Source organism: Diadema setosum, chromosome 19 (genome assembly GCF_964275005.1).
Source record: "Diadema setosum chromosome 19, eeDiaSeto1, whole genome shotgun sequence".
Classification (NCBI taxonomy): Eukaryota; Metazoa; Echinodermata; class Echinoidea; order Diadematoida; family Diadematidae; genus Diadema; species Diadema setosum.
This window is the reverse complement of record NC_092703.1, coordinates 27,593,939-27,705,580: the sequence shown is the minus strand read 5'-3', so window position 1 is coordinate 27,705,580 and position 111,642 is coordinate 27,593,939. Positions and strand designations below refer to the sequence as shown.

Genomic DNA, 111,642 nt, shown 5'->3' with positions numbered 1-111,642 from the left:
ATGGGCTCGGGAAACTCCCAGAACGGGAATTATGCTTGTGTATAGGCCTACTCTGTACAGATCTTAGTGCTAATAACTAAGAGCCTCTTTTAGACGCCTAATAGAGGAAGGGGAATGCAATCGCGGGCATGGTGACGTTTCACACCACTTTCGGGTGTTTAATAACACTTTCGTGTGTTTAATAACCGATTTACAACACTGATGATCGAAAGCGAAATTCACCCCCTTGCATACTAAGCCTGGTAATTCGTAACAAGCAGAGCAATAGAATTCAATCCTTTCATGCCTTTCAAGAGAATTTGCCTCTTTAAAACATGCTGAACATGACCGGTGACGAATCATCATAATTTTTTGAAAGAAAAAAGAAAGAAAAAGAAAAAAAAAACTTCTTTTGGACAGTCTGTTTTTAGCTTTCATATTAGTTGCTCCTCTCGTCACTTCCGTGCACAGAAAAAAAAGGGTCATTGCATATATAACACTGTATAAACTTCTACACGTACAAATAGCACGGAATTAATGTTCACAACGCATGCAATCTCTCGATCATTCGACCTCAGACAGTACTTGCGTCTGAAAATGTGTATATTCCAGAAAATGAAATTCCATATACACAAACGCAGAGTTTATATAGCATGCGCATGATGCTTCACACATCGCACTGCTATTTGATAGTATACTCAACACATTATACGCTGTTTTCTTACAGAGGCCGTTCTTACATGCCGTCATAATCAAATTGTGTTGCCCTCTGTATGTGTACATACACCATAGCTAATTTTCAATTTCATAGGATTTCAAAAGATTTTTTTGTCGATTCCTGAGCTGTAATTTTCTTCATAAAACACTTCATGAGTGCCATGGTAAGCAAATATGGAACATTTTCATCCGAAGGGAATAAAGTGGATTTTAAAATGCATACAACCATCACTGTTTTTGTCACGTCCCAACTGGATTCTTTTTCTTTGTTTCTCAGTATAGTAAAAAAATTCACGCACATTCCTATTTTGCTATATTCAAGTCTTCGCTGTATGGTAATCAGAGCATTCCAACCTATCAGTTTTGGCGTATAGTAATATATAAGCTCATTTACAAGCTACATTTATGATCTTGTCGGTGTTTTCTCTTTCTCGGTTCCGATTTGTTGTTGTTGTTGTTATTGTTGTGGTGTGTGTGTGTGTGTGTGTGTGTGTGTGTGTGTGTGTGTGTGTGTGTGTGTGTGTGTGTGCGTTGTGTGTGTCGGCGCGCATGCTATCCTTTACTAGTAATTTGTCTATTTTGTACCATCAGGCTTGCATGTCATGCTGTTATTTCATTTGTATATTTTGTACTATTAAGAAGAAGCTTTTTTTAATAGTTTGATTTCGTTGATTACGTTGAATGTTAGTATTCGTTTCATTGTGAAAACGATGGTGACATCAAACGGAATTCTAATAAAAAATATCATTAAAAAAAATGCTTGTCCATGCAGGTGCACTTGCGTGCGTGCGATGTGTGTCTGTGAGTGATTGCGTTTGGCAAATATATTCCTGCATGGGGACCTATAATACCCCACGAAGCATCTGTTTGTTTGTTTGTTTGTTTTAGGTTCCCCTTCACATCATCTTATTGTCCAGTATGAATGTGACATACTCTACTTGATTTAAATCCATTCCCGTATGATGAAATATTCTTGAAGTTGTATATGAGCTGAAATTTCAAATATTTGTTACTCGATGAATCATTGATCTCTATGATATAGATGTATTAACAATCATGTTGCAAAGTGTAACCTGTGTGAAAACATAATAAATGATATGAAATGAAATCGTTTGTAATCTTCCTTTGTTCACGTCATCATTGACCGTTCAGCGAGTGATCAAACTTGCAGATCAGATTTTGCATCATTGGCTAAGAAAATTAGTTATGACTGCGTGCATTATTCATCTACTATTTATATGCAATAATGACTTTTACGACAGTTTGTCTGTTCTATAATAGTGTGTGGTTAATACTTCCTTGAGAATCCGCAACACAAATATAATATTGTGCCTAAAACCGGTCTCCGCGAACTGTAAATGTCCGTCTCGTTGAAGCGTCCTCATAGATAAAAACGAAAAGAAAATCAAAGGGGACCTGATTATGAAAGCCACCATGCAGGACATGGAAATACATGTACATGATCGTGTAACCAATCGTTTAGCTTCCTTGATATACACGTGTAGCTTTGATAGGGGACATTATGTTATTCACTCACTCTCATAATTATATCATATCAGATGCACCAAAACCTAATTAATTGTGGCACATCGCATATAATTATCATTTTACGTGATATGCCTATTTCCGGGAACTGTATTCCTTCAGACAGGATCGATCTCCTAAAAGATGACATCTTTTTCTTTCTTTAAAGAAAACTTTCCCGAAGTCAGTTGTCAGCAATTAAGATGCACTTCACGAAAAAAAAAAAGTGATGTGATTAACATGCATGCTGAAAAAACCCCGATGATGATGCGGATGTTGATGTTGATGACGTTGACGATATTATGGTGTATGAGGATGACAATCTCATTGAAAAAGTGTCAATTAGGAGAAGTTCAAAGTACATGTATAGATATAATAGATCTGATATGTATTGATTTAGATGAATCCCATAACTGAATAATTTTATTGAATAGAAGTATATTGGAATTATGTGTATTTAAAAAAAAATCACACCAGATAGAAGGCTATCTTGCTTGCCGATTCATTACATCATTACATCAGTGTTTATGTTTTTGTACTTTATTGAAGCAAAAATTGATTGATTTGATTAAATCTGCATGAAAAATGATACATTTTATTTCATTCATGTCCATAAGAATGGCTACAGACTCCGATTGTCATGGTACTAAGCAGGAGTCGGGACTACAATACTTTCTCTTTTTTTGGGGGGGTGGGGTGGGGGGGGGGGGGCTGGGGATTGTGGGTTCTGATAACTCGGACCGCTATAGTGTCCCAAAATCATCACATGTTTGTATTTCTGTGGCCCGACAATGAAATTTGATGGCCAGAAAAATTAAAGAAAAGGAAATAAGAGTTATATAAGAAAATAAAAGGGAGGGGGGGGGGGAGGGAGAGGGAGCAAGAGATGTAAAACAATGTACACATTCTCATTTTTTGTTTGTTTGCTTTTTTTGTGTAAACCAAAACATATCATTTCATGTATAAAAAGCGGTGGCCCAGGCCGCTTTTTTTTTTTTCCCCCTGGAGGTCCTGCACAGGCTACCGGGCCATCGTTAATTGATGTCGTAGCATAACTAAAGTAGACAAATGCATAAAAAATGAAAGTGTTCGAGTCATTAACGAGGTGTGTCTATAAAAATGATCGCATGCAACTTCATGACATCATAATATTTCGCCCGACAGCATGATGACTCGCATACCGCAGGAATAGGCCTGATGTAATCAAACGTCTCTTTTTCGATAAAATGATATTTCTTACATCGAAAACACATTATATAGCTCACTTAAAAATGCAAAGTATCAAAAGGTATTCAAAGATTACAAATATGCAGGAAAAACGTGTTTTATGAGAATCTCGTGCAGAAGGGACTTATTGAAAAGAAGCTTATATTGGGAAATGTTAGAAGTTTGATAAAGAACATTGTTTATTCATGCGGTGGCGTGTGTATAAATCACAGACCCTATTATAGCACACTTGACCACAGAGAAAATCTTGTTCCTGATCTGCAATTGAAAAGGTTTCATCGTGACTGATATACCTAAATTGCCTAGAATGTGAATCTAAGATTTCGTCAGTGGTGGTTTTAATGCCATCGCCGTCGGCCCTAGACGAAACATATACGTGGAGTCATTATTCTCACGTTCTCGGAGGGGGCCGAACTGTTACTAGCGAAGCTGAACTTTGATAGGCCGAGATGCTGGTATGCACCCAATCACGCACCCAGCAGCATCACGCACACAACACTCGTATCACGCTGAGACGGTAGTACCGAAACGTGTGAAAATTTGTATGTGTTTACATACTGTATTTAAGTACAACAGTACACTGTACATGGGTCATGGCGAACCGCTCCGCGGCGGCGCTGGATCAAAAAATCGCAACTGCAATTCCCGCAAACAGTTGAAGCCACCACAAATTCACCGATCACGGAGCTCGGAGGTGAAAGTTAACGAAGTCTGCATAACGTGAACTTGGTAAGCACTCTAGACTCATTCAGTCTGTCGGTTCTGGCAAGTATTTCTGTTCGCTGTATGAAATCGAAGAAACCATCCTCGCAAAGTAACCAGTGTCTTAATTGAATGGTAGCACATGAACTTGAACTTACACTACAGCGTGTGACTGTGAGCGCAGCGAGTGAATGTCGATGGAAGCAGCTGCATCACCACTGCCATCATAATCATCACTCCACTCCTGTCTCGTCAGGTAGCCAACGTTAGAGCTATCTAGATTAACATAGAGACTTCGTATTGTCAACATTATTATACCAGGCCTCAGGCTCAGCTCAGCTCAGCCCAGGTCTAGTATTTGAACAACAGTAAACCTCTCATAAGCAAAATACATGTAGGTTAAGCTAGGTATCAACTGCTTCAAAAATCTGTCGCCGCCTTTTGATGGGAGAGCAGACTGGGCCGGCCGGGAACCCCAGATCCCTTACCATGCTTACCAATGCTTACTTTTTTGTCAACCTACATTGTATTAAACGTCCAGAGTAACAACTGATGACATATAACATGATAAAGCGACAGCTAGCGTCTCGATACTGTACCGATGTATGTGTAATATGTCACTAACGTTAGATTCTAACAAGTCCACTAATCTAATAGTAATAAGTCCTAAGAGGGATGTACTTTGGATGGAAGAAGAACGGCAAGATTTCGTATTAGAGCTAGTAGAGGCTCTCTAGCCCGACCAGACGCCGTGCTTGTGTACAGTGACAGGGCTGTGTAAAGTTAGAGGCTCTCCTATTAAGTCTACTCTCGGGTTAATCCCCCATGCAAAAATGGCAAGATGTTTGCTGTGTGTGAATCAACGTGAATGGCACTGATGGAGAATTGTGAATGGGTTTGTACAACATGTTGAAACATATGTTCCAGCTACACCATGTAGGGGGGCCTTGGCCTATGTGTAAATAAGTTAAGTGGTATGCAGTGACAGGTGAAAGTGAAAACAAGATGGTATGCTTCTAAAATGAATATGATCTTCTGTGCAAATGAATCCATCTCATCTGTTGAGTGTGACATCCCAGTGTAACTTTCAAGGACTGCATTTGGGTGGGTATTACATATAAAAGTGACTGCATGTACATACAAGTGAATGGATAAATACTTCTACTTCTATGAAGATACTCGGCAGGATTCATAAGTCAGGATGTAGTGCTAAGGAATTGAACTTAAGTGCTCATTTGCAGTACATGCTTGTTGGTGCATTAAAATATATGGTGCGAGTAAGAATCCAGTTCCTCAGTCTAGATGCCAAGTGGAAGAGCTCCCTTGAAGGCCTCCAATGAAGTGGCTTCAAGGGCGTTTTTAGGTGTAGGAAGCCCATTCCAAGCAGTTACTGTGCGTGGAAAAAATGAGTTCTGATTGAGTTCAGTCCGGGTAGGAATCGCCAGCAACTTGTTTGGATGGTACTGTCGTGTGTTGCTAACAATCATGGGTGATGTGTACATAGTGCCGTGCATTGATGGCTGCCATGTTGTGCTGAATTTTGTACATGAGGAAGAGGCTAGCAGCATTTCTTCTCCTCTCCAGACTTTCCCATTTAAGCAAGTTGTTCAATCATGGCAGAGACACTGTCTGGACGGTGATACCTCTGGAGGGTGAATCTTGCTGCTCGCCTTTGGATGGCTTCTATTTGAGAAATGTGTGTGTTTGTATACACTGTACAGTCTAAGAAGGCTTTCAGGTTTAGCTTTGGTAGAGCTGAATTTCGATGTGTGACATCCCGGTAATGCAGTACCGGGTAATAGGTACATTGTAATTATCAAAATTTAGAGCATTCTGCTCCTACAATTGTACGTACGTGAAAGCATTAGCCAGCAAGATTCATAATTTTCTGAGGAAAGTATTGTGCTTTCTGTGGATTTCTTCTTCAAAATCTACCATCATACTTTCCTTCCAGGTCACTCAGCTGACATGCCACTTTATTTCAAAAAGTTCATTAATTTGAAAATGAAATAAAGTTCGTTATCTGAGCCTCCCCCCCCCCCAAAAAAAAAAAAAATAAATGTGCGTACTACAAACCTTATTTCACTTTCGCATTGACAACGAACATCGTTTTATGTCTCTGCCATGGATTGTCACCAGAAGCATTATGTTTTCGGGTTGTCCATCCGTCTTTCCGTCCGTCCTCCTGTCCATCTGTCTGCACTTCTGTCCTTCAGTCCATAATCGATTTAAACCATTTGAGGTATCCAAATGAAACTTGTCATACTTGTACATGTACAGTTGAACCTCTCTTATCCGGCCTCCCTTTATCCGGATCTCTCTATTATACGGACACAATCTCGCCGTGATTTTTTAAAAATAATTACGGGAGGAAAGGGGGATTCCCAACTCCTTGAGAACTCCGACCCAAACACACATGAATTACATATTACTTCCAACATGATTAACATACATTACATCAAATTTCCTTCCAAATTGCGTACCTCCAGACATTTCAACATCCCCAAACATCCCCAAATGTAACAATGAAAAGGTTGCAGTATATACATTACTACATGTGGTACTACAGTGGGCTACATCAGTACATGTGTATGTATATGTACATGTATAAAGCATTGAGTCTCCCGTATCCGGCCAAATCCCTTATCCGGATGAGCCCTGGTCCCGACTTGTCCGGATACGAGAGGTTCAACTGTATGTGTACAAGTGGACATACTTCTGCCTATCAACTTTTGCATGCACACACCCAAGGTCAAAGGTCAAGGTCAATTTATTAAAATTTCACTTTTTTTCCCAATATCTCTGCATGGCCTGTAACGCATTTTCATTAAAGGTGCATGGTCCCGGTGTTTTGGTCAAATGCGTACGCGGGCGCACGGCGCAAGTTTCCTATAGAGACCTACGCTATCGACTCCTCTTTGACGCTTACGCTTTGGCCCACTTCCCCGAGTCCAAAGAAGTCCGATTCACTGTAGTCAGTGGTCGGATCACAGTTCAGCTTATGATTCGGCTGAGGGGGATGACAGCTTTAGCAAACTTCTTTTGTGATGCAAACTTCTTTTGTGATGACAGCTTTAGCAAACTTCTTTTGTGATGACAGCTTTAGCAAACTTCTTTTGTGATGTCAAACTTCTTTTGTGATGTCATAATAACAAGCACATAAACACGCACCCTGGCATCACTACAGACTGCGCGATGCGCAGAGAAGACAACAAAGGCAACGTTACTTAGCAACACCTACGCACTTTACTCTTGATGACAGCTCAACTTCGGTAATCTTCGTATCAATGCTAACGGTGATCGGCAGTATCATCAACAGCGCCCTCTACACTACCGGGACTATGCCCCTTTAAAATTTGATAGTGCTTACAAGTGTATACACATACATTCCAGACTGTGAAGATTCTGTATGGAAAGTTTTGAGCCATTGGGTCGAAATTGTTCTGGAATTCTGAAACTTTTAAAAATTGAATACAATGTGACCCGCTACAACAATTAAGGATCCAAAAGTCAAGGGAGGTCGATTTTCTGAAAATGACATGACATTATTCCCTTACTCTTCCACTTTATAACACGACTCATAAAAGTACATGGTTGTGGAGATATGATTTTATGAGATCGTGTCGAGTGGTCTACATGTAGGAAATTAGCATTTCGAGAAAACCGCCTTTAAAGTTTTCTTTCTGACGCAGTTGTGGTCAAGGAGAGGTAAGACAGTTTTCACCTCTTGACAACAGAAGGTCTGCTCATAGCAACCTCTGCAATGTTCATTCAAGCTTAGTGCCAGCGGTCTACGCAAGACCAATCAGTAACCAGGATGCCACGCACTGACCAATAAGATCACTCCCTCGTTGCTTGGCTAAATCCAAATCTTCGGACATGTGTCAGTTCCATTGAAAGTTGGAAAATCATGGCCCAGAAAAATGCTAATTTCTTGCCTTTCCTTTGATCATTTAGCTTTGAAATTTTGTCAGATGATAGACGAAACATTAGACTATGTACTGTATGCCAACAAGAGAAATTTGATGGTTTTGACCGATTTTGATGATTTCGACTTTCAGATCCTTTTGTTGCATGTCGGGTCACAAAGATGTATTACCGGATAAAGATTCTATAGCAGGTTTTGGGCCATTGCATCAAAGGTCAAGTAGAAATGCTAACATGTCAATTGAATTGTCTCCATATCTCAGAAATGGCTTAAGATAAAAGACATATCTTCATGAAATGAAGCACCTTGTATGAATTTACTGCCTGACAAGGGGTCAAGGGTTAAAGGTCAAGGGTCAAAGGTCAGGTTCAAATGCTAACGTTTTCTCTATTTGATGCTGAAATTACACTATTTTCTCCATAGCCTTGGAGATACTTGTAACTAATACATAATAATGATAAATAAAGTCTGTATACTGCATTACTTCACACTGATTCTGTAGGGTAAGATACATGGGCCTTTGGGATCAATGATCAAGTGAAGATATGAAAATGTCACTACTTTTTTCCCCCATTCTTTGAAATTAAATCAAAGTATTGTGACAATTGGATATCACCAACTATCATTTGAAGAGAGTTGTTGGCCATTGGGTCAAGGGTCAAAGGTCAAGTAAAAATGCTCTTAATTCTCTAATACTTATTTGCTCTCTGAAGCAATTTAGCCATCCAAATGAAACCTAGTTCGAGGAATGTAAACACTTGTCCCACTTGTGGCTGTGCCAAACTTTCAAACGTCACTTCATTTTTTTTTTTTTTTTTTGCCAATCATGTGAAACTGTCATCTCACATGTCAAGATATGTACATGAACTGTAGACGTATTGGGAGAACAATGCGATGTGGTGGAGGCATGATTTCTAGTATTTTTACTTTTCAGCCACAAAGTGTCACTGGAGGCATTACAAAGTAATATTTTTGGGTTGCCCTCCATCCGTCTGTCTTTCCGTCCATTTATAATCGTATGTCTTGCCATTCGTCCTCCTGTCCATAATAGATTTTGTGGACAACATAACTTAACAATTTAAGGAATCCAAATGAAACTGTACATTATTTGATACCCTGGGCTACCAAATGAAAATTCAACATTTTGTTAAATTATTATTATTATTCTTTTTTTTTTTCAGCCCTGGCTGTACCCTGGGTTACTAAAAAATATGTAAAAGTAATTATAGTGTATCATGCGCAAATACAGTGCACAGAGTACAGGAACTATAATGAATGATGACAACTATTGGGGCATGTTCTGGGATTATCTAACGTTAATGATTGTGTTGTATAGACATACATTGTAAACTATAAAATCATAATAATAATGATGTAAATTTTGAATAGTTACTCAGTGAAATTTGTATCATCACTATGGTTAAATTACACAAGTTGATTCCATCAAATGGAAGTAAATTGGCATTGGGATAATTATCGCTGTGCCGATTTATGCCAGTGCTGTTGATGAGAAAATAGTCGCCATGACAACATTGCACAACTCAGAACTGTTTGATAATGGACACTAGATGGCGCTACACAACGCCGTACCCCGAGTTATGACGGTACCCCGGAGTATGGCGTGCTGAATCTTATGTACAATATTATGTTAACAGTGTGAGTGGACGAAGCTGTACCCATATGGGTGCACCCTCTCAACTTCAAAGGTCATACATCAAGGCCAAATGCTAAAATGTCATTTTTTCCCCACGGCTGTATCTCCACAATGCCTGAAGGTACAGTGTATTTTACATTGTATGTTCATGAAACTTTATAGTGTATTATGTACACTTGTACAATTTTGTATTACCAGATAAGATTCTCTCTGGAAAGTTTTAGGTCATTGGGTCAAAAGGTCAAGTGAAAATGCTAAAATGTTACTTTACCCATGTAAGTAAAATCTCCAAAATTGCTCTAGGTATTGTCATGAAACTAATTAGTACTTTTATACATATGGCCTGACAGTAATTCTCTTCTCTAAGTTTGTGGTTATTGGGTCAAAGGTCAAAAGTTTAAGGTCAGGTTAAAATGCTAGAGTTACTCTGTAGTGCTGAAGTTACACTTTTGTTGCTGACATGACCTTGGAAATGACTTTGCAATGTCGTTGTGGCATATTCATGCATCACTACAAAAGTATTCTGTAGAGGAAGAATTGGGCTGTGTGGTCAAAGGTTAAGAGAAACTGCTAAATTTGTACTATTTTTTCCATACTTTAAAATCACTTGCAAAATATTGTCATAAATTAAAATTGATATGATGAGATACAAGTGATTACATAGCTAGAGAGTTGTGGGCCATGGGGTCAAAGGTCAAATGAAAGTTGGTTCGTGGAATGTACAACCAATTAAACACATGTTTGGTTTGTGCTGTCAAATTTTCAAAAGGGGTGTACAGGTAATTTCAGTTTCTAGCCAGTCTTGTGAAACTGTTTGATTGTCACATAGTAGTCGAGATGTACTGGGCAAGTCCAAGATAAGGTCCCCTCAGAAGCAAAATTTCATACAGTGCACTCCTGTGGTTATAACGAACACGGTTATAATGAAATTCTGGTTACAATGAAGTAAAAATTCAGGCTGCAACATTATCCACTCCATGTATTTTAAATTGTAAAATTTGTTTTGTTATAATGAAATTTCGATATACATTGTATATAAAAAATCACAAAAGAAAACTGCCGGTCCCGAGAATTTCATCATAACGGGAGTCCAAGCATCTGCTCAGTATTGATATGTTTGGTATCATTTAAAGCTTATGAGTTGAACTTTCAAATTCCACAAAGAGAAAATTGTATTATGCAAATTTATGCAGATTTCAAGGGCTTCATTTGCATAATACGTGAAATATATACACAGTTGTACATGTACATATGTACATGTAATCCTCCGCGAAGTTATGGAATTAGTATTGTACAATGTATGTAGAAAATCCTCTGTGCAGAGTGGGTTGAAATGTTTACCTTCAAGGTCAGGGTTCAAAGTTCAGTGAACTTAACAAGTAGTTTAAATTACAAGTATGCCTGGCTATATGTGTCTATGACAGATTATAGAGTGACATACATTGGTATGTAAGAAAGTGGAGGTATCATGGTCATCTTTATTCTGCAGTCACATTTCTAGAGTATGACCGTTAGCCATGTGTCTTATCATCATGCATTTTTTAACTTAAACTATGTCTGTCTCTGTTGTTGGCACACATCTGAGCTGATTGTTCATCATGTACAAATGTACTCATGTTTCTCTGCCATACCCTAATCTGTCTGTTGTATGTACCGGTATGTCTCTTCTCATATACATTTTCCTCGTCCTTCTTTCATCTCCCTCTTTCCTCATTTTCCCAAGCGCTGTCTCCTGATCTTGTGTTATCTCTCACTCTCACTTTCTGCCTATTGCCAAATCCACAATCATCTTGATGTGATGTAAGTTGAGGAATTCCGCATCACAGATGATCCCGTGCTCTTGCTTGTTGTCGAGTCAGGTGTTCCGAAAGCAAACTGGTATGCTTTGATTTCAGCGCTGGAAACGGGCGATGCACGTCTCGAAGCTTGAGAGGATGAGTCACTTCAAAAGGGAATGGGGTGTTGGATGGGTGTCAGGTGGAGGGAGGGGGTTCAGGGGATGCGCTCTACCCTTTGTGCACATAGTGAATAAGGGCTATAAGATTCATTCGCTCACTTTTTGAATAAAGTATGTCTGGCTGGTTTTCTTTCTCTCTGCACATTTCTTTCTATCTTGTGAGTCTATCTCTCTTCTTTCCCTCTCTCTTCTCTCTCTCTTTTTTTTTCTTCTCTCTATCTCTCTGTTTTTGTTTATGTGTCATATTGTCTCCCTGCCTCCTGCTTTTTGTCCCCGCCGAACGAGTTCGAGCAGGGGACTATGAAACGGGCTCCGTACGTGTGTGTGTCTGTGTGTCCGTGTGTCCGTGTGTCCGTCCGTGCGTCCGTGTGTGATCAAAATGTTCAAAATGCTACTCCTTCGCCATTTCTAACCCTATTTTGATTCTGTTTGCTTTATATGATAGCACTACATGAGAGCTTTGAAACTTCTATACAGAATTTCAGTTGTGACCTTTGACCTTGACCTTTGACCTATATTGTACATTTTGCTTCAAAATGCTACTCCTTCGCCATTTCTAACCCGATTTTGATTCCGTTTGCTTTATATGATGGCACTAGGTGAGGGCTTCAAAACTTCTCACACAGAAATTTGACCTTTGACTTCTTTGACCTTTGACCTTGATTTTTGACCTATATTGTACATTTTGCTACAAAATGCTACTCCTTCGCCATTTGTGACCCGATTTCGATTCCGTTTGCTTTAAGTGATGGCACTAGGTGAGGGCTTCAAAACTTCTACACAGAATTTTGACCTTTGACTTCTTTGACCTTTGACCTTGATTTTTTACCTATATTGTACATTTTGCTACAAAATGCTACTCCTTCGCCATTTCTAACCCAATTTCGATTCCGTTTGCTTTATGTGATGGCACTAGGTGAGGGCTTCAAAACTTCTACACAGAATTTTGACCTTTGACTTCTTTGACCTTTGACCTTGATTTTTTACCTATATTGTACATTGGCTACAAAATGCTACTCCTTCGCCATTTCTAACCCAATTTCGATTCCGTTTGCTTTATGTGATGGCACTAGGTGAGGGCTTCAAAACTTCTACACAGAATTTTGACCTTTGACTTCTTTGACCTTTGACCTTGATTTTTTACCTATATTGTACATTGGCTACAAAATGCTACTCCTTCGCCATTTCTAACCCGATTTCGATTCTGTTTGCTTTATGTGATGGCACTAGATGAGGGCTTCAAAATTTCCACATAGAATTTTGACCTTTGACTTCTTTGACCTTTGACCTTGATCTTTTTACCTATATTGTACATTTTGCTACTAAATGCTACTTCCGGCGGGGACATATATTACGCACCGCGTAATTTCTACTTTTCCTTGTTTGTTTGATAAACAGTGCTTGTTTCAAGCTAGTGGTCACAGTATGGCTGTTTTCATAAGGTCCAGAAATGTTCGTATGTAATCGCAATGCTGATTTACAATTATGATTACAAAACTTGAGAGTAAAATTATCGTCCGTACATAAGACCGAGGAAGACTTTGTGGATTATGCAGTTTGATCATTTCAAAGACAGTAAGGGGAGGTGTGGCTTCTTTCTGAGTTCCAATCAATCACTCTCGAACGGCAAGGAGCATGTGCTTTCACTGCAGTGTGAGCATCTGATTCTGAGCATGTTTTTTTCTACAGAAGTAGTCATAAAATCACCTTAAGCTCAGCCCCCCCCCCCAAAAAAAAAACAACAACCCAAAAACAAATTTGAGGTAAATCCATACACACGGATGTTCTGTTCCATGCTTGTGTCTTCTGGAAAATTGTGATTGGAAAACACCTCCGGACCGTTGTTTGAATCATGACTAGAATTGCAATTCAAATCGCCCTCTGCATTTCCAGTTTGCATCACACACATCCAAAATGCATCATTTGAAACATGGTTCTGGTATTAATGCATCATTGCAATCGTAACTCAAATTCTGAACTCAGTACGTGTGAAAACAGCCTTTGTCGTCCCTACTGGGTATAACTGTACATAGTCAAGAATGAAGCTGCCGGCAATATCTTGTAAATGAATCATGGCTTTTGATGATACACATGGCATCCCAAACGGTGCAATATATACAATGTATCTGATTTGAAGCTATCAGTCTTGAGTGAAGCATGCGGATGAGTAAAGAATGAGTAATGACATTTTTAGAACAGAGAATGCTGGTTACTCAAAAGGAATTACCATCCCCCCCCCCCTTCACACTTACACTGTACAAAGAGTCAGGCTAGTACATTGTATGATGTCTACAATGTATTGAGCGAGTACTGGGCACAGTTTATTGATCCATATGAACTGTTATTTCTTCATCTCTTATTGTATAGGGGGGGGGGGTGGGGTTCCAATATCTTGCCCCCTTTTGTAGCTACGCATTTTTCTTTGATTCAATGGCTTGTATTACTCATATATCTATTCTAACATCTACAACTTAAACACATTTTGCTTAGACATTTACTATAAATTTTACACTGCTTTTTATGCCTCCGCCACGAAGTGGTGCCGGAGGCATTATGTTTTCGGGTTGTCCGTCCGTCCGTCCGTCCGTCCGTCCGTCCGTCCGTCCGTCCGTCCTTCCGTCCGTCCGTCCGTCCGTCCTTCCGTCCGTCTGTAATGAATTTTGTGGACAAGGTAACTATCAAAACTCGTTGAGGTATCCTAATGAAACTTGGCATGTATGTGTATTAGGGGGTGAAGTTGTGCCTATCAACTTTTGGGTGCACATGCTCAAGGTCAAAGGTCAAAATGTCAAGGTCAAATACATAAAATTTCGCTATTTCCACCATATCTATTGAATGCCTGAAGATATTTTCTTGAAACTTAGTGTATACATGTATTACCCAATTAAGATTCTCTGGTAAAAGTTTGGGTCATGAGGTCAAAGGTCAAAGGTCAAAAGGTCAGGGTCAAATACATAAAATTTCACTATTTCCACCATATCTATTGAATGCCTGAAGATATTTTCTTGAAACTTAGTGTATACATGTATTACCCAATTAAGATTCTCTGGTGAAAATTTGGGTCATGAGGTCAAAGGTCAAAAGGTCAAGTAAAAATATTAAAACTTTTTTTTTTCTCCATACCTTGGAAAATTGTTCAAGGTATCTTCATGGAACATAGCATATACATATACTGACTGGAAGTGATTATCTAGAGAATGTAGGGTTCATGGGGTCAAAGGTCAGGGGTCAAAGGTCAAGTGCAACACTTCAAAATTTTACTATTTCCCTCCTATCATGCAATGCCAGCAGGGTTATTTTTTTTTACACTTGGTGTATGCATACATGTGTAACCTAATAGAAATTCTCTGGAAAGTTTTTTTTTTCTTCTTTTTTTGCCTCAAAGGTCAAAAGGTCAAAGATCAAGTGAAAGTGCTGAACTAACTTTTTCCTCCATATCTCGGAAGTGGCTCAAGTTATCTTGAAACTTAGTACATATTATGCATGTTCTACCTGAAAGTGATTATCTTATGAATTTTAGGGTCAAGGGCCAGATGAAAATGATAACAATTTACTATTCAATTCAGAAATTGCACTTTTTCTCCACACCTGTACCTTGAAAATTACTCAATGCCTAAATGTATGAATGGGTCAAAGTCGAGTTAAAGTCCTTAAATCCCTAGATACATGCTCTCCTGTTCATCCAATTAAACCTAGGTCAAGGAAGGTGAACATTCAACACATTTGTGACAAACTTGTCATTTCAATATTTTGCCAATTTTGTGAAAATGTAATCACACATTGTCCACATGTACTATCTAGACCTATTGGGAAAATCATGCATTATGGCGGAGGCATACCAGTCGCCAAAGCGACATTTCTAGTTTTTTCATAATTTGTGACCAAATGATTCAGGTAAAATTTTGTAAACATGCACTGTCTGTATGAGTGCCAGAGCAGGTCCAAGTACACTCTATTAGAATTTCAGTGTGTTCACCAGATGGCAGTAGGGCTCGTGGTATGCAATTAACACTTCTTTTATGCTCCTTTCTTTCAAAGATTATGATGTAGGAGAGACACATGGGAAATTAGTATTAGAATGAATGGATCTAGGTAGGAGAACAATAGACTACATTAATTCTAAGAGATAAATGATAACGTGAATATATTAGGGAATTGACACCTCAATGAGTAATGGATGAAAAGAGAAAAGAGAGAGACTGAGATGTTGACAAAAGTCAGTAATTGTAGTACAAGGATCAAAGGCTCATCGAGAGGCTGAAATGGAGCAAAGCGAGAGTGGAGTGAAATGGAAGAAAAGGGGGGAGAATGAATGAGATGGAGGTGGTGGTGGTGGAGGTGGTAGTGAGGAGAGGAGGGGGGGGGGAGAATCTGTAATTCAGATTCACAGATCTGGAGTGGGGGAGGGTATCAATGACGGTTGTGTCATTCCCTGAATGACTCATCAGAGTGGGGGGGGGGGGGGTGGTGGGGGAGGAGAGTGACGAGTGATCTTTAATTCACAAGATTCATCTTGCGGAACACGCACGTTCCCCCTTTGTCCCCGAGATGGGGGAAAAGGTGGAAGCAGGGTATAAACTAGCTGGGCTCATGTAAGGATACATTTGTCTGACGATCTCTTCAGCTAATAGTAATGTGTTTCACCAAGAGTCGAACCAACACACCATCAGCAAATCAATACTCCGCCTCAAGTCACTCCTGCTGCGAAAAGCAACTTCTTGGCTCTATTGTTATTTTCTTTTTAATGTGTGTGTGCATGTTTTTTTAATCTTCAGTAGCGTGACAGGGGTTTAAACTTCACTAAACCTTGGCCAGGGACTGCCTAGCGTGAAATCGGGTGGCTGAAGGAGAAATGAGGACACCCTACGGAGAAGACGAAAGGAGTGCTCAGTGATCACATTTTAATCCAGGCAATCGTTGGATACTCCAGCAGCTACGGACCATGGCAAAAGGTAGCAAAATCCCAGGTAAGGGCGGTACAAACATGGGAAGGAGACTTGTGATTATTGATTTCCACTTTGATTTTTTTTTTTTTAATGTGCGTGTTTATAAGCATTTATGACTCATAGAGGTCTCAAGCATCTCCTGCTTTCATGTACTGACTGTTGTACATTGTGGAGAACTCTGTGTCAACAGTGGCACAGTGATGTCTTGCAAGAAAGCAAACCTACATAAACTTCATGTTTTTCCCGTTTTTCCACACCAGTTCTATTCAGTTGTTTGCAGAAAGCATTTTCGCCCTAATTTATGGTATGCTAGTATTACATAAAGTGTACATAATGTACAATGAATTCTCCCCTCTTTTTACCTTTATGATCAGAACTTTCCTATTTCATTATATAACTTACAGGTATGATAGATGAATAGGCAATGATGATGGTGATAATGATAAATTAATGATAATGAAAATAATGATTGATAGCATTTCACTACGCTATTGTAATTATTATTATTATTATTATTATTATTATTATTATTATTATTATTATTATTGTCACCATTGCAATCATTATTTAACTAAGGATGATAGTATTAATTATGGTAAGTATTAAAAATAGCAAATACTTACTATAGTATTTGCTATTTTTAATTAATTTATCATCATTTTTTGTTGATGTTTACATAGATACTGATTATCATTACGTACAATAATGGCAAGTACCATTACTGATCTCTTACTGTACAATTGTTTATGTACACATTTAGTTGAGTCCTCAAGAGCTTTTTTTATGCCTCCACTACGAAGTTGTGCTGGAGGCATTATGTTTTCGGGTTGTCCGTCCGTCCGTCCATACATTGTACGTACGTCTGTCTGCATTCGTTTACGCGATAACTTGAGTAGTATTGACTGGAATTTTACCAAACTTGGTCCAAGTATAAAGTATGATGGGGCAATCACTTGATTAGATTTTGGGTGAAATCGGCCAAAGGCCAAAGGTCAAAGGTCAAGGTCAAATCATGAAATTGTATCTATTTAAGCGATAACTCAAGAGTGGATCAAGCAAATTTCACCAAACTTTGTCCAAGGATGATGTATGGTGGGACAATTACTTGATTAATTTTTGAGTGAAATCGGACAGAGGTCAGAGGTGAAAGGTCAAAGATCAAGGTCAAATCCTAAAATTTATCTGTTTACGTGATAACTCAAAACTGGATGAAGCAGCTTTCACCAAACCTGGTACAAGGATGATGTATGATGGGGCAATTAGTTAAGTAGATTTTAGTGACATTGGCAAGAGGTCAAAGGTCAAAAGGTCAAGGTCAAATGCTAAAAATGTTGCTATTTCCGCCATATCCATGCAATGCCCGAAGGTATTTTCTTGAAACTTAGTGTAGACATGTACTACTGCATAAAGATTCTCCAGAGAGAGTTTCATGTCATAAGGTCAAAGGTCAAAAGGTCAAAGATTAGGTGAAAATGTTACAATTTCACTTTTCTCACAAATGGTTCAATGTATCTTCATGGAACTTGGTACATACGCATGCACTGACTGGCACGGATTATCTAGGGAATTTAGGGGTCATGGGTCAATAGTAGTCAAAGGTCAAGGTCAACTCGTCAAAATTTTACTATTTCCCTCTTATACTAGTATATGTAATGCTTGCATTATTATTTTTAAAACTTAATATACATGTATTACCTAATGGAGATTCTCTTGGAAATTTCCTGCCAGAAGGTCGAAGGTTAAGGGTCAGGGCCAGGTTTAAATGCAAAAAAAAAAAAAAATTGTTTTATACTGTAATTACGCTCTTTTCAAGATATATTCAAGATATTTCTGACAAACCTGTCATTTTGATTTTGCCAGTTATGTAAAACTGTCATCACACATTGTGAAGACATTGTACTATACACCTTTTGGGAGAATCATGCATTATAGCGGAGGCATCAGTCGCCATAGCGACATTTCTAGTTTTCCCTTTTTGCATACTCCAAGTCATGAGGTAAATTATAGAAATGCTTCAAATTCAATCATTGATTAAAAAATATATGAATATGACTCTTTGTCGTGTATACATGTACATTGTATACAGCATCAAATTGTTTAAAAAAATAATTGCTGGTTATCGCCATTACTTTTAAACTTTTAGTTTACCCAAGATTAGTGTGACTTTTCCATATGAAAATAGAATTTTGCTTTAAACATCACTCACTTTCTTCGTCCCTGGGCTATTGTGATATTCCTTTTATGTACACAACAATTGTATGCTGCACATTGTAAGATAGGTTGTAGCCCAATGATGTTTGTTACTGGATAAAAGACTAGACAACAATTTGTGATGCGACAGTAGGACAGTGATATCGAGAACATTTTGACAATTATATTATTATTATCATTATTATAATAATTATTATTATTATCATTATTACTATAATTATTATTTTATTATTATTATTATTATTATTATTATTATTATTATTATTATTATTATTATTATTATCATTATTATCATTATTATTATGATTATTATTATCATTTTACTATTAATGTTATTACAATTATTACCTCTGCCAAGGAGGTTATGCTTTTGGCAGCGTTGGCTTGTTTGTTTATTTGTTTGTTTGTCTGTTTGCAAAAGAACTCAAAAAGTAGAGAATGGATTTGGATGAAACGTACAGGAAAAGTTTATAATGGCACAAAGAAGAGATGATTGAATTTTGGTAGTGATGTGGGATTTTTCATGAATTTTTGAAGGATTTTTTTATCTTTTGCCAAATAGAGCCAATGAACTTTGAAGTTCAAGCTGCGCATATTTGGAGTTTGCACATGTGCACTAAGGCGCGTGCTCTGCTCATGGTGCCGCGCAGCAGGAAACTGATGAGGTAATCACAAGGACAGCTTTTAGGGGGGCGATTTTCAGAATACGTGTGTGGATGGAACTGAGCTGCTTGGCAGAGGTCTGCGCTCTTGGAGTGCTTTTCCAGTTGTTTTTCAAAATAATGACATCAAATGTGGAAAAACAATAGTGAAGTACACTTGTAGTATTGAATAATTACAGTAGCTGTAGGGAGCAGCATTCTCATTTGTCTGTGACATGATTAACTCGTTGAGGACGAGTCCCGAGTATACTCGGGCAGGTGTCTATGGAAAATGCCTGTTGTACGTAGCAATATCAGTCCGTCCTCAATGGGTCAAGATACAAATGTGTTCGTTTTCAAATGTACAAGTTTCTCGTTTGAAATGGTAAATACATTATATTTTCATTGTGTGTGCAAAGCTCTTTTCTGAAATGATGCAATGTCTTGACCAACTTTCTGCGATGTCATCTGTCCCTGAAACAGAGACCTACGACTGGGACATCTATCTCAAGGAGACAAGTGCTACCTGCGCCCCACAAAGCTTCTTCAAACAGGTACCTAATGTCCACCTACAAAATGCAAATCAGTTAACATTATACATGTACTCACTCAGTGTTAATGCCTCTACCCAAGATTCTGATGTTGTCATGTTTCTCATTTATCCTTAGGGACCCCCTCAGCACCGGTTTAAAGTCAAAGGTAGAAAACAAAATTTACAGATTGAGTTGAATTCTTGTTTGAATTCTGTGTTGGAGTTCAAATGTCACTTCCCACTTTTGCAGCAAGAGCATATGTTAGGACCACCTGCAGAAATGCAATTGAATCTGAAATCATTTTCAGTATAGGGATATATGACAATCAGGATTTTAGATAATGATGTGTGCAGCAAATTCAGAGGCTGTCCCTTTTTGCGCTGTTATCATTCAACTTATTTATTTGATATTTACATTCATTTATTTACTTGTTTATTTTCTATCTATACTTTTAATTTGTATGCCCTAATTTCTGTGTTTTTCCCCCTTTTGAAAGAATAAATGCATCAAAACTCAAAGCATGCCAGTATGTCTAACGGCTGGTACATGAATGGAAACAATCATTTATCAGTATTCGATTAAATGTTGTAATTAAACTTGAAAAGCCTTGGTCAAAATTAAAGTGCTAACTCAGACATTGCAACATATTTAGGGTAAATTCAAGAAGGATTTATCATCTAGTATCTCACCTTTCAATGTGAGACTATCAGCTTTTTAAGTGCAGCTAGAGAGGTCTTATCATAAAATAATTCAAGCTGAACGATGCTCATTATAACTTTTTTTTTTCTCAGTCCGTTAGGGACACTTTACTCGTTTTCAGAGCTAACAACTTATGGATTCATCAATCCTGATCAAACAAAGAATGAACTTGCATGGACCAGATGACCAGAATGATCTGTCTATGGTCTTGTAACAGCATCCATTTCATTATTTTGCATTGAATGTAATAACTACAATTATCCCTTTCTAGTGATATTGTCAAATTCTCCTTTTGCTGTCAGGTGGATGTGCTGGCAAGCAGCATTTGTAAGGATTACACGAATAATCATTACATATATAATATTGTATATCACAGATGCTTATTCCAGTGAACTTGAAAAACCAACATGCCTGTTGGTACAAATGACCTTTTTTTCTGCTCATGCGCAAAGTGGAATCCCGAACTGGCTTATATTCTTTGTTCATGCTACAGTATGAACCATCTCTCATCAGAAGGCAACTTTGTTATTTTAAGACATCGACACAAACCACATATTTTTCAGAGCTCAACACCGCCCGAAAATGAGTTCAAGCTGTACATGAAGCTGGAGGCCCTTGACCCGCGAAATGTGACCTCCACATGCATTGGGACGATTGTCGGGATGATCGGGCCACGGCTGCGGTTGCGGCTGGACGGCAGCGACAACAAAAACGACTTCTGGAGGCTGGTGGACTCGGCCGACATCAAGCCCATCGGCTGGTGTGAGAAGCATGGAGGAATGTTACAGCCCCCACTAGGTTGGTGTAAACTTTAAATAGAAGTAAAGCAAGCGTCAGGCTTTAAACCAAAATACATATTTTTTTCTTACTGTGCATTTGTATGTTTTTTGAAAAATGTTTTTTGGTTGTCCATCCTTTTTTTTTCTGTCTGTAATTGATTTTGTGGATAACATACAATAAGTACTGTTTGAGATATCTAAATGAAGCTCTGCCTATTAACTTTTGGACCCACATGCACAAGGTCAATTATGCTAAATGCTAAAATGTTAGAATTTCATTATTTCTCCCTATATCTTTGCAATGCTTAAATGTATTTTCTTTAAACTTTGTGGTTACATGCTGATGTCAACCAGATTACTATTGTCTTGGAAAGTGTTAGGTCAGGTGGTCAGAGGTCAAAGGTCAAGTGAAAATGCTATTAAAAATTTCACATTTTTCCTGTCTCGGAAATGGCTCTTCATGAAAGGTAGCACATATAAATACAAAAATTGCCTATCATTGGTTCTCTTTAGCAGTTTTGGGCCATGAGTTTTGTTGTTGTTGTTGTTGTTGTTGTTGTTGTTGTTGTTGTTGTTGAAGAAGAGGTTGGCAGCTCGATTCATTCCTTGACTCCTTCGAGAGAACCTTGCACGGACCAATATATTAATGTACTGATGTAGATGTAAAGACAGCTGAATTAGTTTCTTCCTAATTAGTAATCGACAACCGAAATAATTGTGTCACGCGCATCAATAAAATGAAGTGATCCTAGTTGAGTGAGAATTAACTCCCTTTATGTGACATCAGCTTGCCAAATCTTGGTATGCTCCGATCGTTCCATTCACAGGTTTCAGAATGAATGCATCGTCCTGGCCAATGTTTCTCCTGCGCACCTTGAACAACGCCAGCATTGCACCAGCCAAAGCCTTTAAAAAGGTGAGTAATCAGTATCTGCAAGGGCATGAAGGATGTCGTTAGAATGTCTGTGTAGTTTAAACTGGCCAACTCAAGCCAATGCAGGAAACATTAATGGTCTTGATGCCATGAGCAGTGCTCTGAGCAGTCCTAATATTTTGGCTCCAGGTTGCCATTCCTAGCTTTATTTGCTGACCCCAGGAACTGCACAGGCATCATTACCTTTTGAAGAGGGGTCAGGTTTTGCAGGAAATGATTTCACTTTTACATAGAATGAAAAAAAAAATGATATTACGATTGTGGGCAAATGAGAAATTCACCTGATGTTTGGACAAATGAGAAATTCAGCTGATGTTTGGACTACCATACTACCATGTAGTTTCACATACATTGTACGTGTACAGATATTTTGCGAATGAGAGAATCTGCCACAAATTTTGGAGTTGTTCATTTTGCAGTTGACATGCAGTAGACTGCCCAACCCTTCCTCACTACATGCAGAAAGTTTTCTTTCCTTTCTTCAAGTCCAAGTTTGTCCTCAACTCTTTCTGATACAATGAGAAAAGAAAGGAAACCATATATTGCCAGCTGTCTTTTATTTGATGAAGTGGTTGAAATAACCACTGCACAGTATGTATGTCAACAATTTTATTAATTTGTGCTATAAATCTCACAGAACAGTGTAAATTTATGCAACATCTTCACATGATATGCCGCTGCATCTATTCATGACTCAAGCTGTCAAGATTGAATAGTGCAAAGACAGCATGAATATGTTTCACAATCATTGATTCCCTTATCTTAAACCTTGTGGCGTTCAGCCGTAAACAGTATCTGAACCCCCCCCCCCCCATAAAGTGATTCTGGTCAAAACACAAAAACACCGGAACTACTGCACTTGACTGTCTTTCTTTACATCAACACACTTTCATATACCATAAACGATAACTGTTTTTGATGTTTATCATATTCACATATACAGTAGTTTAATCTTGACCTACGGTAGTTCAATATAAATGAAAAGTAAAGTTGAGGCATATACAGAAGCTTTATAACCTCTCATGCTCTTTTTATACCTTTATTCTCCTTCACACGCTGCTCCCAGGAACCGCCAGACCCCAAGGGCAACGAGTTCAAGCCAGGCATGAAGCTTGAGGCAGTGGACCGCAAGAACCCGCACCTCATCTGCCCGGCGACAGTGGGCCAGGTCAAGGACAACATGATATTCGTCCAGTTCGATGGCTGGCGTGGTGCCTTCGACTACTGGTGTGAGTTCAACTCCCGCGACATCTTCCCAGTTGGCTGGTGCAAGGCCACGGGCCACTATCTTCAACCGCCTGGCAAGACAGGTAATTTTTGTTTTCATTTCGCTTAGATTTAATTCCAGAGGGAGTAGAGAGTGAGCAGTGTCAATGCTGGCTGAAAATAATGTGTCCAGTGACTGGGGTAATGACAGTCTATAAAGTGCATTAAAATTCTTAGCAAGTCTGAAATGTGCCATATAGAACTCATTTGTTATATAATCAGATGTCTTTATATTCAAGCATTTTATACTCTGTTTAATATTATTTCCAAGTCTTCACTTTTTAGCTCACCTGAGCCAAAGGCTCAAGTGAGCTATTGCGATCGCCCTTCGTCCGGCGTGCGTCGTGCGTCGTGCGTCGTGTGTAAACTTTTTACATTTTCATCTTCTTCTTGAAAACCCCAAGACCGATTTTCATCAAACTTGGCAGGTAGCATTCCTAGGGGGTTAGGAACTCAATTTGTTAAAATGGGCACCATGCCCCACCCAGGGGGCCCCCAGGGGGGCCCAAACCCCCCAAAATTAAGGAATCTTAAAAAATCTTCTTCTCTAGAACCAGAAGTGATAGAGCTAAGTTAATACTATGAGTTAGTATGTTGATGACTGTTGTTTCAAGTTTGTTCATGGCAGAATCAGGGGTGCCCCCCTTGGGACCCAGGGGAGGGGGATGGGGAGGGGTCCTGATGGGGCCTAAATTGTACATTTTCATCTTCTTCTTAAGAATCCAATGACCCATTTTCACCAAACTTGGCAGGTAGCATTCCTATGGGGTTAGGATCTCAATTTGTGAAAATGGGCACCATGCCCCACCCAGGGGGCCCCCAGGGGGCCCAAACCCCCCAAAATGAAGGAATCTTTAAAAATCTTCTCTAGTATCAGAAGTTATAGAGCTAAGATAATACTATGAGTGAGTACATTAATGACTGTAGTTTCAAGTTTGTTCATAGCAGATCCAGGGGTGCCCCTCTTGGGGGCAGGGGGGGGGGGGGGGTTGGGAAGGTCCAAATAGGGGCCTGAATTGTACATTTTCATCTTCTTCCTGAAAACCTCGTGATGGATTTTCGTCAAACTTGGCAGGTAGCATCCCTAGGGGGTCAGGATCTCAATTTATCAAAATGGGCACCATGCCCCACCCAGAGGGCCCCAGGGGGCCCCAATCCCCACAAATTATGGAATCTTAAAAAATTTGGGCCCTTATTGTACATTTTCATCTTCTACTTGGGAATGCCTGGTCAAATTTTAGTAGAGCTGTGAATAATTTAGATTAGTGACTGCGTGAAAGGTGAACTTGCGATACTCAGGTGAGCACTAGACCCGTGGGTCTCTTGTCTATTCTTGTCTATTATGTTACTCTGTTTTGTCTGAAGTAAACCTTTGTTGTTGTATCTATTTCCTTGTCTTTGTTTTTATGATGGTTTGGTTATTTAGGCCTACTCTTTACTCTCCATGTTTGTAAACTATTTTTGTGTCTATCAGTTAATGAAGAACTGTCATTTTATGGACGAGAAAGAGATGAAGTCAAAATTGAATGAACTGACATTAAAAGAAAGGAAATTTCACTTTTATCGTTGCTAGGCGTGTCCACCAAAGTGAGACGGGCAAGCAGCTCCTCCACCTCCTCCTCCCAGATGTCGCCGGGGAGCACACCCTCCACCAAGGTGGAGCCAGATACCAGCAGTTTGCCATCAGTGGTGGAACCTGTCGGTGAGTTTGAGGGGGGATGCAGGCTGGAGGTTCACGACCTTGTGCTCGTGTGCATTACAAAAGAATAGGAAAAGTCTGAAAGAAGTCACTCTTGTGCAAGTCTTGTTAATTGCTGGTGATTACGTGTGCACTAATAAAGAACACACAAAAAAAAAATCGGAAGAGAGTCGCTGTTGTGCAAGTCTTGTGAGTTGCCAGTGATGATGTGATGTTGATGCTTCAACTGGTGTCCTCTGAGGGGTCTTGTTATTGTTTAATTTAGTACTGTTTCATTTATTTGTAGCTTTTGCCCCTGACAAAAAACAGACAAAATCGAGTGACTGTGCTGTTGAAAATGTAGTATAGAAGACATTTCTGAATAAACAACAACAACAACAATGATCTCAGAAACTGAAAAGTGGCTGGTGTCCTGCATATTACACTTAACCAACAGTGAATGAATAAAATGTATTGAAAAAAAATTGGACTATTGATTGCTATTGAGCCAGCAGTTGCTCATCAGATTTCATTCAAATTGTTAATGTATCATGGGAATTGTTTAACGCTATGTAGCTGGGGGGGGGGGGCTGATAAGCCACCTCTCAACATTATTCGTAATAATTTGTAAAAGCAAAGATTTTTTTTCTGCTTAAATTTTAGGACTTTTTTCTTTCTTGCCTCACGCACATTTTGAGACCCTATTTGCAAAAACTGGGGTATGCTTGCCAAGATATAGCTCATTTTTGTGTTTAGAAATGTCCATGTGTATGTTCCAACTATATGTAATATAGTTGCGTGCTGTTAAAATATGAGAATAGCACCTGACTCATGAAATTGATTAAAACAAGAACCCCGCGAAATACATAGCAATGTTGTTGCTGCATATATAGTTGCTCATTTTGTGGTCTTTTTTTGTTTGTTATTCTTTTAATGTAATTTTGTATGTTCATCTTCATCACTTTGTAAAATTATACAACTGTATCATTGTTTTTTTCTATTTTTATTTGAGCATGGACACGCTGAAGAATTGCCTGGGCTTAAGCTTAAGCTTGTACTGTGCTGAAATAAATTGAATGATTGAATGAATAAGTACCCTCTCTCTCCATGGCAGTATTGGTGCACCTGAACAGCTCGTGCGTCAGTGGACCGTACCTCAGCCCCCACAAGCTGTGGCAGATGCCCATCCAGGTGGGGCCCACCAGCGTCAGCTCCGCACTGAGGGAGATCCTGCAGCTGTGTGTGGACTGTGCCGTCCAGCAGCGGCTAGTGCTGACCTTCCTGGAGCAGGCAGACGACGGCAATGTCACCATCAATGGTCAGTCTGGGGGAGTCAGCGCCATGTACCATATGTCCCAAAGAAATACGAGACCCTCTGCAACGATAACTTAAAAAATCCGTGAATTAGTCCAAATACAATTTTAGGGTATGAAACTACAACTTAGCACCCATATCTTACAGAAAACCCCATCCGATTTGCTTCAGTGGTCGAAGAGAAATGAGGATTTTTGTAGAGCCTGTCAGGAATCCCTTCCCTCCAAGTTCTGTCCATTGTGTTCGCACATTATGCAGTTCCAAGAGCATCCAAGTGCTAAACTTGGAAGAATCATACCCATGACATGCTTTACAATGATCCACATTTCTCTGTGACCACTTAATAGCCAAATGGGATGGGGTTATCTGCAAAATATATGTAAGATGTTATATTTTTAGATCCTGAAAGTAGCATTCAGACAGTTTAATCATATTTGAAGTTATCAATGCGAAAATCCATTTGTAATTTTTTTGGACGTACTATACGTAGAGAGAGTCTGGCAAACCCGGTTTTCGGCTAATGAGCTGAGATTGGTCGATAACTGGTCCAGTGATCACCAGGCGCCATGTTTTTGCCCAACGCCAGGCACGACCAGATCTTACTTGCAGTGGCAAATGTTAACCCATTGAGGACAGACTGATTCTGCTACAATATGCATTTCCCATTGACCCTTAAAGGGACTGTACAGTACTGGTTGAGGTGGAGATTCATGTTTTGAACTTTCCTAAGTGAGATAATGAGAAACCTCTTCTGAAATCTGAAAGAGCATATAATACCAAGAAGGATTCAACATTTATTTGATGAAAATTGGTTTTCAAATGGCTGAGATATCCAAAAAAGTGATAATAAAAGGCGACAGGCTACCCCTTTTATTAGGCTGTCTTTGTTTCACCTTGTTTTTGGATATCTCGGCTATTTCAAAACCGATTTTCATCAAATAAACTTTTGATACCCCTTAGAATTGCATGCTCTTTGACTTCTCATAGAGTGGTTTCTGAATATCTCGCAAAACGTTATAAGCTAAATCTTCACCTCAACCAGAACTGTACACACCCTTTAACCATGTATACTCGGGACCCGTCTTCAAATGGTTAACAAACAAAAACACTGCACGTAATGTTTCTTGACTAATTGGCTTGAATGCACTCTGCACCGGACAAAGTCCACTGTAGTTGGTAATGACATCGCGCCTATTAATTGTTGCGGGAGGCCAGACTGTCTATATGGCACTTGTGGGTGTTTTCAGGGGGTGCCCTCTGTTGGTGGAGTTTGGCCAGGTGGGATTTCTCACCAGGGGTACGTGGTCGTGGTATTCTGAGGTCGTAATTAAGTGTGCAATTAACTTGGTAATTTAATCGAGAAGTTTTAAATAGCCCCTTAATCATGAGCAAAATTGATATTCTGAGGACATGATTAAGCTATGATTAAGTCCCCTATAATTTTCTCAGGTTCCTCCCATCTACATTGTAATTGTTATTCCATCCCATCAGACATGTTGAACAAGCCAAAATGATGATTATGCGCTCAAATATGCCCTCAATGCACGCTCCTCCATATCCCCTGGAATTACAACTAAAGAACTCTGTGTGCACACTTCGGTCTTTGATTACAACCTTTCACCCTGCTAAGTGATGAACCAATGCACTGCAAACAACAATATACACTAACAACAACAATGACCAGAAAAAAAAAAGAAAATGAAAAACAGAGGGATTACTTATGCCACATGAAGTTGTTTTTCAAAACAAATTAAGACAGCATACCTTGTAGGGCCTGTGTGAAAGCTTGTATGTAGACTGTACATCGCTATACAGGTGTAATCTGAAATGGGCCTTCTTGTTTGAGCATGTATGTCATTGGTATGAGCGGTACATTTTGCTGTCGAGCAACACTAAGACTTGTGTTCTGGCCAATAAATGTGATATCTGCATTACTACATAGGGCACAGTCGCCCGAAGAACCCCTCCTCCCGAGAAAGTTCCGTGCACACTAAAATTTCTGGTTTAACAGTACCCACATCCTTGTGTACATAGCAAAATAAGTGTTTGTAATGTGTGTTTATTATCAAAATTATACTTATATAGTTGCATTGTCTGCCTAAATCAGTGCCATTGCATATTCATTAGATTCAAATTGACTTTATTTGCATGTTGGTGTTTCTGTGTTGCAGCCACGTACAGTGGAGAGACACACTCAGCCACCATCCAGGCTCCGGACACTACATCTGATTTCTGGGCCATGCTGGACAGGCTGTGCGAGAACCTCCTTTGCTGTGAGAATTTCTTCAGCGACAAGTCACTGCAGGGGCCGTGCCCGAAATGTGCAAAGCAAGGTAACCTGTGAGGCATTTTTATGCCTCCGCCAACGAAGTGGCCGGAGGCATTATGTTTTCGGGTCGTCCGTCCGTCCGTCCGTCTGTCCGTACGTCCATACGTCCGTCCGTCCCGTTTTGTTTTTATCGTGTGGTGGTTTTGCATCAAACTTGGTATGAGGGTATATCCTTGGGGGATGATACTTTGTGTGGATTTTAGGGTCACAGGGTCAAAGGTCAAAGGTCACAGGTTATTTTGTGAAAAAAAAATTGAAATTTCATGTTTTTCTCCATATCTCGCAAATGGTTCAAGGTATCTTCATGGAACTTAGTATATATGCTTGTACCAATGGGCAGTGATTATCTAGGGAAGTGGGGGGTCATGGGTCAAAGGTCAGGGGTCAAAGATCAAGGTCAACTCCTCAAAATATAACTACTTTCCTTATATTTATGCAATGCCTGAAGGATTTTTTTTAAACTTGATGTATGCATGTATAACCCAATATATATTCTGTGGGAAGTTTCTTGCCAAAAGGTCAAAGGTCAAAAGGTCAAAGGTCAAGTGAAAGTGCTAAATTGCACTTTTTCCTCCATATCTCAAAAATAACTCGAGGTATTGTCATGAAACTTACATATTTATGCATGTTCTACCTAACAGTGATTCTCTTTGGAACTGTGGGGTCAAAGGTCAAAGGCCAGGTTTCGATAATACTATTTTACCATTTGATACTGAAATTATACCTTTTTCTCAATACCTTGAAAATTACTCAATGCATAAACTTGTAAAAGGGTCAAAAGTCAAGTGAAAATCATCAGTTCCCCCAAATACCTGCACTCTGACGTTTTAATCATTCATCCAATTGAACCTAGTTCTAGGAAAGTGAACATTCAGCACATTTGTGGCAAACCTGTCATTTTAATATTTTGCCAATTGTGTGAAACTGTCATCACACATTGTCAAGACATTGTACTATAGACCTATTAGGAGAACCATGTATTATGGCGGAGGCATACACCAGTCGCCGTAGCGACATTTCTAGTTTTTTTTCTTGTTTCTTTTTCCTCCTGGTCAAAAAGGCGTACAGTCGCCAACGCATAATCAGGATGACTCAAGACCGAGAACTTTGGCTCAAATTCACTGTGCAAAGCAAGCTAACCTCGGGCTGTTTTTCTGCCTCTCTCTTCGTATCAAAGTAGGTGTACAGTTGTCACTGCATGATTGGGATGACTCAAGACAGAGCTTTGGCTCTAATTCAGTGTGCAAAGCGAGGTACTGTATACGCTATAATTTTCGCGTACATAAATTTTCGCGAATTGCCGCTGTCACACATTTTCGCGAGTGGTTAAATTCGCGATTGGGGGACCAGAGAAAATATGAAGTGGCAAAGAAAGTGTGAATTTTCAACTTACTAGCAAATAAGAATGATACTAGTTATACACTGCATGAAAAAAACTTACCAAACTCTGTGAACTAGTAAGTTAGAATTCAACATTTTTGAAGTGGTTAAGTCCATCGCGCTAGATTTCTGACGAGTGGTACGAGGGGTACAAGTACTCAATACTTTAGTATTCGTAAGTAGATGTGGACTAGCCCGACCACCCCCAGACGCTGTTAATACGCTGTGCTGTGCGAATGCTACTTACAGCGACTGGGCTGTGTATACTAGTAGTTAGACGTGGACGTGCTTTATGTACGTAAACAAGCTTAGCCAGTATGGTCTGTTCGGTAAGCCGTGACATGGTATACTAGTACTGAAATGTTCGTATCATCAAGGCAAGGGATTCATTTTGGATGGTAATATTTTCGCGTGTTGTTAATTTCGCGAATAGCTCTCAACTCGCGAAATTCGCAAAAATAAAACCCACGCGAAATATATAGCGTATACAGTAACCTCCTGGCCATTTTGTCAGTTTCTTTCACTGACCTGGTCAAACTAGGCACCACATAATTGGGATGATTTGAGAACCTGAGCTAACCTCTGAGGCTTTTGACGAGCAGTTGACAACATTAGTTTTATTGTGAAATGCTCAAACCGGTTGTGCTTAGTTTGTTACTGTTCCTTCACATTCATTACTATACTTTATAAAGCGGTATGTTGAAAATTCCACCTTGAAATGCACAGACCTCTCAACCATTCTGAATTTGGTGGAAAGAGCGTAAATTTTGACGATCTCCAGCTGTTGTTTCAATAGGAGTTTCCTATTTTTCTTGGCAATTTGCTACACACGGATGGGAGCTAGTCTTTCTTCTGAACTTTAAGTCAGATCATCCCTATTTTTCACTCCGAAAGGCTGGGATGTCTGAATGCATGGTGTGGTTGTTTACAACAAACAAATTTTGTGTAAACTTCTCAGTTTTTAACTGTTTTTATTATGATTCAAATATTTCATTGCTAACTGCAAAGGTAGTTACAGTTTATCCATGTTGATGTGATTGTGATTCTCCCCATCCCTTCCCCAGCGACTGATGACAGGGGACCTTTGAGTCCTGCCGCCAGTGGCCTGAGGTCCCCAGGGGTGCTCAAGAGAAGTGTCTCGGATGCCTCCACCAGCTCAGAAAAAGATAGCAGGCCGTCGCACAAGATTCAGAGACGGATAACGACAGAGGGTAAGGTTGAGAGGAAAAAAGTTTAAAGCGGGGGGAATTGGAGACCAGCAATATAAATGTATTTTTTTAAGTGGTGGTTGGCACATAGTGATGGAGATTGTAAACTTTGTCTGATAAGAAAGTGTTGGCATGTGCAACCCCTGTTTCCTACAATTTATCACTGCAGGGTAATTGTAACACAACAAGAATTACATGCGAAGGATTAAAATTTTCCTTCTGGATTTTACCCCCCCCCCCCCCCCGAAAAAAAAACCAAAATACTGTAGAGAAGATTTGCTTGCCGATCAGTGGGAAACGTGAGGCGATGGCACCGTTAGCTCATGGTATTTGGATTATGTGACTGAAGCTGACTTTACTGTTTTGTGAAGTTATATGAAACATATAAAAACTTTATATCTGATTCTAATGACATTTTTTACCACTTTGATTGCTTGATTCGCCTGTGAGAGCCAAAATCAGTAATGCATGACATTTCTCTGTGAATTGAGGTAGTCGTGAGTTTCAAATCATGAAAAATGAAGATTTTTTTTTTTCTTTTTATGGAATTTCTGTGAGCAGCTGCCAGCTCCACCACGGAGAGTAGGACAGAGCCCCGCCCCCAGCCTGCCAGCGGTCATCCCAATAGCTGGTCCATAGAGGAGGTCATCCGGGTAGTGGTGGACACAGACTCCAGCATGGCCACTCACGCTGACCTCTTCCGAAAGCATGTGAGTGCCTTCTGTGTCCCATAATTCCTCAAGTTCCCAGAAGCCACACTTTTGTGATTTGTTGCTGTAATGTGTAATTGAGTAATGTGTATCTTGCTGTATCAGGACAATTACTATTGACATGAAGGGGAGAAGGAAGACGAAGAGGAGGAGGATTTTCACTTGTTGCTTTAAAACAGAACTTGACAGGTCCTACATGTGGGATCTCAGAATCTCTTAGAGATCAGGTTGGTTATGATGAAGGAAGTCATCATCAGTTTTCCAACAAAGATGCTGCTGACGATGCAGGTGGTCATATTGGAGGTGTTGATAGAGATGATGACAGTGGAGATACTTTGATGTAGTCCTGTTTTTTTTTTGTTTTTTTTTTAGTGGTGGTTATATATATATATATATATATATATATATATATATATATATATATATATATATATATATATATAGATATAGATATATTATATATATAATGATGATGATGATGATGATGTTGATGATGTTGATGATGATGATGACAGTGATGATGATGGTTAAAATTTTAAAAGTTTAAAACAGAACTTGACAGGTCCTACATGTGGGATCTCAGAATCTCTTAGAGATCAGGTTGGTTATGATGAAGGAAGTCATCATCAGTTTTCCAACAAAGACGCTGCTGACGATGCAGGTGGTCATATTGGAGGTGTTGATAGAGATGATGACAGTGGAGATACTTTGATGTAGTCCTGTTTTTTTTTTTTTTTTTTTTTTTAGTGGTGGTTATATATACATATATACATATATATATATATATATATATATATATATATATATATATATATATATATATATATATATATATATATAAATAAATATATATATATATATATATATATATATATATATATATATACATATATATATATATATATATATATATAGATAGATAGATATATTATATATATAATGATGATGATGATGATGATGATGTTGATGATGTTGATGATGATGATGACAGTGATGATGATGGTTAAAATGATGATTCAAGTTCTTGCAATTGTTTTTCCAACAATGATAATGATACTTTTGATTAAAATCGGGTTGATTGTGGTTGTTACAATGATAATGATAATGAAGATAATCGTGGTGGTGATGATGAATTATGATGTTGAAGATTAATGTAGGGGTGATGATGAAGATGGTGGTATTAATGATGAATAGAGTTCAGTAATATGCATGTGCTGAAGTACACAAGTTGTATCCAAGAGCAAGGCCTTCTGACAATGAAGTGCAAGTGCCCACCTTTAAGCCTACATGTGATTTGTTCACCAGTTGACACACACGCTGAAGTGCTTTTTTGCAGATTGGTGCCGATGTCTGGAAACGAATTGTCAGTGAATATAGATTACCTAACCCCTCTAATCTCTGTTGTGCTAACATGGCCTTCCTGTTGGATTGAGGCACATTGCAACACCTGAGTGGGCTTGGTAAAATTACACTACCAGTACATGTATGTCAAGTTTTGATGAATTACTAAATGCTGATATCAATGTTAAAGTGCCAGGACACATACATTTGTAAAGGTTAGAATGCCTTATAATTTTGAATAATACATAAACTGCAGTGCTGCAAAATGCGGACTGCTGAATGTGAATCTGCGTACTAGGCTTTGCCAGTGATGTAGTGATTGTCACAGAGCCAGAGACACTCGGATGAGACTGAACTTTATTCTGATAAAGTTTACACCTTTGGCGTACTATGAAGTGTTCTTCTACTGCCACGCTATCTTGCCGGGTTAAAGCTCAGTAACTCTCATCAATGGCAAGAATCAACATGTGAGATGATATCCTCTTGAAATCAAAACATATTATTGTTTACTTTGGAAGAGTAGCCTAAACTTAGTCCACAAACACATGTGAGACTTTGCCCTCGGGGGTAGACAAGCAAATCCTTGTTGCAATAATGTCAGAACAGTTGTTTTTTTTTCACCTTTGGAGAACTATCAACTCATCAAATGGTTGCACCGGGCCATATGTTTAGTAGTCATGTTGTAATCTGTATGCTCTTGAGTGATTTAATCTTTCTCTTTTTTTTTTTCATTGTTAATTACTCTTTGATTAGGTTTTGTCAGGTATTGTTTTTTTTGTTTTTTTGTTTTTTTTTACAATCAAAGTTCATAAGAAATGTTACATTCATACCAATGTAGATTCATAGAGAACACTCGTGTCACACTCTGATATGTTCATTACTCCCAGCGGCTCTTCATCAAAAGGGCAGGTTTGCACCATGGCTATCATCTGCATAAATATCTGTATGCGAAAATAATAGCGTAGACAGTATATAGACGATATTCCAATGATAGCATAGCCAAGCGCGTAAGCATTGCATCCCACGTTCCATCGTTGCGTGCGATTTCATCAGGCCAGCCAGGCAGGCTGGTATGTGATACGTGTACTGCATGCTAGAGTTATGCACTTTATTCACACTTGATTTGTTTTTGCCCGTCGGGCAATACCTCATTTGACGTTACGTAACATAGCGTACAGTGTGTAGACATTGGCTTGGACCACACCAGTGAATGTCCTAAGTGAAAATTGATGGTGAAATAAGCTGTATTTGCGAAGTGGAACAAGATTCCTCATTCAGGGAATGTGGAACTTTGTGCAGTGAAAGGTCAGATGTTCTATTAAAGGACAAGTTCACCTTCATAAACATAAGGATTGAGAGAATGTAGCAATATTAGTAGAATACATCATTGAAAGTTTGAGGAAAATCGGACAATCCGTTCAAAAGTTATGAATTTTTGAAGTTTTTGTGCAGTAACCGCTGGATGAGAAGACTACTGCAGTGTGTGAACAACTTAGATGTCACATGCGTACAACAATATAAGGAAAATATAAAGAGAATTTCACAAAATTTCATCTTTTGAAAAAAGTACACATTCCCCCGACTTGTTGCCGACAAATGTTAAGGGTAATATTATTCCTCCTGTCTGTAGAAAGAGGCAAGTCAAGTGCTCTTTTATTATGCGAAAAAAGTGAAAATATGTTGAATTTTCATTACATTTTCTTTATACTGTTGTACGCATATGACTCACAAGCTGTAGTAGTCTCCTCATCCAGCGGTTCCAACACAAAAATTTTAAAAATTCATAACTTTTGCATCGATTGTCCAATTTTCCTCAAACTTTCACTGATGTGTTCTACTAATATTGTTGCATTCTCTCAATCCTTATGTTTATGAAGGTGAATTTGTCCTTTAAACTCAGCTGCATCTTGCTGTTCAGAATGAAATATCGCATCTTCCCCTTTTTTGCAAAATCCTGTGCCATCCCTCTTGTGACCATTTCCTTTTTGTTAACTATCAACCCTTTGTGTGCTGATTGGCACAGGAAACCCCACAGCACTGTACACACTGTCAAAACTCCCTGGCACAGAAACGGTTAAACTAAATTTCAGAAAATGCTACATGCCACTGTTGGATTTCTTTTCCCTTCCCTTTGTGTCGTGAAGTTGTGCAGTATGCAGATTCTTCCACTTCCTAGAGCATAGAATATACCATGCACACTACAAAGCTATAAAACATTTTAATGATGTTGTGCTGCCATTATGATAGAAAGGAAAATAAAGGTAATTGAGGCCCCTCTTTGCCATGCTGATAACTTTTTTTTTTTTTTGGGGGGGGGGGGGATTGGAAGTTGTTCAGGTTGGCAGTGCTATTATTTTTGTCCACAGTTTGACTCTTTGCAAATAAGATTTATCTTGTAATCAGAATGTAAACAGTGCCTCAGTACTGATCACCATATCAGAGGGTGTAATGTCCATCATTTGTCAATTACATGCAGTTGCACTTTAATGGATGATGCTATAATTTTATCACTTATATCCTGTCATTGTCTTTTTTTTGTGGGGGGGGGGGGGAGTGTGGGATTCCTGTTCTGTGTATTGGAGGAGGGGGGGGGGGAGAGGATGTCGGTGATGATAATTATGATGTTAGTGTTTGTTTGTTGGCTGTACTTTGTGATTGTAGGCCAGAGTCGGCAAACCATGAAAGAGAGATATGGTATGGGTTGGTCAAATATTGTTTGTTTCTTGCCTAAATATGACCTCATGATAGCAGACGGCTTGTTCTGGTCTTCCGTGGGAAGACATTTCCATGTGAGCAAATGACAATGAAGGAAGCAGTAGGTACTGTAAGGAAGATATTTTCGCGGCATGAAATTTTCATGAATTTGAGCCGACGGCCTTTTTTGCGAAATGAAATTTTTGCAAATTGTCACCGGCATTCAATGCATGCAGTGTAGACAAGAACTTTCGTGTGCATTTTCATTTCACGAATCTTGGCTCTAGAGAAATTCACAAAATTAAAATGCATACGAACATTCCTCCTTTTACAATACATGACTTATTAAAAAGGCCTGCGATTAGTTTTTTGGTGCACACTGATGGTATGATAATGAAGTAAAAAGACATGGAAACTGCGAAAAGTGCACAACTATATTTGTAATGTACATGTCCACTCGGCGCAAAAGGTGTCAATGTGTGTGTGTGTGTGTTTATGTTTGGGATTTTTTTCTGTGTCTTTTTAATCAGTTGCACAACTTACATTAGATATGATCTGAATCTGTGAAGAGTGATGTTTATTTGGTGTCCTCATTGAACTTTGAGTCAGAGAGCTGTGAAGAATCACTTCACAGAGTGCTGTGGAGAGATATAATGGGAATGCACAACTCATCAGTCTTATCAAAAAGTCTTTGATTGAAGTAGGCACTTCAGTTTCATGTTTTCTACTTTAACTCAAAGTTGTGGGTGTATGGATGCAAGTTTGCCAAAGATAACTATCTGACAAAGTGGCATTGTATAATGCTGATGGTGGAAAAAATTGTTTGGTAGCAATGTTTGAAATCAAAACATACTGTTTTATGGAAAAGAGCTGAATATCAAGCGGTCAACAAAATGTCATGCTTGATTACCCTCTAGATTTTGTATATGTGTAAGTCCTTTGCTGTTCTAAAAAAATCTGATAGCAGCATTTTCATGTATGAAACATTGACCAGGTCCATTATAAAAGATAAATCAAAACAAAGTTTTTACAATGTTGAAAGAGAGATAAAGTTGTAGGCACACAATCGCAGGTGTACAGTCAAAGTTTAAAAAACATGACAAGGCTAAGTTTCATGCATTACCTTCTCTCTTTCTCTCTTCAATCGTCAATCTCCTTTCTTTGTTTATTTCTCGTCCCAGGAAATTGACGGCAACGCATTCCTCCTCCTCAACAGCGACATGATGATGAAGTACATGGGACTGAAGCTGGGCCCCGCCCTGAAGCTCTGCAACATCATCGACAAACTGAAGAAGAAGTAGAGCCCCCTCCACAGGAGGATCGAGGACTGAGCCTACACCGCCCCGCCCCCCACCACACCCACCTCCACCCCTTTACCACCCCCTCCTTCCCTCCCCCCATGCCCTGGCTACCAATCTCATATTCTCTCTTAAACCTTGTCTGCAAATGAAGAAGATCTCAAGCATACTACGTTGTTCTCTTTCTGTGTCCCTGACATAGTCCATAGAGCTGCTGGGCCTCCCTGATTCTGCACGTGGCTCAATGAAGACTCGTCGATATCTCTCGACGTCATGGTAGAAAGAACATGACTGGCCCCCCTGATTCTGGAATTGGTGGTTGCCTGTTGAGACACAAAGTGGAATGCGAGTTATCTCCGCGTTCGCTCCTTGGAACCTCCCTCGTGCTGATGTGTGAATATTGGCAAACCCTGCAGGCCATCGTACATGATGTCAGGGCGTCGATAGATGGCTAGTTGTTGATCGGAGTATAGGCTGGCTTCACTGTTCTCCAGACGTGTTGTGGAGGTGCCATGTGATGAGGATGATCTAGCCTCATGTTTAGATCAGAAGGTGAAGTGAGATACTGCACAGATAGAGAAATTTGAGAGGGATAGACAGAAGGGCCAATATTGTTGTCTTTAATATGGGGAGCAAAGAATGGAGAAGGAGGAGGAGAAGGAGGAGGAGGAGAATGACGGGAGGAACCAGTGTGGTCAGCTGTGGTCAGCTTGACCAATGCAAACATATACCACAAAGCTGGACTGCTGCTGGTAAAAGTCATATCTGTAAAAGTGGACAGAGACCAGCTTTTGTATGGCCCAGCAAAGCAACCAATTTTGTGAGGCATAGAATGAGCAATATTGCATCTTGCTGAAGCGCATACATTTTTTTTTTCTCTCCTTGCTTTTCAATGTCTTTTGAAAACTGGAAGTATCTATAGATAAACATGGGGCTTGTATGTGTGTGTTTTACATACATAATTGTCTCCAGTAGTTTTCGCTTTCTGCAGATTTTCATGTAAGTGTTGGCATAGAAACACTATCCCTCCTCTCTGGCAGTTAAATGAGGCTCATTTCTTGAAATGCATGACCCATTATTATTAGACTGTTGACAAATAAAGTCATCAATGTCTTGGTGGAATCGTAATCTAGTCAGGCTGCAGAATACAAGAATACCTATATTGTGTTGAATGACCCTCTTGCCAGCTTCTGTGCATAATTGGTCCATTGTGTTACGGAGTTATGTAATTTAGTGTTTGCTGCTAATTCGTAGCTAGTTTTTTTCTTGGATTTGTCCAGGTTACAAAGTGATGACATCATTGGATTAGAAACCAGAGGTTTCTGTATTTTTCCGTCGTTTTGCAATTTCCGAACATTTAATATTCAATTCAATTTCATTGATCATGTATTCATTGCATTTGCAGTAAGGTATTATGCTAGAGTTTATGATACAATCATCAACTTTATATGTATTGAATACTGTGATAACTTGTGTATAATGCTTAGGAAATGTTCTTGAGAAAAAGGCCCCAAAAGCTTTGTAGAAACAGCAGTACATCTTTGGCAACAATCTTCGCATAAAAACTTTTGTGAGGAAACAAAATTGAGATTGATGCTTTTTATGCAGAAGTGCTTAAAAACTGCACTGTGACATAGAAAAATTTGTGACAGTGTGTGTACATCTGCGGTCGTAAAACACCAATTCATGGGCCTGTTTCATTGAGATTGATTGTAAGATTGATCTTGCGATTGATGCAATTCAAAAAATAGTTACGCTCGATCTGCTATCAAATCTGTGCTTTAAATCAAGCGTCAGTGTCTATATTAAAGAGACGCACGGACAGGATTGATTTTACGCTAGATTCACCGAGTGATGCTCAATAAATCGAGCGTAAGATCAGTTGTAAGTCTTTATGAAACAGGACCCATCTTTGACAGCCTCTAGTATGCCAAAAAAGTTACAAATACCTGTGCCAAGATGCCTGTCCTCCTGTGCCATGGAGATATTGTGGCAAGAAATGATCTTGATATTAATTCAAACTGTGTCAGAATCAGTGGTTGTCTGGTTTACGGTTGTTTTTGTTTTGTTCCTTTTGTTTTTTTCATCCTCACTGAGACTCCTCTCTTTATTTCAATATCTGCCAAAGTGAGAGATAAGAGAAAGAGATAGAGAGATAGAGAAGGAGTGTGAGAGAGAGAGAAAAGGGGATATCATGCAATAAAGAAATGGTCCAACTGTGTGCACAGGTGTTGTTAGCACAGTGCAATAACCACAAGGACATTGTGTGAGGATAGCCATTGGGATCCTGACTCGTGTGAATACACTTAACCATGGCATGATGACAAGATCGGAGAACATCTCCGATGTATTGAAGTTCTTTGCAAGGTATGAACATACTCTTGCCTTTTCACTAGGGTGGAGAAAATACTCATCATCATGAGTATCATGAGTGTTATCATTATCAGCATCATGTTATCAGCATCATGAGTGTTATCATTGCTGTTAAAATCAGCAAGGGAGAAGCAAGGCGTTTTGAGACAGACTTTGCGATTTGTACTTAAAAATTTCAAATATTTTGTATATTGATGGGTGTTCACTGTGGGGGTATTCCCCTGAGGTCTTGTGAATGGGGGGTTTCCCCCCACAGTGTTTGATTGGGAATCTCTCTCCATTTTTTTTTTTCTCATTTTGTTTTCATTTTTGTCTGTCACCGTGGCATTGAGGTGATGGTTTGGAAATGTGTAAATTTGGTAATTCAAGTGCAGCTGATGGTGTATGATAATGTAAGGTATACTATTTTACTTATACTTGCATGTGTTGTACAGTTTTATTGTCTATATTTATTGTTTGACAGGTAATGCAGTGACCAGAATGGTATACGAGGGAGGGCAAGCTCTGTAGTATTTATTGAGCATTTCTCTGCAAACACTGTTCCTATCATTCTTCTTCCTATGTCATGTCTAGGGGGTATAATTTTTTTCTCTATTCTATTTTCTTTTTTTTTATGCCTCCGCCACGAAGTGGTGCCGGAGGCATTATGTTTTCGGGTTGTCCGTCTGTCCGTCCGTCCTTCTGTCCGTCCGTCCTTCCGTCCGTCCGTCCTTCCGTCCGTCCGTAATGAATTATGTGGACAAGGTAACTATCAAAACCTGTTGAGGTATCCTAATGAAACTTGGCATGTATGTGTATTAGGGGGTGAAGTTGTGCCTATCAACTTTTGGGTGCACATGCTCAAGGTCAAAGGTCAAAAGGTCAAGGTCAAATACATAAAATTTCACTATTTCCACCATATCTATTGAATGCCTGAAGATATTTTCTTGAAACTTAGTGCATACATGTATTACCCAATTAAGATTCTCTGGTGAAAGTTTGGGTCATGAGGTCAAAGGTCAAAGGTCAAAAGGTCAAGTAAAAATATTAAAACTTCTTTTTTTTTTCTCCATACCTTGGAAAATTGTTCAAGGTATCTTCATGGAACATAGTATATACATATACTGACTGGAAGTGATTATCTAGAGAATGTAGGGTTCATGGGGTAAAAGGTCAGGGGTCAAAGGTCAAGTGCAACACTTCAAAATTGTACTATTTCCCTCCTATCATGCAATGCCAGCAGGGTTATTTTTTTTTTTACACTTGGTGTATGCATACATGTGTAACCTAATAGAAATTCTCTGGAAAGTTTTTTTTTTCTTCTTTTTTTGCCTCAAAGGTCAAAAGGTCAAAGATCAAGTGAAAGTGCTGAACTAACTTTTTCCTCCATATCTCGCAAGTGGCTCAAGTTATCTTGAAACTTAGTACATATTATGCATGTTCTACCTGAAAGTGATTATCTTATGAATTTTAGGGTCAAGGGCCAGATGAAAATGGTAACAATTTACTATTCAATTCAGAAATTGCACTTTTTCTCCACACCTGTACCTTGAAAATTACTCGATGCCTAAATGTATGAATGGGTCAAAGTCGAGTTAAAGTCCTTAAATCCCTAGATACATGCTCTCCTATTCATCCAATTAAACCTAGGTCAAGGAAGGTGAACATTCAACACATTTGTGACAAACTTGTCATTTCAATATTTTGCCAATTTTGTGAAAATGTAATCACACATTGTCCACATGTACTATCTAGACCTATTGGGAAAATCATGCATTATGGCGGAGGCTTACCAGTCGCCAAAGCGACATTTCTAGTTTTTTATGTATTGCTTCATAATTTGGGGTACTTTTGGGTGAGATGGTACTGTATCTAAAAAAAAATTCTGCTTTTGAAATTTGCTGAAGAAAGTGTCAGAATATTTTGCCACAGTACGTTAAAGAGAAAATAGATATGTCGTGGAGTGTGTTTACTGTTTAAAGAAATTATCGCATGCTCTCTTTCTACAATGTATTGCCCATACCTTTTGTGGTCTTTGACTGATGTTTTTGGCTTATTTTCTGTCAAATTTGAGGGCATTACTTGTGTACTGGGAATATGAATAAATCACTTTCTTTGGAGGGCTCCAATTCAGGTACTGTATATGATAGATGATAACCAATGAAATGTGCCGAAACCCAAATTGGATGATATATCATATTTGTACAAATTGTTACATCACTATTCTCAACCTCTGAGTTCAAAATGCCTGTTGAAAGAAAACCAGTTTGATGTCTTTCTGAAGTTTTTTGTTTTGTTTTTGTTTTTGTTTTTTGGGGGGGGGGCACTCTGTGCTTACTAGCAGAAATACAAGCATTATACACAGATAGTAAATTTGTCCAAAGTTTTCTGAGCTAAAAGTGAATACTCATCGTGTGATTTTGAACATTACTGTATTTGAAAGCAAACATTAGAATACTCAGTTACAGAATATCAAAATTTATTTTTCAAGGAAGCATCAAAATTATTTGCTCAGTTCTGCTGCAGGACTCTAGACAGAATGTTCTTCACCGATCTCGTGCATTCACGTGTAGTTTTCCTTCTATGCCTGACTGTTATACCCCAGTGAGAAAGTTAAAAGAATATGTTAGCATCAGAGAGGTGCAGATTGAAATTTAAGTTTACGTAGGTTAGACTACCCTTCATTTGATGTCTCATTTAGCTCTCTTTTCTTCTCTTTTTTTTTTTGTTAAAACAAAAGCCAATGAGTTAAAATCTGTATTATCTCATTTAGAAAGTTATGAAATGTCAACACCATTTAGAAGAAATTTGAGCAATGTTGGACGAATGATGATAAAAGATATTGAATGATTTCTTTAAAACTGTTTTATCAGTAAAACTTGCCTTGAAAAATCATATCCAAGGGCAGTGATTTTTTTTTTGAAGAAAATTGTTTTCTCAATTGTAAGACTCTGAAAAGGCACTGTAGTGTTATGGGCTGGAGTAGCCATAGAGAAGCTGTTAAATACACAGATTTTAGGTCAAAATAATAGTTCAGATTTGTCATTTCTGGAGCTCATATTTTTGTTGAATATTTTGCTTGTATTTCAATACTTTGATATGAAAATTTCAAGAAATAACAGTTTTGAGTTCTTGAGTTTTTCCCACTACATGTACTTTGTAACTTGAATACTGTCTGTCATCTCATGAGCAAAGATATGGTTAACATTAGAACCATGATAAGCAAACATATACACAGATATTTTCTTTTGCTTGTTTCTTTCTTTATTATCTAGTATCTATTGTTATTATTATTATTATTGTTATTATTATTATTATTATTATTATTATTATTATTATTATTATTATTATTATTATTATTATTATTATTATTATTATCACCATCATCATCATCATTATTATTATTGATATTTTTATTATTATTATTTTCATTCTGATGAGATAATCATGGTCAAATATTTATTGACATTCCTAATCAAGTCAAGGGGAAAAAAATACTCTGCACTGATTCTGTTAAACCAAAGATTAGCACGCCTTCTTGATGCACTGATGTTTTGCCTTTCGAATTGATGACATTATTTTAGGAATACTTAAAAGTACCCAGATAAGGATGAGGTGGTATCGAAAATAAAAAGAAGATGTCCTTTTAAAGCAGGGGACAGTATGTGTTATTTGTATGTTTGGGAAACGTGCCTAGTTAACAATATTAGCGATGTCTGTGCAGAAGCTTGCCCTATACGATGCATGACATTGGCTGATCTTATACACTGCTTTCATGCACTCACAGCGTGTATCCAGTGTTGTATGTGTCAGTGACGTATTCATGTCATGACCTCAATTTACATGATTGTCCAAGTCATTTAAACATTCCTTTTGTAGCTGTATATGAAACCGGAGTGAATGTTTTGCTAAAAGGGCCTTTATGAAAGGTAATTTTTGTATTGTGGACACTATTTTATTCCATTACTTGTACAATTGATTGTCAAACTGGCCAAAGTAATTGAGACATGCGTTTACTGTCGTAAAAGTGTAAGCTGTTGGGGGATGCATGCTCATAATATTATCTGCCCTGTCATGCTTTGACATTTGATCCTTACCACATTATCATGATTTCCTCTGATTTATTCTTTTTTTTTTTGCCTTTGACTAGACTACATGTGCAAGCATGCATGTGACTTTGCATTACTTGAGAACAACTTCAGCATTTCATTCTTCTAGTGATTATATCAATGTGTGCATTAAATGTTGTATAAACCCAAATTGGTGTCAAAGATCAGGTGAGAGTTCATCTGCTAGGAAAATTTGGTGCCAGAAATGGGCGACAAAACCTGTCATAGAAAAAAAAATAGAAAATGAAAACACCCCCTCTGGTGCCTGTTGTTAGGGCTTTGATACAATAGAGGGTCATTGACCTTTTGAGTATTCCGAGGAGAGGAAGGAGTTGGATAGTAGGAAAGGCGTCATTTCTCACTTAAGTGCTCAGAGTGACCCCCAGGTGTTATGTCATTGATATCTATCAAAATTTGGCCTCCGCTCAATGTAATTTAGCTTTAAAAATCATACCTTAATGTAACAAAGACTATACATGTACTATTATTATGTAGTGGGACATAAATAAGATATATGGCCGGGAGAAGTCGACAACTGTTGTTCTTTTGCCAGGTTGAAAGGGACATGAGGGCATAGAATTACATTTTAGAGAGAAAAAATTACGTTTTAGGGAGAGAAAGAGAGAGAAAAAAATAGAAGTTTTTGATTACCGGCCGTAGGCAATTCCTGACAATCATTCGTGCTAATTTTCTCTTCCGACAACGTGTTATTAATGCATACCGCTTCTCATGCGTCTTATCGTGATTGATGTACAATTTATTTACCCATTAGCTTGCATCGATGTGACCACATGATTTGCATTGCGGTGCTGTGTGTATGTGTGTGTGCGTGCGTGTATGTGCGTGTGTTGTGTTTGCAATGGTTTAATTATGACTTTCATTCTCTGACTGGTACGATGTATTATGAAGACTGTAGGAGCTCCATGGTTATATACAGGTAATGTCACACCATTACTGAGATGGAAGGAATTTATTCCACATCCATGTTTACCGAGTTCATCCCCACATTGAGCTCCATGCACTGTCGAAGTACAGTCTGTAGTCCGTTCCACAAAACAAGTCGTATGAACAAGTCGACGTCATATCGGTAGACCCCTCCCCCCCCCCCCCTTGGAAAAAAAAAAGAGAAGAGATATATTTAATTATTTGATGTCCATAAAGTATTATTGTATCTTCAAGCAGTATGAGGAATACTTACATGCTGATTTTCTGTTTAGTTGATATGGTGTAATTCTACTATTTTTGAATTGTTATATGTTGCTGTGAGGGATATTACCATTACCGAAAGCAATGAAGACCTACACTGTACTACTTTTTTGTGGTTTGTTTGTTTGTTTGTTTGTTTGTGTGTGTGTGTGTGTGTGTGTGTGTGTGTGTGTGTGTGTGTTTGTGCATGAAGCAGATAAATTTGATTGGGAAAAACAATTTGTGGATATTTGCAATGCAAATGCTCCGTATAAGTTCGCTATAGTAGTCTGACGCTTATTAGGAAGACTGTTAAACAGTCCAGTAAACATGTGTTCTTAAAATACATCAGAGTTATTTTTGGTCAAATCTTATTGTCATGATGTGGCTTTATTCATGTTGTCGACCACGGTAATTCAGCGTTGGAATTGTGGACTACGTTTCGATAACTTGCATTCTCATTGTTCTTTATTGAAAAAAAAAGAAGGAAGATTGAGAATTACTCATGTATTCTAGCACTTTAGGCAATAATGTTATTTCCAAATACTTTGGTCGATTCAATTGCAATCATCATTTTTGTCCTGTTAATAGATGCCATCTTTGTACATTGTACATTGTTCAGGAATAAACTAATGAGAAATGTCGGATATTTTGCCTCCTGTTGTGCTTTGACAATAGTGTCCCCCCACCACACCGCCTAAGTATTTTACGTATTCTATGTGAAGAGATTTCTTTGCATTTGCACTCTTTCTTTGATTTCCCAATTTTTATTGTCCCGATGATGAGAAAAGCGATGATAAGAAAGCACAGAATTACCTGGAACCCGCCTGCTGAGAATGAATGCTTTGGTTGAAGGTTTGTGTGCTGTACTGAGTTTTAGAACACATAGTAGAATACATATCCGTCTTTCCTAGGTGTCACGAGATCAGGGTTGTCAGGGGTAGGTGATTGTGGATTTGGTGTGTGAATCTTGCTTAAAACAACAAAATACGCATGCACACAACACACACACACACACACACACACGCGCGCGCACACACACACACACACACACACACAACAACAACAACAACAACAACAGCAACAGAAGCTTTCTATTAATCTAGAAAGGATTTTAAAATTTTATTTTGTTTTCTTTTTTGTTTCTTTTTTCTGAAAGGAAACAACGGGTATTTATTGTCTTGATTGTGCTTTTCCCCTTTGCCTTCTCTGAAAAGTATTGTGCTTCTATATGCTATTAATCCAGGATGGACGCTTCTCTCACGTTTTAAAAATGACAACCTCGATCGAGCAGCCCATAAAATGCCTTTTTGAAGTCAGACAGGCATGAAACCAGTACAATGACAATCGCCCAATTTCGCCCAAATCTTCGTGGAACTGTTGGTGTATTTTCAAATCACTTTTTATACCTTGCATTATCATGGCAAAGATTTTTAAAAGTCCGACGTGACATGCAGACAATATATGGAGTGAAAGAGTGTATAGGACCTACTGTCAAGTTACTCGAGACAAATACGAAGTGCTAAATCCCTCGGGAAAAAAAAGACGTCTCTAAATGTGTACCATGATATCCCTCTTTACCGAGGTGTTCAAATGGGTTTGGAAAATTTCAATTCAATTCAATTTGATTAAATTCAGTTCTACTCAATTCAGTACAATTTAACTCTATTTCAATTTAGTTCAGTTCAATTCAATTCAATTCAGTTCATCTCAATTCAGTATAATTCAGTTCATTTCAATTCAGTTCAATTCAACTCAATTCAATTCAATTCAATTCAATTCAGTTCAATTCAATTCAATTCAATTCAATTCAATTCAATTCAATTCAATGTTCCCCTAAACCGCGATAATTGTGATACATTCATCCTGACGTCACCTTGCCTTGACGGCATGTATAGAAGGTTCTTCAACCATCCCACTAACTTTTAATCTTTTTGAACTAGCACGCCATTAATAAGTTTTCCTTACTTATTTAATTTGCTAGGGCTAGATGCTTGAGATTTATCCCTAAGTGCTTGAAATATCATCGGAACGTTTCTCCCTAGAAACTTTCTCTCTGCTACAAGACTTCCAGCAACAAACCATACGTGATTCTTTCCCCAGGTTTCATTGAGACAAAACTCAAGCATTTTGTAATCATGTTTAGCAGGATACGGTATTTAGTCAATATACAGGCATAACATCTTCTGTTAAAGAATACAAAAATGAATCAAAATAACCAAACTCCTTAGAAAAACACAGAAACGGAACAACAACAACAACAACAACAACAACAACAACAACAACAACAACAACAACAACAAAAAACCCGGAAAGAAAATACCTAATATTTCACTTTTGTTGATATGAGACAGATCTAGACAGACTAACAGCTTTGATCCCCACTCTTTCGGACACAACCTCCACCCCCACCCTCCCTGATTCCCTCTCGGAGAGAAGAACGCAATCATTAGAAGACGCACGACACACAGTCATGCAGAGAAGCGCTGGCACCGCGCCGCTCGAAGAACGAGAAACACCGGGATGTTGTACCGGGAGAAATGCAGGTCTCCTCTTTCTGCTGCTGCTGCTGCATTACGTCATGGAAAGCAAAAGAGCATGACATATGTGCATGATTTTTATAAGATGAACCTTTCGCAGTCTCCCAGACACAAACCACGTGATAACATCTGATTCAAACGTTGGTTGCATCGTACCATGTGTCATTAATCATCCCGCGATGAAGCCGCAGGGGGAAACGTGATTTGTCCATTATTTGAGGGTTTTTTTTTTCCCCTAGTTGTTGTTATGCTATAACAATAGTGTGAATAACAATCGTAGTTATAAATCTACATTGCCAAAACACGATGAAAATTTAACCTCTTATTGACACATGCGTGTTTAATATTATGACGTCAGAGGCCATCTACCAATTGAACTTTTGAAATTTTCCAGAACAACATTAGAATTTGCAGGGGATAGCTATGAATTGTACTTCACGATGTTGCTGGAAATGAAAGCTCTTATTGTGCTTGGAAATGCACAAAGAAATTATATTAATGCTTTGGTCCTGAGCTCCAGAATCAACCTTCTATCCATAGTTATCTTCAAATCAAAGTCGCGTCTCATCTCTCTCTCTTTTTTTTTTTTTTTTTTTTTTTTTTTTTTAACAGAACTATGTTGGTAAATACACAGATTACGGGCCAAGCACACTATGTTGTGAAAAAAGCCTGTCTAAAACAATCACTCGTCAGCCAGACAACGTGGAATTATTCTCCGTCACAACAGATTTTATACTCAAACGTTCTCCGAGCGTTCTCCAGAGACGAAGACTTATAGGGTATATTTCACATGTATTTATCAAAACACGGGGTAAACGATGGATCAGCGTTTGCCAATATTAGAAAAAAAAAATAATATCTTTCAGGAGCGCCAGATCAAAATCTGAAACATTTCGAGACACGAACCGAGACTAATCGGTCGTCATGGCTCTCAAGAGACAAGGGCAAGGCGTACTCCGAACATGCGCGAGTCACGTGTGACACGGCGTGGAACATCTAAGGTCAAGTTATTATGTTAACATCAATCACTCCAACAATAATTGGGTGTCGGTTGCTGTGTGTGTGTGCGTGTGCGAGAGCTGGCCAAGAACTTCGACAGCGACAACGTCTGGTGAGCCTAGTCTCCTAGTCCTATCTCCTAGTCCAAACCAAGTCACACATCCAATTCTTCTGTTAATTATTTGCTTCTTTTGATACTGCATGGAAGAACAGCGATTCAAATTTCCGGGATTTGAGACGAAAATGACATGATTCTACGTGGGGTTCCTGGATTTCTTTTGGTTTAACACAAACAAAAGTTCATCTGTCCTTTTTCTTTTCTTTCTTTTACTTTCCTTTTCCTCCCAGTCCTCTAGAGGTTCTAGCGAGTTCGATTCCCGTCCAGTGCTCACGTCCATGGACAAGATGTTTTTTAGCCACCATGTCCCCATCGATCCAGGTGTATAAATGGGTACCTGGCAATGTTAGGGCAAGGAGCTAGGTGGAAGAAAGTTCCACCTCCCTGATAAGGGTAATGATAATTGCAGGGCCCTGTGGTAGAAATGTGGCAAAAGTGAAGAGCGGTCTCATCGGTATAACCCAATAAAGTGATAGGAAGTTATGAATAGAGAGTGGGTATGTATCATCAACAACAGCAGCGCCTCAATTTCACCAGCTGACCGCAGTTGGAGGTCACGACCAGATATTGGCTCATTGCAACTTACAACAGAGAATAATTAGGCAAGAAACCAAATCGATGTAATAAAAGTTACAGATCGGGGGATTTCGCAAAGCCGTATATAAATAAATGGAGCAACAATTGCAAAAACAAGTAAACTCACAGATTAAGGATTAAAACTCATCGCGGATAACAATCAGATAAATACAGAGACAGAAAGGACGAGAGAGAGAGAGAGAAAAAAAAAGGGAGATAGGGAGACGGGGAAGGGAAGAGGATGATCATAATGAAACATTGATATAAGGGACGGTACAATTTCGGTTGAGATGGGGCTTTAGGTTTTCAACTTTTTTTGGTTTTTTTTTTTTTTTTAGGATAATGAAATCTCTTATGAAACATGAAAGAGCATATAATTCTAAGAGGAATTCAAATTTCATTTGATGAAAAAATGGTTTTGAAATGGCTGATGAGATATCCAAAAATAAACCGACCATGAATCGTGGGGCCCACCTTTAATTGGGATCGCTTTGTTTTACCTTGTTTTTGGATATCGCAGCTCTTTCAGAACCGCTGTTCATCATAAAATTTCGAAGTCCTCTTAGCTTTTTAACATTTCATAAAGTGGTTTCTAGTTATCTCTCCAAAAGTTAAAAGCTGAATCCCCATCCCAACCAAAAGTATACCATCCATTTAAAGTTTCTCATCATCTGTTATCAAAATTTCGTGAATTGTAGGTGAAACTTTCCCTTTATCTTAATAATAATAATAATAATAATTGATATGATTTATATAGCGCCAAATCCACTCTGCAGAGTGCTCTAGGCGCGGAAGGAAGAGAAAGTGAAGGAGATAAAGACATACAAATATCAAATACATGTAATGAGTAATCAAATTGAGGCTTTAAACAAGTGAGTTAAAACAAGTGATCTTAAAACTATATTATCATTATCATTATTATCATCTACCACATGTACGTATATTAGCTACACAGTATAACTATGTAAACCGCTGACAAAAATACACGTCATAAACAAATAAAATCCATCAAATCATTAGAATTTAGAAAACTTATTGTGTAGTTTACAACATTTTCTTGACATTCTGCTTTACTCATGATTCACAAAATTTAAATTTCTGCACTCGGTTCAATCAAAAAGGTCTTCCGCCAGTCCACAATTTGGTGAAATCTCTTTTTTTTTCTCTCTCTCTCTCACTTTCTTTTTCGAATGATAAATACATATCAAACTATCTGATGTGCTATTCCATGTCAACACACTTCTGATTATGTCAAAAAGCCCCACACCAACATTTCATTTTCTATTCTATTTACAGACTAAGCTCAAATCATCAAAAGAGCAAAGACAGAAAAATTTGAGAAATACAGAAAAAAGAAAGAGACAGGGAATGTCATTCAAAATCCTACTACTCGTATGTTTATAACCTTGAAATGCAGGATATAGGGCATATTAAACACTTATTTGCGTTAAATCATTCAAAACAAGTCTTTGAAACCTCTCTAACATTGTCTAAAGACTTTGCACAGAATTCAGCACTTTCGTCTAGGCAATGAGTCATAAGAAGATAAAAAAAAACGAAACGAAAACAGCGAGGCGGAATATACTCTTTTACAACAATGGCGTAATCTTTTATTTGCATAGCTCATTTCAAATGAGATCACGTTGCGCTGTGTGTGCTTATCGTAGTTTCGACTGCTGAAAATAAAGGCATCAACGTGTGTTGCAGACGTGTGTTGCAGTGTCTGCATACTTTATATTCTTGCATCAAAGAAGAAACTATAAATATTTTGAATCAAAGCGAGTGACAGGAATGACAACATCCTTTCAAGATACTCAGTTTATAAAAACAGTGCACTGAATGTCAGTCGCTTTTTGTTTTGTTTTATACACGCTTAAATCACCTGTACCCTCGGCCCTACAGCATTCTAAGAAATAATTAAGTCACAGATATATCTCATCTGACACTAAAGAATATTTCCATTTCTTTCTTGAAGGTACTGTTTACCATTGGTAGCAGAGATAAAAAAAATGTTTGGGTTATCTCATTTGATGCATATATGATTTGGTCAGTTGTATCACAAACCATCTCTATACCAAATAGAAAAATTTCAATAAAGCCTTAAATATAAGGAGATATCACTATTTTTTCACTAAACCATAAGTGTAGACCGTTTAGTCTAGGAAAATTTTTATTATAGATTTGGTTCACAGTTTGTATATTTAACAATTCTTAACATTGTTGACACTGATGAACTTTTTACACTGCATGGTTGTTTCTATTCCTAACTCACATTTTAGAACTATTTTGAAGCACTAAAGCTGGGTTTTTGTTTCATCTGCGAAATGGTAAACAATGGCTTTAATATTTTGAAAAATCAAACGTACGGCTCAAAATGTTAATCATTTGTTTGATGACTACAGTTCTACGAGTCATAAATCCATATTTTCGATTCTTCATTGCTTACAATCACACGTACACGCACATACACAAAGACGCCATCAAATATACACAGACCCCATTGTAGATGAATAACATTGACTTTCACCTGTTGTGATGGACTATACAATTACAGTTCTTACTGTCACGTATAGTGGAATTTTGATGTATAAATTTATAATGGGGGTGGCCGCAGGCTTTAGAGAAGCATTGTTCGTTTCACGTGGTTGGTTACTGCTTTCTTCAACAGAGTTTCTGTACTTTTCTTTTCCACTTCATCGTTGTACACGAGCGTACTATGAAATTAAGATATAGGTCAATTATCTTTCAGCAAACATGAAAAAGAAATTAACTGGTGGACATAAGAAACAACATCATTGTTCAACTGGCTGTCGACACGATGAAAGATACGCGAAGAATGCCGTAAGTACACACAGTGACTGTACTTCGAACCCATTATGTCATGAATAATTCATGAGCCAAAAACGTCACTACAGCCGCGCGCGCGCAGTTACACTATTGCATCATGATGGCCAGCTGATCGGATCAGCTGTGTGCCGACCCGGCAATGTAAACACAAGGTCTGGTAGTCTTCCATCGCCTTCTCATACACGGAGACTGGTCGGGTAGCACCTCTCAACTCCCTCCCCTATGCCTTACCAGCGGTGACAGGGAATAGGGTGTTTACTTAACAGCATTTTAACAGTCTCGTGTATGTTGAAACGAGATGACAATCGCGATAGGACAGGTCCGGTCAGAATCGGTCTCACAGGCAGAACGACAGTGTAAAAATTTGAGTTCGTTTTCTTGCGTACTTTGACCAGTGCAGAGATCGTTAGCCGTACGTGTCGGACTGATAAGCAGACAATAGATGACTGGTAGACTCCGGTATGAATAGGACTGACATGAACTAATCGGTTCTCCTCTATGGTAGCGAGCATGTGAAAGGAAATTCATGTCATGTAAACCGTGCCCTGACCCAGAGCCTTCTTCAATACTCGTTACATTGCCATCTTCCAAACGGATTTGAAACTTTCCTCTCGTGAAAGTGCAGCTGACGGGAGACAGACCAGAGTGGGGTGATAGACAGTCACCGTTCGTTTAACATAAAATGTTATGCTCCTCGCTTGGAGTTGGATTAATATCACCACACTTACGAGCACGATCATCATGACTTCATGAGCGACTGGAGCTGCTCTTTTGATTCCCTTGTTATACCGCTCGCGAATAACCTTGGAAACGGCAGATAATAACTGAACAATTATTGGAAGGGAACCATCCATACTTTTGCTGTAATCGTTCAGCATTTCTCGAGAGAATAAATCTTGTGCCGTGTATAGAGGCGGTTTTCCTCAGAGAAATTCGGCCCACAGAACAGCGACATGACGAGACGGAGCGTGCCCACGGCTGTCCCCGAGGGTGGCTGGGGATGGGTGGTGTGCCTGGCTTCGTGCTGGACCAACGGGGTCGTCTTTGGGATCATTAACTCATTCGGCGTTCTGTACGTGGTCATGCTAAAACTTGATGGAGCTGATGCCTTCAAAACATGTAAGTTTTCATCCCACATCTAACGCACCTTCGTTAAGATCGTTTGACGCATTTATATCTCTCTTTGTAGGCCTGGACGTAGGAGTTCGACCATTGACCAGTTAAGTCTTGATAGCGAAAAACACATTACTAAGTATCTATATCTGTAGAACCATCTGATGACAAAGGGACGGGCTAACAATGACCCATGTGCAGCAATATGTTGAGTGTTGTCATCGACATGCATATTACCAGCTTTAAAATGTGACACAGAAGGTCCTAAGAGAACGGTATGTATTTTGTTCGCGATTAATTTCTCCTAGGATCGTGTATCATCCTACAGGTTCCAAGTGGACGATGCTTGCAATGATGTTCATTTCGATGACGATGACAGTAATGATTTTTGCCATCACGTTCTCTCTTTAGTCTCAAACACCCTTTATTTTTCAAGCAGAATCCGTACTTTTTCTTGACATGACGATTTTCACATAGCATGGTACTGATTTAGAGTGCAACTCCATAAATATGCACAAGCATGCTGTTTTCAGAATCTATCCATGATAAAATATGTAATATCAGAGTACGATTGTACGATTTCTTCTTTCTTGTGTGATGAAATGATTACCAAAATAACTTGAAATTTCGTGTTGACGACTGGCAACGAGTTTGAAAGAGAGCAAGATGAGGAAAAACAATGACAGCATAACAAAGACTCGATAAGGACGTGCTCAATCGTGCGAGAGAATCAGCTTCAAAAAAGAGCTGGACTTCTTCGTGCACGAGCACGTACCAGCAAACACTCAGGCCTTGAGATTTAGGTGTCGCGATCTCGCGTGTGGAACATTCATCCGAGTGACTCACCTGTACCACTTCACCCACGAAGACCTATAGGACATTATTATGCTACAGAAATATTTCTATTCAGTGTGAAATCGGTAACTATCAATTTCACTGGATTTTCTATATATACAGTGTAGAATATCCAGTGAAATTAAAAGTATAGGTTCAACTGATGAAAGTCATTAAATCTGCACAAAATGTGATGAATTAAAAAAAAAAATATCATAGACTTTGAAATACAGTGTAACTTCAGAATAGGTTAAAACGTGCCAAACAAAATCCCCCCTTTCAAATTCTGCAGTGAAAACAAACAATACATATGCCTAACTCTATGAAGAGCAACGCTCAAGTTCAAGATAACTAAACTACCATTATGAACACTGACAATAGATAGTTTAAAGTATGATTAAATTCACATTCAAATTAGGAGAATTATAATGAAATTAGATCAAAAATAAATGTATACTGATGTGGTTTCTGGGATTGATTGAATAATGTCTCTGTCGTATTCTTCATATTAAAGGAGACAGTTTTTATAACAGTAATGTGCATGATTCCACAAGGGCATTCATAATCTCCGACAGATAGGCAATGCATTCACAAGAGCTTAATCAAACGGCAAACAATGGCGAAACAGTAAATGGAACAATTTGCTACCGGCGGCCCATCAGCAATATCGTATGAACAGGGTGTGTACGTGGGGGGGGGGGGGAGATGAGGGGAGGAGGGGGGAGAGGGGGAGGGGAGCGTGGGAAGAGAATGCCGAATGCATGATAGCATCTCACGATGTTATACGGTTTGAAAATGTTCGGTAAATACAGAGTGAAGAGTTCTACCATCAATAAATTTCTAATGCTATCTAGGACGAGGACCACGTTATAAATACAGTTACAACCACCTCAGTTGCAAAACTTACTTATAGTTCTACTACTATTTATATTTACTTCTACTGTGTGACATACAACTGAATGGTCGATTTTGGGCTGCTGCTGCTATAATACCAGAGCTGCAATTATTGTACTTTCCGATAAGTGTAAAAACACCGTCATGAAATGAAACGGATTCGTGACAGCGATGAAAACTCATAACAATTTTGCACTTTCACTTTTGTTTTCCTGCAAGAAAACAATACTATCCCGTGGATGTAGTGCGGATTTATAGGTTTTCCTGAAGCCCTTATTTGGCTTCGTTAGGTGAAATGTGCGTGACAATAAGACAAACAAAATTGGCAGGTATATTTCCTCCAACCACATTGTGTCTGTGTTCGTGATTATGCAATTAAGTAATAGTGATGTCATTTGGGCATTTGCTCGTACAGCACTTTCTATAAATCACTTAGTTTGTAGATTTGCTACTGAACTTTATGACCGACGCAACTGACATGACTGACAGAGATTTATTTTGCCATTTTCCCCCTCGTTGTGTGTTGTGCGTATTTAATTCCGTATGTCGTTATAATATCCATTGTCCATAGATACACAATACTCTGTTGAATGTGTGACCTATTTTGAAACACTTGTTCGAAAAAGTTCTGCCCTGTCTGTGAACTTTCATGCGTTTAACGTGTGTGTTTGGGGCAGTGCCCCGCTGTAGTGGCTGTGGATTATCTCCGGTTCTGCTATGTGGCTCATCGAGGAATTTAGTCTAAAGACTGCTAAAGCGAAATCTCTGTGCGTAGTACAAAAGCAAGACAACAATACATATCGATTAATTGGGGAATTCAATCCGCGACAGGTCTTCAGACGGACCAAGTGTGGCATCACTGCGCGTACGTTTGAACGTAGGCCTCCAATACTGTATTTGATATACAAGTGTATAACTTGACCCTGGAACTCCCTGGATCGGGGCGCATCGAGAGTCCAAATTCTGCTGATGGGTGTCATTATGTTCTGGCGGGTTTACTTAAAGGGATAAATCACTTTTTTTCATAATTGGAACATGGCTGGTGTATGAAGTCTGTTCCTCAAACATCGAAAGCCGCGGGTAGATCCGTTTTGCACAGTCTAATGTCCCCGGTAGAAGTCGAACCAGCATGCCGCAAGACCACCAGCCCATGAATAAGCAAAGGTCCAGACACCACGTTACGAGAGCTAAAACAGGAAAGCAGGCATTTTTTTTTGGGGGGGGGGGGGGTAAGGTCTACAAAATGATGATAATAATAATCTCGTGAGTATGAACGTTCAGGCTTACATTAGTATGAACACAGCATCAATAAAGTGAAAATATCAAGTATTGATTTGGAATTATCCTGTGATCACGTACAGTAGGTGGCATCATACATATTTAACTGATATCAATTTGCGATTTGAGAATTATGTCCTCTGAACACCTTCTAGTCCCCTTCCGATCTTTGACTCCAGTGTGAAGGTCGAGTGCCGTTTTGGTGGCTACGAGGGAGTTAAACTCATATGTTGACGCCACGGATGGCTCCGAGGATTTTCCCCCTGTGGGGGCCTCATACGCCCTTAATGCTTAGCGAGGGATGGAGAACATGCGTGATGGAATAGTCGTGTCTGCCAGGAGAAGTGTTATCGGATGGACAACATGAAAGATAAAGGCCGTATTATATGCCCATGCGAATCACCCGTTCAGACACTCGCTGTGAATCAAAATCTTTAAACATGATCATGCGAACTGGTGAAGAGCCATTTGATGGGCGATACATGGGATGATTAAATTCAGCCTCCACTTATTTAACCCCAACAAACAGTTCCAAGCGTCAGTCATCCGACAAACAAACATTACAGACAGCACTGAGCTCGTGCAAGCCAACGCATGACCAGCCATGTATATGTATGGTAGTAAACTGTCACTAGAACTGTCGCCTTCAGGGACACTGTAATGTAAACATGTTTCAGTAAATGAGTAGCGTAGCAGAAAAACATGAAGAAAGATCGAACTAAATCTACTGAAAAAAGAAATTGACACATCACGCACTATACACACACAGCTCGCTTTAGTCGTCTTCCTTGTACAATCATATAAATATAATTATCCATGTGTTTGTGCATGTGTCGTTTTCAGTCCATACACATACACATACACACGCACTCGCACACACACACACGCACACACACACATTGTCATATACAATTGTAATGAGTATACATGAGTGTATTAGTCCATTGTTGGATAGACTTTCTTCCTGTAACCGTTTCACCCTTTCAAACGACAATCGATTGTACTTGCGATTGCTACCTTCCGCTTCCGGTATTCTAAAATCTAGACTGGAGTCCACCCCTCCAAGAGTGAGCCTGAACTATTCTTGGATGCACACGGTATAGTGACGCGTTCAGGTTGGTGCATAGCTAAGTTCCCAACGGACAATCAGTTTCTGCATGGAACTGCCTTTGTCTCGGATATGAACTCAATCATAATATTTGATGAAAATATTGTTCAGCATGGTTACAATGAGTGTCTTTCACAATACGTCAGCAGCTCCTGAAGTAAAATACGTACATGAATCATGCCTGCAGTTTTCACGAATAACTCATTACCTCCCATTTTCCAATAGCATGTTTGTTAGATACTTCTTCCATTATAACTTGTCACTCTTCCGTTTACCCCTATACACTCAATTTCTGTTATAAAAAAAAAAAAATCATGTTTGTGATGGTAATGTGAAAATAAGTGAATGAATGAACAAACGAATGAATGAATGAATGAATGAATGAATGAATGAATGACTGAATGAATGAATGACTGAATGGAATTAATGGAATGAGCGAATGAACTAACAAACGAATGACGAATGAATGAATGAAGGAATGAAGGAATGAATTATGAATATGAATATGAATATGATATAACTTTAGCTCGGGACGTGGAATATAGCATATACGTCTAGTACTAATACTTATGCACAAACAGCACTAACAGCTAGAATTACTAGAAATAATTAGAAATTTCTAGCAATAACTATGTAGAAGAGAGAGAGAGCGAGAGAGATGGGAGGGATGATGGGAGGGGAAGGAGGGTGGAATCTCATGAGATACATAGACGTATAAATTATAAGCAGGTATCAAAGCAATGTTGGAAAGATACAGATCGTACCCATCGCAGTGTGTTACGTGTAGGACTACGTGTTCAAACGGTTTGGTCACCCCACACCCCAGGGAAACCTTCGTTCTTCGCGGAATGATCACTATAGCGACCAAGGAGCCGCAAACACCGCCAAGCAGCTCATTTCCCCCCATATTGTCACTTTACACTTAAAGAACTAGTAGTAGTAGTAATAATAATGATAGTAATGATAATAATAATGATGATGATGATAATGATAATAATAATAATAATGATAATAATAATAATAATAATAATAATAATAATAATAATAACAATGATAATAGTAATAATGATAATGACAATAATAATGATAATAATAATAACAATAATGATAAGAATAATAATAATAATGATAACAATAATAATAATAATTCTAAACAAGTTTTGAAAAAGAATCATGGATCAATGCGGTTATCCGGATCACACAGAATTTAATAATCTGTTCCTTGTTTCACTTTACACTTTTCCTGAAAATCTCATCCAAATCCGTTCATAACTTTTGAGCTATTTTGCAAACATACAGACATACAATCTGACGCCGAAAAAACCATACAAACATTCAAACATAATTACATCCTTGTAGCTAACAATCCACTCATGCTTTATCGTACGCGTGCCAAACCGTTGATTCAGAGCATGTCATTGCAATGGCCTGTCAGCGCCGGTTCAGCGTGAGCAGTCATGTTCGAGTATATAATTAGCGATTGATAAGGCAGGCGGGTAAACTTGTGGATGATACGTGACGGTGTTCGAGTAAGATGATGGGGTCCCATCCGGGAGCCAGGTCGGGGGGGGGGGGGGGGGGGGATGGAGATCACCCTAGCTGAATATGTTAGAAATTCTCACGTACAAGGCAAATTAACATTAAATGTGGCCCTTGAAATTTCTATAGGAAATGAAAGTCTTGCTGGTCATTCATGATGAGTGTGATGAAAGGGCAGTGACAAGCCCACCCCCCCCCAAAAAAAAAAAAAAATAGGCTAGCCTTTATGGTTTGAAAATCGTCTTCTTTAGTAGAATTGCTGAAAATCGGTGGTATATTATCGGGCGATGGATAGCCCAAGAAATACCCCGTGAAACCTAAAATACTGGTACTCCAGAACAGGGCCATATTAGTCTAGTTGAAAAACAGCAACTTCGTTAAACTCATTGAACCGTGTAGGCCTATACAGTACTTTATTGCAAAAAGGGCAAATGAATTACCGTAGCCAGACTTTTATAGTAATGGGACATGAGGATAGGGCTCCGCCAGACGGCCTCAAAGACCAAAATATTCTAGACTAAGCCTTAGCTGCTGAGTTATAGGCTACCTCGAGAAAACCACTTTAACTTGTTCTTTATATTAAAAGTTTGAATGAATGACGATTGTATGGAGTAAAGCCGTCAGGCAGACCAAGAGACCCCCCCCGCCCCTCTCCTACAATAGTACTATGGACCTATGTAGGTCCATGTGTATACTACCACTCTCTCTGCTGCAGCATGTAGGCCTAAAATGGTTTTTCAATACACTACATGCAGTGTCTGGTAGATATGAGGTAAATTTTGTTTATTGATTATCAGCATGTATACTATCCAGATTTACGCCTCTCACCTCCCCCCCCCCCCCCCTTCCCCTCTTCAGCGGATCCTGGATCCGACTCTGTTTTTTTTTTTTTTTTCTCTCTCTCTCTATCAGTGCATACGAAAAAGTTTGCGATTGGGGAAAAAAAATCCACACATACTATCAAAACTCGATGATTTGTCGGACCACGGAGGTGAAAGGTGGTCGAACAACCCTGTTGTTGTTGTTGTTTTGTGTTTATTATTATTTTCATGTAACTTTTTTATCTTTTTTGAATTGGGAACCTCCAATTTGAAATTAAGTGCCCAATTTTGATATCTTGTTGGAGGCGTTATCACTTATAGATCGAGGTATACTTCATCTCCCCTTCTCTCTGTAAAATATCGTAAAATAATAAACCTTCACATAATAATAGATATAGTAACTGAAACTGTGACTAAGATTGTCTTAGAAGTGTCAATACATTAGACAGTGTGTTACCTCCCTGGTTTCCCCCATGCTTGGAAATGAGACCAACTAGGATCTATGGGATGACACTTTTGCTCTATTACCGGAAACTATCTCTCGAACTCTCCCTTCCCACCCGTCATTGCATTTCCGGGCATTCATGAATTTGTTCGTTCACATTGTTGGATTCCGCGTTATCACGCCTCACGGATTTCCGCGCCTTTTTGTCCGAATGTCAGAGAAATTAGGAGATGACCGTCTGTCTCGTGTGCGACCGTGGAGACAACTCGCCAATGACAAGGTACTATACGTTCTAACAGAGCAAAAGTCCTGAAAAAAATATCCGCCCATCTGGTTTTCATGACATTCAACTGAGGTTGAATAAAGGGCGTTTTCGCTCTAAATCGATCTGACAAAGTACAAACGTTTTCAGCTGGTGTTCTGTAGGCCCTATATACTGCAGAAGAATTTAGCGATTAGAATTTGACGTATGATTGACAGCTCAACTTGTTCCCCATACATCACTCCAGACGAATACATGCAGACAGCAGACAGCAATGAGCGCCCGTCTGCAGTCAAGCCTAGCTAGTTTGTATATCGCACTGTTCGGAGGGGGGGGGGGGGGGGTAGATTCCACGAAACCGGCACCCACGAGTCATACGGCCCATGAGTTCAACACTAGGCAAATAAGACCCAAGGGTTCGACATTAGGTAAAAACAACCCACGAGTTCGACATAACAGCACGCTGTGCCGGTCTCGTTAGCCTTGTTTAGTGCGAACTCATGGGCTGTATGACTTGTGAGCTGTATGTCCATTGAGCTATCTATACTGTAGTAGAATCCAGTGTACATTTAACTCATGGGATGTATGACTCATGGGCTGTATGACTCCTGGGCTGTATGACTCATGGGCTGAGTATAACTCGTGAGCTGTGTGATCCGTGGGTGTCGAACTCGCGACGTGCACCCGTTCTATGGTGCTGTGGTTGATGGGTTTTCCAGGGAGGTGGTCTCTTCCCACCTCCCTGGGTTTTCCCTGCTCAGCGAGACAAGACGAGGGAAGAACCGTTCAAACTTTGAATCCCGATGTTGATAACACTCATTGCAACTTGTTCCTATCGCAGTTTGACGTACACTGCGGCATGGCCATCTAACATGTAGAGATTATGAGCAATGATAACGGCAGATTACGTTGATTGTTATAATGACATCATTCTCATTGACCGAAAGCGCAGTGGTGTAGAGTCCGGATCTGCTCTATATACTTGAAGGTCTTGCATAGTCATAAATAGTGACCGCTACTTCCAGATTGCCAGATTAAAACCCATTATTTTGATGGTCGAGATGAACATCATGCTTTAATAGCACATGTAGCTCCATGATTAGCTGATCATGGACAAAAATAAACGCCCTCATATAGGCAAAGTGTATCTTATGTAAATGCTTCATGGTTTTGACGGTTCTTGTCAAAGTTCGTCCCATATTCAACTCATCATAATATCGAGACCAAGGAGTCATCAACCTCCTTGCAGTATATAGACCGATGACATTCAGAGGAGTTATGTGATATACCTCCTTGTCTAAATACTAACTGCACACAGCAAAGACGAAGCCCAAGGTTCTGTAAGGACGCCATACGTGCTCGGAATATACCAGCGTGGTGACTTGAAACAATGCGAAGCCATGGAGCTATCAATGTACTGTAGCCTATAGCTCCACGATGAGACACACGCCCCCATCAACAACGGTGTACAGGTGTAGAGGTGTGTCCCCCTACTGTCCCGCCACTGTCCCGGTATTGTCTGGTCATTGTCCCGAAATTGTCACGCCATTGTCCCGAAGTTGTCTCGCTTTTGTCCCGATATTGTCTCGCCATTGTCCCAGGATTGTCTCACCGTTTTCCCGATATTGTCCTTCAATGTCACACCATTGACCCAACATTGTCCCGCTATTGTCCCGACTGTCTCGCCATTGTCCCGATATTGTATGGCCATTGTCCCGGTATTTCCTCGCCGATGTCTCTGTATTAATGTCTCGACATTGTCCCGTTATTGTCCTTTATTGTCACACCATTGAGCCATCATTGTCCCCCTATTGTCCCGGTATTGTCTCGCCATTGTCTCAGCTTTCTCCTACATTCGTATGGTAATCATGAGTGTATGGAAGTATGAACGAACTGCACTAACTCTGAACTACCGGATAACAGACACTTCGGCTGTTGTATTGAGGTCGAGTGAACTAGGTAAAACATGTCCGTGTTTGCGATCTTGCGCATTACAAGGCTGGAAAGAGAAAGGGAACTCAGAGGTCAGCACACTAATTGTCATGTATCTTCACTTTTTTTTTCTTTTTTTTTTAAAGGAAACTGATTCCCCTTTTCCTCCTATACAGGCCAAAGACAGTGTTTTCGGAAATCAGCTGAGGGGACGGAAATCGAGTATCAATGCCATTTTATCAAAATTACCTAAGCAGATTTGGTGTCAGTATTAGGATACCCACGACATTGCCACATTGCATTGTTTATCTTTAAAAAATATGACAATGACTAAACTAGACTAAAAAAAAGTTGAATGTTATGCAGACTGAGTCGTTCCCCCATTGTACGATCTTATTTGAAAAGAAGGAGGAGGATAGTACAATGATTAATGTTGGCCTTGATGAACTTTAAAAATGGCAAAGTTACGAGTACTTTTTGTGAGCTGAAAATGTCAAAACGAATGAAAACAAATAAAAAAAGGAAAATATCTTAACAGGGAGAACATCCAAACCATTGTCGACTGCCTGGCATGATGGTCGCTCGGTCGATTCACCGGCGACCCAGGCAGGGGCCCTCCGGGACTCTTTGCCGGTTGCCCGCTGGCACACGTAGCGGCACGGGTGAAGGTCACGGGCGTGCGAAATGAGAAATTCTTTCCTATCTCAGTTGGTGCTCCAGTCCGATTCTTTATAATTTTACTTTTTTCAGCTCATTTTTCATGCATTCTCGGTTCGTCGTACTCATTACGTTAACATTCAGGCGGCTAATCAGCGATGTTATCCAGTCATGATCCACTCATTTTCTGCGCAGCATGCTCCCAAGGGAAAATGTATTGTACGTACTTTGCCAAGAAAGAAGTTTAATTCGCATACCTTCTTTTTTCTTGGTCAGATTTTGAAGGTTGCAGATGCACAGCGTGCTCTTTACTTTGAGAGTTCATTGTGAAACATCTCCTCCCCCATCTTTATATGTTTGTTTAAAATTTCTGTAAGACATAATACTCGGCTCTCTATCAGTCCTCTCCTGCATGTTCAAAGTACAGCACGTTATTTGACTCAACGGAGAAAACAATGACATCCCGATAACCCGTGGATATAGGAGCCAGGAACAGCACGAGTATATATCAGACGATAAAGATAACCAGTAGGAGAGACACGTACCGTATTAAAACGCATTCCATGTAAAAACATAGTTAGCAACGACCCACACCGGCCAAGAATAAATGAAAAAACAGTATACATGATCACTGTTACACTCGGTTCCGTGACATTTGCTCTTGCGACGGCTGCACTCTAAGCCAAACGTTAATTCTACTCACAAACATAACTCAATTGTAATCCCACTCCTCATGTCAAACTGAACCTAAAACCAAGGAGCTTGCGTTTGAAGCTCCGTGCTAAAATCCTGTATCACAACCCTAACCCTAAGTCCTTGAAGAAAATAAGATCTGGGCATTTGTCGCTGTCATCGTTACACACACCTCACGATTATAATTGATCTTCGGAATAAAATCCCAAGTAATGCAAACTTCTTCTTTTTTGTTAATAGCGTATAGACCCCCTCCAAACAAATTGAGTATGCATGTTTAGCATATACCATTTCTTTTATTACACTAAAACTTAGAAGGTTAAAAAAAAAAAAAACGTGTTGAAATTTCAAAAAAAGAAACCCTCCAGCTTTCACAAGACGCACAACACATCGGTTTGGGGGAAGGGGGGAGGTGAAACGCAATGATTTTAGACGTTTTGGCCCGAATTCACGAAGGTGGTACAAATGAAACCATGGTTTAAACCATGGACAAAAACCATGGAGCGCCAAGTGTCGCACGGAATATTTCGTTACGAAATTGGTCATTTCGTCGACAAAATGACCCTTTCGTTAACGAAATTATCATTTCGTGAACGAAATGTTCATTTAATTACAAAATGTTGTCATTTCGTACAAAATAAACATTTCATTGACGAAATTACTGATTTCGTAATGAAATAATCCATGCGACACTTGGCGCTCCATGGTTTTTGTCCATGGTTTAAACCATGGTTTCATTTGTACCACCTTCGTGAATTCGGGCCATTTGTGTGTACGGTTAGTCCACCAAAGATCGAAACGGTTGATCCTTTCCTACGTCAGGCACGGGGAGTTCTATATATATATTTTTAAAGGTGCCCGTTGACAGTACTGTTTGATTCCTTGTCTTACTTTCAATATTATATTTCTGGTGTGATCTCCAGTAGACGGTAGCCGAAATCAAAATCGTGTTTATGTTCTCTTGTTTTGGTTAAAGTTCAGGTCGTAAAATAACGTATGGATGTACAAGTGTTTTGGAATTTGGTTTATACCATAAAATGAATGGAGTCGTAATCGACCATTTATCACATGTATTCAATGTGATTGATTTTTTTTTATTTCCTTCAACCTAAACAAATATTACACACACACACACACACACACACACACACACGCACGCACACGGACACAGACACAACACACACACAAACACATACATAATGTGATACACACATCAAATGACACGCACTCTTGAAGACTATCACATGGGCATTTGTTTGTTTGTTAGTTGTTTTTAATGGTTTCTTTTCAGCCTCCAAACTTTTTACACAGATAATTTTCATCTGTTGTGAGGTCATTAGTCACATGTTAAGTTGCTTCTGGCTGTGCTCTCATGCATTTGATTCTGTGTTTGGAAGATAGAATAAATTCTTTGTCATTATGTTGTTTGTAGCGTTATCCACGTGAATCTATCCGGTGAAGTTATGAATCATCTCTTATATGCTTGGTCAAGAAGGAAATTCGCTCAAAACATATTGTCCACCATAACCAATTTCTCCAGAGGAAGGCGGTTTCATGATGCGAGAGCAGCGAAATTCTATATCTTGTGTTCAGAGGCAAATGGTTATCCGTTTCACTTCTTCGATATTGTTCACAAATTGTTTACGGAGCTAAAGAGGACGAAGTATAATATCATATGATTGGCATGACTCGTATAGAAGTATGAAGTCACAACAGTCCAGTGTGATGGAATTGTAGTTTGACTTTTAGCTGCCTGATTTTTCTTTTCTAACAGCTTCTGTTTTTCCTCAAGTAATCAGTCTGACAAAAGTGTTTGCTCATTCATTTTCCATTAGCCAGTATGTCTGTGATGACACGCACGCACACATAATTATTTTCAACTATGTTTCTATCTTACATACACACTATAGCATATATGAACATGATAATTATGATATAAAAGTTTTGTAAAGTACAATTGTGCCTATAGACACTCCTATTGTACGTTACAAGGCTTTTCTTCTTAATGATAACGTTCTGGTATCTCGGAAAGTGAACTCAGCGACTTCATGATTGAGGAATATCACCATTCCCACCGAGTTTACCCTTTACATTATTTACTCAAACAGGAAGAAAAGGAGAGAGAAGAAAATAGAAAATAAACTCGAAGGCGATCTGAAGGTATACCCAGGGAGGTGGGAAGAGACGTTTTCTTCCCACCTCCCTGGTATACCAATGGAAAGGAACAATGCACCCAGCTTGCACCTTACGTTGCAGGGGGTCCAGATTAATCCGACATTCGACTAGGGAGGTGGTTCCCACCTCCCTGATTCGACACGCATTTTCTCTTGACGTCAACACCATTTGTCATCTCCCCACTGGTAAATACTCAGTAGGACTGTGATGGGATTATGAGGAGGATTACTATACAGATGTTGATTATCTTTATGATGAATGGGTTAGGCCCTCAGTTTATGTCATGTCATGCTTATTGTATGAACATAGCTGGAAATGAGATCGGATAGTTATTAGATATTCGCATAGGTAATCTTGGCTCCATGCCACATTCGATAAACGCAAACAACAGGACAGTGAAATATCCATTAAAGGGGAATTTACTCTCGATATTATATTTTGGTCCAGTTACTGTATAGATATATTAGCATAGAACACATCAGAATAGTTTTAAGAATACAGATATGCTTATAGCTCACATTTCCTTTAAAAGCAGACACAAACACACACACATACACACACACACACACACACACACACACCCAAATAGGAAGTTATGTAATTCTATATGCGCGGAACAATGTTTTACAGTTCCTTTGTATAATCATGCAAATTACATAAGGCGAGGAGGTCATAGCCTGAATTTTTTTCTCTTTTGCTTGCAGGCAACTGATCACTAACTTTTCCATTTTGTGATGATTTCAGTTACGTGGAGTTATCCCGAGTTAAAGCGTTGTATAAAGCGTTGTATAACAATGAGGCGCTGTGGCATATAAGAATAGTGGATAAGACTCTCGACTCCCGATCGGAGGACCTGAGTTCGAGTCCCGCCCAGTGCTTGCGTCCTTGGACAAGATGTTTTACCCACCACGTCCCTCTCGACCCAGGTGTATAAATGGGTACCTGGCAACGCTATAGGGTAATAATAATGGCAGGGGCCTCTGGTAGAGCAGTGGCAACACTGAAGAGGCTACCCTGGGTTAATAAGACCTTGTTATTATTATAATTATTATTATTTAATATTTGATGGAGGAGGTAGTATCGTAGTTGTCCGCTTTTTGGGAAAAAAAATAAGAGAAAGACACCATATAACTATATGCACAAAGCCTTAAATGAGCTGTGACGAGATGTGCTTTGACTGCGTTTCGCAATCATTCCTCATCTTATATTTGTCCAGTTTAATGACACATTTACAACTCTATTTTTGTCGACTTTACTCTTTAACTCACTTTGATAATCTTTAATGGGGGGGGGGGCACACATGAAAATCACAGATAATAAAATAATCGCACTACACACAAATTGCTCAAGTTTTTTTCTGTGCATGATTTGTTTTGCCATGTATGTAATCACTAGTGTTAGTTGCTGTAAAAAGCTGTGTCTCCCCCATATGATAGCGCGCAGTATCGTAATCGTATCAGATAAGATTTCATCCCCATGCAGTAAACCTGGTTTTCTCCAACGAAATGCGGAAATTAGATGTGAGAAAAGCGTGAAAGGGGTGGAGGAAAAAGAAAAAGAGATAGGAGAATGTAACGTATCTCTTCCTAAAGCCCTATGACGTAAATAATAGGTGTATCAACTGACTATCCTCACTCAACCAATGCTGCAGTGTGAAGAACGGTGGGAGTTATAAGATCGCCGTGCTCTGTAAAATATTTCAGTGGGTTTACGCGCAGACAAAACGCCCTGCTTTTGAGACAATGAGATGATGACGGGATGTATGCATATAGGCTTAATTCGCCTCAGCCTGCATGACCTGAACTTTGGGGATAATCACTTCACAGAGATCTTCATTTCATATACATCGTGCTTGTCCTCCCTGATCATCATGATCATAATGAACTCGGAGGTGGGTGGTGGGTGGGAGACCTCTCTCCCTCCCCTTGGTAGGATCACTGGAGGAGAAAGAGAGACCAATATATATCCCACCCCCTGGTAGCATCAAGGAGGTGATAGAGGGAGACCTGTTTCCTTCCCCCGTTCATCCTGGTATATATATAACAGGGGTGGATCCAGGAATATTCTGTAAAGGGGGGGGGGGGACTAATATTTTCTGGTGCCACTTCCGGGTTTCATTTCATTTTTTCTTTCTACTTCTTTTGTTTTTAACGAAAAATAAAGGGGGGGGGGGGCGTACGCCGGTTGCGCCCCCCTCTGGATCCGCCACTGTATAATCACGGAGTAGGTAGAAAGCCTTCTATATCCCACCTCCCTGCGTGTTAGGAGAATGGATTGTACGAGCACAGAGGTGGCAACCGAAGAGCCTGAAATGTAGAGGGTACAAGACGAAAGAGGTGATCAAAGCACGCAGTTCTAAGATAATCAGTGGTATCATGCCAATTTGGTTACAGCTTGTAAACGTATTATGTCTATGAACCCTTAGCAACAGATATGCTTGAAATAGGTATAGCTTATACAGCTAAATAGAATAATAACACAGATTGCGAAATATAGAACTGGGAAATGACGTTAATGAACAAGTGTACAACCCATCAGCATAGTATATTGCCCTCAGGAGCCAATATTTCAATGAGGAAAAAAGCAAAACAAAACAAGTGCACTCCTTTGTTTGCTATCACCTAGTTTTTTTTCGCACTCTGTCCAGGGTCAAACCCCAACATTCATTATGTGATCACAATGTTTGTTATCACAAGGATTGATTGTCGTTTGATGAAAATCGACCTTTCAAGACTTAACCCCCCCCCCCTCAAAAAAGAGAGAAAAAAGGCCAGCTTAATGTAGCCTCCAAACGTCTAATCACTGACACATAATTATTACTCAGTTAACAATCTTTACAGAGCTAAAAAGGGCAATCATCATAGATCATGATTGCGATGCCATGTTTTCGGCCGACTGTGTGTAAATCTCCTCTTTCCGATGGCCCCATTTCCACAGGATGGGGAAGTTCTTGGCATAAGTTGGAACCGGGGAAAAAGTGGGCTCGTCACAACGGTGGGCAAGTCTGGGGTGTTGTCCCCTCTTCGAAAGTGCAACGACCTTGTCCGCAACATCACGTTACCGCCTTACTATGTACGTGTGCGTTGTGCGCACGTTGGATTCAACGTGGCAGCGGAAAAACAGATAACGCGAGATTAAATCCATGACAATGGTATCAAGGACGTGCGTACATGGACAGGTGTCCTCGCCGCCGCGCCGTGGCCCAGCTCGGAAGCTGTGACAGTTCCAGGCGATTGCTATGGTCGCCAAAGAATTAATGTTAGCATAAAGGAAGGTGAATGGAAGGTTAGAGTCACGTGACCAATATTTCTAGGTGCGCAAAGCCCGGTTTCGCGATAGCTAACGTTGTCAACAAAAGTACATTAATTATGTCAAGTCAAGTCAAGTTTAGAGGTCTTAAACTGAAACAAAGCAAAACATTTTGAAAACAAACTGATAATCTCCAGAATATGACAGCTAAGCCGATTATGATAGCGCTTGGATAATATTTCTTCGAACTATATAGCACTAACTGTCCCGTCATCCAACAGTACATTATTCTGACGGACACGATTGACATAATTCATCAAAGGTCGCGAGGAAGAAAAGGTTTCGTGTGTTTGTCACACAAAGCAAAACGACTCATGCTCTTAGAATAAAAATACGGATAGACTTTGGGCATCCTCACGTCAAAGCTGATCCAGATTGAGGGCTCGAAGGCTGATGACGTCACTTTACCATTTTGCTTTAAAACTTCCCTTTTCTGTTCATTGGTTGTCCCCTGAGGCGAAATGTCGCTCCTTGTTAATTTTCACTTGTCTGTGTTGACGGATAGTTTTATCTATCTTTTTTTTTTCCTTTTTTTTTAAATAAGGGTACATACTTTGTTATAAACTTTCCATTCCGTTCCATTTCATTTCATTTCATTTCATTTCATTTCATTCTTGTCCGTCATACAAATTGTGACACATCACAACAAATTTCACCTCTCACATGCTATTCTTGACAATATTATGCGAATGCAAACTTATGCTATACGTTTTATACGGAGTCTTTAAAATCTAACTTAAAACATACAGATAACCTAGATATACTAGGTAGGCCTATAGGTAGACCTATACTGGTAAATGGATGAAGAGACTCTCGGGGTCATGGACCTATCAAGGCTGCACAAGACGCTGCGTTTTACATTTACGAATCATTGGCACGTAGATAGACGGTAAACAACTACAGCGCCATATATATGAATATTCTTTTAAAAAAATAATAGAAAAATATAGTCATATGAACGGAACACGGAAATTCTTCTGTAAAATCGGGGTAGAAGAGGAGGGGTTTTTGAAGTTCATAATGTCACACATTTTTACCAAACACTGATATCTATTATAACCACATAGACAACCTGTGCAAATAAGATGAAGGGGTGATGATGATGATTTTGCGTTGCTACCCTCTAGTCCATTAAGAATTGCCTCTTTATGAACTAATTACAAACTGATGGTTTCCAGTCAAAGATTCTAATTTTCCATTTTTAAATCCATCTTATCATCAAGAGACTGATGATACGGGCGATTATTATGACGGCATCATCTCATCTAATTAATGCGCATGCGTGCTTACAACCGAAGTCCCAGTTTCGCGAAGACAAAGTTATCGTTCTATAGCCCTATTTCAGAATATTCTTAAATTTTGTCTGCATTCATTGAAACCTTCATTGTCCTTGTCGCTTTGTACTCTGTGCATAGGTTCGACTTTGAGCTTGGAGTAAGGTTTCTCCTCACCTTTCATCTCGAGGGCACTTTGCTGTCACGTGATGAACAAGAGCGCCGCTGGGGGTCGGTAGCAATGCAACGAATGCTCTGTGCGTTGAATAGATGATTAATGAGTATGGTAAAGAGCAGCTGAGCTGAACGTATAGCCCTTATCAACAAGGATGTATACTATTATTATCAAAGTGCGAGGAGGAGACCAACAAGTAGATCTTACACAGTATAGGCCTAGCTGTATACAATGACCTCGTTATTCACATGATGCATGCTCCATTATGGTCAAACACTGCCCATTCTGGCGTTCAGTTATTTTATTGCTCGTTATAAAACATTGCTATTCAGAAGACGCGTAATAATAACTTTCCGAGTTTAAACCCACGTAGGCCTATACCTGATGGCAGGTATATAGGTCCCTACTACTTAAAGGGATGGTATGTTTTAGTTGAGATTGGGATTCAGGTTTTAACTTTTTTTGTGTGAGATAATTAGAAACCACGTATATGAAATATATGAAAGAGAATACCTTAGAGGATTTTAATGTTTATTTGATAAAAATCGGGTTTGAAATGGCTGAGATGATATAAGCAAAATAAAGTGAGTCTAATAAAAGGTGGGTCCAACCTATCATCAGGATTATTAGGACCTCCTTGTTTTACTTTGCTTTTGGATATCTCAGCCATTTCCAAACCGATTTTCATCAAATAAACTTTAATTTCTTTTAGAATTGTATGCTCTTTAATATTACATGTAAGTGATTTCTAATTAATGAATAGGACATGGAAACCTGGTGTGAGTGTGTGTGTGTGTGTGTGTGTGTGCGTGCTGTTTTCCCATACACATTGGGAATAAGTTGTTCTTTATCGTTTTGTTCAAGTTCTGCTCTCCAATCGAACCAGCGCTCCGTTTAAAGAGTGTGTACAGTTCTGGTTGAGGTGAGGATTTAGCTTTTAACGTTTTGCGAGATATTCAGAAACCACTCTATGAGATGTCAAAGAGCATGCAATTCTAAGGGGTATCAAAAGTTTATTTGATGAAAATCGGTTTTAAAATGGTTGAGACATCCAAAAACAAGGTAAAAAAAGAGAGATCCTAATAAAAGGCATGGCCTGTCGCCTTTTATTATTATCACTTTTCTGGATATCTTAGCCATTTGAAAAACAATTTTCATCAAATAAATGTTGAATCCTTCTTAAAATTACACACTAAAGAATGTTGTAAACCTGAATCCACACCTCAACCAGTACTGTACAGTCCCTTTAAGTTTGCTCACCTCATTTCGATGGGGCATTTCCCGGTATACCTGTACACAGAGTACCTATTTATATACACCTATTTTTTGTAAGGAGGAGTAATTTTCGGAGGCCACAGGTGTGTTAGCAAACGCCCATTTCATAAAGGCGTTGGTGCAAAGATTGTTAGTGGTAAATATTTATCTGCAAGTAGCGAGGAAGGCATCTATAATTTTCAGCAAACTAGGCCTACTGCAGACTTTGTAGTTGAACACCCGCCGTATTGGAGTAGATTTTGATATTTTATGGGACTAAGATAAAACTAAAACAAGAATGATAGATGATAGGTCATTATGGGACATTTCATATAAAACATAAAAAGTTTTTGAACTTAAAAGTTTCGCATGTTCTTATAAGAAAGAGTGATATAGAACTCAAAGTAACCGTACAAACATATAATTTTCACGACTTTGATAATCATATTTAGTCCGATTTTTATGAAAGCGTTACCATTCTGTAAGACAAAGTTTCCTTTAAAAATACCCAAGTTAACTTTAACTCAGTTTGAAATGGCAAGTTGTTGTCGCTGAAACATCAATTACCACGACTGAAAACCATCACAAACTTCCTTGTGAAGCGGTCCTCATTTATATCTTGAGTGGCGTGGCTATTCTTGACGAAAGGTCAGGTGTAGACAATGAAAAATACCCAAATAAATGAATTTATTGCCTCGCTCTACAAACTGCTTCACAGTGTCTTTTTCCCTTCTTGACGCAACAATAACGTCTCCGGAAGTCTGTAACAGTCTTTGCATCCCATAAGCCTCCTCGTTAGTGATGTGACCAGGTAGGTCGTCGGATTTCCTTTTCATATATAGACTAAAATAAATCAATGCTCGGGTATGATCATGATGCTTTATTGTTTGAGTGTTGTTGTTTGTTTGTTTTTTATTATCCCAAGAAGGAAAAATGCTCCTTGCCTGACCAAGGAGAAATATCTTATCCGAAGTGCTTTGGTGTTCACAGCTAGCATTTTATAAGTGTACAATGACATTTTTTTATCCGGTGTCCGGTGATCAGGAGGTCGTATATAGGTTTTCTAATCCTACTCGAGTATGTACGCCCATGATTTTTTATCATGGCTACTACTAAAACACTGATCAATTCAGTGCTTATTTACGTCGATGGAGAGCAATGTCAATCGGTTGCAATGACATTTATCATTTCATAATGTATTGTTTGAAAGCATGTGATAAGTTTGGAACCTTTTTTTGTTGTTGTCGAGATGTCGATGTCAGCCTGTAAACCCCAATGCACTGCCATTTAGGATCGATGTCACTGCACTTTTCAGTCACGTTCGGAAATGCATAGTTTTTGTTTTGCTTTCTCTTGTTTTTGTTTTGTTCTCTTTGTTTTATTTTGCCCCTTTCGATTTGTCTTGCTTTGTCTCATTTTGTTTACTGTTTCTATGTTTTGTTTTTGTTTTAGCTCATCGTATAAAGTCAAAAGGCTGAAGTGATTGAGCTTTTAGCGATCGCTGATAATCGAAATGCGCCGTGAGAAAAAAAAAAGTTTTATCATTTTCACGTTTTCATGAAAAGGACAAAGAACTTAATCGGTGCATTTTAAGCTCACGTCTGGAAAAAAAAAAACACCGTATGAAGGCTTGATCCTTTTTCAGCAACCGGACGCTATGTCAAATAGATCATTGAATTAAAAAGTGAAATGAATAAAAACTAAGAGTTGACTGGTTGAAACAAAGCAATGATTTATTGAAAACTGGAAAGAGTATAAGTAAATAAGATAAAATTTTCCTAACAAGCATTAAGTAAATAGGGAGAGATAAAATAGAAAACGAATGAATATTAGAATATTTGAGATGCATAGATAGATACATACATACACGTACATTCATACATATACATGCATACATACATGCATACATATACATACATTCATACATTAATACTCTAAAATAAATGATTGAATCAACTGATTTTACAAAACTATCATTTTCTAGATCGAAACATCACCAGAAAATCCAGTTCATTGTTTAAATTGAAAAGAGCTTTTATGCACTTTGAATATGTCTGGCCGTGAAATTGTATATTATTGCATGTAAGCTTCTGGGATTTTTGCCAATGTGAATGAGAACAGTTATCTTTTCTTCTACTTCCGTTAAACTTAACAGGTGAATATGGAAGTGAGTTAAACGTAGCGGATATCACCTATGGAGTGACGATGATACTATAATCTCGAGCAGTTTATAAATGGGTAGATTAACTGGTAATAACGTCGGGAATCTAGCTTTAATAACATTATAGAGATGTTTTCCCCCATGGATCTCGATGGTATCATCAGTAACAAGTATACGTCATCATTGTCATGGCTGCTTGTGTTCTCTGCATACCACCACTGATGGTAATAGAAACCCAACAAGACGAACCTTTCATGGGTTGTCTAGATACTATGGTCTCATTGGTTCTTGCGATTCATGGTTACAAAAAGAAAACAAAAACGTATTTCATTTCTTTTTTTAAATTACAGTTGAAATGTGAGAGACAGGAAATGTCCCAGCTCTGCTTCCAAGACATAATTGTTATATCTATTTTTCTTCTGTGTGCAATAAGGTATCCGACAGGAACGTGCATAATATAGCTAACGATTTATGAAACTAACGAAATGATATGAGAAGAAATATTATTCAAGAGCAGGTAACTTTCCACGGCAGCACGCCAAATGAGATTTGTACGTGCACATCGTACTGTCATGCATGCTTTGTGCAAGAGCCATATACTTTCCTGTTTTGTTTTATAGTTGATTTACTGTAATTCATCTTTGTTTGTCTTCTCAATATTTTACAAACTGAAGGATAGCCTTGAAAGCCTTTAAACAGGTTTAAGGTTGCAGAAATGGAAACTCAGCACATGTTTGTCTGTGTATCGCTTTTTGAATGTGGAAAATTTCCTGTAAGTTGGACTACGTCATACGCCATTGTGTGTTTCGTAATATCTCGATGGGGCAGGAAAGGGTTTGTCGCTGTGATCCGTCGTAATATCGACTGTCTATAATCAGAGGAGCAACATATTACTATCCACTGTTACCGTATGATTACATAGTTCATATTGACTTACATTCAGAATAATCTTGAGTAGAATGCTTTATACTTGCCTCTAAACATAAAGAACCACCATACTGGTAAGTTACATTGGTGTTTCACTTTTGCATTAAATCTTGAGCTTGGAAAGGACCATGTAAACATGTCACTTGAAATTGAATACTGGCTGTTCATTAAACGTACACCCGTCCCTACGCCCCCTCCCCCATTTCCTTAACTTCTGAGATATGATATCCTTGACGATTCTTTATTGCAGAATGAAATGACGAGTGTTCATCTCATCAGGGAGAGGTGATCGCTTCCCTGATCACATGGAGAAGATTATGAGTACTTGGGTACGGGGTTGGGTCAGAGATGGCATGCTGGTGCAGAGTCTTTGTGCTTCCGCCCACATGAATTATTGCGTGATCATGGAAAATTATTACCATGCATTAATATTCTTCCCTTTTACTTATTATGTCGGCTCAAACCGGTGGACACAACCAACGGTATGAGAAATTTAAAGGGTGTGTACAGTTCTGCTCGAGGTGAGGATTTAGCTTTTAACGGTTTGCGAGATATTCAGAAACCACTCTATGAGATGTCAAAGAGCATGCAGTTCTAAGGGGTATCAAAAGTTTATTCGATGAAAATCGGTTTTGAAATGGCTGAGATATCCAAAAACAAGGTGAAAAAAAGAGATCCTAATAAAGTTGTGGCATGTCGCCTTTTATTATTAGCACTTTTTTGGATATCTCAGCCATCTGAAAACCAATTTTCATCAAACAAACGTTGAATCGTTCTTAAAATTACATGCTTTTTCATATTTCATAAGAGGCTTTTCATTATCTCACTTAGGAATGTTCAAAACATGAATCCCCACCTCAACCAGTACTGTACAGTCCCTTTAAGTAGTGCTTGATGAAATGACATGGGGGAAATGTTAGAGCAGGTAATCACTTTGCTCGGATTTTGTTCACTCATTGTCTATGACTACGTGCAAACAACTCGATCTGCACGACCAGTGGACACGTACACTCTCGCTTCTCCAGCCCAGAGAGATGGCGAGTGATGACTCCGCCTCCCGTGTTCGTGGAATCCCTGTTCGAACGCAAAGGAGCAGCTGTGAAATTGGGTCTGCGTTCGACGACTGCTTCGTGTTTGTTCCAAAGTCAGTGAGCCGAGCCTCGTTAGATGATTGTATGCAAATTATATCTCTCATTGCCCGTTGCACCTCTCGACATTCAATAGCCACCGGGATTTTGACACACAATGCGACTCTACGTTTATACGTGCTGAAATCAAGCCACGCAGTCCATTTTGTCAACTGGTTTTGAATTTCTACGGTTTTTGTGTATGTTTGTTTGTGTTTTTCCCCCTATGAGTATCAGCTGTGAATAATGGGATATTTGGCTCATACGACATCAGTTGACCCACTTACCGTAATCTTGTCGTAAGCCGCACGTCAAAAAACTACTGTGAAACGCACCGGTGTGAGTGGGCGCCCTCTATACATGGTGGGCGTGTTCTCTCAAGGGAGAGGACAGCTACACAAAATCATCGAAATACATTCAAAGTAAAGACTGTCTATGGGAACGCTTGTATGAATAATATCAAAAGATACCTAGATATACGTTCTCTGATATCTCTACGTCAGCTTCATATTCACTTGCATGACGTAGCCATTTGCCTGTGCAATACTTCGTTGACTTCGTTTGTTTGCATGCCTCTATACTTGCTGTACAAAGTCAAGAAGATTTATATGAGCGCTACATTGCTTGAGTATATCGCCTCACACCGTTGTAAGCGTTGACTACTAAGATAGGGAGTATGACCTACATGTGGTGGTGGTGACTGATCCCAGAACCCCCATTTTTTTTCCCACCCTGTCATTATAATTTTACAGTCGGTATACCGCGCCCTTCCTGTTAAAACATCAGGCAGTAATTCCGTTTATCGGTCGTCATAATAAGCCTAATTGTGTCAAAGCCAGACTGCTTTGTCAAATGTAACACATCCAAATCCGTACAGAAGTAACTTGGACGACTTTACTGGTTACCATGGTAATAGAAATCATCAACAAGATACATGTAGATTTCATACCTAAGTTTGTAATCATCTTCCAGTCCGTGAACGGTGTTTCTCAAACTGAAACTGCACACCCATCATTAGCACGTGTCAATACACGTTGACACGTCTGGAGTAATTTATGAAAGGAAGGAAACATAATACCAAAAGATTTCATCATATGATTGTTGCCATGGTTGCAGGAACAGATCTCCTTCCTGGTCGGAAATGATCACTCTTCTACCCCATCCCCATTGTCTGTTGAGTTTTCATCTCGGAATCGAAAAGAAAGAATCTGTCTCCAACGGAGTTTTCGTATTCCTTAACAGAAAGTATAGCTCAATTGGCTTATTTGAATTGAAGTATGAAAAATTAACCCAGTAGAGCAAGTGAAGAGATTAAATGCATTGTGATGATACATATCTCTTTTTTGTTGGAAATGGAAAAATGAAATGAAATGAAATGAAAAAAAAAATTAAATGAAGGAAAAGTCTACAAACAAGGATCTTTTAAATATGAGTATAGGGATATATCTTGGGAACATTATTTATTTGCTATCAACTTCGATCTTTTGTGAGGAGGGCAATCCCCTCGTATACGCCAAGGTAAAGGGGCGAATTTCTCTGTATTTTCGTTCCTTTTTTTAAAGTCCCAAGCCAGAGAGCACAGTGTTCAGTTTCAAGGCATTTGAAATGTCGGCCTCATTCTATTACTCACGAGTAGAACTTTACATTTTTTTTTATTTTTTTTTTTTTGCTGTTGTTGTAATCCGAATCACTGCTGTATATAGTATGTTTGGCAAATAGGTAAATAAGCACTCGTGACCAAACTAGGATTACAATCTCGCATTGAATTCGCATGTGTAAGCCAAAACGCGCTCCTTTGTACAGCAACAATAGATCTGCCTATACATGTATATCATTTGCAGAGTGTCTTGGTACTCAGTCTTACGACATAATACACCCCAGACTAGAATGAGTCGGCAAGATCACAACTGGTGAAGTAGGCAGTTATCAACAGCATCGGTACTTACATTATCGTATTGCACGGATACAGGGATAATAACAAGCAAATGAGACGCGATGACTTAGCAAAGAATATCACTGTCTTGTCCTCTGCTTCCGTTATGTATATACTGACAGACGCGTACGTGCACAAAGTCATCAAAAGCACTCATGACTTTATTATGGGCATTGATTCGTTTCATTTCGCGCAACATTGTAAGATTTGAATAGACCGAGAAAGTTCAGTTCTCCCACAACTGTAAAAAAATAATTATGGTGAACATTTTCATTATCCTGTTTGACTTTTGTGTGGATGTGCATAAGAAATGATGTCTTCTGCTAGAAGCATAGTATTCAATCTTGGATCTAGACATTCACATCTTGAAGTTATGCGATGACACTTCGTCGGTCGTGTCCGCACGGTTTGGTACAATGCCTTTTCTACTTCGGCTGATGCGCATGCTCGGGGAATCATGACGACACAATTATGTGCAAGGTGTGAGTTTATGACGTTGCGATGAGGTCAACCTCCGCCATTAGCTGACTTGTACTATTTTCTGAAGAGCATGATCATTCCAACACTGTCAGATTGGTACGCAGCCGAGGAAACAAGACAATAGTATGTCCAGGTGAACGACCATGAAATATTGACTTTAACCTTTGTGATACAATTATTGTTATCCAGGGGGGATTTCGTAAACCTTTTTGTCGGTATTTTTTTTTTGACACACTCTTATAAGCTACTGAAATCATTGCATCTGACTGGGTGAGAGCAAATTTGCCCGACAAATTTGTCGGACAAAACGCTTCATGAAATGCTCCCCAGATGTTTTCGTTTGTAATCCCCACCCCTCCTTTCTTTCCCTCCCTTTCTCACTGATCTCCCGGTAGGAGAAACAGGCATTTTGAAACCATCATCTTTAATAAACAGTACCATATTCAGGGGCGGATCCAGGAAAACCGTAAATTTCTGGTGCTACTTCCGGCTTCCGCCACTGATATTTGATTAGCACCGGTTGCTCTTTATAGTTTGCCTCCTTTTGTAGGTCGAAAATCATTTCTGAAGCTTTAAAGCAAGTCGAAATCAATTCATTTTAGATATCGACAAATTCAGAGAAACATCCAGAAAATATCATGATATCGATATCAAAACAATCCATTTCGGGATGATTCAAATATGGCCAAAATTGGCTGCAATCAAAATTATAAGCCACTGGTGCATTTCTGGGCAGTAATGTTCTCGAACTGAAATATAAAAATTGACATTTCTATGTTTTTTTTTTAAGGTATTAGAGACATTCTATGTCTAAGCATCTGCTGATGAATTTGCCAGGGCTATATAGCCTTTGTGAAGCAGATATGAATACAGAGATACAAAATAATATCATAAACTTTCAGGCCATCAAGTGCGTAATTGATGCATGGTCGTGATGCGACATGCCTAGACAGAGAGAGAGAGAAAAAAAATGTAATAATGATGAATGGGAGTTATTGCGATCTCATCAATTTAGAGTTTATAACTCGATTCAGGGTTTGCACTGTGACAGTTCATTGGTGAGGGGCTTATATTAACCTCGGGACTTGCACTTTTATCTGGGTTTTCTGTACCCATACTCCGTTCCCGGTTGTGATGTTTGAAAACAAAAGTATTTTTGTCACCAACTGAATTATGAACTGTGTTGATAAAACTATAGAAACCTTAGTGCTTCCTATGCCCTACATGCGACCGCAGAGTTATTGCTCTATGGGCTACTACCGTTTGACATGTGTTGATGATATCCTGATAATAAACGTCCGATATCTTAGACTAGCTAGGGTCAATAATTTGTTTACCTGTCAACAAGCTCTGTCCCTGCACAGGTCACGGCTCGGGCGATTCTCTACGGCAACAGAATACCCGCTTGTTTTTCTCATGCTCTTCCTATTAATTGTAGATCTCAAGTCCACTCGTGCTCCTTTTCTGTATTTAGCAAGAGGTCGGACACACAGTGTTGATGTAGTGGATGTGATATGATATGATATGATATGATATGATATGATATGATATGATATGATATGATATGATATGATATGATATGATGTAGGCCTACTTTTCTCTGATAACCATACGCAGTGATTATACAAAAGAAATAACTTAGCAAAATATTAACAGATGCATACAGGACATATTAGAATTAGATCTTCTCGAACTGGCAAAATTAATTCAATGAATTATTATGGAGGGAAACCTAAAAAACAAAACAAAACATGGTTTGTCTGAAGTACATTGTGCAGGACTTGAGTTTGCAGGATTTGAGTTGGCACGTCTATTGACTATAGAGGGCTAGGATCAAAGTGTTTTAGCCAAAGAAACCCGGATGCCATAGAGGGCGCGATTTCCTTCGGTGAGGTCATGCTGCCCGTGTTCGGTCAATCAAATTGTGCTAATTGCTCGTGAATTAATTGGTGGCGTATATATCCCGGCCTTGTAATACTCGCGTGTCGCATGCCCTTTACACGTCGTGTCAGTAAATTCCTCATGTGTGCATCTAACTGGTAAAGTATGATGCACGTACATGCACTTCCAAGAAATAAGGCCAATTCAACTTGGTTAAGGAGCAGAGAAGACGCTGATGCTAAAGGAAGCTGAGGAAGACTGAGGTTTGCGGAAATACCATCAAAGAAAGGAAAGGAAAGGAAAGGAAGCTGTTTGTCGTTGTTTGATTGATAACATGCTTTCTAGGGCAGTCCTCAGGCAAACAACATGAATATATTCGATATACCATTGTTTCTAATTGATAAAACCTGACATGCATAAACACACATTCCAGTTCCGTCAGTAAATGATTACACTTCGCTTTAACTGAGCCGTGATAATGTTGAACAGTGCCTGTTTATATAATCAACATCTAATATACACTGTCAGATACAACCTGTGACGTCAGAGGGAGAATGCCTAAACCTTGGCCAATGCTGTCCTAGCCTTGTAGTTACGGTCGGCAAAACAAATTTCCTGAATACTTTGCTTTGCTTTTGTAGAGATAATTGCCTGTAGGGCTTTCGCTCAATGACACTTTCTTGATCATGTTGATTGAACAACTCCAGAGGTAATTACAATGTACCTTGACCAAGCCGGCGTTATAGTTAAATAGCTTTCAAACTCGCCACAATTTGATTTTTCTCTGTGTCAGTTTGTTTGATCTTTTACATGTCTTTTTTTTTTAACATTAGTTCCGAAAAAGTGTGACTATACATTATCTACCTGTGGGGTAACATTAACATATGGTAGGACTTACTTATTTTGATGTTGATGATTTCCTCCATTTTGACATCTGGAAATTGAAGTCAATGCAATTGATAATCATTAACACATTGATACCCAAGAATACTCTGATGTTTATGCGGGACGGAGCTATACTAGGAGTCTTTTCACGTTAAAGTGATTCTCACTCACAAATGGGAATTATGATTATGATTATATTAAAGGGATTATTTAGTTTTGATTAAAATGGGGGATTCAGATTGTAATCTTTCGCCAGATAATTAGAAACCATTTATGAAATATGAGAGCATACAATCTTAAGTGGAATTCAGAGTTTATTTGATGAAAATCGGGTTTGAAATGACTGAGATATCCAAAAACAAAGTAAAACAAAGCGGTCCTAATAAAAGGTGGATCCCATAAGGACCTCTTTATCTTTGGATATCTCAGCCGTTTCAAAACCAATTTTCATCAAATAAATGTTGAATTTCTCTTAGAATTGTATAATCTCTAATGTTTCATAAGTGATTTCCAATATATAGTGCAAAAAGGTGAAAATCTGAAATCTGAATCCCTAATCTCAACCAAAACTATACCATCCCTTTAAAATGTCTCCTTGAACCCTTTAAGTTATGTCATATTGACTGATCAATCCGCCCAAATTAGATAGGTGGAGAAAATGCTGTCGATGATGAATTAATAACTTCAAATTGACCGTGGAATTCTCCCATTATATCTTCTCTCTGCTTTGCAGCATGGATCGGAGCGGTCTGCGCTGGTCTCACTTTCTTCATGTCACCTTTTGCCAGCGTGATCACCGACAAGCTAGGCTGCCGCCCCGCCGGCGTCATCGGCGGCGCCTTGGCCCTGGCCGGCGTCCTCGCCAGCTCGTTCGCTACGCGCATCGAACACATGTACATCACGTACGGTTTCGCCATGGGTCTGGGTTTCGCCATCGCCTACCAGCCATCACTCTACATTCTCGGTATCTACTTCCAGAAGAGACTGGGCATAGCCAACGGCCTCGTCACCTTCGGCAGTGCCATCTTCACCATCGTCCTTCCCATCGCTATGCGCGAAGTACTGGACCGCTACGGACTGGGACCTTGTCTCTGGCTCCAGAGCTCCATCATCTTTGTCATGCTTCTCGGCGGTCTGACCTACCGGCCGCGCCCCGAGGCCGTGCAGAGGTTGGACCTGAAGGAGGACTACACGCCGGTTGCCAGGGGCGAGGACGGCGCCGAGACCGACCTGCGCGAAGGCAGCGGCGGCTGCTGCGGGAAGTTAAGGAGGAAGAGGAGCTCGACGTCGACGACGAAGAAGTGTTCCAACCCGTGCGCGGGCGTAATTGACACTAGCATCTGGAAAGAACGGAATTACAGAATATGGGCCATTGGAGTGCCTCTCGGGATGTTTGGATACTTTGTGCCATTTTTCCATCTGGTGAGAAACAAGATTCGAGCAGCCGTACTAGTAATTTGTGTAATTACACCAAATCTAGAATAACACTGACCTAGAAAAAGAACCTCAAATCACTCTTCGTATACATCTTCATAATTTGCAGGATACTAGAATGGTGAATTCAGGATAAGCGCACAATGGTTAAGCGATCTCTCACAATTATTGATAAAAACAAAAGTGTTGAGACTGCGTAGTAAGTTCGTGTCATACTTATCTTATGATCGATTGCCATAAATGAATGAATAATATCAGGCGTCTAATACAAACCAAACCCATGTTACAAGAGAACAATAAGAGCATCTCCAGGAAGCTTGTGATGATGATAATGTTAATGACTGTAAATAATAACAATGATAGTGATAATTATGATAGAAAAATGATAACAATAACAACAATCAAATCTATCATTAATATCGCAATGTTGCCAGGTACCTTTGTAGAATATCCTTTTCAGGGATTTAACTAAAGTCTCGAATCAAGAATTTTAAGTTTAAGGATCCGACGCGATGCAACCACAGTGCCACAGTGAGCCCAGAGCAAAAATATTCAGATTGTATACTCTCTCCCGCTACCTGCAGGTGAAACACGTCAACGACACACTGCCCAACGCTCGCGCGGAAGTCCTCATCATGTGTCTCGGGGCGACGTCGGGCTTGGGAAGACTCGTGTCCGGTGTCCTCAGCGACCACCCGAAGATCAACCCCATCTACATCCAGCAGGTAGGTCTGTGGTGAGAGGATGATCATGAAAGATAGATCGACAGACAGACAGACAAACATACACACAGATCGACAGCCAGACAGATATACAGATAGATAGATTGATTGATAAATGGATCATTTTTTATATAGTTAGATAGATTGAACGATGGATAAATGAGTAGATAGATGGATACATAGATAGAGAGATAGTAAGACAGTGCAAGAGAAATTTACTGCGCGATGCGAAACGAAACAACATAAATAGATACTAACAAAGTATCAGCATCCTTTTTTGTTGTATAACGGATTGTTTTTGCCTTTCCGTCATTTAATTTTTCCAGGTCGCCTTCCTCATCATCGGCGTGTCCACGACCCTGATGCCCGTGGTGCGCAACTTCATCGCCCTGTGCGCACTCGTGCTCGTCATGGGCATCTTTGACGGTGCCTTCGTGTCCATGATGGGCCCCATTGCCTTCAACCTGGTCGGGCCGGCGAGGGCGTCCCAGGCCATCGGCTGCATTCTCGGCCTTATGTCCATGCCCATGATGATCGGGCCTCCCATAGCAGGTGAGCACCTCCTATCGCCTTGCGCCCTTTCCATCCCAACCTATCAGTTTTTGGTATTCTTTCAGTGACCCGTCAAAATTTATGGAGATATAAAGAGTTGTTATTTCAAAATGAACTAAGTGCCATTTTTAAACATTTCAAAGTATAGTCCAACATCAGGTAGAGCAAAATTAACACTTTCCAATTATACCTCACTTGTGACTTAATAGAAGTTATGATTAGAAATGTCTTGTATTTTCTTATCAATTTTTTGTTAGTTTTTTAGCAGCTTTAATCACAAATATCTCAACTTAACAAGAATGGAGTTAGCTCGTTTTGCGATTTTCTTTTTATTTTTACTAATTCATATCATCATAAATCTCGTTTCCCCCTTCCGCTTCGTAGCGTTGACTTTTGTTTCCATGCTTTCGTCTTTTTTTTTTCCTGTATGATACATTAAAGCAGTGTGATATTGCTTTTTCTCCTTTCTCTAGCTCCTTTTCTTCTTTGTGTAGAGAAACCATAAAAGTAAAGGCCATTTGTAAATCTAAAAATAAATGTCGGCGTTCGAAACCCTGTTCATCTTTTCTTGGTTTGTCTCTTTTAGGTATAATTTATGATGTGATGAACTCCTATGACATCGCCTTCATCTGTTCCGGCGTTCCTCCGATCGTTGCGGCCTGCATTCTCTTCCTCATTCGGCCCAGCCAGAGAGGGAACGTGAACCAGGACGAGAACGACTGCGAGAAAGAGGATACGAGAGACGATGTTGAGATGCACGCCCTCATGGTTCCCCGCGAAATAACCCCCGCCATGGCTGCGAAGGAGGCGCAGACGAATGGAAGCGCGTCTTACGAGAAGGGCGGCGGTAGCAATGGGATGGAGAAAGGCGGACTGAGAGGTGGGCGAGTTGAAGACAGGGGGAGGGATTTGCACGGGGACGAAGTCTCCGCCCTCCAAGATGGGCATGGAAGAAGGCGGAGCTACAGACGCGATCGAATGGGGTCCGAGATCGACGCGCGTATCATTATGCAGACGGACTTACCACATGACATCAGTATCAAGCCCCACCATCGTCGCGCCAACGGTGTTCATCCCGCAGAAAACAACAACATCACCAACGGGGAAATCGGTGGAAAGGACGTCGGAGCGAGCGCGTACGCGCACGAGGGTAGCACATCCCCGTACGCCCAGCGCAACCGTAATCATAGCAACCACTTGAATGGGGGTGGCAGCCAGACGGGCAAGACGCAAGTTTATGAGATGAACGGTTTCATTCACAGTTCGGACGCGCGCCCAGACGAGGGTTTGGCGGCGCTACACATACGGTATAGTCAAGAGACGACCGTGTAGATGAACACTCCCAGCTATTACTGGTTACTCTTCCCTGGATGCACGTAACCACAAATTGTCTGACTTTAAGTCCTCCAGGAGGAACTGCATTGACACATGTATGCAATGTTTATGTGTGTGGACGCCTTTCATGACAAAGTGCCTTTTACCATATTTACCATTCCGTTTAATGACAAGGTGCATACAATAGAGAGAATGTAAATTATACGAAAATCGATGTTTACCATGATTAATGCTTTTACGTTGGGAACTTTTTATTCCCGTTTGTCTTAGTGTGCCTAAGAAGTCACAATAAATAGTTGAAATACCACTTATAAGTATGCATTTTATGAGAAATTTATGCAAACTACAATAAGACCATTTCGTAATTAACTCATGTGTATATTTTGGAAAATGCCCTCCCTTTTTTGTTAGTTGGTTAGGCACTTCACTCATTTTCAAAGCGGCAATGTATAGCTTTTCCCAACGTAACAATGTATAGAATTCATGTTCAAACAAGGACCGTACTTGCGTAAACCAGCAGGTGACCAGTAGGAAGCATCCATTATACTGCTTTGCAATGAATGCATGAACAGAGTCCTTTTATCATTATTGCCAAATGCGAGGCTTTAGTTAATGAACACTTTGTTGCTGTCAGGCATGTCAGGTGGATGTGTTGACAAGCACTATTTGTAATAATTACATGAATAATCGTTACCTCCCAGATATTCATCTCGGTGGTTTTAAGAACTTGCATGCCTATTATGGCAAATATGACCCCCTTTCTGCTCATGCGTAAAAAATGGAACTCCAAAATGGCTTATTATTTTATATTGCAGCGTGTGCCTTTAATAGGCGGTGTATTAGCCTGAGTCGAATGTCGAAACAACTCGTAATTTCTTTTTCTTTCTCCTTGGTGGTATGGCCTATTCAGTGAGGAATGGTGTCTAAGTAGTCATGGCGATTTTTATTAACTTTATGTTCACACTATTGATATGAATATAATTATGCGGTACACTGATTATGTCCGCAAGCATTCCGTGCATTCAGGAGTAGACAAGGTCTGAATCAGACTATGTTGATTTTAACGAAATCCCCTCCATATGAATACACACGCCACGCCCTCCTCACCGTTGAGGTTGCACTTGTCTCTAACTTTAACCTGCAAGTCTTGAAGATAGATTTGTTGCAGATATTATTATTTTGCCATCTTCAAATTGGCAACACTGAATTTCACCGCATTACTTTAAACCTACTGGAGAAAGATTAGATAGAACTTGTTCAATTCATTGAATATGTATGACATTAGAATGAAATTTGCAAGGCTTTGTCAATATAACGCAGAAACAGAGACAGTCTCTACTTTATTTTTATTCAATTTCAATTTCAATTCTATTTCCATTTCCATTGAATAAACAGGGAAAATTATAAACATATTTACAGAACATATTTGTAACAATTTCAAAGACAATTCATTCAATGCTACAAGTCAGTTATAATGACAAGATGAATCACGAAAACACATAAGTGGTATCTATGGGACTTAATGGGTTAAGCGGTTTTCCCGCGACATCTAACTTGTCTAGCATTTCAACTATCATCATCAGTATCTTTGGTTTAGTCTGCAACACAGAGACTGTCTGATTTGACGTTCTGGCGTACCGACTGACTTTTCCCATTTTCATTATAATACTGAATAATGCTGTGTGGACATCATTGTGCTGTGTGCGGGATTACGTCCGGTCAGCAGCCAACATTCTCTCAAACTGAGTAAGAAAATATCCCCTTTCCTTTCTAACTTTCTTCAAAACGTAGAGATCGTGTTTCGACAGTGGGAAATGCGTACTTGAAGTAAGCATTTTCTTCCTTTTCATTGTGTTCTTGAAGCTGCCTCCCGATATACCAGGAAAATAGTTATTATGTCATGAATCTCTGGCCGCGACACACTTACTATTTACTTCTGGTCGAGACTTTGCATATAATGTGTTTTTGAGTGTGTTGTTTTACTTTTTGCTTTGTTCTTGTTGTTGTTGTTTTGTAAATGATTGAAAACCTTTAAAATATAACTTGTGTACCATTAATTTGTTTGAGCTGTGCAAGGTAGTGGCATGCGATTATTTTTTGGAGAAACTTTCCCAGAAAGAGAGTGAGATCATGTTCAGCGGTGTTTCACAAAATCATGAGATTGTTGTCAAGCATAATTTAGATAAGCGCTGACTTGGTGTCTGTGTCCGAGACTGAAATGCCCATAGACACACGAAATTTACGTAGGTCCCTATCTTGTGAATTTTATATTAACACATCACTTTCGGGATCTCGGCGTATACCATGCATTAAAAACCAAGAGTTCAGGTAGGTGATAAAAAGGGCTCAAGAAAATTCACTTCGTTGAGCACAATGACATAGTGGACAAGGCTCCGCTCTGGATTTGTAAACAGAAGGTTTGGGGTTCGAATCCTGCCTAGTGCGTTCATCCTTGAATGAGAGGCTTCCCCATGATGTCCATCTTTACCCGGATGTACAGGCCTACAGAGGAATCTCTTTGTAACGATCAGGACCTAAAAGACTATGCCAAATACCTTGTTATACCAGGTGTTTTTTTTTTTCAATATCAGGGTATAAACACAAATAGTTATCAAGAATTGGGACTTCTTTCAAAACTACCATGTTATAAGAGGGTTTTGTTATGTCCGACATCTTTATAACGAGGCTCCACTGCGAATGTGTAGGGTCAAAGGTTGCTTGCAGGGTATGCTGTCATGACATTAAACTCAAAAGAGGAGTGTTAATGCTGAAGATGCTGCCTTGAATTGACAACACCGTTGGCCTAGGCTACATTGCGTATATCTGCTTAGTAGGAAAAACTAACGTAATACAACGGCAGCAAATAACATCAGAAACAATGTTTCCAAACAGTTTAATGAGATTTACAAGCTCTTGATAGAAAGCTCTCTCATTTTGAATTATTTTCTCTTTTGCCACACTGTGCCTTGTAGCGAGAAGTTTGTGAATGAAGAAGATGAAAGATGAACCTCTGTCGGGATTGATTCGTATTGAAATCGATTTTACGGGACATTTTTATCAAAAGGTGCTACCATTTGGTGGCATGTCAGTATTGGGAGCACGGTGTGTCGCTCTGATAACACGACAGGTATCAGAATGGAATGACTTAAAATGCTGCAGCAGTTACGCAACGCAAATAATGTGTGTGGTCATAATTTATTATTCTGTATTAAGCACACCCGATCGCCTACTCTTCAGTAATCTTCAGTACTTCACTGTAATACTAGCGTAATGTATAGCCTGCTGACCGTCAACCAATGTTATACAAAGAGCACCTTAACTTCAAGATTGTGCTCTCTGTCTTAAAGTATTTAGATAAATAATCAGTCTTCCAGATGAGCAAGATCGCTTATTGCCTTCCTGAAAAGATGAAAAGTTAGCTTGTGTGTGTGATCGCAAAGTGGAGGGCACTTGGTTGATTATTTTTCTTTCGATCAGCGATTGTGTAATATGTGTACAAGAAGCAATGTTACTGTCAAGAAATGTGTTGAATGAAAGATATGTTTGTACCATTACCTTCCCTCCCCGACTCAAACACACGTGGCTTGTTTCATACTGTATCGATTCAGTGTTGTTTACAAATAAGGTTTTCTCATATTCTAATGGTAGTAATGATGCTACATTACGATGTGCAATAAAGATTCAGTCGAGAAAGCATTCGGATGTTTTCCTGTTTGGTTTTTTTTTTTTCTGCGACACGTATTGTATTTTTCTGTCTGATTGACTCTTTCTCTCCTCTTCATAATATACCTAACAATATAGGTTGCAGCTTGGATTGTGCATAAATATCCGTAATCTATGCAGAAAAAAATGGCGAGATATCTTAGTGGCTGACAATTGCCCTGTTTTATATCTATATAGACAACAAATTTGAAGGGACAACAGTAGACGTCGCTGTAATGCATGCATACACATGATTATACATACGAAGAGTTTGATAGCAAAAGCAGTTAACCCCATTCTTGTCATTTCGACATACATGTATTCGCGATTAAAGCTGATAAAAGCACAAAAAATAATAGAAATTGTGGGATATCTTCAATTACAGATTTTAGAATATTACTTATTATATATATATATATATATATATATATATATATATATATACATACATATATATATATATATATATATATATATATATATATATATATATATATATATATATAATTATAAGAAGAATTAAATACGCCATCTGCAGATCCAACAAGAAGGTTTTTATTCACAAAATTTTCAACCCGCCTCGGGTCTTCGTCAGTGTAGCGTATACACATTATAACATTCGAAGTCCAACACGTGGGAAATTCCAAGATGAACATTATGTATACATAAACATACATACATAGTATATGACAGTCTTATCACAAGAAAGAGAGATAGAGAAAGGTCGGACAAAGTGTAGCCATTATATTTTTTCAGTCAATCGTTCGGTATTGTTTAAACTGCTATGCTGCCATCATAAGAGCGCGTAGAGACAGTTTGAACGTTAGGTCAAGCCTGGAATAATAGGTCTCACACCTTTTTTTTTTTTTCCCTGACAAACTGTTTTAAGTTACTGAAATTCTTGGATCTAATTGGCTGAAAGCATTTTTTTTTTTCAGGAAAATAATATCAAACAAATGCACTCTGTTTTTATTCTGCATATACATTTTTCGCGTTGAAAATAAAATATACATGCGCGTCTTGAAAACAAAAAATTAATTAATCGGTTGAACAAAATGCGTGAACAATTCTGTGTCTTTCTTTGTTTCGTATCTATTAGAGTAGAGCAACTTATTTCATTCCAGTCGTGAAATTTACGAGGAGTGTTTATGCTCAAACTCCTTTCAATGGGCCTGAAAGATAGACTATAGTTTAAATACAAAAAAATACACGTATATTCTTAATTGACGCAAACAAAGTACATTGTATTCCCACCATTTGAAAAAAAGCGTGTCTAGCCGGAAATAAGATTTTTTTTTTTTTTTTTTTTTTTTTTTTTTTTTATGGCGGGATTCATCCTAATCAACCTCACCTAATCAGTTTTCAACTTGCTTAATTGCATGGCTTATTTACATTTGTTTTCCAGATTTCTTGTAGTATCGCAAAAAGAAATCTTTATACACAAAAACAATTATTCGTTTTTAACAAGCAATTCCTCTACATTATCTTAATAACGTTAGACTATAACATGCATACATGCGTATGTCTGTTCATGTACATGAATGATTAATCATAATGTTATATGTGAAAATATGCAGAGGAAAGGCTTGTTTAAAACAATGGATTGTTAAGTGTCTTAGTTCAGCAACAAGAAATGAAAATTGATTTTTGTTTCTTGGGACTATGTGATGCATACTCTATAGGGTTTCTACAGTATAATGCTCAAAATATGTGACAAAGAATGACATTAATCCGTTTCATCGAGCCCGTATTTTACGCGAATGATGCATTTACGCACCTGTATGTATTCGATTTAATGAGGAAATGATGAAAATACTTAAAGAACATTAGCTTGTTCGGTTAAAGAGTCATTAATATAGGTTTTCCCGGCCAATTTCGCACTTTTGTCAGTCCATTTGATAAAAGGTTCATTCAATTTAGCGAAAATCCTTGTCACTGCACATTCTGTCATTCAAAATTGCAACTTGTTCGTTCAGTTTAGCACTTCGATCATTGAAAATCGCACATTTGCCTTTCGAATCCGTAAAACGGGCATTCAAATTGGCACGTGCTCTTCAGTCATTCAAATTCGCCAGCACTGGCGGAAACTGGTATTCCAGTCATTCAATTTCGCGTATGGGCAGTCAAATTCAAAACATGTTCATTCAAATTGGCGTAATGTTATTTCTATTTTGAAAAGGTGAGAACCGTGATTTATGCGTATTTAAACGTGAATTTTTGTTTCATCCACACACTGCTAAGTAAAGGTATCTTTGACCCTAAATAACTCAAGTTTGTTGTTCTGTCACGCCCCTCTTCTTTCATACGTGTTATCAGAACTATACATGCACCAGTACCATAGATCACTTCACTTTTTTATGTCCAGTCATGGCAGCACGAGTTAGATACAGGCGTATATCTCAAGAAGACAGGGAAAGAATCATAGAAGCATTTGAGGGTAATAACCTTGACGAATTGATGGCTAGAGCTGATCCAAGAACTATTCCTAATGATGATTAACGCAATGTAGCACCCACCAAATGAAAATAATGAAACATACAGATGAAAGAAATAATCACGATGTAAATTGAAACCGCCTTCTTTTTGATACCAACCATCAACCCAACTAATGTCAAAACAAACTTAGAATTAATGTATCTGTGAATGAAATAATGCTATCGAACATCATAAACACAATACATTATTTTGAAAGTACTGTTGCAGAGGTGATATCAGAATAAAGAATGAATACGAAAATATGAAATGTTATGATGCTTGCAAACAATACCTATGATAAATGAAAATGAAAAAAAAAAAGGAATAGAAGCATAAACGTGTCTGCTAAATTGACTGCAGTAAATGCGAAATTGGATGCTCAAGAATGAATTCGAATGAACGAGCGCAGCGTGTACGTGATCACGTGACTATATCATGCTAAATTGAATGAACGATTTACGAAATGGTGCTTGTCTTACGAATTTGATTGCTGATTCGAATGATGTTAAAGGTAATTTGAATGCTCCAAAATGAATTTGAATGACAAGATTATAAAATTGAAATACCGATCATGCCATCTAGGCTAAATCGTGCTAAATTGAATGCAGCAATTATGAATTGGACTGCAAAAAGTGCGAAATTGGCCGGGAAAACCTGTATAACCACGTTCTCCTTTCTTAAATGGTACCCGGAGATTCGATATACCATTTTCTTCTCGGAAGGAGTTAAGATGTCATTTCCTTCCAGACGAGTTTCAGTTGTATACTGTGTATTGTTATTTCGACAATGGAAACGGCTTGAGGTATCCAGAGCATGCAGATGCTCTGTCAGTCCTCTTTTTTTTTTTAATGGCATTTCACTTCTTGTTGTTGTTTAAGCAGAACCGACCACAGCAACTCGTGTTCTTGAACTTAGTTTCACTTCCAGACTTTATTTTCATAACCTCTATTTCTACATCCTTGATATCTTTTACACTCAAACTATAGAGCTCAAGTAACAAAAAAGTGAGGATCTCTAAGGAGTGCATAAACTAATGTGTATCCGTATACAGGTATGTATGTGTGTGTAGCTATGTGCGTGTTTCGTAGCGTGCGTAGGCCTATATTCATTGCGTATTGATACATATTATTATTCTTTTTACTGTACTACGACATACATTTAATGTTATATAATATGTCATTTTGATACCCCGGCAGCAAATGATGAATCTAAGATAACGATAGTGACAACAACAGCAGATCCACATGGCCATGATGGCAGGTCAGAGCAGTGACCGCTGAATGTCTGTTGGATCTTACTGGTACTTCCGACGGAAGGCGACGGTCAAGGTCACTTGTAGTTATAGGTGACCCACTTACCGCCTTACCAAGTGTAATTATTTATGTTACTTTATGACGTTTATAGCGTCCTAGTGGAGTTTCCAGACATCTTGAGCCCGCTCCACACTGGATACGACTCATGACCTTACGACTGACAGATTTTGGATCCGAAATAAATCGCAATAGCTTCTGAATATACACGCTTGTTTATTTCAGAGCCATAGTCTGTCAGTCGTAATTATAGTCGTGAGTCGTATAGTGTGCGGCGGGCTTAATACCCCCCCCCCCCCCACACACACACACACCAACTTGGATATTTGTTATTCTACATCAAACATACATTCATTAAAGCACATAATACATCACAATATTTCAAATTTCGGCGGGCTTATCATGATGCAGAATATACCAATACAACTACATAGGCCTATAATATGTATACACAAAGGCAGGAGAATACACGGTATAAACAGTTGGTATATGGGGTGGAGTGGGAGCACTTTCTATACCCTGAAAGACATACCTTCAACCAGTATGCCATTCCCCTTTTTTTCTGAATTCAGCATATCTTTTTGATATATATATATATATATATATATATATATATATAGGGTCTAGGACTTGTCCCCCAGAGGACAACTCCCCCGGGGACTACTTCCACCTGACAACTCCCCCGGAGGACGTCTCCCCCGGAGGACTACTCCCCCGGAGGATGTCTCCCCCGGAGGACGACTCCCCCGGAGGACGACTGCCCCGGAGGACAACTCCCCCGGAGGACAACTGCCCCGGGGGACAACTCCCCCGGAGGACAACTCCCCCGGGGGACAACTCCCCCGGGGGACAACTCCCCCGGAGGACAACTCCCCCGGGGGACAACTCCCCCGGGGGACCACTCCCCCGGGGACAACTCCCCCGGGGGACCACTCCCCCGGAGGACCACTCCCCCGGGGGACCACTCCCCCGGGGGACAACTCCCCCGGAGGACAACTCCCCCGGGGGACAACTCCCCCGGAGGACAACTCCCCCGGAGGACAACTGCCCCGGGGACGTCTCCTGGGGGACAATCCCATACTGAACAGAGATTTGTGTGTGTGTGTGTGTGTCCTAGAAATTAGAATTAAATTCATCTGTGTAAAAACAGTATTCTTTTTAAATAAAATTTGAATTAAAGTTGGCGTTACCTAAGACACGTCCATCTTTATAACAAAGTTTTTGAAATCTCAGCACAAAGTTTTTACCATTGTACACGCTACATGTAATGTCGAAAAAAGTAGAAACGCAGGTCCATTTTATCACTGAAAATTGGTCAAGAGATAAACACATTGACGGATACACGCTTTTGAGGGGAGAGTTCATTCCTTAGCATGTACCTGTTATTCTTCATTATTTTATAATATTTTAAGAAGTCCATTCTTTGATGACTTTCTTTTTCTTTTTGCAATTCATGATTATGATAAGGAATATGTTAAATGAAAGAAAGATATCATTCAGAGGGGTGAAGGCTCAAGTTTTTGAGTTTCTTCAGTTTGTCTCCCTCTACAAAGGAATATGTTGTTAGAAATACCCTTTTAATGGGGTTATGATTTTTATCTTAGATTCTTATGATAGTTACTATCCTGTATGTCACTGTCAGTAATTTCATTGTGCAATTTTCGTTTGTTATGTTGACTGTGAATTTATCTGAACATCATTACAATTCTAAATGTCGGAGAAATAATTGACAGAAAAGAATATGAATATTCTGTTCCTGAAAAGACTTGAACGTGTAAAAAGGTAATATCTTCCAACCGGCATTAGGCACTATAATGCAGAAACAGTATTAGCACTGGTTGCACAGTTACCATGCATCCTGAATGCACCAGCCACATACCGGTATCTGCATGACACACGTATAACATAACCCTTGCTGTACTATTGTTGGTAGAAAACACCAGATTGATTGCTAGAACTTGTTATTAAGAGTATGGTAGTCAATACTACTTGAAAAAATACAGAAAAAAAATGCAAAAAATGGCAGTTGGGGTAGGGGTAAAAGGCAAGGAAATGCCTAAATATGGGCAACAGGTTAGTATCATGTGGAAGATTAGGTTTTACACTAAAATTATCATTATAATCCATTTCCTTGACCCCAAAACATGGGATTAGACACCAAAACCATCACAATTGACCAAAAAATAGCCGAGTTATAACCAGAAATGTCTTTTTAAAGCCGAAACGGCGACCAGCTTTTCGGCCGGGGCACCCTGGATTTCGCATTTTTCGTTCTTTTTTTTTTTTTTTAAATGGTGTCAGTAGGCACAAAGTCATCAAACTAAGGTGTGATGAGCATGTTCTGAAAATGTCTTCCTCTTTAACCCATCTCTAAGAGATATCAAGGGATGAAGACTGTAATATTTAGCCTGTTATTTAGAGAGTTCCTTAGTTGTTTCTTTAATCAGTCAGAATAAGCACACGATCTTGGCAGTAATTTGTTGTATTACAATCATGACGAGTTTGAACAATGCAAATGCTTTAGCGATATCGATTGCATCGGATGCCCAAGGGAAGAAACGGACACTGGTCAAAAAGCATATGTGCACATTTTGTTAACACGCAGGTGATAGGTTGATATGTTTTTATTCTTCTAGGTCTTGGGTGCAAGTAAGGAAGTTTGCTGAGGTAGTACATCTACCTCCGGGGTTTCTAGAGAGGGGTAACTATAGAGCATAGCAACAGCATCATCTCTGTGGGGATTGGTTGGTGCTGCATAGCTAGGCACTAGTCTCTGCGTTCAAACTGTACTAATTTCAAACATTTGGCATCTCCCTTTTTTTTTAGAAAAGTAAAGTTTCTCTTTTTCACACAGATTTTTTCATTTATCAACTACCACTGAAACTTAATTAATAAGCCATTGTCTTTTTAGGATTATCATGGCAATTATTTGATACGTTGTTCACACAATATACTTGTCATAATCATGAATTGCAAAATGAAAAGGAAAATCATCAAAGAATTGACTTCATAAAATATTATAAAATAATGAAGAATAACAGGTACATGCTAAGGAATGAACTCTCCCCTCAAAAGCGTGTTTCCGTCAATGTGTTTATCTCTTGACCAACTTTCAGTGATAAAATGGACCTGCGTTTCTACTTTTTTCGACATTACATGTAGCGTGTACAAAAGTAAAAACATTGTGCTGAGATTTCAAAAACTTTGTTATAAAGATGGACGTGTCTTAGGTAACGTTAACTTTAATTTAAATTCTGTATAAAAAGAATACTGTTTTTACACAGATGAATTCAATTTTAATTTCTAGGACACGAGTAAGAAACATCTCTGTTCAGTTATGGGATTGTCCCCCAGGAGACGTCCCCGGGGCAGTTGTCAGGTGGGAGTTGTCCTCCGGGGGAGTTGTCCTCCGGGGGAGTTGTCCCCCGGGGGAGTTGTCCCCGGGGGAGTTGTCCCCCGGGGGAGTGGTCCGCCGGGGGAGTGGTCCTCCGGGGGAGTGGTCCTCCGGGGGAGTGGTCCCTCGGGGGAGTGGTCCCCCGGGGGAGTTGTCCCCCGGGGGAGTTGTCCCCCGGGGGAGTTGTCCCCCGGGGGAGTTGTCCCCCGGGGGAGACGTCCTCCGGGGGAGTAGTCCTCCGGGGGAGTGGTCCTCCGGAGGAGCTGTCAGATGGGAGTAGTCCCCGGGGGACTAGTCCTCCGGGGGAGTTGTCCTGATACGATATATATATATATATATATTTAATGTGTACTCATATTGAAGAAAATCACACTGTGTCTTTCCTTATGCACACCATTTTGCCCCCCCCCCAAAAAAAAGTGACATTCATGGACTTCTTTAATCTTCTTCTTCCTTTTCTAAAAGCTTTCTTCTTCGTTTGATCTGTATACAGTTCACGTCTTGAAGAGTCACGTCATTAGACCTATAGTGTGTAAATTATTTTATGAAGAGGCACATTTTAATACGCCCGCCGGAAATAGGGTACTAGATCTCTCACTGTAATGCCTCAATAAGGGGTGCTCTAGTTACAGCGCCCCTCAATCAAGGAATAAAACATCATTGCTATAGAAACTGATGTACATATGACATTCCGTGACAGAAAGGAAAGACATGGTAATCGATAGGGTATGCAGTCATTCTGCCTCAGTTAATGGCCATTATCAATGGGCTAATGACCTTGAAAGTGAGAGGAGAATGCAGGGAAGTGGTCACCTCTTTCCCACCTCAATGGTCGTGGGTGCGTGCCCCTTGAGTTCTGCTCTTAGGTTTCGGATGACATGGCGAGCTCTGAATGCAAGTTGCAAGGACTGGCGGAGACCAACACGAAAGACTGGCAGTAAGACTGAAGACAGTGGGACGGATTCAGAGCAGAGAGGTGTGAAGACAAGAATAATTATGATGCCAGATTTTCGGAGGAGTCGTCACGAATGAATAACAAAGAAATATAACATTGATGCCAGACTTTTAACTTGACTTTCAAATTTCTTTAAGGATACTGGAGTATCATGGAAGGTTGACTGATAAGGAGTGGCCTAGCCTATAGGCCATACAGTGGACTCCCGTTATAACGAAGTCTTCATTCGTTATACCTTTATAACAGAACAAATAAACAATAGAAAACGTAGAGCGGACACTGTTGCGGTCTGAATTTTTCCGTCGTTGTAACCGGAATTTTGTTATAACCGAGTTTGTTATTACTGGAGTGCACTGTATGACATTCATTGTGAGTTTCTTGTCGTTTTTTTTACGTCTTATTAGTCAAACGAGGAATAACAAATGAAAAATCTCCATTACCTAATTCTGACATTTGATAAATTATCACATATAATATGTTGAACAAAACGCAGAATTACGACTCCATTTATTATATTAGTTTTTGATTTTGAAAAACAAGTTCACTATAACTATGTAAAACTAAACAAAATAGAAATAAGTTGTTTGCGGTTGCTTTCATTTTGGAAAGTCTGAGCTGCATAATCATAATATTTCTGATAAAGTCTCTCTGGAATTGCTCATCATGAAGGTATGCAGGTGCAAAAAGAGAGGGAGACAACAGATTGTGGTTTAAGATGCTTTAAAAAAAATAAAAAGCTGTCAGATGTGACAGGATTTACCGTAATAATCTTTATTGTTATCGTTACAATTGACAAGCTGTCTGTCATCTGACCAGATGTTCGTCATTCCGAAGGTTCGTTAATCCGACAGTGAATACCGAAGTCTTGTTTGTCCAAAATTGAAATAAGATTCGTTAGTCCGAAGGTTCGTTTATCCAAAAATGAAGAAAAAAAGTGCTCACTATACCTTGGTTCATTTTCGGATTAACGACCTTTCGATATAACGAACCTTCGTAATATGGAACCGTATTTCATATTCGGAATTATACGAGCCTCAGGAATTACGAACCCTCGGAATAACGAAACTTCGGAATAACGAATCTTTAACAATTAATCTTGACAGCATTATTAGAATCATTTTGGTCATTGTTCCACAGTCGGTCCTATATTCCTACAATAACACATTATGAACAAAAAAATTGTTGGTGGTATGGATATTTTGATTCATGCTCCCTCCTATTCTGCTTAGAAAATTGCTGTATCACAGATCAGCGTTTAATGATAAAGTTTGTATTTTTGCAGTTTCTTTCGTATTTTGTAGATTTTTATTTCTTGTCTATTGAAATTAAATTTTGACATCAATGCTCTTCCTAAAAATCAAGCACACTGTTTCTTGTCTTTCTTATTCTTAACCACTGTCATCTATCTTTTTAAGAATGTTATTTGAGTGCTTGTCTCGTAATCGTATTGTTTGTACCAGTTTATGCATGTTGTACATTATATATATGGCTGTCTGCATGTTCGTTACAACCCTTGCATTAAATTTAACAACATGAAAAACGAAAATACACCAAACAAATACATAATCAATATCTAAAAAAGAAAGAAATAAACAAACAAACAAGTAACAGAGTAATTCAAACCATACATGACGTACATGTTGCTGACGCCTCGTACGTGCCTGTCTAATTATCAGTCAGTCCGCAGCACGTATGTTAATGAGCCGAACCGGCAAGATTTATTCAGCACTCTCGTTGACGATCTTTGCGTTCGAAAAGTGTCTCGTCGTGCGAGATTTTGCGAGAGTTTGACAGGGCTATGGTTTTCACAGTGTAGCGACTTGTACATACATCCGTCATGGCTACAAGTCACGGTAAAGTGTTCTCCAGACTTTGATCTTTATTTTAATACTAATTTTGCGTATAATATCGGATCTTATCATGACGATATAATCAGTTGAATTTGCGTAAATTTTACCTGCTTTTCACGGAAGATTTTGTAGTCTGAAGTTCGTTTTTGGTTCCTGACTGGATTAAGAAACTGTTGTTTCTGATTTTGGCTTTTTCGTAGAGAGGAAACTTAGATGCTCATCATATATTGGAGTCAAGGAGACGCAAGCATGGTTTATACTAGTTTTTCCGTTTTGAAATGTCTGTAAAATTCACTCCTAAGCCGGAAGTATGCTCCAAACAAAGTGTACAGTGGCGCGAAAGAGCTCTCTCATTGGACAGTGCTTGCATTCGCGCGCGCTGTACCAAGCTTCTAGCTTCAAGCTTCTGTCCAAAGTACAGAAATCTACACGCGTGCCTATGCAAGCATGCGCTCTGCACGCACATGGCATGAAACCGTGAGCAGCGTAATGACGTAATGCAAGCGCTGAATGCAAGCGCTGTCCAATGAGAGAGCATACTCTTGAGATTGCACGGTTTCAAGCTGACCAGCACCGACATTGATGTATATTTTACTGGTTCCTGACCGGATTAAGCAACAAATTGTAAAGATATTTACATGGAAACAAAGATTAGGAGATGAGCTACCAAATGATGCATTTTCATTGAGACGCAAGGTGAATTTGGTATTCTTTTGACGTCTTGAACGTGTTCTACACGAATTACTTTTTTCATCATTTTTCAAGCACAAATTACGCTATGATATTTTTTATTTACAATAATTTGAGTAACATGTGACGATAGCTTACATATTTTCCTTGGATTTGATACCAAATTTGTGAATATAACGTGTATTTTTGTTGCCGAAAGCCAAGGACAAAATCCCCTTCCGCAGCTCATTACGTATGCAAGCCTAGAGCGGGCTTGCATACGAGTTGAATAAATACGAGCGAATTATCGGGTGCTGCGGTCTGACTGTTATTACGTATGTAAAACTCAAAGGCTCAATGTAGGCTATTGTACTCTTGTGATGAAAAGCTTTTTAAAACCCTTCTGCCATGGGCAATAAAAACGTATTGTCTAGTTTGGCACAATTTTATTTTCTTTGTTAAATGTACTTATGCTCTCGGTTTTCCTTTGTGTCCAAACTTATATACAAATAACTATGCAACCATAGTTGGTGTCTAAGTATAGGCATCTTGTGCTTTTTGGTTTTGTATATCGTTTGGTTTTCTCCACGCGATACGATGATCCTTACTCCACATCTAAATCTAAAACTACAATTTTGCATGATTGTTGTGTGGTTCATTCGTGATTGGTCAAAAGGCTCTGTGTTTGTGTGTTTGTGTGTGTGTGCGTGCGTGCGTGTATGGGCTTATGCGCTTGTGACTGTGCTTGAATGAGGTAGGGCCTATAATATGCCTGCATGGGGTGTGGCTAGAGTGGGGAATATTGATTCATGAGGTAATGCAGATGAGCGATGGAGGGGTATGTTCTACAGGTATGGATTATGTACAGACTTTGATTATGTATATTTTGTATGGCTTTTGCATGTGTGTACATACGTATGGAGGTTTTTTCTTCACCCTTTATCAGTAATCGATTCCATTATTCAATAATTACTGCTGTGACGAGTATATGAACGCAGTTAATGGGTATTATATCTTTATAATGTATATTGTACACAAACACACACATACACACACAAACACACACACACACACACAAACACGCACACACACACGCACACACACACACACACACACACACATATATATATATATATATATATATATATATATATATATATGTAGGTTTTGTTGACTCATTATCAATAATAAAATCCAATATTTAATGATTAATTAATGAATGAATGCAATTGCTGTCTATTATTTTTGTGGCGTATAATCATTACAGATTTTGCGCAGTAACAGCCCCAAGAATTGTTTTGTAATATTATGTAATATGTTTGAAATGTCACACAGCTAGCAAACAACAAATTAATGTTCAATGCAATCAAGAATTGATGATTGAATCAAACAACGAAAAAAAAAAGTGATAAACATATCGATCATCCAGAAAGTCATTTATAGCACAATCACTGCAGTAGATGTGGCTGCACGACGCAATCCAGCAACAATGAATCATTATTGAAACCACCTCTACAAAGTGAACTTAGATTCACGTACACTTTGGCTGGAAAGAAGTCTCATTTCAAAATGTAAACACAAATTGTCTCACTGATTGTCGGCTTTCGGAATGAAACAAATAATAATACTATGATGGTCTAGAAGGTTAAGTCAAGAAAGGATTAATACATGTGTACAAAGCAGTCGAGAAATTATTCAACTTGCTGCCGTCTTTAATACGGTTTTGCGAACCAGCCAAGTAAGCAAATATTTCTTCCACTGCCCCTTTTTAGGCTGCCGCATCTGACCCAAGAGAAAGCATGGCAGTGCACGAAAACTGCTTGAGGTATATTGCCTTATTATGTCATTTAGTGTTTATAACTGTCGTATGTGTATCCTCTACCCTGCTGGAAAGAAGACAGTGTCCCACACAGTGTGAAATCTCTTCACACTGTTGAATTCAATTCACAGCGCGAACCAGAATACTATTATGTAAATACCCTGTGAAAATCCACATCATAGTGTGAAATAATCTTCACACTGTTAAATTCGAGATTAAATTCGAAAATTTTCACATAGTGGACTATGTGAACACAGTGTGAACACACTGTGGGACACTGTGTTCTTTCCAGCAAGGAAACCTGCTCATGGAATGAGATGATGTAGAAATTATCGCATTTTTATGTTTCAATTCACTTGACAACTACCATCTTCCGCCGCCTCCCTCTATCACGAAATTAACATAAAAATAAAGATGGTGAGAAGTAAAGAAAATGCACGAATGATGATTCCCCTCCTCTACCTTCAGATTTTGCAAACGATGTCTCATTAAAGACCAAGACATTATCGTCTTGACCTTGGCAGTTCGTAGTAAACTGGATTTATCTTTGTGTATTTATGTGGAGAGGTTGTGGTGGTGGTGGTGGTGGGGGGGGGGGGGCGCTGAGTAAGGATTAAGGAAAGAAGACCTCCTCCCTGGTTCCTGAATGCTCGAACATACCTAGAGTTTTGTGCCTTGATTCAAGAGGAAGTACAAAATATTAGATTCCCATGGTGAAGCATACCTTCATTTGCCTTTAAAAATGAAATGCAATCCCAAGACTTTGATTAAGTTGGATTCCATAAATCGGACAATCTTGATGGTTTCATTAAAAGCAAACATAAACTGAGATAATTGTGGATTTTTAAAAGTTGTACACGTTTCCATGCAGTTAGACCAGTCTCAAGCATAGGCGTATATGCCATAAAAGACTCCCATCGATCTTTACACAATCTTTACCAAATTCCATTTTTGTTTAGGTATACAAGATATTGCACTTACAAAGAATAAGCAGGTTATCAGATTTCAACAATTTAATTTGGTCTAGAAGGCCCATAGAGCAAAAAAGAAATCACCTATAATGAAATTTGTATACGATAGCCATTGGGAGATCTGTAAACTGAGATCAATTTTCGGTGAAAAACATGTTCAAGTCCGTGAATGACCCTAACTTTCTGATTTTAAATCCGATTTTCATGAAACACATGTCATGTTTTTTGTCTGATTTTACCCTGATTGTTAAAGTCAACTTAAACATCGTGCGGACTCAAACTTGAAAGCATTTGCAGGCCTCTCAACAGATTACTCTCCAATTTCCTTAGATTGGAAATCAATCTTTGATATTGTGGTTAGGGAAAAATCAAAAATTAGACTTAAATATTAGATTGATTTCTAAATCTATCAAATTGAGATTTTCAATTTATGATTTGGGATTTGTCCCATATCTAAATCTGAATAATTTAGAGAGTACCATAGAAAGATGCAGATCCTTGAGGAATTTTATACATTCTAATAGATATGCGACACATTTGGGCTTTGTCACGTTCATATGCCAGCAATTCTCATTTATCGTCATGAAACCGAATTTAGAAAGAAGACTTTACGATGTCGTGCAGGCGTGGATTATATTGCAGTGGCGGGCGGCGCCACGATATCATATCTTTACTATAGTTCAAGGTTGATGAAGCGGGAACGTGATCAATGCCCAACAAGCTATATAGGCCTTCAATATATCACCTGACTCCATTGTTAGAAACTCAAGTTACAATAAAACCCAATATGAGATCAAACGCAAGTTTCGCAAGGTGTGTTCACTGTTTGCATTCAAAATCAAACGCAAGTCCTTCAACGTCCTTTAAGCAACTTTTTACACCTGCGTTTAATCTCAAAGTTGGATGTGATTTGAGGGACTTGAAAGTTTCTTGCAACGGGACCCTGATGTGGTGACTCGGACCCTTCGTACAACGTTTTTTTTTTTTCTTCTTCTTCTTGGTTTTGGTTTACTCGTGCAATTATTATTCATCACATTACGAGGATTCTGTCAAACTCTAATTCTGTTAAGCATTTACTTAAAACGATATAGTCATCAAGAAGTACTTTCTTAAAAAAGTGTGTAAACATAAATATAACTAGAGTATGAATATCAAAAACATTAGGGATTTAAATGTGAAGGAACATATTGTGTGTGTGAGCTAAATGTGCTTAATATGTACAAATTCTGTTTTTCTGTTTAAACACTATCTATTCAAGCGACCTTGACTGCAATCACCCATTAAGACATGACAATAAAATATGTAAGGTAGTATGAGAGGTCTATATAACATTTAGAAAGAGGATTGTAAGACTAAATTGTTAATATCAAAAAATACACTATTTCTTTGATTTCGTGGGTTGATATTCAAGAAATGTATTGGTTTCACGTAACGCTTTATCAGTAATAACACCAATATACTTAGTATGCAGTCCATTCTTTAATGATTGATTTTCAATCATACTATCATTTTTCTGTTCAATGTTATCACTCAAAGTAGAAAATTAAAAATTGAGATATACACGTATATACATATATATATATATATATATATATATATATATATATATATATATATAATTATAATGTTGTTTGATGACTTATTATATTTAAACCAGGTAACTTTTTAACCGAATTCTGTATCAACAGTATCAGAGTGGTGTTTTAAATTTCAGCACGATAAAAAGAAATTATGATATTTTTATCTTAGGCAAAAATTTGAAAAGAAAGAAATGGATGAATTTATGTCATTAATATGAAATAATAAGTAATATCAAAACCTTGACTTATATCCATGTTTGACAATTACATGTTCTTTAGTGGCTACGAATGAAAAAAGATATCTAATGATTCTATAACAGTAGATTCTGTTGAATAATTTTTCCTAAAAATGAAATGGGTAGAATACGATTGAGCAATAAAAACGACATTAGTGAAGCAGACTCTTTTTTTATTAGAATTTTTTGATAAAATTGAGAAAAGAATGGACGGTAAATAGTTATTCTAGTGGGGTCATCTCTTTATGAATTTAATCACCTTTGCCATATTTAGTAAATCAGGAACATTCCACCTGTTAATGACAACCTAAGTAGTATTTAGTTTGATTATATCATATATTCTGGGTAAGAGACAATATAATGAATTATTTGTTTTAAACATTCCATGCTTATTCCGTCATAGTCAACTCATTGTCTAGGTTCAAAAGTATCACCAAATTTTAACATCAGCTTTTGGTTGGTGGGTTGGTTGGGTTGAAAAACCCGGTATTTTGCAGAGGCTGAAATGATACATTTTCATAATCCATTCCAGATTCTAGATTTGAAATTGTTTGAAAAGATTTTATTTTCTGCATTTCATATTTTCTTTCAGAATAACAAAAATAACAAAGGCAGGTTCAATTACACAAATACAATTCTGAAAATTATTGACATATTACATAGTAAGTCATATTTTGTATGTAAAGACAAATGAAACGTTAAATAACATACAAAATGTTTATATGGCCAATAATGACTTAATTCACAGTACAATATATAATATATACATATGATGCAGAGGGCCGCCGTTATAAGCCGTGCTTGAACAGACGGACAGCCAGAGTTAAATTACCATTTTTTATTGTAGTACTTGAACACTAATACAGATGGGCCATGTTAAAGTGCGTGTAAATCCAGTTTTATACAATTACTTGGTAAACAGGAGTGGTGCCTGTGAGTGCGTGTGCAGGTGATGAAGCGCGAAAGTGTTGATGGTCAGCACTTCTAAGAAAATGATTGGATATGTTATAATATGGGCGAAGGGTCAAGCAGCAAAGTAAAAGAAAAGGAAAAGGGGGTGGACCAAATATTGCCTTGTTGTTGAGTATAAGAGGTATATGTTTAATGATTACTGTACCGTATGATATTGTGCCAAGAAATATTTCTTTGTATTTGCCTTAAAGGAATAGAGAGATGTGCACTGTTTTATGTGGAGAGGGAGTGAATTCCAAATATCAGGCCCGTTATGCCGAATTGATTTTTGAGCTAATAGAAGTTTAGGGTTATTCAAATGGAAATCATTACGATGGCGCGTGGGGTAAGCATGGACATCCCTGTTAAGGGAAAATGCGTTGTGGAAGAGTGGGAGTAGATTTTGCGTGTATTTGAACATAAATATTGCTGTTTGAAATTTGTGTATATCATCAACTTTAAGAACTTTTAGTCTAAGGAATAATGGATCAGTATGTTCTAGATAATGTGAGTTGGTACATATTCTTATTGCCTTTTTCTGTAAAAGAAAAATAACATTTACTTTGGTTTTATTACAGTTTCCCCAGACAACATTACAATAATTAATGTACGGTAAGATTAATGCATTGTATAACATAATGAGTACTTTTTCCGTTACAAAATATTTTAATCTCCGAAGTATTCCAATGGCTTTGGATATTAATGTGGTTATATTGTCAATGTGGTTATTCCAATTTAAGTTGGAGTCAAGGGTTACCCCTAAGAACTTGGTTGATTTTTTTCCAACAATGGGCATACCATCAATAATAATGTTATTAGGCATTATCGGTTGCAAATGTGAAGTATTGAAGTTTGTAAAACACGTTTTATCTATATTTAATGATAATTTATTGCATTTAAACCATGTAGAAATTTTTGCAAGCTCAGAATTAAGTATATCAACTAGTGTGTTTAAACAGTTGTGAGAGTAGAAGACACTGGTATCGTCCGCGAATAATACATAGGTGAGAAGGGTTGAGGAATTTATGATATCGTTGATATATATAAGAAAAAGTAGAGGTCCTAAAATGGATCCCTGTGGTACACCGCAAGTAATATATGACTTAAGCGAGGTACTTGAATGAAATGCTACGTATTGCTGACGTTGGGATAAATAATCTCGGAACCAGGAAAGAACTATTCCTCTTATGCCATAATTATGTAGCTTTTTTAATAAAATTCCATGGTCTATTGTATCAAAGGCCTTGCTCAGGTCCATAAAAACTCCTATCACGTGCTGTTTGTTCGCAATAGAATCGATAATTTTGTCACAAGTTTGAATGATTGCAAAATCTGTAGAAAAACCTTTGCGAAAGCCAAAAAGGTTAGGATTTAAAATGTGGTTATCAACCAGAAACTTATACAAACATTCATGTGCAATCTTTTCAAGGATTTTGGAAATGACGGGCAATAATGAAATTGGACGATAATTCTTTATTTGGGACGCATCATCTTTTTTTGTGAATAGGGATTACTTTCGCAATCTTTAAAGAATTTGGGAAGATCCCAGTAGATAATGATAAGTTACAAATATGTACTATGGGGGTTACTAAAAAATGTATTATTTGTTTTAGTAAATGCATACTTAATCCATCGTGGCCACAAGATCTACTCGACTTAAAAGATCGAACAATATTCAGTATTTCATTTTCATTCGTGGGAGTAAAGAATAAAGAATTATTATTACTTTCTTGAAGGTAATCTGTAAAATTTCCAGCGTTTGGAAGTATTGTTGAGGCGAGATTGGGGCCTATGTTGGTAAAGAACTTATTAAAACAATTTGCAATGATTTCAGGGTCGTTAATATCTTGGTCATTTTCGGAAATAACGGTCGGGAGTTCTTTCTTTTTATTCTTAATAAGGTCATTGATAGTTCGCCACAGTTTGGTTTTACTGTCCTTATTTGATTCTAGTATGTCTGAATAATATCGCTTTCGAGATGCCCGGAGTAATGTGGTTAATGTATTTCGATATGTTCTGTATTTTGCTTTGTTCTGTGGTGTTGGTTTACGTAAGGACATTTTATATAAGCGATTACGGGTGAGTATAGAACGCATTAACCCTTTGGTAATCCATGGTTGTTTTGTTTTTGCGCGATTGTTCTTATTAACTAAGGGAATACGATTATTATAATAATAAAGAAATTTATGCAAAAACATTTCGTAAGATAAATTCGCGTCATTAACCGAAGTCACATCTTGCCATTGTTCGCGTGATAAATCAGATATTAATGAATTAATATTTTCGTGAGATTCTTTTCTTCGCGTTCTATAGCATTTTTGTTTTGGTTGAACGTTTCCAATCTGCTCGTGAATGGTAAATATTGGAAGATGATCAGATATATCTGAATAAAGTATGCCATTAGTATAGTTTTTATCAATAATGTTAGAGAAGATGTTGTCGATTAAAGTCTCAGTTGACGTGGTGTTACAGATTCTCGTAGGCTTATTAATGTGAGGATAAAGACTACTTAATGATAATGTGTTATGAAATCTAGAAGAATTATGGTTTGTCGTACTTAGTAAATCAATATTGTAATCCCCCATTAAGAACAAACTTTTATTTTCATGAATAATTGTATTTGAAAAAATGTCAATGCTGTCTAAAAATAAATCTATTTCGTTATTTGGTGATCTATAGATAATACCTATAATAATATTTTTAGTTTTATCATTTATAATTTCGACGAATAAACTTTCAACACCATTAATGGATAAGTCAGGTCGGAGTTTGTAACGAAGTTGATTATGTATATACAAGGCTACTCCACCTCCTCTTCCAGTCCTTCTATCTGCACGAATCATATCATAATTTTGAATACTAAACATATTTGGGGAGACATAATGCAACCAAGTTTCAGAAATTCCTATTACGGAAAAGGCAAAATGGTGAAGAGAGTTTAAGAGCGTTTCGATTGATTCAAAGTTCTTATTCAAGCTTCGTGAATTGATATGAATGAGGCTGAAGTATTTATCTATGGAAAAACTGTGAACAGATTTATTTCGTCCCATGTGTATAAAAATGTGTAAATTTATTCACATTTTTTAAAATCTACAATTTCAAGACCATTGATATTTAGTATAATCAATATCATTTCATTATTTGATAATGATGATGATGGCAAACATATATATATATATACATATATTTATTTATTTACTTATTTATTTATTTCGGTTTTATTTCCACAGGGTAGTCTCATCAAGACCAGCAGGTCCTGCTCTTCCAGAGAGCCCTGCCCATGATAAAAATATGTAAACATTCATCTTAACACAAAATTAACATTCATACATAATTGAACAGTAAAACATTAAAATCTACACACTTGAATACTTATTATAATACAAACAGTCAAAATCAAATCAAATCATCTCAATAAATACATTTCTTTACATAGAATAGGAGTGAAACGACCCACCCCCCCCAACAAAATAAAAAATATATATAAAGTGCCATTTATCCGTAAATTAAATTCAATCAATCAATTTCCAGATAAATTTGAAAGTTAAGACTATACTCCCTAGTCCTATTAAAAGGCGTTAGAGTAATAAATTTTCGTCCAAGTAGAAATTATGTTTGTTGATCTACTGCGATATTGTTATAATGATTTTGATAGATATTATAATATAATTTGCTATTTGTGTCACTAGGTTTCTGAAAGTAATTAAATAATCTTTATGAATTATTTTGAACAGTTGATTAATTCAAGAGTATCTGCAGGTGTTATCCATGGGTTGTTTCGTACTTTCATTGACATTATAATTATGAAGAGGGCATGAAATCAATGTTGCTATTCCTCATTAAATAAAGGGGTTTGTGTTATCTTGTATTCTTTGGCATTTCACATCAAAATATTCCAAAAGCATATTAAGAATGTCATTCATGGTGTATGTAATATAACCTCCCTTGCATCTACCTACTTTTGCCTCTAGATTTCAACGACTACATATACAAATTGTCTATATCTTTAACATCAATATGAATTCTTACTTTGTACTTCAAGGTAGAATGAATACGCAGCAAAACCATCTCTGCTATACATCCTGTTCTGCATGGATCGTATTACGATCTAGAATCTTGAAAATGTCTGCAGAATTTTATACTCAACTATGTTTTTTTATTATATCCGTTGAAGGTACGCCTATATTACATATGTATGTATATGTATGTATATATATATATATATATATGTATATATATATATATACATTTCTTTTACTGATATAACCAAAAGTAATCCTCCTGTAAATTGTTTAATTCACTTTGTTTGGAATGTTTAACTGCAACATCCCTTAGACTCAGTGAGCTCGTCATCTTTTTTTAAAGGGGGGGGGGGGGGGCAGCGCATTATTAGCTGGTCGGAATCAATTAGCGGCGTAATATCTTGGGGAACATTTAGATCGAGAACATGAATTCTGTCCAGCTTTTTATATTTCGATGCTAAGGTCTTCATGGGCCACGAGTAACGCATGTCCATGTTCTGTCTTTCTTACATTCCAGATCCTTATCCCGTCCACAGCCGATAGAAAGGTAAACAACAATCGAAAGAACGCAGTGTTTGTATACCATCGCTAAATTCTCAAAGAAAGAAAGAAATATAGATGTCTGGAACTTCCCTGGAAAAGAAGTAGGATGCACAGGCAGCTAGGTTTTGAAGTGTCAAATTAACGATCGAGTTCTCATCTTCTGTGTGAACATGAATGTAGCCAAGAGAGGAGACAGTGTATTACAGCTGCTGACGGAGAATCAACATGAAGTATCCGGGATACCGTGATATCATCATCATGACTGGATGGTAAAAAGAAACAAGGAGGGTGGGAAGGGGGGATGGGGGGTGACGCAGATGATGGTGATATAACAACATTTTAGTAGGAGTAATATCAAGAAGCTTGAGTGGGTTGCCATATTTTCCTTCTTCTTTCCTTTTATGTTTTGCTACTTTATAATGGGAATCAATCAAGTCCGTCGTTCGAGAGCACAGCATCCCGTAAAATGAGATGATTTCATTAAAAGTATATTTATGCGCATCCGCCTGTAGATGTTAGTCTGGGGTCTTCCCCCGGATCGACACCCAAACATAGGAATGACATTCCTATGTTTGGGGGTTGAAACCATGTTATGGTCAAAGGAGCACCGTCCACCTACACTTAGGGGAATCCCCGGCTACAAGTCAAGACTATAATTACTACCACAACACAGTGCACATGCCAATGATTCGTATACATAAGACCCACACGTGGTTTGGATATTCTTGGCAGACGCTCAACCAGGAAGGAATTTCACGACAAGGGGGACGGAATGGGGAGGTGGAGGGTGGCGTAGTGTAAATTGTCCATGCAAGGCATACCGCTGATGTATATGTCCATGTGTGTGTGTGTGTGTGTGTGTGTGTGTGTGTGTGTGTGTGTGTTTTATCACCATTCCTTGAATAGTTTACGGTCAATCTCCACTTAGGCATAATATTATACATCAGTCACTAAAGGGGACCGCCGGATGATTTTCAGACTTTTACATTTTGAACAACTGTAAATAAGTTAAACTGAGTACGGAGTTTCAGAATTTATCGTGATTGGGATGAGATAATATGAGAATGTTTTCAAAACTTATAACAAATTGAAATGAACAAGGATGATGACATGGCAGCCTCGCCATAATAATGCATGAGTTAAGGCTGAAGGAGGCAGAACAAAAGAATAAGGCATGCATAGATTCTTCGCAGGTGAACTTGTTAACCAGGCGGTACTGTAATGGAATTACACTGCTACTTTTCTGAAATATGTGAGGCCCTGATGTCATCAACACTGTTCAGTGTGATTTGTTTACGATTTTCAATTTATTGGTTTCTATTCTCAAGAACAACAATAAATTCTACGAATCTATAAATGGAGCTGTCGATTTTATGTATTACTTAGTCATGATGTGAAAATATGAAAATCGTCTGGAATGCCCCTTTAACAAGAGTAATGTTCTTGATATAGATAACATCATTTTGAATGTTGCCTCTTCATAAAATGTGGAAAGGGTGAACTGTCCGTTATTATTACGTAATAGACCCCATTTACATTGTTTTCACTTTTCAACTCTTATGCACAACACTGTGGCAAAGGTTGCCGAAA

The 111,642-nt window shown here is 38.7% G+C and overlaps 2 protein-coding genes across 2 annotated transcripts; both read left to right on the top strand.

Moving 5' to 3' along the window:
- The first annotated feature begins 16,475 nt into the window (after positions 1 to 16,475).
- Positions 16,476 to 37,706, top strand: LOC140242690 (polycomb protein SCMH1-like). Its single transcript, XM_072322450.1, has 11 exons — positions 16,476 to 16,655; positions 19,970 to 20,040; positions 21,282 to 21,516; positions 22,325 to 22,413; positions 23,498 to 23,741; positions 25,271 to 25,399; positions 26,490 to 26,693; positions 28,861 to 29,022; positions 31,463 to 31,609; positions 32,168 to 32,316; positions 37,533 to 37,706. The coding sequence occupies exons 1-11, from the start codon at positions 16,631 to 16,633 to the stop codon at positions 37,650 to 37,652; spliced, it is 1,575 nt and encodes a 524-aa protein (XP_072178551.1). The 5' UTR covers positions 16,476 to 16,630; the 3' UTR covers positions 37,653 to 37,706.
- Positions 37,707 to 52,572: 14,866 nt separating this feature from the next.
- On the top strand, positions 52,573 to 85,978 carry LOC140242520 (monocarboxylate transporter 10-like). Its single transcript, XM_072322256.1, has 5 exons — positions 52,573 to 53,494; positions 82,266 to 82,954; positions 83,551 to 83,691; positions 84,015 to 84,240; positions 84,827 to 85,978. Exons 1-5 carry the CDS (start codon positions 53,329 to 53,331, stop codon positions 85,570 to 85,572), a joined length of 1,968 nt encoding a protein of 655 aa, XP_072178357.1. The 5' UTR covers positions 52,573 to 53,328; the 3' UTR covers positions 85,573 to 85,978.
- The last annotated feature ends 25,664 nt before the right edge of the window (positions 85,979 to 111,642 follow it).

Bases quoted from the DNA above. Each gene is read 5' to 3' on its own strand.
- LOC140242520 (XM_072322256.1), top strand. From the start codon at position 53,329: ATGACGAGACGGAGCGTGCCCACGGCTGTCCCCGAGGGTGGCTGGGGA. The intron at 53,495-82,265 runs GTAAGTTTTCAT...TCTGCTTTGCAG, and splicing joins AGCTGATGCCTTCAAAACAT to CATGGATCGGAGCGGTCTGC. The intron at 82,955-83,550 runs GTGAGAAACAAG...CGCTACCTGCAG, and splicing joins TTGTGCCATTTTTCCATCTG to GTGAAACACGTCAACGACAC.
- LOC140242690 (XM_072322450.1), top strand. From the start codon at position 16,631: ATGGCAAAAGGTAGCAAAATCCCAG. The intron at 20,041-21,281 runs GTACCTAATGTC...CATATTTTTCAG, and splicing joins CACAAAGCTTCTTCAAACAG to AGCTCAACACCGCCCGAAAA. The intron at 21,517-22,324 runs GTTGGTGTAAAC...TTCCATTCACAG, and splicing joins AATGTTACAGCCCCCACTAG to GTTTCAGAATGAATGCATCG.